The 144,179-nt window shown below is 40.2% G+C and overlaps 4 protein-coding genes across 5 annotated transcripts; 2 read left to right on the top strand and 2 right to left on the bottom strand.

The window, feature by feature from the left end:
* Positions 1 to 27,125: 27,125 nt before the first annotated feature.
* LOC143012880 (transmembrane protein 26) lies at positions 27,126 to 30,482 on the bottom strand. The gene is made up of 3 exons (XM_076166212.1): positions 30,289 to 30,482; positions 28,493 to 28,631; positions 27,126 to 27,839 (listed from the first exon to the last, which is right to left on the bottom strand). The coding sequence occupies exons 1-3, from the start codon at positions 30,480 to 30,482 to the stop codon at positions 27,126 to 27,128; spliced, it is 1,047 nt and encodes a 348-aa protein (XP_076022327.1).
* A 5,622-nt stretch (positions 30,483 to 36,104) lies between these two features.
* On the bottom strand, positions 36,105 to 59,943 carry gabrd (gamma-aminobutyric acid type A receptor subunit delta). The gene is made up of 9 exons (XM_076166789.1): positions 59,678 to 59,943; positions 48,081 to 48,196; positions 46,466 to 46,533; positions 44,840 to 45,060; positions 42,947 to 43,029; positions 39,903 to 40,040; positions 39,310 to 39,465; positions 37,986 to 38,197; positions 36,105 to 37,115 (listed from the first exon to the last, which is right to left on the bottom strand). Exons 1-9 carry the CDS (start codon positions 59,743 to 59,745, stop codon positions 36,792 to 36,794), a joined length of 1,386 nt encoding a protein of 461 aa, XP_076022904.1. The 5' UTR covers positions 59,746 to 59,943; the 3' UTR covers positions 36,105 to 36,791.
* Positions 59,944 to 64,808: 4,865 nt separating this feature from the next.
* cfap74 (cilia and flagella associated protein 74) lies at positions 64,809 to 101,891 on the top strand. The gene is made up of 38 exons (XM_076167170.1): positions 64,809 to 64,914; positions 65,072 to 65,153; positions 65,553 to 65,702; positions 66,406 to 66,504; positions 66,582 to 66,686; positions 67,227 to 67,400; positions 67,657 to 67,767; positions 68,667 to 68,769; positions 69,015 to 69,172; positions 69,454 to 69,655; positions 69,784 to 69,936; positions 72,388 to 72,537; positions 72,990 to 73,108; positions 77,344 to 77,410; positions 77,925 to 78,014; positions 78,825 to 79,007; positions 79,302 to 79,425; positions 79,829 to 79,938; positions 82,652 to 82,774; positions 82,906 to 83,027; positions 86,235 to 86,363; positions 90,615 to 90,702; positions 92,545 to 92,718; positions 92,930 to 93,063; positions 93,362 to 93,638; positions 94,117 to 94,218; positions 94,390 to 94,508; positions 94,905 to 95,039; positions 95,564 to 95,676; positions 95,791 to 95,846; positions 96,712 to 96,831; positions 97,360 to 97,515; positions 99,025 to 99,163; positions 99,723 to 99,877; positions 100,001 to 100,138; positions 100,531 to 100,662; positions 101,502 to 101,636; positions 101,790 to 101,891. Exons 1-38 carry the CDS (start codon positions 64,809 to 64,811, stop codon positions 101,889 to 101,891), a joined length of 4,935 nt encoding a protein of 1,644 aa, XP_076023285.1.
* A 5,950-nt stretch (positions 101,892 to 107,841) lies between these two features.
* Positions 107,842 to 141,515, top strand: LOC143012999 (guanine nucleotide-binding protein G(I)/G(S)/G(T) subunit beta-1-like). Of its 2 annotated transcripts, none has more exons than XM_076166394.1 (11): positions 107,842 to 108,268; positions 128,609 to 128,715; positions 129,968 to 130,006; positions 130,209 to 130,315; positions 134,506 to 134,569; positions 135,113 to 135,275; positions 136,310 to 136,376; positions 137,373 to 137,574; positions 138,775 to 138,991; positions 140,052 to 140,161; positions 140,545 to 141,515. In XM_076166394.1, the coding sequence occupies exons 2-10, from the start codon at positions 128,659 to 128,661 to the stop codon at positions 140,156 to 140,158; spliced, it is 1,023 nt and encodes a 340-aa protein (XP_076022509.1). In that variant the 5' UTR covers positions 107,842 to 108,268; positions 128,609 to 128,658; the 3' UTR covers positions 140,159 to 140,161; positions 140,545 to 141,515. The 2 variants fall into 2 exon arrangements, with proteins under 2 accessions (XP_076022509.1, XP_076022511.1); XM_076166396.1 differs by having other exon boundaries at positions 140,052 to 140,167.
* Positions 141,516 to 144,179: the final 2,664 nt, after the last annotated feature.

Genomic DNA, 144,179 nt, shown 5'->3' with positions numbered 1-144,179 from the left:
TCCAAGTTGAAAATGTCACCTTGCCTCATCTTCCCAGGCCCACTCCCTTTCATTGATATTTAAAAGGTAGTTGTGACTAGCTGTAAATAGTAACCTTCACCTAAGTTATTTTAGAAATGGAAGAACACATCGTAATGATGCCCTGTCCATCAAATATCCAATTTACAACAAAGAATACTTTGAGAATGGGGTGAGTTGGCCACAGGAAGAGTGTGGCTAGTGTGACAGTAAATCCCTGAAGGATTACAGCACTGGGATATGTGATGAGTCTGTACGTGAAAAAGTACAGGAGGTCTGGGCTTTTGGGAAATCTGACATTAAAGCATGACAAACTGATTACTTGTGAGTTCAGCCTTGGTGCGTATCCTGTGGCAACGAGGGACAACATAATTCTCTCAGTGCTGAATGACTCAGTACATACCACTAAATGGGTTTGAGTCATAAAAATAGATGGATACCATGTACTGTCTACTGTCTTCTGTGGTGTTGCTCTAGGGCGCAATATGCCCAAGAAATGCTGACTTCTTCCAGCACCTTTTTGTTTTGTTGATCCACAGAGCAATCACAGCACTTCCGTAATTTCTCCACATCTGTTACTGGTGGAGCAAAACTATGAGAATGTTTTGGAAGGGGTTACTGTGATGTGAAGCCTTGATAGTCAGGTCAAAGTGACACAGAAACCACAATAGTAGGAAAAGCAAATGTGGTAGAACGGCATAAATTGCCTTTTTTAGTGGCTATGCTCTGGAATAATCAGTGTGTTTTTACTGTGTCAAACAACTGGAGCACTCAGTTTATTGAGAACTGTTTTGTGTCTGCAGAAACAACAACAAAACAAAACCGTTGCACCTTGTACTCACAATCATGTTATTTCAATCACCACAAAGAGCTCTTGACCGTAGGATTTGGCACAATCACCTGGAATTGAGACTTTAGCCTTCAGGCTCAACTCTCTCTTCACCATGAGAATTTGACAAGGCATCTGCACCATTAGTCAACCTATTGATCTCACGGTCTAGTATTGCTACTTTCACATCATCTGAGGAATTACATACTTATCTCTTTTCTTTTGTAAATCCCCACATAATGTCAAAAACTGAAAAAAGGGTTTCAGTTACAGTTTAAAAAACAAAAGTGATGTAAACGCTGAACAGTTGACCTGAGCTTTTCAAGGAAAATTGAAGCTTGATTATGGAGAGGTGATACTCATTCCAGTGCATACCTCCACCAAGGCCGAGTAGTCCTCCAATTATGACTCTGTCTCTCAGGTTGTTGACAAGACCAAACAAGTGATGTCTTTGTTTTTTGATACTTACTATTTATCTTCACACAGCATAATTTGACGAAAAATAAATTGATATGAGCTGAGGTAAAATTCCATCATTCCAGAGCCACTTATCTAACTAATTCTCCCCATTCTTCCTATGAGGATGAGCCCCAATTGATTTTGCATGCGTAATATCAGTGCTGTGACTTTGACTTTGCAATTGTGCTAGACACCTTCACCATGAGATTCCATGTGTTAAAAGAAAAAAAAATCATTATTAATTAAAAATACAGGTCAAAACTCACCCGTTTTTTTATGAACGTGAAATATTTGTACTTTTAGTGATAACTTTCCACAGGGTTTATTGAATCTGTAACCATTTGAGCCATCGAGGCTGTGGAGCATATTTTACTGAAGGTTTTACTTTTAAGGGTGTTCATTTTCTCTGTTGTGTATACCAGGGGTTCCCAAACTTGTCAATGATTAGGCTCCCTGTATACCATTAGGTTCCAGCCAGTTATTAAACGCAGCGACAATAGGCTACTACAACAAAATTAAAAATAGATAAATTAACCATGTGAAAGAAAATAAATTTATTGTTATTAGTGTAATGATAATTACATTTGTAATTCATGTAATTTTTAATGTGAATGATGGGCCAAATGGCAACATTCAACATTGGCATTTCAGATAATGTAACAACATTATATTCAATGATCAGATAATATAACAAGAGAGAGAGAATATTAATGGGAAGAAGCCTGATGGCGCCTACAGTTTGTCCAAGCCTGGGCTATATGTCTGTCAGTTTAATACGCATGTCATTCTCCACATTTAGACATGCTCTGTATTTTGTTTTCAGTACTTTGAAAGTTTAAAGTCCAAAGCCAGTCTCATACAAGTAAGTGGTCACAAACGGAAGTTGAACCTTGAATCTTGAGCCATTTCAGAGCCCTATCAGCTAGGGTGGGAAACTCCTATCTTAAATACAGCCAGTAGTTAGGGAGGGAAAGACTTTAAAGTCCCATGAGGAATCAGCTCCTCCTGTGATTTTAAGTGCAGACAGCGGTCACTCCACTGTTCCTACCGGTCATTGCAGCGCAGTCCATTGCAGTCCGAACACACTCCCACACAACAAGTCAATGTCAAGTCCATGTGCCCCAACATGTTCGTCCAAAACTTGATAAATGTGCCTCCTGTGGCTCTACTTTCGAGAGCCTTCCAAAAAAGAATTTACTCGCAAAATTGTTGCAAGAATGTTGCCGCCTGCCTGGTCAAATGTTTGAAGCGGAACTTCTCAAGGGTTGAGATTTTTCTTGACATTTTTTTTGGCCAAGAGTTCTTCTTCTGTGTTTTCTCTTCTGATGCCTGGTTAGCTTTGCTATCAGGCAGCTTGTGTGTTATTTTTCTCCTCAAAAACTTTTCCAATCAATGATGCAATAAAATGCTTTTTTAAACAATACCCATGATAATCGGAATAAAATATTTAATACTTTTTATATAAAATTATTTTGGTTTCTTGCTTTGATTTTCCCCTCCAACTTGCTGTGGCCACCACTTTGGAAACAGCTGGTGTATACTTTTCAGGTGGGCTCAAATTAGTTATACAAGTCATTTATTTACCGTAATAAACCAAATTTTATTAATTTATATTAATTTTAACCTAACTCTAAACCTATATTATAAGTCACTTTTTACGGGAGAACCGACTCTGCTCCCCTGACCGCCTGCCCTTTAAACTTCCCATTGGGTTCTTGCTGCCTGACTGTCACGGTTAAAGGTATCCAGAGGAGCAGGCAAGAGTCGGAGTCGGGGACAGGCAGGGTAAGTCCGTGGGCAGGCGGCAAGAGACGAGGTTGAGGGCAGGCATAGGCCCAAGGGCTGGTGACGGGTGGCGAGGTCAGGTACAGGCGTGGGTCGATGCACAGGGACGGGAGACAAAAGACTTGGTCAGGTTCAGGTTCAGGCAGAGATCCAGGTTCGAGCACACGGGGAAACTCTGTGAAGCGAGAGGGAGATACTGCCACAGAGGACACGGGAAACAGGAACAGTAACATAGGTAACGATCGGACAAAAAAAACATGTAACACAGGGCACATATACACACCAGACAGGGGAGGGGACAACTAGACACAGGTGAACCACATTAGGGAATATAGGTTATCGCCATGACGGGAAACACATGAGGGTAGGAAGTAAAGACACCAGGAACGTGGATAAGACAGAGTTTCAAAATAAAACTGGAAGTACACAAGAGACAGACCGCGACACTGACGTCATATCTCCAGCATAGAGCAGCCGAGTGGCGCAAACAAGATGTCAGATGTCAAGATACAGAGCTTAGAACCACCGCCGATTAAATCTGTGTAGATGGGCCAGTGTAATATTTACTCAGAGTGATTGGTCAGTTTTTCTGTGCATCAGCTCTCTGCAACAGAATTCTCTCCCCAGTGACCGTCATGGAACTCCATCACTTTAAGCCGGGTGGGCTTCATTACAGCACATTACAAGCTTGTTGTAACTGGCTTGGCTAGAATGCTAACAAGGCTGCAGCACTGACATTTTATTTTGTTATTGTTATTTTCATTGAAGAAAGCATTAAACATGACAATGAGTGTGCGGTAATGGGACATTTTTGAAATTGTGCACTGAAAGGTTATGTTCGAACCCTTTTATGGTCCATAAAATGGTTTTTCTTTGGAGCTAGGTTTGTGTGACGTCATAACATGTATACACAGAGGGCTCACACATTTTTAGTCATAACAATGGAACCTCGGTGTGTACAAGGTTTCCGTCAGTCAGTTTCCGGAAGCTTGCTGCTGCCGTATGTTAATCCTATGATATAACAGGACTGATCTGAACACACGCTTCTCAGAAGAGACAATAATTTGTGCAGTCACTTCACACTGGCCATGGCACTAATCTGGCTTCAGAACACATTATTTCATTAAACAAATAACAATGGCGTATTTTACAGCTGATTAAATGAATATTAACACATAAGGCATTCATGTTCAACGGATAAAGACTTAATTTAATAATAATGGCATTAGAGAAATTGAACCTTGTCTCTAAGGGTTTACATGATTCTATTGCAAGTAATTGTCAATGATGGTGCCAACTCTCCCAGTGACGGTGACGGTCTTAACACAGCAAAAGCTCACAGATGAGCTTGCTGGTACATTCACATTGAAACAAATGGTTTCTTTCATTATATGTGGAAGAAACCTCCAAACCAAGGAGGCAGTGTGATTTGATGATGATCTGTGTAGTATTGTAGAGAGTTTAGTGTAGGAGACCCAATGTGACAATGGGGGGACAATATTAAAAAATACAAGTCCGCTGATCGGTCGGGGGGTGCAGGGGGACACACACTCTTCTGCAGCGAGACGCCACATTCATTTACCTGAGGCGTTACTTATTCATATAGCTCCTCTTACGATCACCCCCCACTTTGGGAACCACTAATCTACTGTATGTTTTAAAAAATGTTATTACTGCAGAACCATGTGTTCTAGGACTAGCTACAATATATTGAATTATTAGGGGTCCAAGTATGAAGTGCTGGAACCCTATTGTTTTTTGCTATGAATCTCAAATAAGGAAAACAGGGTGTCCGATGGTCTTTCAACGCACCACCACTGCTGCTACTGTTATGTTTATTTTTCACTCTCTATTTACGTTCAGCTGAGAAGTACATTTATACCTCAGACTACAGAGTAGAATACCGTTGTCCGTAGGAAAAGCTGTTAATTGGAATGCAAACTCTTTTCCTGCACTGGCTTGGACCCCTTTCCCAACTTTTTTGCAAGTCTAGTTTCATGATTGCATTCAGTGGCTAGCATATTTAATTAGTAATAAACATTAATTTATTAGTAATTGTCTGCCGGTGTACATTTCTTAAAAACAGAGTGTAAAGGCTCAATGTGGCAGACCAGTACATCTGGTGTGAGATTGATTTCATTTAATTGTCTTAATTGAGTAGAATTGGCTTTGATTAATTTCTTCCCAAATGAATCAATTAATTTACCCACCGGGAGGTGGTTCCCCAATAACGAGTGCAAATTCAGAAGTATAGCTTTCTTTCTGCTGTCTTGCTCACTCAAATTGTCCATTTTCGGCTTTGGAGCAGGTTTGTCAGCACAAAACCGCGGGAGTATATCTGCTTTAGATATTCCAGAATGAATAATTAAAAAACCTGAGCTTCACACGTCAAGAGAGGGTGATGTGTACAACTCTTTGATCAATCTGCGGAGGAAATGAATAAATACATAAATTTTGTGTGTGTGTGTTTGTGCAGCATGCAAGCAAGCCAGCTAGAGAATTGAAATTACATAGAGGGGATAAAAGTAGGAGCTAAGTTTAACATAAACCATGAACTGTCAGGAGAGCTTTTGAGGCCATATATGAGACCCATCATAGATTCTTGAAATACATATCCATATAGTTTGCAACTATGTATTCACAAATTACATTTGATTATACTTTGTTACCTATATTAAGTAGTCAATATCAGTCAGAAAACATGACATTAATGCATGCATTACGCATTAATGCAATAATTAATAATTGTTATTTACACAGAATGAACAGATGGAGTAATGTAATCAGGTCAATCATCGGTACAAACAAAGGAAATTAATAATCAACTTAATTATTTTCTATTGTTGCTGTCATTGGCATGATAAAGACAGTATACATACACAATTAGATCTGGAGCTCAGAGTTTATTAATAGCCTCAATCAAATTATCCTAAAACAGTACTAATGAAATCAAATGTTACCTCACAGCAATCAGCTTCCAGTGCGCCATAGATGGCTCCGCACACAACATAAAGTAATTTGTTTTTATTTATCTGTAGTGTTTTTACTTTTATGAATTCTGCACTGTCGCTCATTCAATATGACTGACAAGCACTTTTGGTAATTCGTTCTTCACTGGACACAGACTTTTCATCACTTTCCGGGCCGGGAGCTGGGACTCCTTCGACTCCTTCGCTGGTATGAAGCTGGTATCCGGTATCCTCTGCACATCCGCGACACAACAACCCGCCACTACTGAGCATTTTACTGGCAAATGTTCAATCCGTGGACAATAAAATGGGCGAACTACACGCAAGGATTTCCTTCCAGCGGGACATTGCAAGCTGCTGTGTTCTGGCGTTCAGTGAGACCTGGCTGGATCCTACTGTGCCCGACTCTGCTGTCTCCCCGGCTGGATTTTTGATCTTCCGGCAGGACAGAACTACAAAGTCAGGTATACGCAGGGGTGTTGGGGTGTGCGTTAACTGACACTGAGTTACGGATGTAGCAGTCTTAACAACACACTGCTCAGCAGACCTGGAGCTACCAACTGTAAAAGTACGCCCCTTCTACCTCCCACGGGAATTCAGCTGCGCCATCATCACAGCTGTTTACATAGACCCCCAGGTGGACAAAGCCTGTGCGCTAGAAGACCTGTAGAGGATTATCACTGGCCTAGAGAATGCTCACTGAAGCAGCTTTTATTGTTGTGGGCGACTACAATAGAGCTATGATGACAAAAGTTTTGCCCAAAGACTGCCAGCACATCGACATTCCTACCTGTGGTGATCAGACTCTCGACCTTTGCTACTCCCAATTGCAGGACAGCTACAAACCCCTCCCCACCCTGCCTTTGGCAAAGCTGACCACATCTCCGTTCTCCTCCTCCCAACCCATAGACAACATCTGAAACAGGACGAACCGGTTTTTCGAGCAGTACAACGCTGGAGTGAGGAATCCACCGCCATCCTCCAGGACTGCTTTGAAACTACAGACTGGCAGATGTTCTGTGATGCAGCCGATGAAGACATTGATGAATACACAGACTCTGTCTCTGCCTACATCTCAAAGTGCATTGATGATGTCTTTTCGAAGGTCTCTTGTCAGGACTTTCCTTAACCAGAAACCCTGGGTTAATGGTGAAGTCTGTGCTAAGCTCTTGGCATGGTCGTCTGCCCACAACTCAGGGGACCTGGAGGCCTTGAGTAGATCCAGGTAAGACCTCCAGAGAGCCATCAGAGATGCCCAAAGATCCTTAAGGGACAAGCTGGAGTCTCTTTATGACAGCCATGACCGCAGACGCATGTGGAATGGATTGCGTTCCATCACGGGCAAGTAGAGGAATAGCAGTGATGCTCCCGCCCACCGCCTCTCTCCCAGATGAACTCAACACCATCTACGCACAATTTGAGGCAAGCAACAACACCCCCGCAGTGAGGCTAGCTGAGGACCAGGACGACTGCACTCTGTCCCTAACCACGGCCGACGTCAGGAGAGCTTTCAAGAAGTCTGAATAACTACCGCCCTGGAGCACTGACATCCACCATCATGAAGTGCTTCGAACGGCTAGTCAGAACCACATCTGTTCCACCCTTCCTGACACGCTGGACCCCCTTCAATTTGCAGATCGACAAAAGATGCATTCTCCTCTCGCCGAGGCTAGTCCTAAGCTCAGGATCCTGGGTCTTAACAACTCCCTTTGCAACTGGATCCTGGACTTCCTGACGGGCAGACCCCAAGTGGTGAGAATGGGTAACCTCACCTCCTCTGAACTGACCCTGAGCACTGGAGCCCCCCAAGGCTCCGTACTCAGCCCCCTGCTGTACGCCCCGTTCACACATGACCTTGTGGCCACACGGAGCTCAAGTGCCATCAACAACCTCTCTCTAGACGTCAACAAGACAAGAGAGATGATTGTGACTACAGGAAACAGCAGGGGGGGGGGGCGCGCCCCCATTAACATCGATGGGGCTGAGGTGGAGAGAGTCTCACACTTTAAGTTCCTCGCTGTGCACATCACTGATGATCTCACCTAGTCTAGAAATTCTGTCACGGCGGTGAAAACCGCCCAGAGGCGCTGTACTTCCTGAGGAGACTCAAGAAGTTTGGCATGTCTACCGAAACTCTCACCAACTACTACAGGTGTACCATCGAGAGCATCCTCTCTTGCTGCATTACTATCCCCAATATTACATACAATGTCTCAAATGGCTTTACAGGCCTTGGAGGAGGCAACGCATTGAAGACCAGGAGTGCAATAGGAACCATAGTGAAATGAGCGTTCCTATATAGATACAACATGAAAATCCACCTATGTCAATAGAAGCAATGAAGACAGCTTTAAAGGAAATCTTTTGTTTAAATACTGTAAGTATGTAAATTGAGTATGTAATAATAAATATTGAGAATATTGAAATATGTATATAATTGAGTATATGATAATAATAATAGTGGTAGCATTGGTTTTGACCAATTGGTTCTGCTGTTGTTGAAGTGGTTGTTATTGGTGATATTCTTGCTTTTAGTTATTTTAATTACATTTGTTGAGATTTGTGACATATTCAACCCTTAATGATACATAGCATGGAATGACACTGTAATTACTGGATAATGGGCTAAATGCCACAAGCAAAACATTCACTAGAATGGAAAAATTTTCAAAGAGCCTGTTCTCTCCTATGAGGTGAGCAGATCAGATGAATTACAAGTGTTTCTGCTTACAAAGTTGTGTCCTGCTTTTGTAACTGGCTACGATTCTTGAGGCACGTTGTGACATTCATCAAAGTTGATATTGCTTAGTCTGACAGTCCTTCCCTCAAGCCTAATGTACATTGGAGGATGGCCGTTTGTCACCCTGTATACATTTAAAGTTTCAGTCTCTTGTTTACGGTCATGTTGATTACCACAGATGAATAAAATGCTATGCTGGGCACGATGAAAACACTCATCACAAAATAATGCACGCAGACTATGGACTGGGACGTGTCTCGCAAGTGCGCACACTAAGAGATAGTCTGTTTTATGACCACGCACGAGTTGGCGGTGAAAATCATTGGAAGACTGGATTTTATCTTGAACTCGTGAATTTAGCATAAATTAGCTGGTTAAACTGTTTTGTGAATAGGTCAAACTCTTATAATTTTCTATTTTATTAATAGCTCTGGTGCTGAAAAGTCGTAAATAAACAATTCATGTGCTGAATCAGAGATGAGAACTTCCCTCTCTGAAGTGGTCCAGGACGATGAGCTCTTTTTAACATTCAAATCAATTTTATCAACATTCTTTATCAACATTCAGAATTTGCCTCAATTAACTTATGCCTTGACCCAATGCCAAAGAGCTTAGTGTTGACAACGAAAGAAATGAGAACTCCATCCAGCTAAAAACATATAACTTCTGCATTTAATTGACCTTTCAGCAGGCATCTGGTGTGCACCAAAGTAAAAGCCAGTGTCTCTAACAATGTGGCAGCTCTGTCACTCTGTCACTCAGTCTGGCTGCATAGTTTCATACAGCTATGTGCCTACCTCCTTCCATTAGGTTGGATAAATGAGGTGCCAATCAGGCAGCAGAGGTTTTGATTCCACCCAGCACTCGGTAAGTGTCTCAGTTGCTATGTGGTTATGGTTGAACCTTGCGGGAGGCCGGCAGGGGGATTTACTACACACTTAAAATAGTGTGGGAGCAACAGCAGGAAAACTCTCAAAGAGGGAGGCAGAGATTTTGATGTCTGTATCTATATTCTTGTTGAGGGCAGATTTGAGGGCAAAGGATTAAATAGAATAAAAGCAGAAAAAGAAGGGAGAGTAAAATTACAAGGTTACAATAACTATGGCAATATCCCCCATCAAACACGATTTTCCTCCTTTGAGACAGTCAAAGGACTTCAGACTGTAAACGGCATGATTGCTTCTAGCAAAGTTATGCAGTCCTTTAGATTTGGTATTTTAGGAATAGAAGTTGTTCTGGATCTGCCTCAAAAATGATCCTTGGATAATTTGAACCTGGTGTGGGAATAATACAGTTTAGTGAATGGACCATTCAATTGTCTCCTCTTGCATTTTCATTTGATTTCTTGCATGACATTATTTGAGTTTTTGCGATATCACTCTGTTATGCTGAATTGAGGAAATTAATGATGTGACAGGCTTTCTTGTCAGCTTTGTATGCAGTTATTCAAGCACAGTATACTATATTGAAACACATAATGATGACTTCTCAGTGTTGTGCAAATTATATTAGAGATAGGTTGCTCAAGATTAAATGAAATTTGTCAGAGGTATGGGTCTTTGTGATGAACTTTTGCTTAAGATCAGATCTTTCCTCAAATGAACCAACACACACACACAAAGGATGGGAAAATCTGATTTGTATGCTTTACCTTTCAAATGTAAAACAATGAAAGAAGTTAGAAAGAGTGATAGAGGAAAGAAATAAAGCAACATTATTAGAAGGTCAATGTGAAAAAATAATCTGCTTTTAAACAATAAGTATAAAGAACCCAATGTGGAAATACACAGACTCTCTAACTAAGGGCGCATATAAAATAGATTTGCCGTGCTGCTATTTTCATTTAAGAGGTCTATTTTGAAATGGGTGCAACGCTTTTATCTGGTAAAAACACAGGGATCAACTTCTGTTGCAGCAACCCAAGTAAAAATGTGTGGACCTTTCAGAGAGCCATATGCTGTTATGATGAACAGCAACAGGCCAACACTCATTTTTCTTTGTTGGTGTTGACATTCATGTCAGCATGTCACCGAAGTAATGGACCAGGCAAAAATTAAGGTTTCAGGGCAGTTCAAGAGTCTGTTTACGAGATACTTTTCTATAGGTGTCAACATCACACACAACATACTCCCTGCTACATTGCACAAAACATCAGGGTAAATAACAAAAGTGTAATATGTCTCCTTTAACAGAAGTTAACAGAACTGCACTGATGAATTCAGTGCTGTGTGCTAACATGAGGAATGGTGAGACAACTTCCAGTCAGATTGTGCAGCCAAAGTTTATATCAAGGTGACAAAGGGAAATCATGTGAGACAGTGGGGGTTTACAGTAGGCCAGCCTCGGTTCTGCTTTAGTCTTAACTCATGAAAAGCCCTGCCGAGCTTTCTGTCCCCATGAGAGGCTGAGGCTACCGACCCTGCATGGAGAAGGACAGTGATTAATGTGGTTATAAAACCAGTCGCCAGACTTATAAGTGTTACACTAGATCATCTATCGAGGGAGCGCCACCATGCGCACTGGAGCGACATCAAAGTGGGTGGTATGAAAAGTGCATCAGAAACAAATCTCTCATGGAACCATAATGTGCTACCACTTAACAAAAAGCTCATCTATCGTCTAACCTGCCCCTGAAAGCCTGTATTGCCTCCATAGTGTGTTGTTGTTGATGTGGCATTTGCTGTCATTATTCACTGCTTCTGGACTGATGGCAGTCTTAACATTCAAAATGTAATTGGTAGTCATTTTAAAGGGGCAATGAGTCTTTGAGTTGTATTGCCTCATGACACAAAATGACTATGGTGTATGTGTGAGGGCTGATAGGGTTGTTGATCACCATCGGTGGCTGTGGTTATTTAGCTAAGAGCTTTGTCATTAGTTTCCAGAGTTCACTTTCGAAACCCATACTCAAGAACCCCATCCATTTTAAAACCTTGTGCATGTAGGGGGTTGCGTGAGAGACAGTGGCAGAACCACCCAGTCAGGAGGTTAAAAGGTGTTATTCCTAGATGCATAATTAAGAATTAATATATTTATTTTCAATCACCAAATTATCATAACAGGGGTCATTCATGCTCTTCTGGTGCACTTATTCGTTTTCTAATTTGTCCTTTTTTCTAATTCGTCTTGGTACCTAACTTATTGCACCTCTACTCTAGCTTTAGTTATGCTCTTAGCTGTTGGTTTTGTAAGGAAATGCACTTACGATTTCTTGTGACCTGAAGTTCTTTTATCTACCTTTGTTGAACGCACTTATTGGAAGTCGCTTTGGATAAAAGCGTCTGCTAAATGACCGTAATGTAATGTAATGTAATTCAAAGTGTAGCCATTAGTCAAAAATATATGTTTCTGATGAAACCCTATTGATGTATACTGTGCACTTATTGCGCCTATTCCTTGTGCCGTAGCTACCAAAACTCAAAAAAATACACCTACATATGGGCGCTATTGTAATGCCCAAGCCAAAACAATTTGTTTTACATTGGCAGGTGTTGAAGTCTAATCTAACTGGATGTTAGTTGGGAAGGTCTCAGTGTGGGTGGGTAGGTGGCTCCACACATCCACCAAGAAATGAGACACTCTCTTCTTAGAGATTTTACTAGCTGTGTCATTTTATTTTAACACATGTAGCACATGGGCTTCAGAAAATGCAGGAGTAACCACTTTTGAAGTCACACACCTCCCCAAAGTCAACACAAATGAGACGCAGAGCTGTAGCTCATTTCTTTTGTTCCTGTTCTGTGAATAATATATTATAATGTTGTACGTGGTCCTTGGTTTTATTCGTGTTTGGGTATTAACGCTATAGGACCAAAACGTGTTAACAAATGCCAACCATTTGCCAACACAGAGCCATTGCAGTGGGGGCGGGGCGCGGGATCTGAAGAGGAGCGATATGAACAAGTACCGCCTCAGGTAAATGAATAAGGGGGATACTTCTTCGTCTCGTTTTATATTGCGTGTCATTTCGAGCTCCATCAGAATTGTTCTGAAAGATTGAACACCTGGAAACCGTGACTGGAAAAACTTTTTTTTGCCTGGACAAAATCACAAAAACTTGCGCTCTGATGGTATATAGCGTATACACTACAGGAAGTCAGTTGTATCGGTTTATTGATTCGGTTGCATTCACTGGCAGTAATGTTTTTTTTGTGTATGTGTTTTGTTTTGAGTTATTTGGTGTTCATGTAGGTCCATAGGACACTGGATACTTATGGACCCCTTTCCTCAACAAGAAATTATTGTATAGTATGCATGTTATCTCAATGCATTAATTAATTTGGCTAGAATTATAATTAAGTTTTATAAGCAACCTGCAAGCAACGCAACCAGATCAAGACAGAATATCAAGTATAAATATCACAAAGCAACATTCCAATTCTGCTGCATGTACAGTAAGGGCCAAAGGGCTGTAGCAGGAGCGGTCAAGACATTCACACAGCAATTGAGTTTTTTAGGGCTCAGTTAAAAGTAGTTCCAGCAAGCCGCCCTAGTGGTGAGACATATACGCCACAGGTCTCTGCAGGTGCCAGGTGATTGGGTCAAAAATGCAATCTACCCACTCTCATATGTAAACATCACTTTCAAAAGGAGGAGCACAGTAGTACAGATACATGTACAAAGCCGCAAGTTCATACTTGTTGTATTCTGTTGTTACTGAATAAAATTATGCACACCTCTGTTTCAGCAGGAGCAAACAGGAATTCGACCATGTCAAAAATAATTGCCATTTCAAACCTTATGAACATTCTTGAGCATGTCAATTCACCTCCAAAAAATATTTTACTAGCTTAGAATTAACTGAAAACAATGAAAACCAGGAAAACATTCTGATAAGCCCGTCAACCGGCTACTCACTTTTTGTAATCAAACTGCAGCTTGCTCATGATGCCATCTAACTGTTGCATTCTTATCAGCCATAACTGCCAAAATATGGAATAAATTAACAATCCCACCAGCATACTGAAGCCTGTAATGTCCTGTGACAATTAGATGTAATGTCAGCAGAGAACAGCATCTTTCAGCACGGGTTCAAAGGGCACAAAGTATAACTGACCAATCATTCGAGTGAAGACTACTCCTTCCTGTCAGAGTGCACAGAACAGAAGACCCAAGCGCAGATTCATTTAAGTCTTTAATCAGGCAGGCCAAAGTGTCCAGTGGAGCTGGTGGCAAAGTCGGGTTCACAGGTGGGTCCGTTAACAAGGGCTGAGGAACAGACGTAGTTTAGTTCAGGCAGAGGTCAGTACACGGGTAACTCAGGATCAAAATGGGGGAATAAGGAACACTAGGAAGCCACAAACCATAATGAACTGACAAAGGGCACACGAAACACAGGTGTATATATATACACCAGACAGGGGAGGAAATAACGGTAAACAGGTTAACGACATTAGGGGAGGCAGGTAATCACACTGACGGAGAAGCACAGGAGGGTAGGGAGTGAAGACACCTGAAACGGAGACAAGGCAGTGAGTTTCAAAATAAAACAGGAAGTGGCACATAAACTGACAGAATGTGACACTTCCCACCTACTCCAATTTGATCGACGACGGTTTCATTCAAAAGTAGAGCTTCTAAGCTTTGGATCGACACCTTGCTTGCGCAATTCGGCCGATCCGTAATGGAGATATGATGCCAGAAGCTGGAGTGACCAATGGGGACATGGGGTGGATTTTTTTCAGCATTTAGTTGAGAGTTGGGTGAATTCCACTGCCACCTAAGATGAGATAATAATTTATTTTGCCAGATCACATGCAATTCCACAATGTTACCACACGCAATTTGAAATTCTTCTTGCACCCCCTCTTGCATATCACACACACAAACACATGCATTACAGAGGGGGTGCATGACCTCCAGTTTTCAGGTGAGTCCCCTATGGACTGAGCTACTGCCGCCCCATTGAGAAAAAATAATCCTTTATTTGTCCCACAACGGGCAAATTCACATTGTTACAGCAGCAAAGTGGATAGTGCAAAACAATAAAGGACATTAAAATCAAATAAGCTTAACAAAAGTTCAGAGCCTAACCAAAGTACAACAATACAACTAAGCAAGTGTTGCACATCTGGGAGATTGCACGTGTGATCATTAGACGGGGTTTACTGGTAGAGGTGCTGATTGAATAGTCTGATTGCTGCAGGAAGGAAAGACTTGCGGTGTCTCTCCATGAGACACCGCGGTGAAGCAGCCTGTCCCTGAATGAGCTGCACAGGGGTGTTAGAAACTCCTGTAAGCTTGGCCATCATCCTCCTGTCCCCCGCCAACTCCAGAGTCCAGAGGGCAGCCCAGGACAGAGCTTGCCTTCTTCACCAGCTTGTTCAGTCTCTTCCTTGGGGGCGGCAGTAGCTCAGTCCATAGGGATTCAGCTGGTGAGTTGCCAGTTTGTCGCCAGGGCACTGCCGAGGTGCCCCTGAGCAAGGCACCGAACCCCCAACTGCTCCACGGGCGCCGTAGAGTGGCTGCCCTCTGTAGTGCTTTTTGTGTGTGTGATATGTAGGGGGTGCAAGACTGTCAATTGTATGTGATTGCCGTGAATTGCATGCAAAATGACAAGAATAAAGTATCTTAAATCTTAAATCCTGTCAGTGGCTGAGATGTTCTGACTGTTCCATAAAAGATGTCTAATGCACCTGCCACTCCCCTGCCACTCATGCGGCGCCATCTTGGATGACTGACTTTGATGACAGTATGGTGCACCTATGGTATGATGCAGGGAAAGAGCTTTGCTTGGGAGGTGGAGCCTCAATCATTACCACAATATAGAACCAAAAAAGAAACCTACTGCATACCTGAATAAGGGACTTCAGGCTGCTTTTGCCTCTACTTTGTAGTCAAGCATTTAGACTACTACTAAGAGCTACTGACATTAGTGGAGAGAGCTGATAAGTGACAAAGCTACTTAAATGAGTGGCCATTTGCATTTAAATTAGTGCTATTCAATGGAGTTTGGGAGAAATCTGTTTTAAACTCACAGAGAAGAAATGGCAGCATACGAGAATATGGTGCTACCTAAAGATAACAAATTATATGCAATGAAATAACAGCTCTCAAAATTATGCTTGAACATGTATGAAATTCAGAGGAGATTTGGTGTCATGTATGTATGTCTATATATTGAGTATTTTCATATTGTTGAATTCAGAGAAGTGCTTCCTATTTGGCATGATATTCAGTCATTGTGAATGTCCCTAGTAATCCCAGCTGATGTCTATCTTCCCCTCTGCATCTGGTGACTGCTTTGAATGCTTTATTGCACCTCTGTATAATCCCACTGGAAGTTCCTCTTGCACACCCAGCCATTCGTGGAGAGGGAATCTCTCTTGGAATTACATCCCCCGAGGTTTCCTCCTTTTTTCTTTATACATTAAAGTTTTCTCTGGAGTGTTTCTGGTCTTCCAAGAGAGCTTTGGGCGGGGTCGGAAATTTGCGAAGTCGTTGTGGGCCTGTAAAGCCCTTTGACATTGTATGTGATATTGGGCTATACAAATAAAGCTGACTTGATTTGACAATTGATCTGGTGTCCGACCTGTACACAAATAACAGATGATTTTGCCATTTCTTTTATAGCCCAATTATATTTATGTAGTTTCACCTCTTCTCAATCTTTCTTCCTTCTATTCCTGAGGCATTACGTAGGCGAATTCAGCAGAAAGGCTTCTGTTCTGGATTAAGCAACATTGTAGTTACTCCAGAGGCAGAAATCACAGCCTATTTTATGAGGAGCGGATTCATTTTATTGTAAAAAGCTTAGATACTGTTATGCTACGAATACATTGAGCTGTGCCTATTTATTCCCTTTGTATGGGAGAGCCAATGTACACACCCAGAGCTGCTTTGCTGGTTATCCAATGTCAAATAATCAGTTTGAACAAAGTCTCTCATTGCTGTAAATATTAGATTCATGTGGGCCAGTATTGACAGTGACATATGAGCCCTGGTTGTTTTTGTGAGGTTCCACAGTCAGAGCAGAGTATAAAGGGGGGTGAGCCACATTAACCCACCCTGAAGCTGCAACACCCCTCCTCTGTTTCTCTGCCCTCCATTCTTGGCAGGCACACTAGGGAAATGTTGGAGAATCTGCCTTCAAAGGATTTTAACACATACCTGTACCACAGTACATCAAAGTGAATCCATCAGTTATAGTTTGAGTAACACGTTTTCATATGCGTTAACCAGCCCAGACCTATACACCACAACCCGAATGTTTAACTGCAGACTTGTGTACAGCTGCGCTTGATGTCATGTTAAAGAAATCTGGGCACAGTGCAAGAGCACATCAATTAGCTTGTCAGATTGTTTTTGACTGGCTTTGATTTTGCTTTTATCCTACTCTGTCGCCTGGTAAGAGTGAGGCGAGGCTCTTATCATGCGATGGAAATGGAAATCAGGTCTCGGCCCACAGTACAATTGCATGGGAGGCTCTTTGAGAGGGGCATAAAAAGAATACACTTTATCAATCCCCAGTAAGTGGGTTTCAAGGACAAGTCCAATAATACTTCAGCGGCACATTAAGAATGCAATGATTGGATTAATGCAGACAGATTGTTTCAGTTTTACTCCACAAGGACCTCAATCCGAGCATAATTTTAGTTCTCTTTAATGATTACTAGGTTTGATTCAACTGCACATTTTTGGACTTGATTGACTTGAAATCGAATGAGTTACATTAAGGAAAGTATGATGATTAGATTTACATTTTTGTCTAATAGCAAAAGGTGCAGAATTCCCTGTGCCTAAATTTTGTTACTGATGAATCCAAGCCAAAAGTTGGATTCAGATCACTGTGACACAGATGTATAATGTTTACAGTAAACATACAGATGCATGGAAGCACAAACATGCCTGATATGAATTCTCTCACAAAACTCAAGGAACTCCTGGGGCTCCATGGTAAAATAACAAATATCCTAATATGTAAAATATGTGTTTATTCTCTGAATCAAGCCTCTTCCCCTCACCACTAACCCACTTCCTGAAATAGATCTGCTTCATTCACTCTCTGAAGTGCTCCAAAGAGAAAAGCGCTTCTGGCTGCCCATGTCCTACATAATGTAATTATGTAAACCAAACCAAGAGAAACAACCCATGCACCACGACACAGACAACCACGCAATCAATGGCAGAAAATCACTGAGACTGGTAGAAACGCAATTGCATTAAAGCTATGGTATGGATTTTTTGGTCCTGAGCATACATTAATACATTTATAATATTCCCTGTGTTAATCAGAGATGTAATCATTAGGTTTCACTTAGGAAATGGCTCAAGATCAACTGTCAACTGTGTCTAAATTAACAGCAGATTGCGATTTGAAACTAAAATGATAATTTGTTGTCATTTGTTGCATCAGGTCTCCTGTTTTGCCCTTTGAAACCCCTGCACATTGTTCTTTGGGTGCAGATGAAGCACCGCCATGTTATTCAGTCTTCGGTGATGTACTGCGACATAAAATATCTTCTTACATACATGTATCACACTCTATGTCACGAGTTTAAATTGAAGATTAAATGGTGGAGAGCACATCCACAAGAGCTGAGCTAAGGTAAGAGAAAGAGAAGGAACAATTGGGATTTATGAAAGAGTGGAAGAAAAGCTTTGCGTGTCTCTTCAATAGTGCTGTGTGTCTGTCTCATTAAAAAGGAACAGGCTTGTCTCTCACACATCGGTGTGACATACATTGATTGTATTGACAATCACTTGGGGATTACTTGTGCCATTATAGGGTGGTGCAATCTGTAAAAGGGCACATCACTCATTTGCTTTGTTTTGTGTTTTGTTTTCGACTGAAGTGTGAGGTGATGCACACACACACACACACACACACACACACACACACACACACACACACACACACCTTTAACTCCACCATGAGAGCCCATTGGTACGATTAAAGCCATGAGCATTTTCCACAGCTAAGCCTGTCAGGTCAGTGTAGACCCACATAAAGAGAAGTGAAAGCAATTTCTCACCATTAAGCCCTGTTTTTGACACATTACATGTCCACTTATCAGATCACATTGGAGCCATAGCCTCACATCTTCTACATGAAAAGGTTTGGTGCTTTATCGAAAATGTTGCCTTTTGTTCTAATGTGTCATTAAGGTCATTTTAAACACTGTTGTTTCTTAAAAGCATCCTACGGAGTGTTTATTGTGAACAAACACCAGTTTGATTTCTCACATGGTGGTGGATGAATTCCCCACTTCATTAAACAGTTGCAAAGCATTTTATGGAATGTTTTGCAATCTTCTTCTTCATCTATTATATTGGCGTGTTGTTACCTTTTATGGTACATTACTGCCACCAACTGTCAATATTCATTAATGCAGTCAGCACAGACATGTAATCATGTAATTTCTGAGGTGAATCCTCATGTATGTACCTGAAGAACACAAGATACAGAAAGTACAATGTCTCTGCACTGTACCACTACTACTCACTCTATGGGGTACTAAACAAGCTCCACAGGCACCCTTTCAGAGTGATGGATGATGGGATGTTTGGCAATGTGCCTGCTTAATTGATCGGTGTGTCAGTTTATCACTGTAAATGTGGTGGTTGCCACTTTCTCATCCTAACTCAGCACCACAGAGACTTCATCCCAAATCAGGATTTTAAGTGGGAAGGAGTAAACCTAAAGTCCATGCTGTCATTCCGAGAACGTATGGGTGACATAAAAGACAATATTTAATGTTGATGTTTTTACAAGTCAGTCCTCCTCGGAACACATGTGAAATTAAATATTATAAGCTCTGTTACTGTTCTACTTTTGGGGTCGGTTACCTCAAACACCAATAAATGTGAAGCTGATGTCTTGTTCTTCTGAGCCCATAAAGTTTCACATAATACATCGGGTTTTATTCATAGATTGTTGAGTTTGTATTGATTTAGCAGGCATGAGGGGTTTCCCTGTTTATAGAGATCATGTATATTTTAGATGGTACCAACTCAGCTTGTGAGTGCCTGATTGTTGTACAGTCAGCAGTACTTTCTCTTCAGTATTGGTGTCCTGACATAACCTTGGCTGCATGACCAGAGGCCATGTTGTTGATTAGAAATGGGTTAAGTGGCAGCTCTCCAAGCTCAGAGGAACTGGGGAATGGCAAAGGAGGCAGCCAATTAATATTTCAACAATACACCCACCGTGACGTGAGATTGACTTTCTCCACTGCTTGCTGTCATGGCATTTATCTTCTCTTGAAAAAGGTATTTCATTTTCATCGCTCACTTTTGCATTCTGAATGAAATTGGTTACAGATTGAAATAGTACTGTGGAAAATTGTCATGAATATGAATAATAGTGAAAGACCACAACGTATTATGACAACACACTTGAGAAGCCAAGTTAGATTTGTCTTTATGTTAGAAGAGGCAATAGCCATACTCAAATTAAACCATTTTATCAACTGAGCTACTATTAAAACAGTTATTACTCAGTGGTTATTGCTTAGTCTTTACTTATCATTACTTACCTAAATATTGTGCATGAAATAAAAGAGGTTTAAAGAAGTTAAAGTATGACAGTCTGTATTTCTCTATCTTGCAAGAAAAATAATTTCTTGATATGTACTTGTACTTGTACCTGTATGGCAACCATGCATACATCTTTGTCTGTAAAACCAAATGTAAACTTTACATTAAAACATCAATTCCACCTGTTCCCAATAGTATGCCAATGGCCTGTTTTTGTTTATCCACTTTATCCACTTGACCAGTCAGCCCAGTGCTACATCAGCTCCATGAATAGGCAAACGGCCTTTTCACTGAGACTTACCAACTCCAAATGATTCTCAAGGGAAATAAAGAACACAGAATAAGCTCTGAAAAGTTGCATTTGACCTTCCACATCACCTCATACACCTTCTCCCCCAGAGGGATGCCACTATGTATGTTCCAAGAATCAGTTTCAATTTGGAAGGCGCCGGGGTCCTGTCATCTCCTGCCTCCTGAGTTTTTCTTTGTTTACATTTTCTTCCTTCCTCTTGCAAACGTCTACATATTACTCATTATTATTATTTTCTTTTACTCTCTTTTAAAAAATTTCTCAAATGTTCATTTACCACATGCTCATTGTTATACGACCAAATGCGGTCTTCAATGAAAATATATAACAAAAATAGAAAGCACAGCCTATATGTGTAGCCTGAGGTGTGAGTGGTGTCTTCCAGGAGGGACAGAGAGAGCCACCTTTGAAGGTGACACCAATCCCTTAATGAGGTGGGAGGGCCCAGACCATAAGGGGTAATCTGGAGAGAGAGAACCAGAGGCAGGCCAACACATATTCCATCCTGAAGCTCCGGGCCATCACACGAGCCGCTTCAGTTTGTGATCTGTGAAGTGCAGCAGAGCAGAATGCTGCTAAGATTGAAAGGAAATGTTGAATGTGACATTTCTTATTGTTTGTATAAATTGGGGTAGGTTGGAACTCATGGCTGGTGTTCATTCTTAAAATTCTTAGGGATCATTAGCCATCAGAACTCTGACTTTTATTATCTTAGATTGACCACATCTTGGCTCTTCGGCCTATGGTGGACCCCCTACCTACGGATGTGTCAGGACCCACATACGTAGGTGTTTGGACCCCATTTTGACAACCACTGATGTTCAGTACCCGGAAACATTGCCCTCCAGTGCCTCTGGATGTGGTTAGGTACCACAGACTGGAACAAGACCGAATCTTTGGAATTCGGGAAGAACCACTGTAAATTCCAAAGCTGGTCCGAGGATCCCTATTGGACGAGGAGGAGGAGGAGGAACAGGGTGATGTTGTTAAGGTAGGTATATTCAGGATTAATTTTATAGAAAATTAGTTAACAACATTTAGTTTGGCAGTTTTGTCATGAATTAGACTTAAATGGCATCTCTGTATATATTGTGTGAAAACAAGACTGCTGTATAGCATCACTGATCCAGAAGGGATGAAGTAAACCTCGTTATTTTGCCATCCATGGTGTTTCCATGAGACAGTGGGAAGGTGATCCTCAATTGGCTGTCAAAAAGTTGTGGAGTTCATTAAAGTTGGATTTGTTTTCACTCTTCCTTGCTCGCTGTAATATTTTGTTGGCATGTTGACAGGTTTATCAGGTGGATGGAAGGCTGAGGAGGGGCATCTTGCCTTGTTTGGCCTTTGTGATTAGTTGACACAAAATGTGAACTGAGGCATGTGGTGAAAACGCTCTGTGTTGTCATGGGAAACACACCAGCTCTGGATAAGGGATTTTCCCTCTGTTTTGCTCTAGTTCTGCAGTCTTCATCTGTTAGAAATATCACAAATGCACATTGAGAATATGTGAAAACCTCAAAGGTACAAATGTATATAAATACACCAGGAAAAGGAAACTTGAGTTGAATCTCCAAATATGTTGTTTTTTTGGTATTCGAACCAAATACAAAGTAAAGTATAATCTAGTCTTTGAAATGATTAAACATGTATCTGTGCTGGTAGCGTAGAGACATTAGGCCATCTGGGTGCTGGAAAAGTTTGTTGATATGTATGAAATTGGGGATTGTTGGGACCAGTCATATACAATAATACAAAGAGATTAAGTTATAAGTTGTGAATTTACATAATGTAAACAAACACCGTGATGATAGCACATAGTAGCTATCATTAATGATTTTGTCACAGAAAATGGTTTGTGTCATACTTTAATGATATGAATATAAATACATACATAAGCATTTTTCTTCAAGTTGGGTTATCAGAATTCTTCAAGTGAGGCAAAAAGGCCTCTTCATTTGGATATACAGTATAACCTAAATTTCTGGTTGGTTGGATAAGTACATCTCATTCTGGTCCTGTGTCTGCTGGCCTATCTTCCAGTAGTTCAGCCCCTTCCAACAGCATGCCATGCGCTCCAATGCAGTTCTGGTGCCTTTTCTGTGTCATGCCCCACTTGGCAGAAGAGACCATGTTTTTGCTTCTAGTTTGAGGTCATACTAGGTTACAGTATTTCTTTAACCTCTGCAAATGTGCCTTTTTCAAACCTACTGCATTTTACACGCAGATGCCCTCTGTTTGGTCCTGTAATACCACTGCTGAACCTTGCATGTTTTTTTTCAACTCATCCTTGGAAAGATAGGAAGGTTTTTTTCAATTCAAATCAAGTCAAATCAAATTTATTTGTATGGCCCGATGTCACATACAATGTCTCAAAGGGATTTACAGGCCCACAACAGCAGACAGCTGCCAACACAACCCAGCGCTCTCTACCCTCTAACCTAAATGTATAAGAATAAGGAAGAGACAATTAGAAGAGGAATTCCCTTTCTTTTAACGAGGTGTACAATAAGAACCACAGGTGTGGAAAAATACAGTACGACACCCACCCAAAAGGCAGAGACACCCAAAGAGCTGCTGGGGTGGGGAGCCTTCTAGGACACAGCAGCCAGGAGAACTGGAAAGCAGCCAGTCTAAGAGCCCAAACACTCAAGAGTGTGGTTGCCCCACAGGCCAGAGCATTGGTTAGCCAGAGCACAGGAGAGAGAATGTGATCCAAGTGATATAAGACAATCTAGTCAGGAGGGAGAGAATAGTTAGAAAAGGTGCAAAAAATAAAAGTGGAAAATCAGCTGCTGTGCCAACTGCTCTGACTCTTCTCACACTGCCATTGACCAGCTAAGGCTAAGTCTCACCAAACCTTGGTTAAGCCTTTCTAAGCCTAAACTAAATTTAGGTTAGCTAATCACTTTCCTGCAAAAACAGACTGGGTTCACATCCTATGTGTCAGCATTTGAAGTGTAGTGACAAAAGGTACTTGGTTTTTGAGATAGTGAGCAGACCTTAAAATCAGCCCTGGCATGGACAGGAAGCCAGTGTAACAAAGCTAGATCTTGAGTGATATGTTCAAATGTATGGGTTATATTTAGGACGGTGTTGCAGTGTTTTGAACAAGCTGGAGTTTTTTAGGAGCAGTGGAGCTCAGGTGAAGATTTTCTAATGAACAAAAGGGGGGCCCTGCAGAAAAAGTTTGGGAACCACTGTGTGAAGGTTTAATTCAGAATTTCATGAAGTCTCGCAATAAGCGTTGTGTTGTGATCAGAGAGCTGCTCATCAAATTTATACAATTATAACATCATTGTTAGGCGAATGGATAGTTCACTGTTGAGATATTACAATTTCAGATGACAGATGTAAGATTTAAAGATTGTGTAAGATCTTGGTGACCTGTTAGCATAACATGGTGTATAAGATACAGTCATGAGCAGAGCAGAGTCTCATCTGCATTAGAATGGATCTATGCCAAAACTATGAAATTGACTTCCAAGTAAAGCGTGTAAACTGAAAAGAGTGTACTGAATGTTTTAGGCGTTTTCACTTTAATGTGAATTCAGTTTAACTCCTGACATCATTTAGTTTAGCTCGTTCCACACAAAGTGCTGTATCTAACCACATTTTGTCCACATTTGCAGTCACTTACTGTGCGAGAAAATTAACCATTTGTCAACCTGATGGTGGCGCTATAACAACAACGGCGAAGTTTGTGTCCAATACTACCTGTCAATGTAGAATAGTAATTATTTTCCCTCTCCAATCCTTGTGATGTTCTGCATCGATCCCATGTAGACACCCATTTGTAGCCACAAGCAGATTTTCCACAATTTTGAAGCACGGGTGTAGTATCTCTCTGAGTGCATTTGTAGATTGTTTTCTAACTGTTGTGTTTTTGTGTGATATAGATGTACTCTTTCTGGGGAGTTTACCACACCACATTTCCCTACACATACTGTCAGCATCTCTTTGAATCTTACATCACTGAATAACTTACAAGGATTTCTGATCCTGTGAGCCATTTAGCTCCATCACTTTCCATCTCTCTCTGCTCTACATACAACTGATTAGCTTATGTTTTGTTTTTCCCAAACTGCATGGAGCTACTGCCTTTCTGTTTCCATGCTCTCCTCGTCTTTCTATGTAGGGCAGCCCATGGATCAGCTGACATCCCCATCCTCCCACATGCCCACACAATCTTGTTAAAGCATGCAGTTAATCTGAAGAGGAAAAGGACTCTTCTTCACAGGCAAGACGGTCTTTCATTGCTCTATTGTATTGTCTGCGTCACACTGTCGCACAAATAAGGGATTCATCCAAAACTCAGGTGCTTGGAAGAAGCTGCGCCCTAATATGGGCTCTGCATGATGTCATTTGCGTTGGAATGGCTTTGTAAATTGGGTATTATCTAGCACTCTAGGAGTATAGACATTATTATTTTGTTGGCGAATTAACATCTCCATGGGAACTCTCCATTAATTTTTCTCTTCTCTCTCTTAAAAGTTGGCTCCAGCATCAATAATTTACACCAAAGTGCTGCTAGAAGGAGGTAACAAAGAAAATACAGCAATGTGCTCAGAAAAATCCTCTGAAAGAAGATGTTGCTTTTTTAGGAAACTGTTTTTACAGTCTCCTGTTCATGCATACACACACACACACACACCAGAGGAAACAGAATATGGCAGGTTTCTCTACATTCACATTACAAGCTGAATTTTGCCCTTATGTGACACAGTCGGAATTTCTGAGCAATGTGATCAAACCAATTCTGATTTCTTCATATTAGATTGCATATTTGGCCCTCGATCTGATTCATATCCAACGTCTGCCTTTGAATCCACTGTGCGTACGCTGCACACGAGCTGTCACCATCATTCAGTGTGGCCACCTTGTTTAGACAACAATAAGTACAAGGGCTTCTGGAGAGACAAGGAGATGGTAAATTTTGTAGATATATACGGAAAAGCCTCAAAATAAGCTAAGCATCTTGCAAACCAAGAAATGGCAGAGTGGGGTTTCATTGTCAAGGCCTGAAGTGTGAACATATTTTTTCTCTCTGTGTCTTTATGTCTATCTTTCTTTCATTGTGAGCTGATTGGAAACAGGAGCCCCACCTCGCTTAGCGCTTTTCTGTTATCACCTTGCAGGCTGGCTAAAGTGTAGCAATCCGATAGACAGAGATACAGAGCAGTGTGACAACAGCTTCTGAGTGAATTGCCACTTTCTGCTATTGCCACTCTTCATCCCTACCCTGTTTGACATATTGTGAGAGACACAGAGTGAGAGAGGGTCATCCATAAATGCAAGAGGGCTGTATCTCAACCCCTTGTTTGACAGGAGAGATATTGTCTGAGTGTAAGGGGATTCTACTCTATGGTGAGGCCGAAAACCTTAGGACCCCAGGTGTCGCTCAAACATCTCCCTGTTCTTCCAGGCTTTTGAAGAGCCGGTTTACCTTGTGAGCTATTGGAAGGAGAGCAAAAAAGCTCCTCAAATTTCTCAGAAGTGGGAGGGGTGAGAGCAATTCACGTAGAACCTCAACAACTCCCACATAATCACGAGCATGCTTTTTTAGATAGAATAGAAACAGGTTTCCATGCAATGATGATTGTGCTCAAGAGTAAAACAGACCTTGAAAACATAATGCAAACCTCTTCACTCTCATTCTCCTTGTCACTTTATGTTGTACTTGCATCAGACTGTTAACTGTTTATCTGCTGCTGCGGGGTGTCTCAATGTTTTCTTTTTAATCAAATTTATTGACCACATGCATTAATTTTTCTCCCATCTCACCAAAGAGAACGAAGAGAGATCATATTAAATAACAACAAATCCTCACATTGCGCCCTGCAGGGTTGTATAAGGCTGGTACTATGTTTTACTGCCGCACACTTTTTTTGTGTAGCTGCCATGCATGTTCCAGCCAAATAAATGTTGTGCATTTTTGCTGCTTTGGTTGACTTGGCAACACTGCCATCTCATGGTGATTTGAGTAATAAAGCATCAGTGTGTGTCTTTAAAACATTTTTAGTACAGAAACTTCATTGATTTAGCAAGACATGTAATTAAGGTCTCAATAGTGCTGTGTGATTATGGTAATTCATGTATGATTATAGTCGAGAAAATATTTACCCGCACCCTAACCCTAACATTTTATTTAAAAAGCATATGCACAACATATTGAAACTATTGTACATTTTATCATATGCAGATGCAGGTTGAAACACAATTGTTGCGGTATGAAGCGCAACTTACAGTTACCTGATAATTAGCAAAACATACAGAGAGAAAGAAACAAAGAAAACTTTGTTACACTAGATTTATCCTCCTTTCATAATTTCTATCAAAGGAATTGTATATTTGAATGTCAGAACTTTTCTGTGGGGACTTCCGCTCTTCTCATGTGATCTATTTCCAGTCACTGAACCTCCAAGGGGCTGAGACTCCCAGCTAGACTCCTGAACACGATATGTAAGAGATGGCAGATGGGTTCGATTTCCATTCACTCCCTAAGGGCAGGAGTCATGCCTCACAGCATTTTAAGCTTCTCTATACCTGGACACTTCTCTGATCTCCCGCTCTTTCATTCCCCCTCTTTCTCTCTTCCTCCATCTCTGGATGACAGCTCTGCTTTCCAACACACTCCTCTCTACCCTCCTCCTGCCCCTCCTCCTCCTCACCCACCCCCTGTGTTTGACATCGCATTGCCAGAGCAGCACACTCTGACCCTAATTTCCCGGCCTGCTGCTCACACTGCACCACAAAGATTCGGTAAAGCTCCAATAGGAAGATCAGGATGTTTTTGCATGTGAAGAAGATCATCAACTGGTTGAGGACCTGCTCTTGGATCATTAGGTAGACCCGGTAAAGGAGGAACGGACCGTCTTGGAGTCCCACTGTCAACAGCAAGCTCCACGCCTCACTGGAGCAGCAGGAGGCGAATGGAGATGAAACCCCAAAGCAACATTGACCCTTTGGGTGTCTCGTCTGAGTGAGAACCAGAGGAAACTGCATTAGTGCCCAAGAGAACAGCGCCAAGCCGACGATGACCACCAGGTGGTTGGTTTTTACTTCAGGTTCCTTGAATGTGTCTAAGATGTCCAGGATGTCAGCACCCAGTCCCACATAGACCATCAGTAGCTGGGAGAGTTGGTCACGAGACATGTCCCCTTTGGGCATCAACCAACGACCAAGAACCAGCACTATTAGCATGGTCTGCTCCAGGCCTGCCACCCAGTTCTCTGGTTCCAACTCTCCGATGCCCTGGGTGGAAGAAAAAGATGACGATTAAAGGCTTTCCAGTCTAATTAAGGAATGTTTACAATTGGAGTTTATTTGCTGTTAGAATCAGTTAAATGAATGCAGAAAATCATTTTTATGTGTTATTTTTTGGGAAAATCTCTCTGAGCTCAACTCGTACTGCATATAGACTTTGACCAACACATTCTTTAAGAGCACCAGTTCACAGGCTGAAGCTGTTGTACAGTAACTTCACCCTCATTTAATTCTTGTTGATGATGATATATCACAAATATCCAATATCTGGTTTCAATGTGTCAGGTGTCATTGAATTTGTCTTGGCAGTACCCCTTTACTTTTCACAATATCCCCAAACCACTATGGCTTTGAGCTTCAAAAACTGCTACCCAGCCTGGAGCGCAGCCACAGGCCAGAAAAGGTCCCAAATCCAATATGAAACAAAAAGTACCTAAATCAGGCCAGTAGGAAGAGATATGAGAGAGGTTTTCAAGAAGGACGCTATCTAGACTTTATCTAATGTGTCTATTACAAGTTTCCTGCATCTATTACTTTATCCACCCCTTGCTAGATTTAAATCTTATCTGGTGTCAGGTGCTGCTTTAATGCTGCTGCGTGGAAGCTGAAGTGGGGAGAGCACTTTTGGGTGTAATGCCTACCGCTGTGATGTGAGCCAGCAAATGAAGCTCAGGGCTTGAGGAAAAGTCGACGGGCAGCTTGGAATACACCAGGCTCAATTCTAGAAACCAAATGGAAGGGATGACGGTGCTTAGGTAGAGGAAAACCATGGGGGAGAACCTAAAAAAAGACCCACAAAGGAGAGGAGGAGGGGGTAGATTATTTTCACTGACACAAACTTGGTTCCTTTTTTTTCCAAGGAGGCATAGGATTTCAGACGGGCAATTATTCTCATCATATATGCAAATCCCACTTGACAGCGCAAAGGCTTCTCTATGAAGTGAGAACTTCAAAGTGAGACTGAGAGAGGAATAGCAGGGCCTGAAGAAAGCTCGTGTTTGAGAATGATCACTGCATGTGTGGAGGAGAACTGCAGCTTCTGAATTTGCCACAGCTTTGCTTTTGAAAGAGGAGGGTCTCGCTATCCGTATCCTTTAGGGTTAATAAAGATGCACCACAGCTTTATGTTATCTAATTAAAATTACACGGGAAAAAGCCTGATCTGAAATGACTTGAGTCATGACAGGATGATAGAGAGATCGGGACAGAGACATGGTTGTGAGGTGTGGCGGACATTCTGGGCATAAATTCAGACAGTCAGTGCAATAACCCTGCAGAGGAAAAGATTTGTTTTTGATACACAGTGAGAGAGAGATAGGGCTGAGGGGGGATAACAGTGAATTTTGTTTCTGGCTTCACACAAGCAGCTTCTCCACATATGCTCGATGGGCAGTAAACCCACTTCCAAGGTCAGAAAGTATTGTGCCTGTGGTGTGGATCCAAGATCAAGACTCAAGTCACAAATTTGCTGTCTTGATAAAAACAGAAAAGACTGTGACATCAAGATGATTGAAGAATAGAGATGTGGTGTGTATGGAACAGCAATGATGCCTAAGCCAAATTTCTTTTTGGAGCTCAATAAGGTTGACCTTGACCTTGATTAGTGGTTAGCACTGTCAAAATCTGGTTAAATCTAATATGGGCCTTTCTATGAAAGGTTTCCGTATGCTTCCACTTTGCAGGATTCTTCCCACAGCCCAAAGATGTACAGGTCAAAGGACTTTTTTGTGTTTTCTGCTCTGAAAAGACACTCTTCACAAACGTTTACAGTTAGTCAGTAACGCTGACCACTGCTCACAGAAAACTTCTGGTAATTTCAATTGCAGTGGAAATGTCTTGCAAATTATACTAATTATGCTCAAAATATGCCATTTTTTGTGATGACTATGACTACTGCTGACTAACATGGAAATTATTAATAAAATACCTACATCATATGGGGCGAGATATGTTATATTCACACCTGCATATGTGTGCCAGAACTAAAAAAGCACTCTGCATGAACATACATTTGTGAACCAGGGAGCAGGGCAGAGAGCGTGAGAGGAAGAGAGAGTGAGAGAGAGATGTTTGTCTCCGTTTGTCTGTTGGTTTGAATAAATTTAACTCAATTAACAGTGAAATTTTGCATCTGTCCTGTGCATATTAATCAGCATCTACAGTGTATGTCTAGATCTCATCGCAAACAGCCTCACTGAATGTGTTAAGAGCTTCAAATTAATAAAAGAAAATGTACTACGCTCACGCACCCACACCCTTTAGTGTGTGTGTCTCTCATTTACTGTATGCACTCGAAAAAATGGGGCAGCAAAATTTAAACGTAAATATGCAAAATATGCATAGGTCATGTCAGCTACAAAGAGACCTGATGTCAACTACTGTGGAATATACGTAGAACCATATTCAACAAGGTGTTTGTGTAGGATATAGATGTTACCATTTCCACTCGCCGTTGCGGGTGCACTTTATTGTGACAGCCATTTCCACGGCCAGCAGAGCCACACCTGTGAGCAGTAACCAATAGAGCGGCTCGCCTGTAATGGCCACCACACGCCACACTGTCACCACCCCGTGCACGGCAAACAGGAAGCGGCTCAGCAAAGCTAGCAGGACGTTGAGAAGACGACACATCCTGGACCACAAGCCCACCTATGAGCAGACGTGAGGTGTGAGTGAGATGTTCATATCGGGTTATGATTTAGGAAATTATCTTAAACTACAATCAGTGGGAACTATGTTTGTAGTAGGGGAACAGTATCAATAATAATGGAGGGAACATTTATGAGAATACAGCAATTACAGCACTTACAGCACTAGAACTAAAATTGAAATAAGTCCAAACATAAATATGCATTGGATCAGCACAATTTGTCTGTGTCTCTTGGCACAACATCAACATGAATACCTCAATGAAACCTGAGGGCTGAGTCATAAATCACTGGCTTTGGTTTTGGGAGTAAGATCATCATTCATTCAAGTGAATTAATGAATACTTCTATCCTCTATCCTGTCATCAAGCTGTAAGTGAATGTCGGTAAACATCATAAGGCAAGACTGAACAATGTCAACAACATTTGTTATGATCATAGGGGCAGTATTATGAGCCTGTTACATGTCATATTTGTTTTTCTGGAATTGTCCTTGATGCATCTGCACTTTGGCAACACGCATCAGCAGAATAAAATCCAAAAGAAAGCAGTCAATAAATTGTGATATAACAAAGTATGATAGTTGACACTGTAACTATAACATCTCATTCCAAAACCTAAGAGAAAGTAATAAAAGAGAAGGTCTTAAAAAATCTTTTTTGAGATGCATTTTTTTTCAATACGTGAACATTTTTTCACTTGTTGAGAAAGAGAAAATTCTCAAGTGCTTTATTTTGTTAAATCCTAATGTAGCTTTCATAATGCTGTGTAATTACATTAATATGATAGTAAAGTAAGTGCAAAAATTGCTGTAAGGCTCAGTGCTGTTATACATTATGTTACACCCACTCCAATCACCAGGGGCAACAACTTATTTACTTTTTCATTTATTTTACACTTATCTATCTCATGAATTCATGTTCATATATGTAACATGAATATATATGTAAATATTCATGTTATATATGTAGACATTAGTTGTTTTTGTTGTCGTTATTATATTTCATTGGTTATCGCATTCTATGGCTTATTTTCCTAACTTTTATCTGTGTGGGAATTGCGCTAACAGCAGAGTCAGCACGGCGCAACAGTCAGTTTGCTTCATTTTTTCATTGGAAATGCAAATCACATGTACCTGTATATCATGTTAAACCACCAAGAACAGTAAGACTGTACTAGTCCTTGAATGCCACACTTCCTCAAACATGCCTCATGAAGTATGATGTCACTTACAGACCTTTAAGATGGACTCCCTGCTAAGAATTGCTGAACCTTCTGTGTATTTCCCGGTTAGTTCTCAGATGTGAAAAAGAAAACGACACGCAAAAAGCTTGTGTCTCTGTGTGTTTGTCTTTCAAACAACAGTAGCCTCTGCCTCTGAATGAATGTGAGGGGTACCCACTCACTGAGTAGGCATGACCAAGGAGCCTGTATCCTTGTGTCAACTAAGTAGTGTGTGTGTGTGTGTGTGTGTGTGTGTGTGTGTGTGTGTGTGTGTGTGTGTGTGTGTGTGTCCATACCCCTGGTGCCACTGCAAGTGAAGGCCGCAAGATAACGTTTCCTGTCCATTGCACTGACATCTTCATCGCCATCCTTCATGATGTCATCTTTCTTAGCCCAGAACAAAGTTATCTCCTGGGGAGAAGTCCAGCTGTCATGGTCCCCACTGCAAGAACGCCCCGGCCTGCCCTGCTCCCACCCATGCCTGCTGTGCCTCTGCGCTGCTCGGCCTGATAACAGCCTCACTTTCTGGCCCCTGCACTGCACTGTGACAAATGTAGACGGATAAGACAGAGCCGATGGGTGTGTTAGAAATCAGTAAGGGTATCCATTTAAGTATAAATGTAGGCCATTCTTGGGCCTATATACACTGTGTATATATATATATACAGCCCTTTTAGTTGGAATTGAAAAAAAGATTTTAAATAATACATTTTATATATACTATACTATATATATAGCGAGAGAGAGAGAGAGAGAGAGATAGAGAGAGAGAGTATAGCATAGAGGCATAGCGCATATATACATATATACACTGTTGCCCATAAAGTTTGAATAAACAATCACTCCAATTTAACGGGCGACAGAGTATATATTTATATATATAGAGAGAGAGAGAGAGAGAGAATGAAAAAATGTGTGTCAGCAGGTAATTAGGAACCGGAGTGAACAATAATCAAAATGTCTCTTTTTGCAGGAGAGTGATTAGCTTAGATAGTTGCCATAGTTGGTCAGTGGTAGTGTGAGCATAGTCAGGAGACGGCAGCAGCAGATTCTCTCTTTCTCTTACTTTTCTCTTTTTCTCAACTCTCCCAATGTCTCATATTATCAGCCGTTCAGGCTCCCTCGGCTGTTTTGCAGTTCTCCTTGCTGCTCTGCTGTCTCCATGCCAGAAGGCTCCCCACCCCAGCAGGTCGTTGAGTGGGTCAACCAAAATTCATCCACTATCCTGACATGCTCTCTCTCTCTCTCTCTCTCTCTCTCTCTCTCTCTCTCTCTCTCTCTCTCTCTCTCTCTCTCACACTTGCTCGATCGCTTGCTCCCTCGCTTTCTTTCTCGCTGTCTTATTCCTTTTCGCTCTTTCTCGGGATTCATCTTATTATTATTATTTCATCCATCTCTGTTCTCTCTTTCCATCTCTCTCTCCGGACTCATGTTATTATAATTATTAATCTTTTCCTGTAGTCCTGTGTTTTTGCTGTATTATAGTATTTTCCCTCCTGCAGTTCCTATTGCACACCTGGCGGTTTGATGAGAAGGAGAAGCCCTTTGAATTGCCATTCTCAAGATTTCTTCTTTTTCCTTATACATTAAGGTCTTAAGTGTAAGTTCCACAGGGGTCTATTCTTTGGCGTGTTATCCTCAACATCTACATGCTTCAACATCTACATGCTCCCCCTTGCTCAGATACTAAAAAGCCCATCACTCCACTGCTCAGATCACTGCACTGGTTGCCTGTATGTCAGAGGATTGAGTTCAACATATTCCTACTTGTCTATATAGCACAAGACTAATGGTCTAGCGGTCAAAGTATAACGGTGGGCTGCTTGTGCCTTAAGAAGCTTCCAGACACCTCAGATTGCCTGGGACAGGTTTACCCACTGTTCCAAAGGTCAGAACTAAACACGGTGAGCAGCTTTTAGTTTCTACGCTATGGAACAAAAAGAATATCAGAGATCTGCCCCAACTCACAGCTTGTTGAACTCGAGAATTAAAACTTTCCTGTTTGCTGAAGCATTTGAATAAATCGTGGACAATTTAGTCATTCACTGCCACTGCTTTACCTAAAGGTGTTCAGTTCTCTATTTGGTTTATTGCATTTATTCTGTTTTATAGATTATGACAATGTTTTCCATTTCATCGTTTTTTTCACAATTTGATTTGTGCCCTTGTCAAGTACTTTGAATTGCCTTTGTGTCTGAAGTGTGGTATAGAAATAAATTTGCCTTGTCTTTCCTTAATGTTACATAACTGGCATTAAGGAAACACAGTTATTCTCCAATAGCTTAGAAACCTTTGAAAGAGATGTGATTTTGGTTGTCACCATAGGTTAGGAACCAAGGAGGCCAGACAGATGTGTCATTACGTTTGTTGAGTATTACTAGTACAGCTTCTCTTTAGGACAGTCTGGTAGGACTGCATTACTTGCTCAGCAAGTACATTCTGGGTTTAAATCCTTATGCTAGCTATGGCCCTTTCTGTGTGGGGTTTCACATGTTTTCCCCAGAAGTCAGCATGGGGCAGAGCAAGAACATCACCACAGCACTGTCGTATCATTACACCAAAAGGTCCAAGCACAAAGAGCTGTTGTTTTTGCTCAGATATTTATTATTATTATTATTGACCTAATAATTGACCTGAAAGGGATTATGCAGCCTGAACGTTGCCATGTGCAAATGTGAAATTTGGAGACAAACATCACGCTTGACAACCATTAGGGGGCGCTATAGTGAAGGCAACGCAGAATGGTTTATAACTAGCAAATTTGAAGGCTCATATCTAAACTGTCCATAAAATGATATTTTTCAACTCACAATGACTGCCGTGGTTGTATTCAGGGCAGCTCTGAATTGTGGGAAATTTCAAGTCTCACATGTTAACAATATTTCTTGGTCAAAATTGAAGACTTGAAATTCTCCAAAATGCTACGACAAAAGTGTTTTATTTTGTGACAGTGTGTCGTCAGAGTTGCCCTGAATGGTACAGTAAAAGTACTTGTACCTCAAACATCAGACATCGAGCCATTTCAATGTAAAAATGTGTGTTACCAGTTTATTTTGAGTAATCTCTTGTCTATCCTAGCGCTTAATTCTCCAGGTTCCGTTTCAATGCATTTACCATAAAGGCAAGAAAACGTGTGCACTCTAAATGTAGGTGTAGTTGATTTGACCGCAGAGTTTCAAATGATGGCTGGCTTACGCAGTAACTTAAATTGAAGGTAAATACAAATCTATTCCAAGACATAGATTTAATATTTTTTCTGCACTGCAAGTCATTTTGTATGTACTAAGGAAATGAAGCTTAATTCTATGACATTGGATTTGATTGCGAAAGCTTGAAGATGTCTTGTCATTTAAGGGGCTTCTTCAGTTCAGAGTGGATAACAGGATCCCAAGATTCTAACGTCTGTGTAGTTGTTGTGAACAACTGTTGTGGAGTCATCTTTCTGCTGTAATGTTGTTTGTTAGAGGTGAAATGAGGGGACAGATTTAAGAACACCTTTGACATGGGTTTTCAGCGATGTAGTATACCTTCTTCATATTTGTTTTGTAGAGAGAGAGATAGAGAGTAAGAGAGAATAAACAACCTCATAAATTCATATCATGATGTGTTCCTGTCAACTGTACATTTATGTCCACTTCTTTGGTAGCTATAACAATGAGCTTTATCCATTTGAAACTAAATTAAGCGCCACAGTATAGAAGAGTGTATGTTACCCGTGTTGTGTAGATCGGTCTGTAGCTTGACAATACAGTATACAGACTCCCTGTACTCCTCTACTTCCAGAATCAACTTTATGTTGTCCATCTTCAACAGTTTCTCACTGTTATGGTTTGTTGTCCCTTTCAATGCTGTTCCTGTGTCTGACTTCCTGCATTTGCGTGTGGTGCCCCGAAGAAAAAAATACCTGACACCAGGTGCTTCTGGGGAGCTGGCGCTCCTTGGTGTGTCAAGTGTAAACAGTCACATTGGTGAAATGAAAATAACTGTGCATCAGGACGCTTTGTGGTTATTCACAGCACTCCCGTGTCCGGTGTGGCCACAATCCATCACAACTTCAGCGGTGCAACACTACACGGTGCTTCAACTTCCGGTGTGGCCTCTTCAAACTTGCTTGCAAACCTAGAATTTAAATGAATTCTACCTCTTTTTCAGCAAGGGTAAATATTTGCCATTGGAGTTTATAAAGCATTGGCAAACCCTTAATCATTCCTCTGGTACTACCATCATGTTAAAATTCAATATTTATAAACAATTCAGGAACTGGTCCCAGGAAGATTAATCCTAAAATTTTGGTGGCCATCGTCATTATCTTTAACACTAAGTACAAGGGAACATTTGAAGGAAGGAGAGAGACAAGCAAGTCGTGGAAGAAGTCCTTTAATGGTGAGGAAACAGGCAGAACCGGCAGGAGGAGATAAGACAATCCAGATGGTGTCCTAAACAAAAAATGAATTGGAAAAACGGGTGGAGGACGAAAGGGGGTGGGGTGAAGCTATGGTGGGGATGAGGTTGATTGAGTTATCAGCCATGCAGAATAGTTGTACCCCTCATCTTGTTATCCTGTTTTTCGGGGGTGGTGCTTTGCTTGCGAAGATAACAGGCAGTCCTTTCCAGATTGTGGCTTTGAGTTAGCTGTAATCTAATTAAAGTTGTTTGTGTTAGATGTGAGCAGGTATACAAGCTGGATGATTTCTAATAGTGTCCTGTGGTGAGTCAGTGGTGGAATGAAGAATTCTAGCTTGTTTATTTAGCTATGGATGGTGTTGGGAATTTTGGGAATTTCGTGAGAAGTGAGCCTCCAACAGGCAGCAAAGTCCTTTCCATATTTGTGGATCTATACTTAAATATGCAAAGTCTTGTTAACACTTTTTAAACTCTTAACTACTTCCATTAATTATCATCTTTCCATATTCATGGCCATTACACTTCATTTCGTCTGAAGTTTGTACAGTGGCCTGCAGTATATTTAGCTGTACCAGTCTTCTGGAGTTTAAATTGGCACAGCTCCAACAGTTTCTTTTATGTACAGCCTGGGGTGGCATCAATTCAGCGTCCTGCTGCCTACATCTCACATGGTGTATGCCACCCAGTAGATTACGTTGACCACGGCAAAAGTAAATGGGAACACAGCCCTGGCGTAGATGTCGATGGTGTCAGCATCGATGGGCTTGCAGATGCACCTGGAGCAGCACTTCTTTTCCTCCTCACTCTCATCTGGCTGCCGGGACCTTCTTCTTCTCGGCTCAACCTCTTCACTGCCACCCTCCCCAGGAATATCACTAGCAGAGCGTTGCGCCCGGCCATGACGGTTGGAAATCACAACTCCCTGATTCATGCCTGTGACCGACAGTGAAAACAGAACCATGGCCTGCTTGCCATTCTTCACTATGGACTGTAAAGAGACAAAGAGACAGAAAGTGTGAACTTCTAGTCCTGAGTGAGCATCAAACATTCATCACATTTTTTGGCCTTTTGGATGAGCAGATGACATTGATCAGAAGTGGCTTATACACAAGTATGAACAATTTATTCACACTGAGTCTATCTGTAACTTTCTTTAGTCGCCTTTTATCATCAAGAACATGGCCAGAGGTCAACCATTTCTCTCTCAAGCCAACACAGATGCATGCTTTCATTACCAGCAGGATTCACAATTGCAACCATTGTTACAGATTTGAATCCCAATTCAGATTAATGCTACATCCTATATTTTCATAGCCTCTTGTTGCACCTTGGACATGTGTACCAATGATCGCTGCTACATCATTTATAATGATAATAAAAAATTGTCACTTATACGTGAAGGTACAAATGTATCTGTATCTTCTAAGTAATCATACCAAATATATGGGTCATAAAAGAAACAATAAACAAACAACAGTATACAATAACTCATCATATCAGTGAGTCTGATTGACTTTAAATTCTACCAAATTGCTGTTTGTGCAAAACCTTTATATTCACAGACAGTATTAATCAAATAAAAAGGTTCATTTGAAGCTGCACCTCAGAAATATGAGGATCAACAGGAAAGGGAATAGACAGTATAATGAGCTCTCTCACTCCCTGTGGGGAAATCCTCTATTTTCCAGCCCTTCTCCAGTGCCAAATTATATCCTTGCTCAAGGTCACTTCAGCAGGAAACAGGGTTGAATCTGGTTCTCTGGTTGAGGTGTGCTCATTACTCATCACAGCCCATTGCTTCCCTGTACTTTGTTATGTGATGCTGCCTAATGGGTCCATAATGGGAATGGTGTCTCACCTCAGAGCTGAGCTTGTTGGCCTTCACCTTGGCCTTCTCTTTCAGTCGGTAGTCAGCGTTATAATGAGCAAAGGCATACTCAATGAGTGCCGCAAAGACAAACACATAACAGATCCAGAAGTAGACATCTAATGCCTTGATGGCTGATGCCCGTGGCAGGGATGAACGGGCGCTGACCATCAGGGTGGTCATGGTAAGAACGGTTGTGATCCCTGTGAAGGATAGAGATAGACAATAAAAGTTAGGGTTATGTGGACTCATAATGTTGTATGTGGATTCAAGTTATAAACCGATCAAATTTGTACTCAAGATTTTTAAACAGAGGGTAAAAATACACACTATAAGAAATACAAAGAAAACAATATAATCAAAACATTTATGAAACAAAATTGTGTAAAACTAAATTAAGTAACAACAAATGAAAAAAGAAGTCATCACTAAAAATGAATATGAATAATAATACTAATCAATTCCTTACAACTCAGTGTCATCATCATCATCTTTTGTTATCAAAAGCAAAGCATACATGGGTGGTATTAGGATCATCTCATATTAAGAGGTCTATATAATGTATGTAGGTAACCAGTGTCCTCTCCAATTATGCTACACATGTAATAGACAAGCCGCTTTGGTTTCATGATATTATAAGTTTTAATAAAATTCGAAAGCTTAATTTGCAAAAACAGATGACTCAGTTTTTATTTAAAGGTAAAAGAAATGTGTTTTTGTTTTATAATGTGCATTCCCAGTAACGTCAGTCAAACTGACGGAGTGGAATCTGAATGAACTAAAAAAATAAGTGTAACAAAAAGTTTAATCTGTTTGTACAAATTAACCCCATTGGATGGATTCTATTGACTTTCGTGACCACAGACTTCTCCCAGAATGATTATCAACTATACACATGAATTATCAAAGTCAAGCATGCTCATGTTTCCTAGAGGATCAACCCTTTTCATTCCAGGCACTTTCACCCTCAGGCTAAACTGTCAACATTGTTCAAAAGTATTGCATAAATAATTTTGCAGATTGCCATGAAGTTTGTTGAGATCATGCTCCAAAGTGCATCCTTTGATTACTTGGTTTTAAAGGCACCATGGCCCTTCCTCAAACTTTTTTCCTCAAACTTTTCCATAGCTACGGTAGGATGTAGTGACCATTAAAGAGGATGATGGTAGTAGGACCTACTAGTGGCACCTTTTTCCTTTAGTGAAATATCGGACTAGTAGTATAAGCTTACATGGTCTAACCCTGTGACAGGTCTTCAAGTCTTTTTTAATTTTTTTTTTGCTCCTTTAAAATTCAGAAGGGAGGTCATACCAACCTAAAGACACCCGTGCGGGCACTGCCGATTGGCTGATCCAGAAGGACACCCAGGACATGGCAACCAGTAATATGGAGGGCATGTATGACTGGATGATGTAGACGCCTCTATTACGTCTCAGCTCGAACCGAAGACTGAGCCTTGGAAAACGTCCCGCTGGGAAGCAGTGAATAGACAAAATGTTTGTTCAGAGGAAGCTAATTAGAAGATAATACTCAAAAATATCTTTTGTGTAAGAAATTGTTGTTTAAGATTGCTGGTGTTATGGTATTTCTGTCTGCTAGAGCTCCTGTAGGGTGTATTGTAAATTAAAACGCTTGCAGAATGCATTTTTTTGAAAACAGCTATCATCCTCTAAACCTCCTGCCTGCCTCAGCAGGAAGTCTGACTTCATTCCGTCTATGCACAGAACATGACCAGAGAAGTGCCTTGAGTTAAAAACAAAATCCTGCCTTAAAAAGAATCTGAAAAGATTTTTCTTCAAAATATGCACACCAAGTACAAAAGTGGTACATAATGTATCAAACGTTAAAGACACATGCAAGAGGTTCTCAGACTGACAGTGGAAAAAAGGGAGCGATACGAAGGCTCACCAGATTTGAAGTTCATCATCTCTGTAACAAAACGATAGTCAGTGATGGTAAATTGGGAGAGTTCCAGTTTATCCAGGCCATGAATGTGCCTCTGGCTCTCTGACCAGTGGTACACAATGTCCTCTGAGGAGTAACCATCTACAATGGAAAAGAAAAAAAGTTATTGACATTTATAGTGTTGCGAAGAAAGTTTTAGATTGAACATTTGACAAGCATGCAGCAACGTTATTGCCATGTTTGCATACATGAATGGAAAGAGGAGAGATTGTAATGACTTACAATCAGCATGTGTCATAAGAAAGATTGTTCCTCCCTCGATCTAGCATGGCATTGTGCAATAACCATGAATATTCCTGTATTAATGTGAGTGATATTTATACATTTTTTTTTGCATTGATTATTTTTATATGCTCCATTCACTTTGTATGGATTTATTTAACAGCATCCAAACCATCAGTGATAACACCATCCACCCACATCTTTCCTACCTTGTGATTCTTGACCAAACTGACTGACACATAACATGGGCTTTTTATTTATTTTTGTAATCAGAGCACTCTGGTTAGAAAGACACCACTCCTTATCAGTGATGTGTTGTTCACGAACGGACTGGCTCAAAGAAAAAAAAATTTCATTCCATTTTCAGTTGTAGAGGACAAGGGATTTAGAAGCACCACCCAGGCTCTCAAACCAGTGTATGATCTTCCAAGCAGGAAAACACTCTCTGACAGCTGATTGCTGGAATTCAAGGACCTCCACTTCCTTCTTGTCTGTTACATGTCACTTTGTAGAAAATTATAAAATGGTGTCCTGTCTGCTGGACTGTTTGAGTTTAGTGACACATTTCAAAGCTTTTTCAAGTCAGAGGTTGACAGACACTACAGACACTACGTATCTGCCCTGTCTGGTCCACCTTGGGGATATTAACACTTGCTGCTACCTATTCACTGAAACTTCCAGGAGTGATTACTTCAGCTGTTTGGCTAAGGGCATAACATTACATTACATTACGATCATTTGACGCTTTTATCCAAAGCGACTTATTACATTTATTACAATTGAGGGTGAGCAATTGAGGGTTCGGTGCCTTGCTCAGGGGCACCTCGGCAGGGACTCGAACCGGCAACCCTCCGGTTCTTAAGCGGAAGCTCTACCCACTCGACTACTGCCTCCCACTGTGGGTGGTCCCTACCACTACTTACACTACACTACTACAATAGTCTGAAATACCACTGAGTATCTATCACATCATGCTTCTACATTCTCACATTCTACTCTTCTTAGGGAGGACCACTCAAGCTTTGGCGACCGGAACAATCTGTTCCTTGTAATGCGGGACCATTATGTTTAACAGCCAACAGGTTCAGTGTATGTGTGCTTCCATTCCCTTTCACTTCTACAATATTTTTTCTTCTCAGTTTCAGTGTCTGTAAGCTCAGTTAGTTGTTAGTCTGTATCTGCATTTTTCTCACATCAAAAGTACTACAGCTTCTGTATGTTCTTCCATTTTGAAGCATTCTTCCCACTGTTATCCGCATATGCCACAGCTCCAACTTTCCCTTTCCCTTTACCTGTAATCCGCTATATCATCCTTGTCCTTAGTCCATTTAGTTGACTTACTGTCTTTATTCCTGTTGGCTCAAGGCTAGCATGTTCTGGCAATGTGTCTTGTCTTTTTAACATTTATGGCATTCCAACTCTTGAAAATGGCAGTTGTCTGGTTTATGACCTTTGCCTCTTCAGGGCTCAAGCCTCCTGTTTCTGTCCCACTGCCTTATCAAATGGCTTCGGTATATGCTACCTTCCTGAGATGAGCCATTGATGGGTTTGCCATCCACTAGGTGTCTGGATTTAAACTTGCATCTCTCTAAAATGATGTTTGTCTTTGGCACAATATGGTTTGCAGCAAGGCAGTTAATTTACTTCCTTTTTCCCCTGATGGTTTTTATGTTGCAAGTGCATTATCAGGTCAAGTCTATAGCCCAATATCACATATAATGTCTCAAAGGGCTTTACAGACCCACAACATCAGGAAAGTCCCGACTCTGCCCAAATCTCTCTCAGAAGACAAGGAAAAAGACTCAAAGAAAACCTTAATCTATAGGGAAATGAGGATTCCAAGTCCACGAACTGCCGGGTGTGAAATAGGAACATCCAGTGGGATTATACAGAAGTACAATAAAGCATGAGGAGCAGAACACAAACAGTCATGAAGTAGGAAATAACATGTAGGACAGAGACGCAGGAGAGAGAGAGAGAAGGATGATACAGTATGATATGATAAAAGCACAATTCAATACAATTTAATCCTATGAGTGAGAGCGCTTTTCCTGGAGGAGCAGGTCATGTGGTAGTTAGAGTGTGGGCCTGTCTTCCCTAAAGTTCACAGACATAACTTTTGCCTTTTCGACACTGCTCCAGTCCATTTCCCTCAAATTGTTCTCGTTTTAAGCTTTAAATCCTTCAATTTTTCATTTCAATTTACACTGTGCTAATTTCCTGGCTCAATTGAGTTTTCAGTTTCTTTTCAGCCCAAAGAAATCTTATCCAAGTAGCCAAAAATATGTGTACTAACAGAGGTTAACAGGGAAACTACACAGAGTAAGCAAACTACGATGAACAGTTATGAGGAGGCAGGTGCACACTCTCAGCTCTGAACAGAAGCTCTGCCTATTAGAGAGCCAGTATTGATGATATACAAGTATAATCAATACCCACACATACACACTGGTATATCTTATCTGAACTCAATGCACTGTGTTAAGCCTTTGCAGACTGTAGTGTGACACACTGTGCGCTCAGGGTCACTTTGAAATAATGCTGGTTTGATTCTGTGTCTGTTCTCACAATTGATGTACTGTTGTGTACCCACTTTGTAGACAAACCTGGAGTAAATATTCTTTGCATTATCTATTAATTGAACTGTTTTGGGTGTCTGGATAGTTCAAATAGTTATTTGAAGCCAAACAGCACTCTGGAGCAACTCTACTGATTGTTTTCTTGATGCTATTTGTATAAGCAATCAAAGATTAATTTAAACATACAGCTTTCCAGGTCCAGCATACACTCCTGCTCATCCATGGGATACTTGGTGAGGTCCATATCACATGCCACCGTCGAGGTGATCCTAGACGCAAAACAACACGATTCAACAAAACTTGGTATGCACTTGGTACACATAAAAAATACTTTTATTTACCCAGAGAAAGTCAATTGAGCATCACAATCGTTTATAAATGTCAAGGTTGACTGTAGGTTTATATTGGCTGTGGTTTGGATGGCGTTTATTTTAATAATCTGACACCTGCATTTCTCAACTGAATAAGCGTAACATCCCCCACAGATCTTTTGACTTAGGCAGTGTTACTTATGTGGCCCACTTAAATGTCCAACTCAGAATTGGGCCCAAAATGCATGAATGAGCACATAACTAATGTGTGCTACAATGAGTCAGCAAAGTCTCTGAGCTGACTCCACCACCAAATGACCTTTTCCCTGATAATTGCTCTGCATTCAGAAGAGGAAACACTCACTGAAATTGTTACATATTAAATGTTTGACCCTAACTAGTTAAGTATCAGGCTCAGCAAGCTAGTCAACACCAAAAGAATACTAATGCTATGTTAACTGTGGCTAAATGACGATCAGATCTCTTAGATTTTAGCATGTTCATGTAGTGTGCAGACATGTTGTCTTGATAAACAACATTGAACTAAAGTTTGCCAGGCTCCACTTGCTTGGTTTGATTGGGCATGTAGCTGCAGTGAAGTAAAACCACTTCACTGCAAAGTGCTTCAAGTAGCTGTTCTCCATACCCCATGCTGAGAGGCTTATCGCTAAATCAGTGGTCAAGAGGCAGGGTACAGCTTGGACTGCTATGATTATTCTACATGCAGCTGTCTTGATCTTTAGGGATATTAATGGAAAACAGTAGTTCTGAACTGTTCTGGATGAACCTACATAGCTATTGAAGATAAATTAAAACAGTTTGTACTAGCCCTGCACAAGACATAACACTTGAACAACAATTGCAAATATCTGACACATTCTGCCCTACTGTTGTTAGATCTACTAAGGGGTTGTACTAAGTGTGCCGTTGTTCTTAATCACCACCATGTCTCCGCATAATATATAATATAATAATATAGTTTGAATGAAAAATGGCAAGCAAGAGTTATGAAATTACCACATGCAGTCAGACTTGCAGTGAACATTTATGACAATGTGGCTAAATAGCAGTCCTTTTCATCCCCACAGAGTCTGTCTCTGTCTACACTAGTTATGTAATGTAATGTAATTTATTAATTGTTCATTTGTGTGCTAAATCGGAACACCATAGCCTCATACTGTCTGAGAGAATCTAATGCTCCAAAACTAACCAGTGACCAAATTAGGACCTGGGCTATCATGGACCTTTGCAATGTGAAAATTGTAGGTCCAAAAACTGCAGTACTGATGCACGACATTGCACAACGTGGAAGCCTAGTTTGCACTGAAACAGCACTATTGCAGACAATGCTGATAGTTGTACATTTGTAGCCTGACTAGGCACCCAGGTATGCCTAGATATACAGTATAAACCTTTTATCTGGATATGAAGGTGACACACATGACAAGCAGTTTGAGTGAGTCTATGGATTGAAAACACTGTTTAAAAAATTAATAACATAATAAACATGAAAAACCTTTTGATTTATTGTGCAAACCCACAAAAACAGGGGCAAAAAGATAACCTCCTTGGTGGGGGAAAATATCTGTGCTCGAGATTCTGAGTGAGTGGGTTAAATAAAACTATAAAGACTTTGCTTGTGGGAAGAAAAAGAAACACAGCATTAAATATTAACATTGTTTTGACATCTGCTGAAACAACTGCATATGATGAAGGCCAATAGCACTCAAAGCTCCATACAGCAGCTCAATGATTTAATCCTTCATACCTGCTGCTGTATAGAATGACGCCATTAGGCTGCAGGCGTATCAGCTTGTTCTCCACAGTGACATCATGAAACCAAGCAGATTTGGCATTGACAATGAAGGTATCAGGCAGCCAGAGCTTGTCCACAAAGCGACTGTCCAGCCCCAGAGTCTTGTTAGTGTGGTTGTAAGACAGGCGGTCATCATGCCAGCTCTGCCGCAGGAACACGGTCATGGTATACTCCTGCAAGTACATGCACACACACGCGCTCAAACACACACACACGCACACACGCACACACACACACACACACACACACACAGACACATACACACACACTGAGTCAAAGGCATGTGGACAGACTTTAATTAAAGACAGAAGACACAGTGAATACACTCAGCTATTGCTATGCTGTGCCTCAATAATCAGAGGTTGGAAATAAGGATAATCCACAGGCCAGTCGTTGAATATATTTCCGCTCATTTAAGAATTAAATGTTATCCAAAAAAGGGCTTGGTAGATGTTTGAATTCTTTGAAGCAGGGCCCTGAGCCTTATACAGAGCAAACCTCAGCAAATACAATGAGAAATACACTCAACGAGATGCTGCAACTGTGCCATTGCTTTGACAGAAGAATACAGTTTTAATCAAGTTCATAATTTTTACAAAAAAATCATAAACAAATAATCATTACGGAAAATCATCAATAAATTATATTGTGAAAATTAAAGACGAGATGCCAGTGAGAGCCACTGTGGGAATTTTCACCATTAATATTCATGAGACGATGCGCAACATATTTATCTTGTAATCTATATGATCATTCATGATATATATTCTATTTGATGACCGCGATGAGGGTCACTTACTGAATAGTTTAAATGTATTATTTAAGTGTTATTTAACATTGGGTAGACTGAAGTAAAGGAATATATTTGAGTTGTGACGGCAATCTGTAAGAACTAACTCGGTAGAAGCAGAAACTGATTTTGGTAAGATTTAATAAACACATTCATGATTAATGATAATCATCATAAAAACTACCAAATCTAAGGGACACTGTATTAATCCAACCTGGAAATGTGACTTCAAATGTTTCGACCCTCAGAACAATAGACATGTACATGATGTTCAGGATTACGGGAAAGATGAAAAGGAAGGATAGGGATGGTGGTGAAAGGACAAGGACCAAGGATGGGAAAAGATGAAAGGAGGGAAAAGATTGCAACATTTCTGTATTTGAAACAGAATGTATGATACTGCTACTACGCTCATGTAAAGTAAATCTAGATAAGTGAAGATGACAGACTTACTGCTCAGGGAATCAGTTATCCTACAGTAGGTGAAATGTCTTGCGTCTCTGATTCATAATGACTGAGCCCAGTTGTAATAACAAATCACCACAAATCTCTCGTTTCTTCCTTTAGGCTAAATGCACCAACGTTTTCTGAAATTATTTGTGCAGAGTGGAATATTGTCTTTGCTGTTTGAATTGCCCTGCTGTCACACTTAGGTTTTCCAACTCCTTACCTGGGATAAATAAGGATTATGCTAACAAAAACGTTTGATATCTGAATGTGAAAAGCAGCGAGAATCTGCTGCACAAAGAACAATCAGAAGAAGAGAAGACATAGACTCTATACGTTACCATGTTGGCCTCTGAGATGTGATCAATGCTGGCCACTTCAATAGCCATGGCCACGTTCACTGGTGGCCCTGCAGAAGAAGAGATGAGAAAAGAAGCAAACATGCACACCATCACCCTCCACCCACCCAACATTCACACACACACACACACACCCATACCTTCTCCGATAACTTTAACTTATCAATGTCAGTCCCTCCCATCCTTATTTCCCACCATGTGTTACCCACCCACCATGATCCCCAGTTTAACCATGCTAAGTGGCACATCACACTGTTGGCATACACAGCACTGGGCTTTCATGGACTTGTACAGAGCAAGCTTCTGCCAACACATACATACACACACATACACACTAGAACATTTTCACTTAACAGTTTGCTGTATGATTTGAATGGAGTCGCTTATGTCTTTGGATTCAAGAGGGACGAAATGTGCGGGGAGCTCACTGATGCAGAGCAGAAAGGCTATTTATACTGAACATTAAGGAATCATACATTACCATTCCTCCACAATTCAACACGTTCCATAAGAATTTAGAACAAATCATAACCATTTATTACAAATCACATCGCCCATGCACCAGATGCATGTTTAGGGCATGTCAAGGTCAGCAGTACTTGAATCTGCTGCTGATGCAAAACAAGTGCATTTTAGAATCATCCTTTAGTGGACATACAGATTCATAATACATTTGTAAAAATTACACTTTTAAGATATACATGTTTACTGGTAGTAAAGCATTTTGCTGGAGAGAAAGTATGACTCGAGAATGTCATTTGTAATTTTAAAAAAATGGGTTATATTTGTAAGTATTTTTGTGTATTTCACAAATTAATGTACCTCTTACACTGAAAGTTGAAAAAATATATAAATGCTTTTACATTCAGGGGAATTATCTTAATTTTACTTTTTAAACACTATTACTTTCATTATGTGAGATTACACAAATCTGATTTGTTATTGCCTTGTGAATTTGTGTGAGGTTTTATGAAACAAAGAAAATGTACTACCTATAAAAGGACATGAGCTGAATGAAAGGAAATGCTTCAAACTGATATGATTCCTCAGTGGCCATAAAGAGCCTTTTACTTCAGTTTTAATTTTAACAGTGGCATCAACAGGCATGTGGTGAAAGGTTCAAATGATGCTGCATTATGAGTCTGAGCGGAGGCATGTCGTGCACAGGGCAGTGTTCGTACGTGTGTGTGAGTCTGATGATAGCGGTGGTCCTGCTCCTCATTTTCACCTTTGCTCAGCTGAGTTAAGCTGTGAGATTGAGAAATCTATCGCTGTGGTCATTGGATGTTTCACATCTTGCAGCCATTCTTAGCAAAGTCTCCAGAGTGGTGCTGTTTGTTTGCACCACCAATCTGCCTCTCTTACTTGATCCCTTCTACAAAGCTCCTCCTTGCCTAAATTTGTGTGTGTCAACAAGAGATTCGGCTTACCAAAGACTCAAAGCAGGTATCACACAAAGTATATACAGATTTCTTTCTAATTTTGTACTATTTTGATCCTTGTTATTGTCATTTGCGTTGGGTTATGCTAAGGATGGCTGTAAATGTAAAGGGATGAACTGCAATCCAACACCGCGAGCAGTAGATCTCATACTCACCTCCTATCCCAGGGCGAAAATTTCTGGCATAACCCTTCATTAATTCATCCAGATTAGGTAACCAGGATATTTCAATGTCTGTACCTACATAGTCGCCAATGTCACTCAGCATGGCCCTAAAGGAGACAAACAGCAAACACAGCAGCCTTCAGCTGTCATCCTGTCACATCCAGAAACCTGCATGAACTTCACATACAGCTGGCCAGCGTGATGTAGGAACATGCACAGATGCACAGAAACAAACAGTTTCAGAGTGTGGTGCCACTCTAACTGTTCATCTGCAAAGAAAGACTGGTGTTAGAAATCACACATATAAATCAGGTTAGACCAAGGATTCTTTATCCACTTATTAGGTATTCTTTTCTAAACTATACTGTTTTATCATAGTAATAATAACATAATGATAATATATAATGATAACTTGGAAATTAATCTGTGTATTATTGGCAGTTCAGGACATTATTTAGTATTTAACAGTGAAACAAATGTAAATACAAATTAGAAGGAGCTGTGAGAAAGTCCGGGAAATTGACTCATATGACATCCAAAGCATAAACAAGCAAAGCCAAAGCTGTAAATTGAGGGGTTAATTTTGCTAAAAGGTCCCAGTAGTACAGTAGTACTCAGAAGTCACATGAGTCATTTTCCCTTCCTACAGCAAGAAAAGTCTGCATACAGTTCTTAAAATGCACGGATAATAACACTGAAAAAATATGTACATTGAAAATAATTGGTTTTGTTATTATAATATCAGAAATTCCTTATGCTTATGTTTCAAAAACATCATGTTGTACTGTCCTTCAGGACCTCTTCATTTCCAAGAATGCACAATGCACACATCCATTAGTACTGTTGATTTGACATATACTACATTAGTGTAGGTTAATAACACTCTAACTGAAACAGCCTTGCATACTTGAAAATATATACAGATAATAATAAAAGTCAAATGTAGCCTAACCCCTTCATATAAGCCAACGCAAGCTTTGATAACCCACTGCCATATTATATGATCATTACAAAAGCAACATAGCACAAATACCACCAGGTGGCAGTTTTGCTTTCTGTAAGTGTATGCATGTAAACAGATACAGCCTGAGGTTTTGGTCACACCGTATGTGGTAACAATCTTTTCAATTAAGCATATTATGCTTAAGTTGTTCCATTAATATAATAGGACATGTGCAGCTTTAGAGGCCAAATTGACACCTGGTGATGAAAAATCTTACTTCAACTCAGAATCAAGAGGGAAAGAGCCAACAGAGGGGCTTGGCAGAATGAGTTATTTTTGACAAACAATGGAAAGCCGTTCAATGAGCTAAGAAGCATGTCAGACACTTGAGCAAGCACACCTCAGCTGCAAGAGAAGCACCTGCCGAAAAACCTGCCAGTAACACACCACCTGCACAAAAACATGGAGTATGAACTGTACATTATGAAACCATATGCTGTGTTTCCTTGGAGTCCATTTTGTAGTGGCAGCTGTATTTTTAGTTGGGTAATCACTGTCATGTCAGGAAAAAATGGGAACACTGAGTGGATTAATTAATCATTATGTGAATCCTGGATTTCTTTAGAAATTGGCAGCTTCTAAATCTGGACATGAAGAGCTTTTCCTTCAAGAATCTGTAATGTGCCAAGGTCACAAATGCCTTATCACATGAAGGGACAGAAAGTGGAATGAGGGTGAAATTTAAACAGGGACCAAATCAAATCCTATGTATTATATAGCATCCTGTTTAATGTTTCTAAAATTGTTTCATAAAAATATATCTATACATTCATAGATATATGAATGTATAGATATACCTGTGATATTTGCATCAAGGCAGCAGTTCTATATGTGACTTGAACATTACATGGATTTGGTTGTATCAATATGACCCATCTGCTTTAAGCAAAATCACAATTCTTGATTTCATCCATTCTACATCATCAGTCCTGGACCGCAGGACCACAGGGCAGCAAAGTGTCAATATCTACTTTGTCTCTCCTCACCTATGAATTCAATCATGTGTATTCACATGATCAAGAGTTGATGTGTGCCATATCTTGATAAGCTAAATCCATTCACTTGATTAGTCAGGTCTGCAGGACAGGAGCAGCAGCTTAGACTGTCATATTATCATATTATCGCAGCTATTCCAGTTAAAGATTGCAAATATCTTTCTGAACTCCAGAAGAGCATTATTCTGGGCTCTATGGACACGAGGTAGAAACATTCCCAGATATAGTAACAATTTTACAGTACCATCATTTTTACCTAGTGAACTTCCTGTTATAATCACATTTTCACGTTTTCCCTGACTTAAGCGTTGATGCCTCATGGTGCTGTGATTTGACAGTGAAGGTGGAGTATATGAGATTTTCTGCCTTGGATTTTCTGTCCGTCTTGAATTTCCACCTCTGAACAGACACACCATTTTGAGATATTTTTCATTTTCCAAGTTAGAACTGTGGTTTTTGTTACACAGCTCAGGTCCAAACAAGCTTCCATCAACTGAATTAAGTTTGTATCACTGGATTACTTTGTATTAATCACTTAAAGAGAGTAACAATATGGGCGTGTGGTCAGTTCATAAAATATTGCTCCCAAAAGGATAGATCAAAGAGGAAGGGAGAAAATCTTAAAATCTACTGCAACTATAACTGTAATCTGAACTGAACTTAAACTGAAACTGAACTGAAAATTCCTGAATGAGCCTTTTTATGATTACGATGGCTATGTGGCTTTGTGGTTAGTTGGGGTGAATATGAGCATGAGAGCCTGTGTATCTCTACAGCTGTATGCCAATACACTGACTTGCTGACCGCTCGAGTGTATGCTTTTTAACTTTTCATACTGGCAATTAAATGCAGTGGCCACCTCCTTAAATTGGTGTTTGTGTCATTAATTTACCACAATACTTTGCTGATTGATGATTGTTGAGGACCTGCAAAGCTTTCCCGATACGAAATAATCGCCAGCAGGTGTAATGGTTTCTTATTGAATCTTGTGTAGCCTATACAATCACTTATATATTACTATCACATCCTTATCTTGACATTGCGCTATTCCTCACGCTACTCACATCACCTGCCATTGTTACAAAGGGTTAAAGATTCTTGAAAGAAATTGTAGAGGTTTAGTACTAAGTACTGTGGAGTGTCTCTTGAGTGGCACATGGAGGAATTCGAGAACTGGATTTATGCTGTCTCATTATGCAATTCAGTCTTGTGCACTGGAGCCCTGTCAGCCCTGTGATGGACTGGTGACCCGTCCAGGCTGTAGCGTGCTTCCCATCCAATTGACTTCTGGGATACACTCCACAGTATATAAATTGTATGTAAGAAATGTAAGAATGATGAATGATCACAATGTGCCCAAAAAGTCTGAAAGAAATCCTCACATCACTCTGCAAGAAAGGGCAAGTAGGAAACATCCCTGTTCACTATATCCTATATGGGGTTGAATGTTAGTGCGGTGTTTAGAGAGATAAACCAAACTCCACATTCCCTCAAACCTCCATCTGTGGTAAAACTGTTCAAAGCCCCTATTTCCAGACGACGCCTGTTCCTCTTCCTTCGATATCCCATTTTCATTAAATGCATCTCCTGAGGCCTGGATCTGCAACCGGCATGTTTATGAGCTAACATTAAACAGATGGTGAGAGGAGATGGAGAAGAGAAAAGAAAAAAGAGCGGCAGCCTGTCTCAAATCTATGGCGTCTCTTCATGATCATAAGTGCTGCACACGTTAATAAGCCTCATGAGTGTTAAACAGTAACACCGATAGTAACCTGTACATGCCAAACATCAGCCCCCTTCACTGACCTGTCACTACACACAGTCTGTCACTATATCATTTGCTTTATTGGAACCAGTATCAGAGGAGCAACATTACAAAAACATTGAAATTCAATTAGATGAATTATAATTTAACCAAGTAAGGTATTATAAACAGGTGCAGTGTAGATAAGATAAGGTAAGATAAGATTTGTCAGATCACATGTAATTACATACACGCACATTTTTCTTGCACCCCCTCTTGTATATCACGCCCCTGGAGCAGGTGGGGGTTCGGTGCCTTGCTTACAGGCACCTCGGCAGTGTCCTGGAGGCCAGCAGCCAGTCCACTTTCTTGGTCCCCCTAAGGACTGAGCCAATGCCGCCCCTGTGTGTGTAGTTGTGCATGCATGTGTGTATGTGTGTGTGTGTGTACATACTGTATGTTTGTGCATTAGTTCCAGTGAACTCAATATTGGAGCTGAGTCATATATTCAGCAAATTGGGCACCCTCACACCTTTTAATACCTATATTAGCATTGCCATGGTACATTTCAGCAGTGTAAAACAGCTTTGGGTAACAGGGGTGTGTCTGGGGAGGGCCCTGAGGTGGCACAAGCCCCACGTGGGTGCCCCAAAAAAACAAATGATTTATATGTTAACCAAAGATATTGCATTAAAACATAATTCCAGCACATGAAGATCCAGTGTGGTGGACTCACATCATTTATGTGGAAGCAAGTCAGGTGTAAATGCAATGTGTATAGCTGAGACACATCTACAAATGCCAACTCTGCTCACTATCATTCTTTAAGCTATTTTGAGTGTGAGTTACACCTTGCCATTAATGGATACCTGCACCTGGGACATGGAGCAGTCACAGCCCCTGCATAAAAGTTCTTATGTTATCAATAACTCAAAAGTTATTTTGGAAAAAGAAAATGATTATGGAAAGGGGAAGCAAGCCCATGCAGCAAGGAGGAAGGAAGGTCTTCATACAGATCAACCTGTCTACTGACATCCAATCACACTGCAGGCAGCATCGAGATAATGAGATTGCAACCTGACTCAGTGACCTCAGCCTCTATTGAAAGGTTAGGGCTTTTTCATATTAAAGTTTTGGCATCATCTTGCCTCTGATAAACAGGTAGGATCCTTCAAATGCATTTTGTTTTCAATGAGTGTAAACGTCTCAATTAATTCTATTTCATACTTAAATCTGGTGTGCACAAATACAAATACATTGTTTACACTTAAGATATGTTTGAATTCTTGTAGAACAAATTACATGTCAAGATGTCATTATATTGAAGTAAATTTGAGTTGAATAATTCCAGATTCCACTGTCCACTAATCTCTGTCATCGCCAAATGGGATGTGGAGACCTCTTTGAGCTGCACATATTCCATAACATTTTCTCAAGATGGTTAAAATAGTTTTGGGTAACAAGGGTGTGTCTGGGGAGGGCCCTGAGGTGGCACTAGCCCCATGTGGGTGCCCCAAAAGAACAAATGATGTATATCTTATATAATACTTGCTCCCTGATGCAGAATAACACTTGTGAACACTTGTAACAATGTACACACCTTACTAGGTTATTTAGCTAGTGGTATCACAGCTAACTAATGAGCATCAAAGATATCAGGGTACAAGTGTTCAAATGTTACTTGGTTCAGTTCAGTTCCACACAGAAAACAATCCAAGTGTGATTGATCAGAGATGTCTTAGGATGGCAGTAACACAATCACAACAGGAATATATTTACTATGCCAGGATAACTAAATAACAAACACTGTGATCCTTACATGGTGATCATGAAAATCCATGATCAGGATCCAAACTAAACAAAAGCTGAATTTGACATTAAGACACTGAAGAAAGTCACAACTACTTTACATGATTGCCTCAGATGGCAGATAGGCGAATGGAGCTCATTCTGAATAGATACAACTACATGCTAACCTTCTACATGTTCATCTGAAGACATGCTAAATGAGCATGATAGTTTACCACCTTCACACATCCGTTTTAATTGCTATGAATAATCAAAGGTGTAATTTACTCATCATTAATCACGTCACATTCTTTTAGATCCGCTTCTATGTGATTTGAAATTGTGTGTTCAAACCACAAGTTCACTGCTCAAGAGTTTCTTTGGTACCATACTGCTTTGATCCACATCTGATTGTGGTTGGTGCGCTCAGACTTGCTCAAATGAGCAGTTGACAGATTGAATTGCACCAAACCAAAGAGTGAAACATACCAATTTCTGCTTTTGCACAGTCTTGAACATTACGTAAAAAAGGCAAAGCTCCTCCATTATAACAGTAGGTTTTTGTAATAAACTCTTTGGCTCAAAATCTAGACAGCCAAAACTAAACCTGAAAACATAGCATGTGATACTCCAGCCCACCTGGGCCCCCTCTCATGAACTGGTCTGGGCATGCCCCTGCTCAGTGAATCCCTTCTTCAATTAAGGAGACAGTCATTGCATTTGCATACGCATGATGCTCTGAAAAAAATATGTAAGAGGCATGTATGGAGAATCAATAGGACTCCACAGTTTACCGAATATACATGAAGTGTTGCATAATTGTATGTAAGGAGAGACAGTCAGGTTTGGAAATTCGTGTGAACGCTTAATCTAATTATCACATTTACAGAAACCTTTCATGGATTTTTACCATTTCAGTCTTCTACATGTAATTGAAAAAAATCTAATTATTGTTGCAATGAGAGTATACTCACAGTTTTAACATGCACATAAATGTACTGAGCAATATTAACAAAATAAAAAGATAGAACATGTTGTCTTATCCAACTATTCTCCACGCCTCCACAGGGTCAGTAGCTAGTAGGAGTCTAGGTGCACTTCAGCATTGCCATGAACCCTGGTTCTCTAGTTGTTCTCTCACTATACACATAAATTAACTGAAGGAATCTGCTGGATGAACATGTTGGTTGAGGACATGCAGTACAGTTCACCACTGAGCAAGCTCCTCTGCTCTCTCTCTAACAGCCCAAACAAACATAGTTACTCCAAATATAAAAACCCTGACGTGTCCATTTCCAGCCTCACGACTCAACACTTCACTGCACACAGAAGCGTTTTATGGGCCACAAACCCTGCTCAGTGCCAGAGGATCAGGTTGTGCAGATAGAACACAAAATACAGACGTAAGTTGACAAGTTATGTCACTTGTTTTTAGTTTATTCTGTTTTTGCTTTACTAGGTACAATAACCCTCGTATTGTCCTTGGGGTCAATTTGACTTCAAGGACTAAAGAAGTTGATAAAATATGTTTTCTTTCTAACATTGAGGATGTGCTGCTGAAATTTGAATATAATCTGAACCTATTTTTTTTAAACAGTAGATGAATAAATAATGACAATGGATTAAAAAAAAACAGAATGTCATGACATGTACAACTCAATAAAAAAAGCTTACTTTTTCCAAATAGAAACTATAATAGCTATCAAATAAACAAGCAAATATAAAATAATCTATTAAAATATTTAAAGTTATAGTGATAAAGTAAAGTGATTCAATGCTATTTTATAATACTTAAAAGTCATAAATGTCATGCAGCCGGTTTTTCAGGTCAAATCATTGCGTTATTGCGAAAAGTCCTCTGTGGATTTATCCGCTGACTTAGCCTCTTATAGGGATTAGCTGGGAGCACCGTGTCACCTGAACCATTTACAGACAAGTGTGATAGACTAGAGGCCAGAAAATGTTACAATATCGTCCTGCTGCAGCACATCAACACATTTGACCACAGTGCAATTTGTCCTCCTTGTGTCCACTTCAAAATAAATCTCTCTAATCCACTCTCAAGACAAATTAAATTAGAGGGCACCCTTAAAGAACAGAAACACCCAATCAACAAAAAAGAGAAAGAGAGGTAGCTGACATAGCAGTTGCTGTTCATTTAGAAAAATGGAAGATAATGTCATTAGTAAAAGGAAAGTAACTGTTGGTTCTCTTAAAGGCTATCTGGTTTAAAAAATAAGTTAAAGTGCTGTTCAAGGATGACACATGCGACATAACATGAGAGTAATTAGAAAACAATCGAATGAGATGAGGATAGGGTGAAAGACAGCAAAAACTGCTAAAGCAAAACATAGTGACAAGCTTGTAGTCGTGACAGAGCAACAGTGCCCAACACTAAAAGTGAGTTTTTTCATTAAGATTTAGTGGGAAAGATGAACCAAATCCATCCGGACAATTTAACAAAACAGTGCTAAATAGTGCAAGAACTCTAGATATCATCAGTATTTTCCACATGGTTAGAGATAAACTATGAACCTTTCAGAGCATGAAAGTACTGATGCTTTATGTTATCAAAAAGTGGTCTGGAACAAAGGATGTAATAGGCCAGGAGGCACCAGAGAGGACACGTAATGTTTACCTGAACCACACGACAAGCAGCAGTACTTTCAATTTCATAATAGAAAGGAAATAAATAATTCAGTTAAAGAAGAGGTCAGAATTGAGCTGGAGGTCATAGTTAATGAAGGAGTTCAGTAAAAGGTGAGCTCCAGCCTCACACTGACCAAGTTCCATGCTGGGGGAAAGCAATGGGTTTCCAAATGGAAATGGAAAGAAAACGCACAAGTGCAATAAACCTGGTTGAAAGATGAGTAAGGAAGTTCATTTTAATTTTACTTTAACAGTTTTTGTATGGCTAAATTACACATCTATCTACAAAAGAATGCTTCTATATGTCAGTATACCGTTCTTTAGTCTTATTGGCAGTTACTCCCCTTGTCACTTACACAACATGTTTAGGGGTCGTCAGCAGTTGCAGATATGGAACACACAGTATATCTCCTGTGTTTTGGACAGATTTAGACAGGAGGATAGTGGCTCTTGGGGTCACACCCTGATGAGCCTCTGATTCCGAACTTTCGTTGGCGACCGGCCAAATATGGTTGCCAAGTGGATATTTAGGCCAAAATTGTGATTTATCCTAAGTTAATAGGTGCTGTCTGAGGATATTGGAACATCACTTGAGCAAAGTCCAATGGGGCAAGCAACACACATGCTGAGACACTCCCAAAGGATGCATCAAAGCCCCATTATCTCAGCCATTGATATGTAAGAGAAAACCAGGGCATTTGTTAATACTTATTTCTCTTTCCCACACACCAATTACATTTTGAAGAGCAATGTCATGGCGTATAGTGCTTCTATTAATTGAAGACGCACACAGATTTTTATATGATTATAACAATTCAGATTCAATTGGGTTTCATTCATCTATAAGTAATTATTTAGTACAATTACACATTTTAACATGTCTGACCTCACAGTGACTCCTGATGGACCCTTGTAGAATCTTTACTCTTTACGCCACCACATCCCCAGAACAGAGCAACGTAGTGGCAAAAAAGGAATGTATAAAACTGACAGAAACAATGTCGGCAATCTTGAAAAATCCCTGCTTTCATCTGAACTTTGTTATCACGTTGAAATAATTGTCTTAATCTCACAGGCAGCTGGTGAGAGGCTGCATTATTAAAGGATCTGCTATATTCAGCTTGCTTTCTTAGCAGCTAAGTTACACAAGATTTAGCTTTGTTCATCCCCATTCTGAACTACATCTGACGTAGTGCTGCTGTTTGTATGCCTTTGCTTCGCCCTGCAAAGAGCTGAATGAAGTCTTCATGTACATTTACTGCAAACTCAGCAGTTCCCAAATTAAACCCCTCCAGTGGCAAACCACTTGAAAATTTGTGACAAATTACACCTCTCTTGTAGTCCATTGGTTGGACGGTGCTCTGCAGCTGATTTAATCTACTGAAATCCTCACAGTGTTGTAGAAAGGCCTAAAGCTTTTCAGTGTATACGTTCACGTCCTTCCTTGAACGCATCTGCCCAATGAATATAAATGTACAAGAGCATTTAAATGCTCAAGTGCTTGCTAAACTGACCTTTCTTTGGACTTCTATAGAGGAAATACTTGGGTCTGATTGCATGCTAATAATTTCATACATTTACTCTGTAACATTTGTTAACATTGCAGCTTTTTGATGGCAAATACAAGCAAAAGTCAATAAAGCTTAATTGCCAAAATCAATTTCGACTCAATGTCTGTGTTTGTACGTCTCAATGTTTATAGAACCAACACTGACTGTGCGCCATTGTTTTAGTGTATTGTGTATTCCTCTATTATTTGGGGTTTGCAGCTTGTTCTGTTTAATCAAGCATCAAACACATACCGAATAATCCATACTTTTTTATTAAGCATCTATATTTGTTGCATGCATTAAAGGGAGCAGACACATCTAGGTAATGCAGATTGTGTGTGGTGCAGTGAATGGTAAGTGACACTTGAGCTGAAATAAAAAAACTGTGAAATGTACGCCACACACCAACGATGGCAAGGTATGACTGAGCTAAGCACCTTCTGTGAAATGGATTAACGAGGAGCTAAAAACAGATGCAGAGTACTAGTGTTCTGAGGGGGGAGTGAGAAAAATAAACTTATGAGTTTGCAACAGAAAAATGCACATTTGCAACTTGAAACTTTAAACCAATACAGCAATGTGTGTGACTGTGTGTATGTGTGTGTGTGTGGGCAGAGAGAGAGAAAGGAGGAGGAGAACGCAAGCTAAGACATAATGAGGTGCAAGAGAAAGCCTACACTCGCATTGTACTGAGAGCATAACAATCAGAACAGCAGTGGCAATATAGCTGGAAAACCCAATTACAACAGCTTTACTCCCTCTACTGGTGTACAGCCACAAGGGACAATTGAAGTTTTTTGGCCAAAGTCTACCCAAAGATGATATGGCTTCACCTTTTGACATTTCTATGAAATGCATTTGACATCATTTGGGGCTTGGGAAATAGAGGCTCAATTGCAGACACTAGTTAACCTGGAGTAATGTTTTTCGCAATATACAACAGATCATGTTTTGTTCTGAATTTAGTCATGTGACCTCTCTGAAAATCACATCACATGCAGCTGCACCTCACCAGTGTCCCTATTCATGATCTGGTAAATCGCAATCCCTCCTCTCTTCAGGTTACAACATACTCTATGGAATATTGACACATATACATTCTAAAGGCAAAATATGAACCACCCATACTGAACACTGCAAGAGGTTTTATATGGCAGCTTTCCATCATTCCAAAAGTGCCAGCATCTCTTCCCGTTTCTTAATAAACTCCCTAACTGTCCTTCTCTGTTGCTTTTATGTCACATGTCTCAGGCTGCATAGATGTAAAGGTGTGTACATAGAGGCATCTGTGCAGTGGGCCTGTGCTGCTCCATGAACATGATGGGACCATCCCATATTTGACCCCTGGTGAACAGGCCTGGAAGTTGATAGGTGACATTATCTGCCATACAAAAATAGCACCCATCACCTGAACTCAGCCTCATCTCCATTTAAAAACATCCCCTAGTGTTATGCATATGCATTATGCAAATATGGTTATTGGATCCACATCCCTAGAGGTAAGGCAAAAGAAAAGGCTCACTAAAAGCTGCGTGCTTTTTACATGGCAGCACAAAATGCAGACAAGCATGCATTCATTTGACACATATTACACACTAAAAATACATTCAATATTCATCAAGGTGATAATAATTAAACTGGTTGGCAATATGTATGAGGAGAGCATCGTCTCATACATATTGGAGAGTGATTGGTTGCCTCATGATGATGCTGGTCTTTAGTTTACCGCCTATCGATAAGAAATCATGCAATCCGCAAAATATTGCCTCCATTTTTCTCTAGTTGGCGTTATTTATTTAATTTTGGAGAGCTAATACGTGTAATAAGACACCGTCAAATTAAAGCAAAACTGATCTTACCAAGTGAATATATCCCCTCCGACGAAGAGCAGAGCCAGACTTGACAACACAAAAGTTGCGATCTCCATTCCTCACGCTTTGAGATAATCGTCTCTAGAACAAAGTTTCCCGAAATGGAAACCGATTTGTGTTTTATTTAGTACGATCTCATCGTGATCCGGCTGTACGGAAAAGAAAGTAAAGTGCGCTTCTGATGCTGAAGATGATGGTGCTGATCATGATTTGCCATGACCAATCTCTCTAAACCCGCTGCGACCAGGAGCGCACCGAGAGAGGAAGGGTGGAAAAGTCCAGATCCGACGACCGCGACAGCAAGCCGAGCCAACGCGTGTCCTCCAGCAACAGAGCAGAGCTAGAGAGGGAGAGCGGGAGGAGGAGAGGGGGACATTCACACACAGAGAGAGAGAGAGAGAGAGAGAGAGAGACTAATCTGTCGATCGTCGTTTCTTTGCTTGGCCTCTAAACGTCAGATTAAATCTGGCCAGGGAAGGAGGGTGTGTGTGTGTGTGGGTGGATGAGTTTGTGTGTGGGTGGATGAGAGTGTGTGTGGGTGATGGGTGTATGTTACGAATATAGGACTTCTATTATGTCATGTTTGGCACATTTTCAATCACCTCCATTACGTGTGACTAACATTTGGTACAACAAAAACTGCCAGAGAGTAACACCTCAAGGCCAAGGGGGTCCAGGTGTCCTGCAGGGGGTCTCCATCCCCCATCAAGCAGAGATGTGTGTAACCCAGACCACTGAATGTGCTGAATTTGAATGGGGATCATTGAAATCTATAGTGAAATCAATGTCGGGCATGTGATAGGAGCTGTGGTCTTTATTTTTGGGGGCTTCTGGTCAGTATCAATGTGTGAGAAATGGTGTGAAGAGAGGTTTTACCAGGTCCACACCTCCCTCCCTATGCCATGAACAGCTGCATAATCCGCCTAAAGGTTACTATACAGAACACCCTTTCACATCAGGGACCAAGAACCATAGATTATCTTTTCAGAACTTCTGAGTAAATAAACCAAAGTACAGTGAAGTATGATTAGGCCAGTATGCATCACAGACATATTGTATACTCAGTAATATTCAGAATTAGTATATGAAGTCCTTGTAGTATCTAAAAGAGATAGTATCAACGCCTGTCGAAATGTCCTTGAGCAAGACACTTAACACCCTAACTGGTCCTAACATGCAGGTTGGCGCCCTGCATGGTATGCCCCAGACATCAGTGTATGGAGGAATTTGAGGTCTTTGTAAAGTTCTTTGGATAAAAGTGCTATACAGTCCATATAGGTAGTAGAGTCCTTTTACAATGAAATCAGTTCTGGTGGGTAAAGCAACTTCTATACTCAGGTAAAACCTTGATAGGGCGTGATAGGGTGGTACAAACTCATACACAGCTTGTTATCATTCATTCTAGTTAAAACTCATTCTTGACATATTTGTACATAATGAGTGGTTTGCATTTGCTGTCAATATTCATAGATATTTTTGTTTCTATTGTATTTACTTTATTGCTATTTGCACTCCGGTTAGATCCAACCTGTGTTTCATATCATGTTGGAATATCTGTTTGAATATTATGGTGATATGATATTCTTAAACATCTGCAGTATGGTAATAATACTATTAATCTATACACTCCTGGAGGAATATTATATATGTTCGTTTGTATCGAAGTTCATTAATGCAGCCAGGTGAGCATTAATACCCAATATTCTCCCATATGTTACTGAAAGGTACCTAATATACAGTATTTATACTAAAGTGGAATAGGCAAGGTCAAATAACTCAAACATTGTTCCTCAGTGCAGTTTTCTCTGTTTGACACATTGTACACACAGTATGCTGGTAACATTTTCAGCAATTGTTCTTCTTGAAATGATGGATTATTTTGCAGTTAGTGAGGCTCCTGTTTGGAAGCTGATATGGCCTCTTTGGAGCTCGGTTTGTTATTTCCTGCAGCTCAGAAAACATAACGGCCAGATTTCATTTGTTGCTGCCAAATTGTTCAAAATAGCATTCAGTCTACAACCTACTTCTGAGACACTGTAACTGTAACCATTTAGAATATCAAAGCAGGTGCTTTCCTATTTGGTGTTCACATTTTTTTTCAACCCCTTCTAAAACTCCATGAAGTTCAGAAAAATCACAATAAAGGCATACTTATGGACCAAGAAGCTCATGTGAAAGGTAAACATGAATTCAATGTATGGTTTCAATTAATGTTACTGATTCTCATTAGGTATCTTTCGAATATTTAATGGATTTATTATTTTACAGAAATATACGGTAATGTGCACTGAGTTAGGATCATCTCCATAAGCATTATAATCTCCACTCATTCTGATTAAACAATAACATATAAGCTTTGTTTGAAGCCTTTTATCGATGCAGGCTTATATTTTCCATCATTGAATGTTTGATGTGCTGTAAGGAATTCAGTGCTGCACCTGCCCTGGCTTCTGCTGCCTTGCCCTGGGGAGGAGAGGCAGGCCAAAGTAACTGTGGAATAAAACTCTCTCTGTGCCTCCTACAGGACCTTCCACCTGGACAAGCAGTGTAAGCTTGTCCAGGTGAAGCTTAATGTCAAAGCTCTTTGACATGAAGATCCTACAACACACTGTATTCAGACTGCCTTCCCTCCCTCAAACACAAACCATTTCATATTCCCTTTTTGGGGCACAGCTTCATGTATTCTCTCTCAAGATCTTTACTCACCCTATTTTTTTTCCTGCTGTTGATCTTTTCTTTATGTGAGTTGGTAACTTTTCCATGGCAACACTATAATATTCCCATTTCATACTGTGTTATAAAACACATAAACACACACTCCCCTTCTTTCTCTTCTGAATTCCCTTTAACTTTATGGTGAACTGAAGGCAGTTTGCACTGTACCAAATGTAAGAGTATCCTTTCAGTCAGCAGCCTATTGTGCCAATTCAAAACAGATCAACTGGAATTGAATGTCTTTTGCTGTGTAAATCAGATAGTGTGATATCTTGGTTTTCCATGCTTCACAAAGGATTTTGCGTATTTCACAGATGTAATCATTTTCTTTCAGACGTGAGGATATTTTCTGCTGAGTGGCTTGGCCCTATATCAGTATAAAAAATAGAGCAGCAAGCAGTGTTGGTGAAGGCAATTATCCAACTGTCATTCAACTGGAAAAGTCAGAAAAGATCATTGTTTCCCTTATGTGGAACAGCTTCTTCCAAATATTAATCGAATATTAATCAGTGATTGAAATTCATTTAGTCAAGAGTCATTTAGTGATTATGTTTCAGTTACTTTTATTTGTCTGTTGTTAAGCAAGATGCTAAAATATACAGGGAAAATTAAGGTGTTAAACCAATGAAGATGTCCACTAGTGAACATTCTAAAACACTCTTTGTTTTGGCGTTGAAACCATCCCTTTAAATTTAGGAAGAAGTACGGTATTAATCCCTGAGGGGAAAGTCAAATATATATATATAAATAAATTCAAATTTATATTAGTTTCTGCCAAAACCTTTTATGAAAACTGATTTTAGATTGGAACAAACGTAAAGCAACTGATGTATTTAGTTGATATTCAATACAAGTATTCTTTATCATACCAAAGAGCAGGAGCTTGTTAGTGAATTCAGCTGGTGAAAGGTTTGATTGGAGTGGACACCAGCAGCCTCTGTGTCTATGGGTCTGATCTGCCCCTCGTGGTATGGCCTATATGACATCAACTGCGTACATCTTAAACATATGCATTTAGTTAACACATGAAGCTCAGCTCACTCTACATCTGATGGGATTTTCCTGGGTGGGACTAGATTAGTGTGATATGTTTAATTGGCCTTAACTCAGTGGTCTGAACAAGCAATTGTAACCATTGTACAAATCATTCCCACACAGTGAAAACAAAAAAAGAAAAAAGAATCTATTTTCTATTGTGCTTTCCTGTTTTTCCATCTTTGTGTCCTCGTCGTTTGATCAGAACAGATGAACAGACACAACAGTCTGTACAGATTTAGATTGACACGCTATTGTGTTTGCAACAGGACTGGTGCACGAATGTAAAAATAGCTTAAACATATCCAGTTCCACATCTTTCTTGGCAAATGTTTGGCAACATCATGGAAGATGGCAACATACATTGTCCCTATATCTAGTCTAGATATATATGCCATTCCTGTTTAATCTGATGCTGTTTTGTCTGAATAGTTGATAAGAAAAGTTAAGTCTGTTGAAAATAACCCAACTGTATGGAACTTGATTATTTATTTATTTATTTTTTGGTATTTCTTTTTATTGAAGCAAACATTTTACATGAGATAAAGAGAAAGAAAGGTTGTATTGTAATCATTATTTTTATAATTATTGTTGTTTAACTTTTTTTTGTCGAGTCTAAGGTAGAATAGGCAGTATGAGGTACAAGTAGATTGAAATTGAAATAGCAGGAAGCCACAGCCGCTGGAGGTTGTGAGAACATGGCGCAGTAATGTGGACGCAGAGTCCAGGGTGGCATAAGGGATGGAGTCAGGGAACTCAATTCTTAACTGTAATATATTAGCAGTAATATTTGTTGTTGATTATGTAAAACTAGTGGTAATAATTAAAGTTATTGCGATATTCCTTTTTTGATATGAACATTTTATCTGTTTATTTACCTCCTGTCCCTGTTTGGGGGCGGCCCGAGGGTGGAGCACTTCCGCTTACTTCTCGTCTCCATGGAAACAGAAATAGACCTGGCGGATTAACTTTTAAGGTAGGGAATAAAGTAATACTTGGATGCTATTTGACAAAAAGCCTGGCTACATGAGGTAACGTCTCCATTCAGCTATTTTATACGCGTCGTAATGTCCAAACCCAGCTCGTATTGTGGAGAAGTAGTTCAGTGTTGTGGTTTTGTGCCGTTTGTAGTTAAGCTAGCTGAGAGCTGCACACCAAGCTTCATTCACAACTCTATTGAGTGTTTCCTTGCTTCAAACAATGTTCGCTTAACATGCTTTAGAATGCAATACGAGCATTCTATCAAATCGGCATACAGAGAATTCAACACGAAACATTTAAGGTACTTAAAGAGTACTGTTGATGAATTACAGTTAGTATTACTATTTGTCTGATACTGTATCCCTGATTTGTGGATTAACAAGGTGAAATGAACACGAAAGACAGAGAAAGTCCTTGTGACGTGGTATCACAGAGGTGTGGACACAGAGAGGGCAGCAGCATGTCCAGTGAAAGGACGGATAAGGACACAGAGGGTGAGTTATTTACATGAATCCAAAAGCAACACACTCACTGCTTATTTATAATTCACCAAGAATGTGTCAAGAATGCATGTTGACAGCATCAGCAAACAGAGGAGTTGAATAGAGTTTACAGTCGATATTCTCTGTTAATTTGAACTGCATATTTCAGATGAAGGCCCTGCTGAGGAGACCTTCAGGGATGAAGACCCAGCCACTCTTCCTCATTTAGAGTGGTTGGAAGCATTGTATGAGTGGGTATATCCTGCTTTCTTTTGAGTCAATTCTGTTGGGAAGTGGAAAATACTGATTAACTTTTCTGTTTTTTACAAATCTAACCATTTGATCATCTAAATGTTGTTTTTGCCTTATAACAATATATAAAAGGGGGTTTTATCACTTTAGCCACTGTGGTTTTTAATATGATGTTTCATTTAGAAAAATAATGAACAAACGCTAAAGCCCTATTTTTTGTTTTGTTTTTTTAAATAACCGATTTTGAACAGTATGTACCCATCATGGGATTATGTAACACATATCCATTTGCAAACACCCTCAGGTGTATCTAATTTTATGTATATATGTACAGTATAATTGAATTTTGCATTAACCATGCAACCTTTTCCAAATGTCATTTTTGTATCCGCCTCTAGGAAAGACAGTGATGGTGACCTTGTGGTGGAGGCTGACAATGGTGGAAAGCGGATTTATGCCGAGACAGCACGGATGTTCAAGCTGAGACGAAACCTGGACCAGCTGGACTGCTTTCCCCGCCAGAAGGAGTGTGACGTGCTGAAAGCCAGGTCTGGGCCTGGAAAAGCAGCAGATTCTAGTGTTGGCTTGTTATCCTCCATATAGGTCCCTTTCACTGTTTAGGTTCTACTTTTTTATTTGTCTGAAAAAAAACTTCAGCTGTTAGTCTGAGACAAAACTAGCCTATCTTTGATTTCTGAAAATATTTCCTCTTGCCTTTTTGCCCTCCTTCCTCAGGGCTATTATTTCTGTACCAATAGATTTAGCAATTTGCAGCAAATGGTTTGAGTTGAACAGAGAACATTTCACATAATGTCTTCTCTCCCCACTTTGCCTTTTTGTCTGAACTATGAGCCATTAAGTACCCAATGAACTGTGTTGCAAGCCCTACAGCACAAAATGTCTGTCATTTTCCTCCAGCACAAAGCCTCACAGGTCAATGTGGAGCTGTTCTTGAATTCAAGGGATTGTAAGCACACTTACCGTGGGTTTTTTATTATTCCAGTCACAGATTCTTGTTGCACACCATTAGATTTTGAAAACAACGCTGCTGTTGATGTGTGTGTCTGCTTGCTGATGCTTCTCAATTTCTTCTTTGAATGACCCTCAGCCAACAGAATGACCTTTCTTTTGCAACACAAAAAGATTAATTTGCCAAATGTGCAGCCTTTAAAAATGTCCTTCTGATCTGCGTTAAGCTAAGTCAACATTTGGACTTTTCCCTATAGTGGTAATATGTCCTTTATTTTTCAGAGAAGAGCTTAAACTCTGTTGTCAGAACATTGAAGGCTTGGTAGAGCAGAGGCACACTTTGGAGGAAGAGATAGAGCGAGAGAAAGCGGCTGATAATAGGTGAATACGTTATATTAACAAATAATGGCTGCTCTGTTTCAGTCCTCCCCTGTATTAGATTGTTTCTTATTTTGCAGTGCAACGGTGTTACGTTTGCAAGCCCAGCATAAGCGTCTATGTCAGGAGCTGCAGAGTGAAGAAGATCTAGAGGCCCACATCAAGACCAGCTTGACACAGCACCTGTCCAGAAGCGGCTTCCAGACCTCGTAACTGTCTCCACTTTTCCCTCACTGTTGTGTTTTCCTTTGTGTCTTAATTGGGCGACACTGAGTCTGTTCACAATATAATATCAAACTCACCTTATTGTGATGATACAGTGCAGTCTGGTGTATGAGCTCTTTTATATCCATCCATCTAAGTCGATTTTCAATGAAAGGGCATATCTTATAATAGACTCATTAAGAGTTTGGCGTTCTGTAGCTGCCTCACAACAAAAACTGTCAACTGTACTCATTGGTAGAAAGCTTTGTCAACTAAATACAAGCGATTTCAGAAATAATCAATTATGATGAATGAATTATGATGAAAAAACAAAACAATAGCGTCATCAATAACAATAACTAAGAGCGTACAGCATAGCAATGTGACGCCAGAGGCCAGCAGCGCTCTGACGTCAGAGATCTGGAGCTTTAATACCAGAGCGCTAATAACTATTATTCTCTCCGCGCTTGTTTTATTTTTCGGGTCGCGCTTTTAAACTGGTAGTTGCGCCCGTATTCCAGATTGCTATCTGAAGCCATACAAACTGTATTTGGCAGGTTATCGTCACTTCGGCTGGAGATGGAGGAGGAAGAGCGGGTCTTCCCGTCGCTGAAGGCACAGAAGGCACCAGCGAGACTGCAGCAGGAGAGGAAAGCCAGCCAGAAGCTGCTGCTCAGCATGCAGCAGCGCAGAGAGTATGGACAAACACAACACTTTCCCTTTTAGTTTTGTGTATGACTAAAGCATTATGCATGACTCATATTATTAAACAAGTGTGTGAAGGAAATATGTGAAATACTGCTGCATGTATAGATGTAATATTATATATGATTCATTTGTGCACTCAAGCGAGACAAAAAGCAACTCAAACAAGATAAAAATGCAACATAATCTGAACACTGTGTGTGTGTGTGTGTGTGTGTGTGTGTGTGTGTGAACTTGCTTTTGTAGTAAAGAGGCAGCCATGCAGGAGGGAGAGGAGATTGATAGTCAGAAGAAATTAGAGGATGACCAGGCGAGTCACAAGAAACCTGCGAAATACCTGAAAAAAACCCTTAAAAGGTAAATAATCGTTTAAACCAATAAACAAGAACATGCAACAGTATAGAATTTCACATTCAGGACAGAGACGATACATACAGCCATGGGTATAAATCCATATAGCGATGTGTGTAAAAAAGAACTGATATAATAACTGTTTGCAGAATAAAGGTCAATAATTTGCGTGAATTTCCATCCACTCTAGTCAGACAGCAATTATCTATAACATATATGTGTATATATATGCTGTATACATATTGTAGAGATAATCACGTTGATTGTTTAGACATGTAGTGAGTTGTTTTTAGCCACTAAGGCTGGAAATCCAGAATGGTGACCATGGCTCCACTATGCAATCCTTTTAAAGTGCTATGTTGTGCTGTGCATCAGGTAAGTAAAGTAAGTAACTAATCTACTGTAAAGCATGCAGTTATCAAGTAATGAGACATGACACAAATGAACCTTATACAAGTATTTTATAAAGACTACTTGCCAAAGTTGGAAATATAATTATCTGCTACCTTTGTCAGCCTTGGTATAAATATTACTTTACTACTCCAACAAGTGTAGAACTCTGTTGCCTAGTAACAGCCAAAAGTATCAGCCTTCGAGAGAACAACAGATCTGCAGTCTTCCCTTTAAACAGAAGGAAGACCTGTATGGTTTGTCTGCCAAGGCTGTATTTGCATTTGTGTAATCATCTTCAGCTTGTTTGAAGCTGTATTTTCCAAATAATTTCCCCAATACATACTTTCATTCATTTTAATTCCCAGCAGTATTTATGTCAGAGCAGAAAGGCAAAGTTTAGGAAGGATTTCTCATAATAATCATCATTGTTTCTCAGTTTTTGTACTGCAATGTATGTGTTTGTGCATGCATTCATTCGAAGGTTTGGTCATCTTCTTTTCTCTTTCATCCAGGATGCAGCAGAAAGAGGCTGAAAAGGAGCAGCTGAACAGGGAGTTACTGCAGAAAAGGATGCAGGCTGTCATGTCACTGAAATCTAACATTGCAGCTGCTCAAGTAAGCCACAGCCCCTACACCCCACCCCCACAGAATGGAAGATGCTGTGACAACAGTGGTGTCGTTTTAGTAACATATATATTCAGTAGCAGTAGATTGCAGTTGTATGTATTGGCAACATTTTCAGAACATTCATAAGGCACTCACAATACAACAACAAGAGAAATCATGTAGAAATCACATTTAGATAGATAGATAGATAGATAGATAGATAGATTTTTCATAATGTGCTGTTGTTCCCGTAGGAGAGCTTAATGGTCCAACAAAGCAGAACCAAAGCAAACACTCAGAAGAAAGAGCATCAACAGAGACAACTACAGCAATCTCTGCAGGCTCAAGGCATCAATAGTATCAAGCATATGCACTACCACAACCAACTGGAGGAGTTAAAAAAGAAAAAAGAGTATGTTCCCTCCCCTCTCTTCTCTTCTCTTCTCTTCTCTTCTCTTCTCTTCTCTTCTCTTCTCTTCTCTTCTCTTCTCTTCTCTCCTCTCCTCTCCTCTCCTCCGCTCTCCTCTCCTCTCCTCTCCTCTCCTCTCCTCTCCTCTCCTTTCCTCACCCACGAACATGTCCTCTACTCCTACACTATGCAGCATTGTGTGGGTGTTTTCTCTCGATGTGTGCTGAGGAAAACATGACCCTATTTTTTGTATAATGCAGTGTTGTTCGATTTTCTCTTCTCAGGGAACTCGAAGAGAGGCAGAAGTCAAAGAGGGTCGAAATCGTGGCTAAAATCCTTCAGGAGGAACAGCTGGTAAACAGGAGGAAGATGCTAAAGCCTAAAGCCACCACTGACAACGCTCCATATCTGGGAAGGGCAAGTGAAAAGCTCCAGGAATACCTGGATCGCAGCCCTCTGTCAGCCACACAGGAGGGAGGCAGTAGTGTGAGTGGATGATGAGATCCCAGATGCCAGTTGTGAAAACAACAGATTTTTACAAAGATTTTGTGTAATTCCATTAATTATTATGTGTATGTGTGTGTTCCCACGTGTGTTGTGTATTTGGCCACCAGCTGAGAGAGTTTCATGACACCAGCAGCTCATCCTCTGCAACCTCTGACCTTGAAGACTTGGAGGAAACCACTTACCATGAAGAGGAACAACAAAGTCTTCATGACAACCTGGCTGAGCCTGAGTTTTTGGGGCTCTGGAAACATAACGACAAGGTGCAAAGACACATCAGCTATTGCCAACCAAAGACCAATCCCTGCCAGCTACTAAAATTATACACTCATAAATCATGTCCCACTCACAGCAGGGACATCATTTTCTCTATGGCTTTGCTCACACAATTATTCAATGGATAAATCCCCACCTGCAGCCCGTTGAAAATATATTGTATGCACTATAGCAATGAAAACCTAATAATAACTGTTTTAAATGTATCGCGTGGCAGGTTTAAATGTATAATTATTCAAATACAAACAAATAGTCGCCCTATTACAACAATATGAAACCAGTATTTATTGACAATAACAATTCAGTCTTTGGTATTAATCGTTATTCTACAGTCATGACAGTCCAGGAAATGTAATTTAATTTGAAAATGTTATTTTCCAGGCTTGGAAATGTTTGGGAAATTGAGCTATGCCAAACATTTTGAAGTTATGGAAATTCTAATGAAAGATATTTTCTTCCAAAACTTTGCTCTGGTATCATCACAGCAAACTAGCAAGTGATGATTGTTATGAGAAATTGTATTGTGATCCTGTATTTTCAAATGACTACCAGTTTTACCCACAAAATTTTACTTATCCGCTAGACTAAAGGTATCTGGCAGCAACGTCTTCAGGTCATCATCATAGTATGCAAAGACACATCAGGCAAATGTTCTTTCAACCTCTTCTAGCTATTTAGCTGCTAAAATATGTGAGTTAAGACTAAAATAGACCTAACTTTTGGCTGTATGTCAATATTACAAGTTTGTGATTCTTGTGATACTCTTTGAATGACATTCGCTATCACTCATGTGTAAAAAGTTTAGTTTAGATGTTAAGAAGATATATAGAATGTTATTTATTACACCACCAAACCTGGATGATGTAAGACTTAAGATACAAACAACATAACAATTTCCCCAATACTGTTAAATTGTGTATTTGGAAAAATCTCATTGATATGGTCAGAAAATTACTAATTATGGAACAATAATGCCAGTCTAAAAGATACATTTTGATCAGGATCTTTAGCTACAGGAATGAACAACAGTGTGATGGATCTGGAGGATGTGTTTGCCTGTCCTCTCCTCACAGGATATGTTGAGCCATTCCCATTATATGATGTTGTCCTTTGATGATGTCGCCAGTGGCTGATATGTAATCGGTTAGGGTACATCACATCCATCATATCAGGGGTGAATGACAATTATTGTGTCTGACTTTGCTACATGAATAGTCGATTCATTAAGTGCCTTGCTCAAGGGCTGCTTCTGTGATAGTTGCTGAATTGCTTAAGGGTTTCGAGCTCACTGCCACAGAAGTGACTTGGTGGCCCTGTGTTGAAATGTGTGGTGACAGCCATCACTTCACATTGTGCTGTTGCATTTGAAGGCTACAAATCCAAACACGATTTTACAGTTAAGAGCTTCGAGCAAGAGATAAGTCAAGTGGAAATGATCTTTCCTCCAAACACAAAGCTCACACTGATGCCCTTATCAAAGGCTGTGCACTGGGTCTTTGGACAGTAGTGGTAACTGCATTGGACACACGTAATGTAACTTTACAAATAATATGGTTTAAAGGGTTGAGAATTATGTTGATAATGATAATGTTGCCAATTTATAGAAATATATTTTGTATCACAAAAGCCTACACAGCACAGTTATAGAGTTTCCCCTGCATGGTCCCCCAGAAAGGTGGTTTAACTTTACAGGTCCAGAATAAATTATCGGGCTCTGCATTCCTTTGCAGGTGAAAATCAATTTTAACTTCAGAGTCGGTGTAACCAGCCTAAGCAGGAGTAAAATGAGCAGACCCCTGGTCCTGACTTATAGAGTAGCTTTGAAGTTGTCTGAAGAAAAAATCAGGTTGAGGAAATTGAGAAGCACTCTTTTATGGTTTCTGGAAGATTCTCAAGAGTTGTGTATTGTTGGTTTAAATGTGAATGAAGGCACGCTTAACATCTGTATATGATGGGGTAATGGCTGTGTCGACGTGAAAGGTGGTTCATTTTCACCTCAGGGATCCCTAGAAGCTCAATGTAGCCATCAAGCACATGCTTTGTCGTTCTACCCTACGTTCTGCTTCTAGTGAGGAGAGACAAAAATAACATATTTTATTTTTGCTGTTCTTTGGCACTGTCATGTGGCCATTCCAGCCCTGAGCTGCTCTGTGCATGCTGCTCTCAGCAGTACTTACATGCTTGTCACAATGATGTTGCCATGTCATCATCACAGGGTGGCACACAGTATTGTTCATTTCCAGCTATTCGCCATCTAGTGTATCAGGACAAAGTATATAACATCACTCCTGATGCCATTACTTTGGCAATTTATATTAATGTTTTAATCCAAAAGCATATAATAATGCAATGTTAGTCTTATCAAAGTGATGATTGATAATGACATTATGAGCAGATGCTCTCTGTCTTGCCCTCACTCTCTCTCTTTCTGCTTACAGACAACCATGGATGAGAGGACTAAATTTGACGTAAACCTGGAAGTACCTTTGATGGCTACTGAAACGCTCAACCTGCCTGTTAAAAATGTTTGTGGAAAAGAGCAAAGGGGGATTCCATTCATCAGTAAACCAGAGGTCATCCTGTACAAGGTACCACTAATTGTAAATGGTAAACGGACTGTACTTATATATAGCGCTTTTCTCCAAAACACTTTACAATGACCTCACATTCATCCATTCATACACTGATGGCAGAAGCATACCATGCAAAGAAGCCAGCCTGCACATCAGGAGCACTTAGGGGTTCAGTATCTTGCTCAACAACACAACAGGCTGTCTAGGAGCCCGGAATCAAACCAGGAACCTTCTGATCTCTAGACGACCGCTCTAACATCCTAAATCATGCAGCCCCCACTCATGAAAAGACTTTATAATAGGAATTCAGGGATTCTAGGCAATGTATTGCTAATTAATGTCCCTGTTATATGCTTCTTGCATTCATTTAAAGCATTTTCCGCTTGCAAATGTTGATTTGCCTTTATTCTACTTTTGGCATTGAATTATAAATAGAAAATATCTTACTGACAAAATGCTTCTTGCAGGATTTTGAAGTGGGGAAAACATATAAGAGGAAGATCAGCGTAACGAACATCAGCTACACCACAAGCTGCCTCAAACTTCTGGGGGTCTCAGATGGACTGATGGATTTTGTCTCTATCAAGTAAGATTTTACATAAAAAGTCACTTTTTCACCTTTTTGAACCTTTGAGTCATACCTTCATTTAGTCAATGATGTCTGATGTGGAAGTATCTAGAGATCTGTCACTACTATAATCCTTAATTTTGAGCCTAAAGAACAGTCTCCCATTTTGGCAAACACAGTATACTCGTTTTCCCCATACAGGCACAGTGTGTGTACCCAGCACAGACACACAGGGGGAAGCTCCTACCCTAAACTGTGTCAAAAGGTTTCAACAACCTCAACTCCTCTTATTCTCATGTTGCATCATGTTCGCTGGTAACCTGGTTTATCAATAAATATAAATATGGTATATCAAGAAAACTATCTCCTTCTGAATTTAGCAGTTTCATCACAATTTAGTTTTCCTAAGCTAGGCTAGTACTACTAGAGAGAGAAGAGAGAAACTTTATTGGGTCAAATCACATGCGAACACGTCAATCTGAAATTTGTCTTACGCGCCTTGCTCGGAAGTGCCCTGGAGGCTGCCAGTCCATTTTCTTGGTCCATATGGGACTCAACCAGCGATCCTCTGGTTCCCAAGCTGAGTCCATATGGACTGAGAGCCTGCCGCCACCAGACTACTCAGAGATTCAACCAATATCAATCTTCAACATGTTGAGACCCCCGCTTTATGCTTACAATCTTGTTGTGCCTGGGCTGAGGAGGAAATGAGGAAATGACACATGATCCAACATGGAGTGAGATTCTTTCCATGCTCCAGTAAAAGGCCAGCCAACGATCACAATACTTGAACTCTTTTGTTTTTATATTTACAGTGCAAAGTTTTAGGGAGAAAAACAAAGGGAATAACAACACACAAAACAGATCTCAAAACCTTAGCTTACCTGCAGGAATATAAGGAAACCAAAATACAGAGGTATATACTAACTCCTAGCCAGAAACCAGGAGAAAGCATCCAAATAAAAAATAACCACCACACCTGAAACTCATATCTTCCCACTCTCACAATCAGAGAGAGAGAGGGAGACGATACCTGTTTCCGTGGAGGGAGGGACAACAAACAAAACAATATACATAGCAATCTACAATTGCCTCTCAGTGGCCCATCCCTGAGCTTATGAAGCCAGTACATCCATTGTGGGTCTAGTTTGAAGAAACTGCAAACAATCAAACAGAATTATTAGTATTGACAACTCAAGACAAGTCAAGGCAAATGATGGAACATCCTCCTGTATCTCCACTTACAATCCAAACATTTTCATGTCATCAAGACGTTGGAGTGGGCGTGAAAACCAAGCCTGTCCTCCCACAGTTTGGATCAGCACACTCACAGCTCTCTTATGAGTGTCAGTGCAATCAGTCTCTGCTGTCTCTTCTCTCTCAGCCTGCCAGCACCCTTCAGGCCAAGCAAAGATACAATGTTCTCCGGGTCATTCGCTGTGTATCACTTTCCAATTCGGCCCTCCAGACTTGATGTAGTTATGTTGTCTGTCTTCTCACCCTCTTCCTGCATGACTGAGTGAAGATAGTCCCATAGTACAGCACAATGAACCCAAAGCTACTGATATGGCTTTGATTCAGGGCCAGATCATATCACTTTCTTGCCTTGTATTTTGAGCTGTATACAGTATTTCATTCAGTCAGGCCCCATCATACAGTCTAGGTCTGTTACTCGAGGTTGCCGAGTTTGAGTACATCCCACTGATTATTCATGCTACACTGAGATTTGTCGTGACTGATTTGAACTGCTCATTCTGCCTAATACATTTGTTGTATTTTTCAACCATCTCTTTTGCTGCATCTTTGGCCAGACTCAAAGCACAATTAGTCAGTATACACTTAGTGCACGCCTGGCTCAACTGATTTCAGTGTACCTGCAGCAGGGTTATTATTGTAAAAGCAATATCGAGAGAGATTAGATGCATGCCAATCAGGTGATTTTTGCCCATCCACTGTAGCAATCACGCAGTCAGCGTATTTAATGGCTTCTCTGTGTAAAACCTGCTGATCGTTCCCATTAAAATCCAACTGTATTGAACTTGAAAGTTGTAATTGTTCACCTGGCTTAACACATTTGCACAGCAGGAGAGAGAGAAACAAGAATCAGAAACACACTGGGCTTTTTCACACCAGCCCACAATTCCCTTTACGCCCCCTGAAATTCTAAAAATGGCTTCCCATCCCGCTATACCCCTTGACCAGTGTAGGTGTATTTGAACAAGAATGGGCTCTGCGGTTTCTTTTCACTACTTGGAGAAGAGCCACAACAGCCCAGGCTTGCCAGTCTTCGTAAGAAAGCCATGCAGTGTCACTTCATTGCATTGCATTCATGCATTGCAAAAGACTGGAGAAGACAAAATCACCCCTCTGTGGTCTGTGGGCTGGAGTAAATGTGGTAAACAATAGAAACTGGATCACCATCACACCTATAGTTTGTTTAGTTTGGTCTAAATTATGTGTAGAAAACATTTCTGAAAACTATTGAGTGATCACAAAAAATGTACACGTTTCTACAGAAGAAAACAAAGCATCATACATGTTCAGATGGTATAGATTCTCACACGCACTCAATTTAAGAGCAGAGCATGTACCTTCAGCCTGCCTTTCATTTGTCTGAAAGACTTTGTCCCCAAGTGTGATTGTTGTTGTGCTAAAAGGCAAGCACACTCTTCCAGTGGTTTCACGACAGCAATGAATGGAAATAACTTTTTCTGGCTCTCAAAAGATCCTATGTAAACCATTCTGAGCTTCGCCAAACCAGACATAGCCAGCAAAATACCAGTTTATATCTACTCGGTAAGTGGCATGAGATAATCATTCAGTACTGGAAATCTCTACACAGCTGATGAACACACCCACATCTGTGTTAACAGAAACACAGGGCCAACTTTCAGCAGCCTTAACCCTTCACCTGTGCAAAGGCTTCCTTGATTGAACCAAAACTGGTCACAAATAATCTTCCAAAACAGCTGAATGTTAATGTTGTACCAGTAAAAGCACTGGGGTTTCGATGAATGGACCAAAATGTGTGCAATTTGTATGGCTAACTAAGTACGGCAGCAAGAGTGTCACATATGTCATCTTTTGCTATCAGATTTACTGATGCTCTCAGAAGTGGTTATGAAAGTGAGGGTGTTTAAGCTCTGTCAAAGTAAATATTTTACAAGATCAGTGGTTGATTTACTGTTGTAGAAGCCAATGAAGAGCAGCCAGGATTTATAATATAACACACAGCAGCCTTATCATTTGAGCTGATGGCACTGAGTGGATACAGTGTGCAGTATGGCCTGGTTTGTAGCATTTTATATAGGCCTCTGCCAACGCTGCCTCGCTCAGCATTTAATCCCAAGTGACCTGTTCTATTTTTCTTCCTATTTTTATCCCACCTGACCTTAAGCTAGAAAATAAGAATTGTTGCTACCTATATACAGTATAATGTAAAACAAATTTACCAATTGGTAAAACAAATTTACCAATTTGTTTTTCTAAACAAATTTACCAATTTGTTTTACCCAAAGTTTTACCCAAAGTTCCATGTGGAATTTTTTAGTCATCATCAAAATTATTCCTATCTGCCAGATGGAATTCTTTCATACCCCTCCAGATCACAATGGGCAGCTGGATTGAAGGCTTAGCCAGCCTACCTCGAGTTCTTCACCTCACATAAAATACAGAAGAAGAACAGCAAAGAAGGATGGCCTGCTAAGTTAGATTTCTGCTCCGGTGTCTACAGTTTAATAGGATATGATTAATGAAGTATTGAAAATGTTCCTCTTTTTCTCACTGCAGTGTTTTCATTAGCAACAATTGCCTTTTCTTCTTTTTGTTTTTTGTGCCATGCAAACTGAGTATCGGGTTGACTCTTGATCCCAACTCTTTCTCTTATATCCACTCCTACGCGATTCATCATACTTATTCATGAGTATTGATTGGGTACTCATCTTAAGCTGCAGTTCGTTGTTGAATACTGCATCTTTCCACTGTGGAAAATAATAGCTGATGTATAAATACAAGATAAATACAACATGTTTCCCTTCAGGTTTCTTTTGTTTTCGATGCATACATACAGTATGTGAAAGACCATGCAAACACATCTATCTTTTAAAGTGGAACTCACCAAAATGATCAGAATCAAATCCGATCAATGGTATTCTTATACTCAGTTATACAGTATTTTATTTTATAGATGAGTTTCTCCACTTACATTGCAAATCGCATTAAAACCTTATCATGATTTTTTCATTTTATTCCAGCTTTGAGCCTCCTGGGTCTTTGTGTACTGGGATGTCCTGTGACATGCAGGTTGTTTTCCAACCAATGGTGAGTTCACCAAATCCTTTAGGCATCTACATGCTCCAGTTAGTGGCCAAATTAAGGCTCTTACACTGAAAGCAGCAGAGACACACATCATTGAATGTCGTTCAAACGGTTTTTAAACTGCCGCATGTTATTGGCCGCTGACATGCTAAGGAAGTAAACCAACAGATGGTGATCTGATTGGAAAAAGAATGTGATGAAATTAATGTCATTGGAGGGAGGGACAACTGAACTGAAGGACCGGTAAGAGGGTGCTGTGATCCTTGAATCTCCCTGGTAGAACCCATGCTAGACACTTACAAGTAGAGCTTTACATTAAAGCATGTGTTTGTTTTTGCAGCTTTCTTCCTGATAATGTGATATTGTAATGGAGATAATTCTATTAAATTTGTATTTTCATAGCTGTCAGGTGAAAGCTAGTGTTTTTGCTTTTGTCCATACCCACTTTTCTCTATTTGGATCCTATTTGACACTTCTTTCTAAATCTAGTGTGCATCTGTCCAATTTTGTGATACAGCTCAATAAGGACCTGGAAGGAGAGATCCAGTTTGCCTCAGCAATGGGTCCGTTCTCTGTTCCAGTCAGATGCACCATAAAGAGATGTGATGTAAGTAACTGGTCGCAGCCTGTTATGGCCACTTAAAGAGAAAACATTTGACGCAAACGTGTGACCAGCAACATATGAGGAGGATGTCATACCCAAGATTAGTAAGGCAAAATTACTTTATTCACAAAGTACAAATTCACATGGTATATATACTGTATATACCTATATATAGAAAACACTAAGACAGTCAGGGTTGCTGATCAGGACCACCTGAGAGAGATAGAGAAGAGAAGAGTGAGAGGCCACCAGAAGGGGGGCTGACTATAAATGATGCTACGTATTCTTATGTTTTAATATACTGTATATCTATGTCTTTCAATGTTTGTCTATATCCTTAATGTAAAATGTTTTGAACAAAAGGAAACTTTTGGTTTCTACTTCTACTTTCCACATGGTTCAATTTATGCACTTAAATGACTGTGTTGTCATATTAGTATCGTGTTCTGGGTGGTTCTAGGTTGCTATAGTGTTAAGGAAGTTGCTAGGTTGTTCCCTAGGTGGTTGTCATGGTGTTGCTTGACTGGTGCTATGGTGTTATCAGTGGTTGGTGTTAAGGTTGAGCAGTTGCTCGGTTGTTGCTAGGTGGTTGTCATGGTATCATTCAGGCTGCATCTCCATCATATCATAGTGTAACGAAGCTGACTGTTTATTTAAGCTTTAAAGGAAACTATTGAGTGTACAGTATAGAACAGTGTAATCAAAATCACCCCTGTTTTCTCTTTATGTGATTTAATACTAAGTACTACTATATGCCCGCAAACTGTCAGGACAGCATTCAAACACTAATTATATGAACTGATCCTTTTCTAGATGGAGGTTGATAGTCAATTCATCAACTTTGGTTCACATGTGGTGGGACAGACTGTTTCGCAGACTATCACTTTAACCAACAAGGGTGCATTAGCCACCGTCTTCAGCCTGGATACAACATGCCTCAGTCCAGAAACTTGCCATGGCCAGATGACATCACAGGCTTCCGCCAGCACACAGCAGGTTAGGCTGTTAATCAAAATTGTTTGTGTTGGAAGATTCATGGTATGGGCAACCCTACTAAGAAATCCAAGGTTTCTTGGCATCTGAAATGGCACAACTAAGACAAAACATTGTTGCAAGAAACTCGCCGCCAGCTCAAAGATCATCATAGGCTGCGGTCTTCTTGGACCGCCACCCAGGATTATATTGGTATTGCTAGGTCTACAAAAGACTATTACACAGAAATTCATTGTAATAAGTATTTTTGCATTATAATATGTGAGTGGGTGTATGTATGCTGTTGTTGGCTGATAGGTGACCACCAGTCCAAACACATCATCTGACAACCACAGGAGTTCTATATCCAGGGCCGCTGGAGAACTCCAGCCAGAGGAAGATAGGCACGAGCTGCCTGTGGCATCCCAGCAAGAGCAGTCTGGTACAACTGACAAACATACACACACACATACATTCTTACTGCACAGAAGTCCATGGCAGCCACCTACCAACACCCCAGTAACCACCCTAGCAACCACTAGAAAATAGTTTTATCCACCTGGCAGCACCCTTGAAGCTATCACAAACACCATAGCAACCCACTATATACACCATAGCAACAACCTCAGTGACCATCAGAATACCATAGCAACCACCCCAGTGACCATCAGAATACCATAGCTACCATAGCAACCACCTACCAGCACCCTGCCAACCATCCCGACTAGCATAGCAACCACATCTGTATTTGAGTAGTTGTTTACAATACATACATTCCCCAATCTCTAAAGTAATAATTTTCTTTTATCAAATTTTGTGTGTGTATGTGTCTGTTGTTGTGTCAGAGGTATCCGTTTCAGGTCCAGAGGAAGTTAGAGAGGCTGAGGGGACGTCTGATATGGAAGCCTTGACGGACCAGAGCAGTTCAGATTCCAGTGACATTACTATAGGAAAAGTAAGTGTTGCATCTGAAATACTCAGTAATATCTTCGTATTTTACCATAAGTAGTAAGGCTTGTATAATCACCTCAATCTATATTGTGTAAATTGGGCAAATTCTAAAAACAAAATATTTGACAAACCTTTTAATTGCATAAATTTTTCCTCAGGGTCTACGTTTAACAACAACAATAGTAATAATAATACAACCTTCCTTCTTTCTCTCTAGCTCTCTTTCTCCTCCCCCTCTTTCTGTATAAAAATGATAATATATCCTATAATTGTATGCGCAATGTCATGTAAAATGGTTGCTTCAGTAAAAACAAATAGCAAAAAAAACAACTTTTAAATGCGTTGTTTTGTTGAGATGTAAAATAAACCATTACTAGATTAATAAAAATGTGAAAACTAATCACTACTTCTTAGACTAAGGGCTTCCTTGGTACACTGTAATTGTGTTAAACCCAGTACTGAGGCTATGCTGAGGAAAAATGTCTCTCTAGTCTTGTTTGGCATTTGTTAGATCAGTCATTACAGAATGTTTCCATAGTGATACTTTGAAAGCCAAAAATAATGTGGCACCAGAGGAAGATTGGGGCTCACTAAATCAAAACGTTTCATCCATGTAAAAGGAATCTGCCCAGCAATGAATTGTGTTGCTCATGACTCAGTCCATCCATATTCCTCCATTGTTCTTGCAACAAATTCTAACTGCACTAACAACACATTGTCCTATATATAAAGACTACTTCTGTTTCTAGTTTTTGTTGCTGATGTTGTTTTCCTGGTGGTCCATGTGAAATTTCTGGAGTTGTTCAGGGTTCATTACTTCTCTCTGGCGGGGGGCTAATGGTTCATCTCCTATCCCTCTGCGCTTGTTATATGTGTGTACATGCCTACAGCTCCAGAACTTTGACTAATTTGACATTTTGACTGATTGTTTCCCATCCTGTAAATGAAGGTTGGTGTCTTAAATGTCAGACTATCCTCCTGTTTAGCCGTGATAGGCTCACAGTATTGACTTGGAATTGCATAAACAAGTTATTCCTCTGTTTGTCATTTCTATTGCTCTCGCCATCTTGTTGCTTTGTGGCAGACGACACACAGATTGTTACTGTAGTTTGATTGCATGCCATTTTCTGGTTGCAAATGAGTGATTTTAGTGTTTCTTTCCCCTGCATGGATAGAAGTGTTTTTTTGTCATGGAGGCGAACAATTAAACAGTATCTGCACTGCAATTCAGGAAATTTAAAAGCATCTTTTAAAAGCAAATCTCATGATATTCTCCATAACAGTGTAATTTGTGTCAGTTGTGTGTGCATTGTCTCAAAGTTTATCAATAGTGTAAAGTAGTGAAAACTACCACAAAAAAAATATATTACCTAATGTCAGAAATGCGAGGCAAGCATTAACAATTTAGTTACAGATTTTTAGGAGCAAACAAATGAAAAATATTTTCTCAATATTTTGATTGCAATGAAAAGGTGTGGGGAAAGAAAAAACGTTTCTGGATTTTGCCGCCTCCAACTTGTGCTCCAATTTCTCCACAATGTTATGGCATCATTCTCTGGAGGAAAATAATTTGTCTTGGTCTCCATTCAGAATTGTGTGTATTTTGCTAATTCTCTGCCGACTTTCCGGGTGTTACCAATTTCTACCAAGTAGGGCAGGGGTGGGCAAACTTTTTGGCTCAGGGGCCACAACGCACCGGGCCAGTGTGAACTTACATAAATGACCTGTTAAAAGCTATTACATACATTCCCCAAATGCTCACCAAATGCACTTTTTGTCCTTTCTTCCTTTTATTTTTATATAATTTCTGTATTGCCAACATGCAAACATGTTCAACATGCTGTTATTATTAGAGAGGAATACGGAGACGTTGTTAATGTCAACAGAATGGCAAGTTTATTCCCTATTTATACACCTAAACCCGGGTTGGGAGCGCACCCAAGACACGTGTCTCCCTGGCCAACAATTAGGCGTGCGACCTTCCCCCATGCATGCGTGTGTATATGTGCGTCCAGGATGCTACAGTACAATTTGTATTGATTAATGGCAAGAAGGCTCTCACACTGTTGTACATTTGATGCACAAATTGATCTTTCCCTTGTAGCTTCACCTTCAGCTCATTCAAGTGTGTCAATATGTCCACAGCTCAGCTAAGGAAAATCAACAGCTTTCCCGATTGACTCCAAAAATGAGCTAATCTCCCCCTTGAGCTCCCACACTCAAAGACTTAACTTAACCAGTGGACATTTGAGTGATAAAGCAGGTCCTAGTGATCAGCATCAGTTTCCTCAAGGAACTTAATAAACTGACGATGCTTGCTCGTATGCAGTTGACGAACTTTACGACGGGCTTCGCTACATGATCAAGCTGCAATACCAATTTGCTGGGCATCCCAAAGTGGGGGGTGCAGGAGAATGAGCGTCCAGATAACATTATTGTTCGATGTGTTTGTACCCTCTGTTATCAGGTTTTTTATCACTGTTTTTACGAAGACTCATTGGCCTGATTGTTTATTTTTTTAACCAGTCTCTGGCACACTGGGAATCTACATACAGTTTAGAGTTTTCCTCTATTCACCTCATCCTGGATCCCTTTTTGTTGTACAGAAATGTTTTGCAAATCTGTGCGATTTCATTAAAACTAGACATTTTAATTATCTTGTACTTTAAATTAACATTTGTGAAAATCGAATCACTGTTTGATGTGCTTTCCTTCAGATGAGACATGGGGAGATTGAGCCATTTCAAAGTGTCAATTTGGAGATAATATTCACTCCAACCATTCCTGGGGAGACGACGCTAGACTTCCACATCAAATTCTCAGACTTAACCTGTGAACATGTAAGATATAACATGTTCATTGTGTTTCTTTAGAGCTGTGGATATTGGACCTAGCTTTTGTCACATAATAATATATAATATTATAATGTCTTTTATACCATTTGTGATTAAAAGCATGTTGTTTCAAACAGATACCGATCCGCGTGAGGGGCGTGGCAGTTTGCATCCCTGTATGGGTGACTGAGCCCTGCATTGACATGAAGATCTGCATGTTTGACCGTCTCTATCAAAACACCATCACAGTCCAAAGCAGGTGAGTCCAGAGAGATGACCGACAGCTCTGGCATGTCAAAACTCAGAAGTGGAATATTGTGTGATGCTCCACATCCTGTTAGATGAGACTAATAATGATAAACCTAATTAAAGTTTGACCAACATTATGATGCACTACAAAATACACAAACCAGGAGGTAAAAAAAACAATACATCCATGGACATGATAACTACCATAAGGAAAGTGTTCAACTTCTATCTGTCTCATTTTGACCAATGAGCAGAGCAATTTATCTTACATGACTTTGGTTGAGATTTTAGACTTTTTTTCCTATGTGACAAATGTTCTTTAAAGAATACATGGTATGGGACCAAACAGTAAGGTCAGATTTCCACAATCCTCTTTCCTTCATACAATAGCATTAAACAAAAGCAAATCATTTTTTAAAGGATGTGATACGTTATGATGGAGTTAAGAATCTGTTCGCGGAAATAACATTAGTAGATGTGTGATGCACCACCTAGCCAGTTATTGTGTCGCATCATGGGGAGAGGGAGTGCGTGTTTCTGAGAAGGATTTGTGACAACTGCCATCTGGTGTGCTGGTACACAAACATGTGACAACATAGTGATGACAGCATCAGTGTGAACAGCAGCTTTTTAAAAAAGCGTTTGCACCAGTAAACCATGCACCATGCAATGTGTCACTCTTCTTCCATGTCAGTCAGTTAAACAGAAAATAGCTTGCAGACTTTTTTTCCAAACAATAATAATGGTGCTGCTGCTTTCTTAGAAGAAGAGTATGAATAGATATATCAGAGGTCCTCCTTACTCTTTGAGCCAGCAATTTGTTTGTATTATTCTCATCCATTTAAGGGAATATTATATTGCAGTGTTGCACCTCTGTTCATGAACCACAGTCTTAAATATTGTGCACAAATTTTTTGTGAGATGGGATGTAGTTTTCACTTGGTTAGATTTTCATAATCTCCTTCACTGGCATCTGCTCCGTAGTCAAGTGTTGCTACCCAGGCTGATGCCACAATAACACAACCTGCTTTTTCTCTTTTAGCAAACATTCTGTCCTCAATTTTTGCCTGGGAACAGCATTTTTAACAGAATAACATACCTGCTGTACCTTGTCTTAGTTCAGGCCTGTGTCCTTTGTCTATTTTTCTGAGGAATGCAAGCAAGTTGTCTACTTTGGAATGCTTTTTCTTCCTTTTGGGAAACAATCAAACTAGAGATAGGAGATTTGAAAAAGCAGTTCTTCCAGCTGGCTCTTTTGAAATATCTTATTTGGTATAAACCAGATGCTGGATTATAGGATTCATTGCCTAGAACCCTCACCATGAGGGCCCCCCATGAGGCCTTGGAGTACATGTGGAGTAAGCACTGCCACCTGGTTATGTGAAGAAATGGGGCTCTGCTAAAGCCATGGGCAATTTGCAGAGGAACCATTTCTCGGCAATATGATGATTCAGATCATAAAAGATGTGATATGATAACATTCAATATAACAACAACTTTAACAAACATTTTTGTAAAACTTTAATGTGCAGGGCCAGCAAAAACAAAATAAATGTATGCTTCTGTTTTGGTCTTGTTAAACCTTCTACTATGAAATCTAGTAAGCAAACTTACAGCAAGAAATACAGAAATACAGCAAGACTACTCACAGCTCACTTTTAAAAATCAGACCAAAACAGCTAAATGTACCCTCAATTATATATAATTGATAATATATTCATAATTGCTGTAAATGTTGTGTTTATTTCCTCCAAGAGTGATTTGAAGGTTATCATTTGGCCAGATAAAGATAGCGACTAAACATCCCCTAAGTGTCCCTGAGAGTCCTTGCTTCAGGCAAGGAGCCATCTGTTTGACCCCACTTTTCAAAGTGGGTCATTTCATTTTAGTGGGGAATTGGAAAATTAAGGTTCTCATGCTCTTGGCACTATCAGGCTATTTGGCCATGGTTCACACATCACTTACCTTTGTACTCCTGATGATGAAATGAGACATACAGTAGCTCAAATATTATCATACTTAAACATATTGCTTCCATCAAAGACTGATTTTGTTTGTATTGTAATCATTTCATGGAGGAATATGTGGGATGTGGTTGAATGTGCTGGATAATTCCCAAGGTGAAGAGCCATTTATATCAGCAGCCTCAACTATAATGGAGGCTTGTAGCCACAGGCACAACCATCTGTTGAAGCTTGTGGAAAATGGGTCAGCTAAATGATATGGAGTTGGGATACATTACTCCATACCAAGCAATTTCTGTAAGTGTCACTCAAATGAAGGTCTTTTTCTCGGAAACACTATGGGTGATAGAGGTTGGGCACGTGGCAAAACCACAATTTTCTACCGTCATATAAAAGGAACATGCATATGTGATTACTCAGACAGACTGGTATGCACTCTGGTCTTTTCCTTGGGATTTTTGTCTTTGCATCAGTGGGTCTGCCAAGCTTAAATAACAGTAATTCAGCAATATCACGGGGCCAAAAGGGAAAACATTTCTATTTAGAATTTGTCCATGATATGTGATAACGATTTTGATTGGAAATTGTTTATAATCCCGAGAAATTCAAATCCAAAGACCGGCAAATTGGTCATTTGATTTGACATTTTCACATTAAAATGCTATCACTTCTACACAGGAACTTTCAGTCAGGCAGCAGGAAGGACACAGACTAAAGTGTACTTCATTGCTATAGCCACTGGGTTACTTTGCACTTTTAACACTTACTTCTCTGTATCTGGGTATGTTTTCTGGATTCAACATTGGACGACTATTTAGAGTTTGCTTTAAAAAGTTTCATTATCCTGATTATCTCCATGTCGTGGGTAGGTTAGTGTGTGTGTGTGTGTGTGTGTGTGTGTGTGTGTGTGTGTGTGTGTGTGTGTGTGTGTGTGTGCACCTGAGAAGACAAGAAAGATGCTGTTGGCAGATTTTATCTTGTGATTGTTTAATGATCAGATCAAATCCTTGTTAATGCAAGCATTGGTAATGCAGTCCATACAGCTTCCAGCAACAATTATATCTGTTGCATTTGTTGTAAGCGTCTATATATTGGATAATCGTCCATTAAATGTGCACTTTGAAAATAATATTGCCTATTTGTGTTGTCTTTCCTGCTAATGCACAGGTTGTTTTGGCTTATCTTTTTCTCAGAAGGCACTTATGATGTTGGCATGAGGCTGATAAATATATTGTGTCTCTCTCATGTGACAGAGCAAACACAGCACTGAAACTCAGCTTTGAAGTGTGCCCGGAAATGAGGAACCACATGGACATCATACCAAAGACAGGCTTCATCCAGGCTAAATCAAGCTTTAATGCCCAACTCAGGCTCCATCCGAGGTGAGGAGGGACACAACACACACTGGACGCAATGATAATGGAATCAATGGAGCATTCATAACTGTATTTACACTGTAAGCTTGTTAAGATTCTATTAACCTTTTATGAAAGTGCAAATGGTTTCAATTTTAAGAAGAGTTGTCACATATTTGAGTCACCATTGCATTTTTGTCACATTGCATCGACACCTGGGAAACACAGTTCTCCAAGTGACAGATGACTGATGACCTTTGGTGTTTTTATATTATTATTATAATATAGAATATAATGTTTTATATTTTTAGTTGCTGTACTTCTCATTAGTAGCTTTGTTGTTCTGTCTGTAGTCTATATGGGTTGCCATGATTACAAGAAATGACAACTTTATGTTCATGAAGAAAGAGGAGTTTAAGCAGGACGACAGTCTTTACAAGGAAACCTTTAACAAGAAAGTAATGCTGTATTTGGTTTGTACTTTCTTAGAAATACAACAGAATAAGATAAGATAGGATATTTCTTTTGCTGTAGGGATTTCAGAAAATCTTACAATATAATTTGATCTAATACATTAATTATGCCCTGAGAAAGGATGTATTTTACACATAGATAGACAGTCAGAAAGACAGACAGACTGATTGATTCATTATATGATCATTCCTTGTTTGAGATTAAAAATAAAGCTATGCAGTCTGTCTCTTTTGTAAAACTCCACACACAGCCGTTATAAAAGAGTGGTTCTGAAATACAGTACACGCACCGAGTGAAGAGGCACGAGGCCCTCTGATCGCCTTCTGATTGCAGTGACTTTAAAAGATGTGATCATTCTTCATACAGCAATACAGTCTCTATATTTAGATGGAGTGGCAAGAGTTGAACTGTAGTTTGAAAGCCAAAAGAGTGTCCAGGGGAACCCCAGGGCAAATATGAGAGGCGTGCAGTTTGTTAAAACTCAACGTGGGCAGCAGTATTTCACTTCCCGCCTTCTTTTTTCCCTCCATATTTTTGCAGCTTTTCAAATGGATAGCTGCAAAAGATGTTGATGGATGATAATAGCAGTAGGACATTTTATTTGAACATTACAAAAGTTAGGGGGCACATGCTGGGGGTTGTTCAGCGGGGGAGTCAGAGGGGAAATGGGAAAATGTCAGTAATCTGCTTTAGTGATTCAGCAGAGGTTTTAAAACCCGGATTAGAGTACAGCTCTGCTGCTGAGATGATGCAGCATTCAGCAGCACTAACCCAGCTACAGCCACAGCACCACCCCCTCGTACTCTCTCCATCACACTGTTCTCTCTCTTACTTCTACACTGATTTCTCCCTCTCTCACACATAATCATACTTTTTTTTCTGGTCTCTGACCTCTGTACTTAACTCTACTTCTCTATCCGATCCTTTCACTGTCTACATTATTCTATCTCTGCACACTAAACACCTTCGCTTTATCTCTTATCTGTTCTGTCATTCTCTCTCCCTCGTCTTCATTCCTTCATCCCTTTATCCAGCTACCAACCAATGCTTATGCGCTGCCACTGATACTGCTTACGTAACCTAAGACAGAAATCCCAGTTCCCTGCTCTGGTTGACAACACTTGTTTTTAAAATGCTCTTAGTCCCTGTAGAGCATTCAGCACCAGAAATTCTGCTGGAGAAGAAGCTAAGAGATGTACGTCACATCAACTAAATCTCTATGCAAAGCATATGGTGGGTTGAAAAAGAAAAACAATTAAAATTTCTTTCCTTTTTCTTTTCTCTTCCTCTTTCTGCCCCTCTCTGTATAAAAACAACAATTTCAAAAATGTCTCATAACTGCACGCTCATTGTCATGTTAAAGTTTTTTTTGCAATAAAAATATTTAAAAAAGAATAACAAGTTTTCCAAATATATGTTGGAAGTGCTTCCCTAGCCAGAGTCTAGGATTGGATATCCAAATCCTCATTAGCAGCCCTGCAGTCACTTGCACACACATACCTGCTATATCTGGATTTTCCTATGACTCATAGCTTTCATTCTTGAGATGGGTGTTTGTTTCTTGCCTCCACTGTTACGGGTTTTGTGAGAGCACACATTCTTGCTTCTTGTGCTGTAGGATGCGCTCAAACTGCCCACATCCTTTTATCATCTTTCCTTTTCTTCATCCCCCTCTGCTAGTCTTCCTCCATGTTTCTTTGTCACTATCAAACCCACACATTTTCTTTGCATCAGCGCATCGTTGTGTGCTCTGTATAATCCCCTGGCCAGTTCATGTGAAAGATAAGTACTCTCCTTACTATAGAAAGACCAATGGCTCCATTTTTCTTAACACCAAAAGTAGGAGAGAAGACTGATGACCCTGAGCCCTGAGCTGAAACTTGTTGGTATTCTTCGAGAAAGTTGTTCTTAAGTGTTGCTGGAGTCTTCTCCCCTAGGATCCTTCTCTTCCAAAGTGTTTTTCTTCACCTTAAAGTAAAATATAAAACTCGCTGAAATAAATTTGTTAAAGCACCACACTCATGTCATAGAGTTAATCTGACATTGACAACTGACATTAAACTGGACTGGTTGTTGGGTCCAAGAACTGATTTACATTTTTGGGGTAGTGATTACACAATATCATCTTAGAGTACAGACCCTTTGTAGGTTTCTGTGGTCAAACAAACAAACCCTAACCCTAACATATTTTTGAGGTACACATTTGATTTAACCTTTTTTCGCTGTGTAAAACTGATGGTGAGGTAGAAATCTGTGTATGAGTGGTTTTCATGGAAGTGTAATCTCTGAAAAGTGACGAAATGTGACCCAACCCAGCAATTCCATTTGATAAAAGGGAGATTACAGGGATGATTTACTACAGATTTGCTACAGATTACAGCGAGCAGCTCTACCAGCTCATTCACTGTGAAGTACTGCCCAGAAAAGTATCAGCAACGTTATTGGTATATGGACTTGCAAGAAATAAACAAGAACAAAATCTATTTTTGGTCATGTGATTGATGGGGAGGTTTCTTAACTATTAATGGGGTTTTTAATTTTTTCTTTTTGTCCATTCATTTCTCAATAATGAGAAATTCCTAAGCCTCTTATGTGTTTGGTAATCCTTTCATAATCACTGTTTTCAATGCTGAAGTGAAAGCCAAGCCAAGCATATATTAAAGCTTTTGTGTTTTTTTTAACTAAATATTCTCTGCTTATATCAGGTAAAGCAGCAGTCACAATTTTCCTGAAATCATAATGTCTTGAAGTTTCCGATTAATTTGGAGGTGGCCATCAGGTTACCAATGCTGAAATGTATTTATATAGACATGCAAATATTAAAGTGATTGTTTCTTCAACAGTATACATTTTACACAGGGACATAATGTTAGCAAATCTTGTTAGCAGAACTGTTTTCACTTTTACTATTTCAATTATAATGAGATGAACAAATCATTAAAGACTTTGGAGGAGGCTCTGTTTTGGATGAGACTAGATTATTTGGCCACAGACCAAAAAAGAACATGCGAGGCAATCTGCGTCTGCAGGACAGATCTGAAACCTCATTCGTCCACAAGTCTCTCCCTAGCATATGGGCCTGGTGACATCCAACCAGGATTTTTTCCACTCTGCCCTGCCAATAATTCAACAGTAACTGTCCAACAGCGAGTCTATTAGCAGGAAAAACAAGAGCGCTTCCTTAAATACTCACTCTGCATTCATTGGTCAAGCCAGAAAGGTAAAAAAAAACGTTTCCTGCATGGCTTTCCTGAGTAAATACAGATATTTAATTTAGACATATCCAGCATATATAGCAGAAAAGCTTGTTAATAGCACTGAAGTTATGTGCAGCAATGGAGCCTGGCAAATATAAAACCAACCAATCTTTGAACCATAATCTGGCAGATTGGTGTAAAGTAAAGCTCTGTTCTAGTGCTTTGAAAAGCACAGTGACATCTGAAAAGCCCTCTTGAAGTGCCTTCAAACCAGTGACATTTACAGCATTAGCTCTCAAGTCACCAAGCACAGCAGTAAGAGAGAGGGAAGACCTAGATGCTAGGAAACAAAAAGGAAGAGAGAAAAGCTAAAAATTCATACAAACACACAAACACACATAGATATACAATATGTACACTTACACACTTGATGACTCGATGAGTATTGGGCCTCTTTGAATCAAAGTTTCACCTTCTTTCACCATGACTACAACCTACAGTAGTGTGGAGGCACAGTTTATGTTAGTAGGAGACTTGCTTCTTAAATTTAGAAACGTGTTTTGAACTAATAATAAGTGGTTCTTTCCCTGTGCCCTTTCTCTCATAGATGCTCCTTATCGAAGGACGCCAATGAGTTTTTTGATGGAGATACCGGAGTCTTGGAGGTTCCAATGATAATGCAAGTAGCAGACCAGGTATTTTTCACTGTTTTTATATCTATTTATCTATTTTCGGTTTTCTTCCCGTCATCCTAAAAATATCTGTTGTTCTTATGTGAAAATACTGGGCCTTGTCCTACTTTGTTCCTAACCGAATCAGAGCCACTGAAGGTTGTAACCTATTTTGCTTGTGACGAGCTAAAATTATCTTGCACCCCCAAGGCCCATTTACTCTGAGGGTGCTAAGCAAGCATAAAGGTTATTCCACTTTACTGGAAGCCATAGGTATGTACCAAAATGAACACTTCATGGCCTTGATTATTTTGTAGTATCATATTATCTGAATATAGTTCTACCGTGAATGACCCAGGGTTAATTTGTTGGGTAGTAATGATGCACAGATCTTTCATTCCTCCCTGTAGATGATGCTACCTTTACAGGAATCAAACTGACAACCTCTAAGTCTTGAGTTTACTAAAAGACATTATAGAATAGATTTAGATTTTTGACTTTTGAGCTTTAGACTTTGTTCAGAGTCATACCTGAGCAACATCTTTGGACTAATACATGTGCAACCGCTTAGAAGCAAAACTAAGTTGAAATAGAAGCGAAATTGAGTTGCAAATTGAGTGAAAGTCTAGCATGTGTTGCCCCCATTTTTAATCAAATTACTAGGTTATCATGCCAACCATAGTGTATGTTATTGTTATATGCAATTGTGGTGATCTCAGCCTGCCCCTTTTAAATCGTGCATTACATATGTCATAAATACATCTGATGACAGGGTCTGCATTCACACACATTCCCATCATCTGGATGTTTCCTGCATACTGTCTGGTTCTCAGGAGGTGGGCCATCATTTCTCCTTTATCCATGCACGATCTTCATCCATTTTTTAGATTACTAATAACTTTATGTGTGGGCTGTTACTCTCTGCATTACAGTTGCAGGTACCCATTTACTGCAAGGCCCAAAATAATAGTATTTAGCAGGCGTGGTGGTGTGATACAGTACACATATTAATGCCAGCTCCAAATGCAGCTGTAGTTGTATATAGTGCAATATGTACAGTATTTTCAGGAGACTCAAGTGTCACAAAAATCTAACATGCATTCTGAAATATCAAAACAGAACACTCAAGTGTAAGTATGCTTACAGAGACTGAATTCTTGTGAAGCAACCCCCGATAAAAACTACATAGCAGCTGCCTGGACATTCATGCCAGGTTTCAATCTGAGTAAATCTAAATCTGGCCACTCCTCCTGCCAAATTGTCACCTTCCTCTTCCTCTCCACCCAATCACTATTCCCTGTCTCTACCGCGACAGGCAGAGGAGGCATTGGAGGAAGCAGGGGTCTGACAAAGAGCCAAAGACTGTGCCAGGATGCTTGTGTGGAGCATCAAAGCTGTTGGCCCTGAGCTCCTGGCATTAAATCAAGTATACACACACAGGCACACAGGCTATGTTGTATGGTCTTCAGACACCTCAGCAGCCAAGAAAGTGGTGGCGCAGAGAGCAGGACCAATCAACAAGGTCATCTGCTGTATACTGCTGTATAGAGCTCAAGCAACACTAAGGTTGACCAATACCAGAAATTCCAAACAGTTCCTTCATAGCACATACTCAGATTTCTGCTTTTAAAACGCCCTTTGACTCTTTTTGCTTCTCTGTTTTCGATTGCACACACTCACAAAAATGTCGGTTCAGTTTTGAAGGAAGTCTAAGCGACCTGCATAAAGGCAGAACCCAGTTAAGTCTACAAAGGTGAAGCAGTGTATGAATGGATGCAGAAACTTATACCTGTTTTCTTTATTTCACCAGTTCACTTGAGGAAATGTGAGATGTGTGTAAAGATACCTTATATTTTGTGCCATCAGGTCCAGCCTGTTCTTTTCACGCTCCATGCAGTTGTGACCTCCTCTGAGCTACACTTTGACCGAACTGAGGTGGACTTTGGCGAATGCTCCATTCAACAGTCAGTTAAGACCAGCATACGCCTTACCAACAGGTCCCTCCTGCCTCAGGACTTTGGCTTTGTGGGCATTCCAGAGGTACTGGACTTAGCTGAAAGATGGATGATATTTGATCATATTAGAGTAACATATAGTAAATATTCTGAGTGATAATCCCTATAATATGTTTTTATCAACAAGAATGTTTCATGTTGTCTCTTGATGTAAAATTTCTAAATCTGGTTTGGTTAAACTGGAGGCTGGGAGTTCAGGCCATTTTGATTGTTTTTGTTGACTTCTTGCACTCCAGTTTATTGAGGTCCAGCCTCAGGACGGGTTTGGCACTCTGCTCCCGCAAGAGACTCTGGAGCTTGATGTGATTTTCAGTCCTAAGAAAGCTAAAGAGTACCGATGTCAGCTCAACTGCAAATCTGGAATTAACAGGTAAATATGTAATGTAAATCAATATTCATCAGTATGGGTTTTCTGATTAAAAGGGTTATTAATATCGACCTACTAATAAAAATGAAGGCCGATTATATATTTATTTAGGAAATCATGGCTATAGTGAGCCATTAAACTAAATTGATTGATTTATCCTTATTTGAACTAATTGTTTTATCCCTTGATGTGTCATGTTATCATTTGCTGTAATATAGTGGATGTAATCACCATTATTCTTGTAGTGACTTGTGGGAACATGGTAACAGTAAATGATTTATTCCTGTTGCTTCATTGCCAGAGAATTCCCTATCTCTTGCCGAGGAGTGGGTGTTCACCCTCCACTGGAGCTCTCCCATTCTCTGGTCCAGTTCGGGGCCACAGCAGTTGGTGACCACTCCACCACTTTACTTTATCTCACCCATACTCGCATAGATTGCAACCAGTCTAAACAGCAACTCCCTCAGTTGAGCAGGGAGGATGTGGCTCCTGGAGGACCAAGGCTGTTCTCTTTCACCCTGCCCAAGGATTCAGAAATCAGCATCAGTCCTATGGCAGGACGGCTGCTGCCTGGAGAGGTGTTGTATTATGTATATTTTGTTTAACCTGGTTGATGTATGGACAGTGATGACATATTATTGCCAGAACATGAACATGATGCTTTTGTTGTGGTAATACATGCAATCTCTCTAGTCAGTGAAGCAGAGTTTCAGACCGCCGCCATTAGCTCACACCAAATCGCTTTACAGTGCAATTATGCCCTCTGCTGGTCACCTCGTAAAAGTTCACTATTGCATCACATTTCTTGCATGTATTTAGAACATTTTATATCTCAAACTGAGTCTTTAAGGGCAGAACATAAAATAAAAAGCATGGAGGATCATTTGAAAGGATATGTGAATAGTCTACCTGAAAAACAGTTGCTGTTCTAGAGAACACTCAGACCTGCAGTATGAAAAAAAAAAGGTTCCTAGTGCTAAGATGAATTTTTAGTGTTGTCCTTAAGCCCCAAATCACCTTCTTCATCACATCTTATTTGTACACACCCTGATACAGAGATGCCTGGTCCAGGTGACATTCAGACCAAGGATTTCGGACCAGGAGATTAAAGTACTCCGTGAGCAGGGGCTGGAGGGGAACAGACACCCTGAACAGGAGGTAAGACTATATACCAGTCCATTCTACCCACCACCGGCTAGTACAAGTACATTTTCACAACCATATTGACATTTTTTCATTGTGTACAGCCAAAACAAGTGTCTTGCCATATACTGTAGAAACCTTTGTAATCCTCTAAGTGTTGACTGTAAATGTGACATGTGTTATTAGACTAAAGAAGAGGTTCCTGTGGAGCCCGGGGAAGGAAATCAGAATTCAAAGAACAGCAATGTGTCAGACAGCCCTGAGACTGACATACTGACTGCCTCCCACAGTCTTGCTGACATACGGTGAGCTGAATCACTTCCTTTTTCAAAATTACATGTGGACAGGATCTCAGCGATACAAATCTACCCAAGGACATCTTAGAAACATCACTGTAACAACGTGAAACAAACTTTTCATTTTCACAACAGCTGCAACTCTGTTTGAATCATTTCAATTGAATAATTTGACAAAAACAATAAGAATATTGTTCTTCCAGCTATTTCCTTCCTAAAAGCTTTTATGTGTGTGGAAGAATTATAACTTTGGCTAGCAACAACACATACTAATTAGTGCACAAAGATTTTGGTTCACTCAGCCACCAGCAGTGACTTCATCTGTGTCATCTCATGGACCTGCAGAGTTTACTAATGTGTTCCTTTTGTACTTAGCTTTCTTCTTTTTAACTCTTTTATATTAAGGTCAGAGCAGTTGGAGGAAGCCAAAGCATCTCTTCTTTATTCCTTTACCCAGCGCTGCACAAAGCACACTATACCCTGCTTTGTGTCTGACGGAGACCCTCCAGAAGAAGATCCCCTGGCCCAGCCTGCATGGAGGTGTGTCTCTTCTGAGCATTCAAAATAGTATCATGTGTTTTAATGTTCGACATTTTTTGTCACCTTTATGTCTTCACCTGATAAAATAAGACATTGCACCTCAGCCAGCATATCAAAATAATGTTTTGAAGAGCAGAATATCTTGGGAGGCAAAGTGAACAAAGTCAAAAGATTGGACTTCGGTCAACTTCATATAGACTATCAACAGATGCTATGTGGCCCGCATGTAGATATTGATCCACCAGATCCAGCCCCTCCCTCACATGGACAAACTGAAGATGATTGTAAGCTACCAGACACTGGGTGTTGTGATGAATGAATAAGGAGCAGCAGGAGGATGAGTAAGCAGGGTGGTAATGTTCACAGAAATGAACATATGCTTTCAGTCTGCATGAACCAATATCAAAACTACTGTTTCACTGAATCACTTTTCACATTTCTCCTCACAAGAAACTGAAAGAAAGGCTGACAGTTGTTAAACACACACCATTATTCATAACTTGACATTTTTATTATGTTTACAGCCCCTCCAATACACTCTACTTGAAGATGGAGTGTCCTGCTATACAGCCCTCCCTTGTGCTCGCAGGAGCCAACAATGGACAAAACACAATAAACTTCCATCAGGTGGCAGTAGGTCAGTCAATTCAAATGCTTATTGTTTGTTAATTTATCGCATTGACATCTATTTTCTGCATTGAACTTAAGTATCTACGGATGATCATGATGTATGTTATGTGTCTCTTCCTAGGACGGAAAGTCATCAAAAAGTTTATTGTGCAGAATATTTCCAACGAATCCTTGGCTGTATCCTTTCTGTAGCAAAAACTCAGCAGCAGAGCGATGACATTATTCAAATCGTATTCAAAACACTCAACATACATGCCATGTGTAAGAGGTAGGGATAATATCTGTGTATTGGTTTATACACTTCTACATACTTCAATACTATACTATAATGTTCTCTTGTGTTTGTGGGGAGAAGTTTGCTTGTGGAATGATTACATAATTAAGACAGAGACAGACGAATGAAATAGTGCTTAAAGAGAGAGAGAGAGAGAGAGAGAGAGAGAGAGAGAGAGAGAGAGAGAGGAGAGAGAGAGAGAGAGAGAGAGAGAGAGAGAGAGAGAAATATCACTTTCTTTCACATGTATCTCAATGTTTGGTGTCCTGAAAAACAGACCTAACCTAACCGAATCAACAAATGAATAATGCTTGATTTTAAATAATAATAATATCATAAGGAATGATATGTAAGGAAGTGTTTGATATTAGTAGTTAAATAGTAATTAAAAATACAGGACTTGAAAGCATGTGGCCATTGTTTACTATTTCTGACAGCTTATTCTCACAAGGCAACACAACAAGTTACTTCCCAACTTCAGGCCCAAGACATGCCTGCTCTTTCACACTGCACACTTAGGTCCTAAGGTCCAGACCTCCCTGCATCTGCTTAATGTGCTCCACATTGAGATATGACCATAGAGTTTTATTTCACTTTCTAAATCATGCCCCCATCCCATCCCATCAGCAATTTGGAGCCATTATGTTAATGCAAAATTAGAGTTGCATGTCTTAAATTTGAATTAAGCACACACTTACAGTGGCTGTATTACTGTACTATACTCTTATATGAATATTTCACCTTTGCTTTTCCTTGACCTGTACTAAGCTGGGTTCATCGGTGTTGGACATAAATGGTACATTCTCCATGCTTAATGCTCTCAGATGTCTCAGACCTGGACAGAAACACACTCTGCTGCTGGCCTTCAGTCCGACTCTGGGGAAAAAGGTTACACTCATTCCACATGCTCATAAACATGTGATCTTAGTGTTTGCTGCTAGTACATTACTTAGTGTCACTCTCTGATACAACTGCTTTTACTGCATGTCACTTTCAGTAAACGTGTTATTCTGCCTAATTATACTTATATCATATAACAATAAAACTGAAGAACAGAAGTGGAAATACTCGACTTGACTTCAGACTGGATGAACTTATTTTCACTCCTATTCAGAGAGTATTAAACCAAGATATCAACCAACCATGATATATTAGAGTACAATTCCTATCTTATCTTGGCCATTGAGAGCTGCAGTTCTCAATCCCGGTCATTGCATTGTATATTTTTCATCTTTCCTTGCTCTTCACACACCTGATGAGGGAAAGAGTTTAACAATTCAAGATAGACACGTTGATATTGACACATAAATGTCCCATCAACAGTTCTATTAGAATAATCCAAAAGTTGTGTCATGACCCGCTGAAGTAGTCAATTGTTAAATTCAATACTATTATGGTTGCAATTGTGTGCTCCAGTATAGTGAGACTCTAGAGGTGCAATGCCAGAAGATGACCCTGGAGATGACCTTGCATGGGGAAGGTGTGGTCCCTGCTGTTACCTCCTCTCACCCTGATGGTCCTCTTGACTTTGGTTATGTGTTGGAGAAAGAGAGCGCCTCAAAGGTCCTGAAGGTCAGTCAACAATCTGTCGAGGGTACAAGGAAAACTCTGACTCTTCACACGTTTGCTGGATCACCCTCATCCAGAATGACTTGTTCAAATTCAAAATACAAAGAGAGACACTTAACTTTTTCACTTCCTTTGACATTACAAGATAGGATATTTGTCAACGTTCTTAAAAATCTAAGACACCAAACAGACACGTATATCTATGATGGATGATAGTTAATAATAATAAAATGTGTTCAGTCAGGCATCACAATGGCATCACTGTCCATTAACAAATGAGGGCAGACATATTTTGACATTCTTCAAACAGTAATGGATGAAGAAGATGATCTGCAATCAATTTAAATCAGATTCCAAGGAAACAGTAAATGTCTGGTTTTACAAAGCAGAAAAGTGAAATGAAGAACATCTTTGGAGATATGAAATGTCTGAGTGTACTCAATTTTGAATCACAATACATCCCACAGTTTCCTGGTACTTGGGCAGAACAGGAAGTACTTTCACAAGTCAAGTGTATGACCATCTCTGTGGGTTTGACTCTTGGACATATCTGGAGTCAATAAGGGTGGAAAAGGCTTTTTTTAAAGTTTTTTAATTAATGTTTAAGTCTGCTAGTATTGTGATGTTCATGTCTGTGATAAAAGTAGAGAATTAATTTAGGAATTTAGTACGAAGGGCCAGGAGGACGGAAGGTGACTATAGTACAAAAGGAAAACGGTTTGCCTACCTTAGAGGTTGCTAGGTTAAGACTTCATAGCTTGAAAGACGAGACATCTGTGCTGCTGCATCTTTTTGGTGGCAAGGTTAAGAGACTGGTTGAATATATAGCTTACACCACCGACTATTTTGGAGGTGCGTCCAGCATGAACATGAGTATAGTTAGGAGGAGAGGCTTCATTTAATGGCACAAGGTTAAGCCATGTTTCACAGAGATTCAGCAGATCCAGGTTATGCTCTTCAGATCAGATCATTGACTCGTAGTAGCTTGCTAGCTGGAGATCTGATTTTAAGAAGGCCCAAATTCTGGCCAGTCACTCAGGGCGGCATGGCGAGTCCTGTGTGTTAGGTAGATTTATGTTAATCAGATTGGAAGTGTAAGAGTTATGAGCACCTCTATGACGAGTGTGCCACACAGACAATACACTCGATTTTTTGCGGCATTTCAACAAGGCTCTGCACCTGTGAAACCTTAGAGCCATGTTTCTACACAATGGTCGAGCGAGGAACATTCATGTTCATTCATTTCAATGGATGAATGGTGAATTTAGTATACTCAGGATTTGATCATACAGCGTTTCGTAACAGTTGTAAATTACAAAGTAAAGTACAGAGAGGACAAAGGACTGCATGGTTTGACGCCAAATGTCATTGTGTCCAGCCTCTCACCGGCCTGGTAAAACTGCCTTGACTCTCTGAGTTTAGTTTGAGTTTTTCTGTCTGTTGATTCATGCTGATGATGATTTTGAGGATGTAAGAGTCTCAGTAATGACAGTCAGCTGTGTTTCCCTCCAGCTGCAGAACAGTTCAGCGGTGGCGGTGGGTTTCAGGGTGCTGCTGGCCAGTGTTTCACCATCCAGGCATCAATGTGGCACTGACAGTCTGCCTTTCTCACTCAGCGCCTACACACACCCTCATGTCCAGCCAACTGTGGGTAAGGTCTGAATAACACTGTGCCTTCACTGTAATTCCACCAACACAGTGCTATTGCTGGTATTGTTGTTTTTTTTATAGTTTATGTGTCTTTATTTTGCTGTCCTATGGTTCGATAGAAAAAAAAAAAAAACTTGTTGCATTGTGAGGTTGACTGTGCTCCTCCCAGGATCCTCATTTTGAAACCAGCCTCATCATAAGGCCTCACCACCGTTTTGGACCTAGTCTCTGTGTGAAAATATTAAAGTTCTAGCGACATCTCTATCTCAGGGAAACTCTAGACCGAGAGTATGTTGATTAAATCCATTGTTCACATGTGTCATTTAACTTGGGAACATCAATGGTGAATGGCTCGAATTTTGCCAGTTAGGAGCAAACTGTTCACTGTTACTTCCTGTCAGTGTAGGATGGAGGCAAGTCAGGTGGTTTGGAGCAAAGAGGGAGATTTTTATATGCAGCATTTAAGTACGATTTTGGATTCTGCATAGCTTTTAGAAGCAGTAGTAATAGCAGACGTAATATGGATAAACATATAAGTATTTCCTCTGTGTCCTGTACAGGAATCCAGAACTACAGCGGGTTAAGTGTGTTCACAGTGACACCAATAGAGGGCAGCATTTCTCCACAAGAGAGCCAGGACATCACTGTCACCTTCCGGCCCGACCACCCTTCTGTCAACTACTCTGACAGACTCACTGTTCAGCTGAACAATAAGGTTGGGAGAAAACACACACATACACACAGAATACAACTTGATCCTCATTTAAAGTGCAGCCAAACCCGCTGCCCGCCACATACAGAGCTGCCCTAACCCTGTGGCATTTTCCTGTACCACCAGAGTAAAGTGTGTGAGGTGGATTTGAAGGGTGCAGCCTGTACACACAGCATGTATGTGTGTGGAGGAGACAAGCTTTCAGTGCCCATTGAATCCCCACTGCCTCCAATCGTGACCAGTGAATCTCAGCTGACAGGTGCGGTAGCCTCTGTCTTCATCCCTCCCTCCCTCACTCTTTGCTCACTGTGTTTTCTACATGTGTGAACTCAGTTTAAATGAGTTGACATAAAGCTACACTATATAAAACTTGTACTGCTGTGGATACCAAGAAAAATATTTAGGCATCAAATTTAAGCATATTCTCAAATGACACTAAAGGCCTCACGAACAGGAATCAGGCAGAGATCGGATGTGTGTGAGAAAACATGAGCAGATAATGAATGACACTGACATCATGAGCAGGCCTAAAAACAGAAGACATAACAGATTTATCAGAAGGGCGTGTAAGTGATATAGGTTATGATGAAACACTCTCCTGTTACAGTAACGACTCATTTGGTTTTAGTGTCTCAAACTTTCTTTCTGCAACAGAGTCAGAAATGTTGGAGAAGCCCAGCCTCCCTGTGCTGCTGACCCTGCAGGCCGGCTTCAGCCATGGCATCATCAGGCCTGCAGTCAGGGAGCTGCAGGTTGGCTGCATCCGCTCCACACAGACCAGTAAGAAGGTACAAACAATAACATGATTTTAACATTGAATGTTTATATGTAATATTTCCTAACTACCTAAGACAGGAGAGAAAAATTCAACTTATTAGGTTCATTCTGGCAATCAGCATCGCATATAATCCTTTTAATGAATAATAAATTGTAATAAATAATAGATTGTTCAGTAGGTATTGATTGACTGAAAACTTGATGAAAAATTTTCTAACATTACATCACACCTCAAATGTATGTAATGTAACACGCACTGTTAAGATGACACACACACACACACACTGTCAAGATCACACACATGCACTATCAAGTTCATACACATCCACTATCAAGATCACACACACACACGCACGCTCAAGATGATGTTTATAGTGCATGTGTGTGTGAACTTGATGGTGCATGTGCACTATGGGCCTTTGGCTGATTCTACACTTCACACACCTCCCATAGTTGCTCCCACTATGATATACAAACAATATGATGAATTCTATTTTTAAATGAATTGCAGCTGGTTACTGTAAATTTTTATTTGTGGTAATTATATGCTGGTAGTTGCTGCCATCAGCATGGAACAGCAGTGCTTAGTGTTTTACAGAGATTCCTTCTTAATGGCTGTTAGTGTGTGAGTGTAATCTGCCCTTAGCCACAGACCTGGCATGGGACAGCTGCTGATATCAGAAGACAGTTGGTTGACAGTGGCTCTTATTTCCACTTCAGAATCAGAAACTAGGCGGCAGATATGTTTTGACAGTTCACAAAAGTGCCTCAGACAAAACAGCACCGTGAAGATCTTGGTCCAGTGTACCAGTATGTACAAACACTCAACAATCTCTTGTTTTTTCCTTAGAGTGGAGAGTTTCAGTGGGATAATTTAGCATCGGCACAGCAGCAGGGCTTCAGTGTGGAGCCCAGCAAAGGCAGTGTGGAGGCGGGACATACACACACCATCACCATCACGTGGACACCCTACAGTGGCTACAAGGTGGGCAAAGCATCAGTCATATGACTCATTGGATGTTTTTTGTGCTATTTTTACTGAAACTGTTGTGAATTGACTGCTGTAAAGTTAAGTCGTCTCTGCTCAATGACATTAGTGAAGCGTGATACTGATACGTGTCTAACTTGTGTGTTTCAGCCCAGTGAGGTACTGCAGGTGTGTCTACCTCTCACTTTAAAGGGGGAAGAGAGAAATGTTTACAACGTCACCCTTTTGGCCTTGGCCTCCTCTGCTGACTGATGTGTAAACCATTTTTCCCTTTGTTGGTTCTATTAATAGAGCTCATGCATAACCATGATGAAGCATCTACACACATGAAGCATCTACACACGTATGTCACAAACAGAAATAGAAATGGAAAACAAAATTGGTAAAAATGCAGGTTATGATTTTTGCCACTTGCCAAGTCCAGAGCGTAATTCAATAGAAATTTCCTCAATATTGATAAAAGCATTGACGTTATTTTGTAGGAGCCAAAGAGGAAATAGATAGAATTTGTAGTAATTTAGTAAAAAATAAACTATTTAACATTGGTACTGATGATTTAATTTAAGTTCATAAGGTTCATATCACCCTAAAATGCACAAGTTAGTAATGTATAAATGTGATATGTGTAATATGATGTTGGCTTGATCTAAAATAATGACTTACTGCAAATGAAGAAACTGATATGTATTTTAAAGCTATGTTGAGCTGGAGCTAAGTTGGGTACAACAGCTTGGCGGGTTTGTAACACCTGCCTTCAAGAATCCCTGTCCAATTAACAGCATGGTTCATTTCAAACAAACAAACAGGATCTCACAAACAAGCTGTCAAGTCCATATTTGTAGGTTAGTGATACTACGCCTATCTGTAGGAACCTACTTCCACCACCAGGGGGCGTAAGAAGAGCGATTAGAGTCACGCCACGGTTTGTGTGTGGCTGCTGAGATGGTGGATGCATAGAATACATTTATGCAGTTTCTGTTTATATCAAGGTATTATTATCAATTACTTTGATCTAACAAAAACTTGAAGGGACAAGGAAATAAATGTTATAAAATTTGGTAACCCTTAATACACAGAGTAGTGCTTCTGTCCCTCTACATCGACATATAGATCTCAAATGATGTCATGTCTTTATGTCGATTACTGGCGGTATGATTTTCATATTTATTTATTTCTATTTCTACCTTACCATGTTTTGGTAATATTATGTACTGGACACTTTGTGTTATGTTGAATTGTGAGCTGTATTTCACCATGAGCAGATGGAGAGTTGGGGTTCTCTGGTTTCAAAAAGCAATAAAATACTATCAATAAAATGGTGTTCGAACAATTAAATGGCTTGACAGCTGAGAAACTAATCAAACTGCTAATCTAATAAGGGGATAAACTGTAGATGATAATTGAAATAGAATACAAATCACAGAAATAAAGATTAGCAGATGATTGCTCTTGCAGGTATCTGCCACTAGATGGCATCTCACTGAACTGGGCTTTTACCATGAAACTCCTGCATCATGATGAAACTGCTGTATCCTTTTGCAGAAAAACGTTTGAATGTTTGATCCGTTCTCTGGCTGAACTCTGTGAATCTGCGGTGGTTTCATGCCACTTTACAAGACTACAGAAGATTCTGTTTCCTGATGGTTTCACACATTCTTTGCGTTATGTGATGACTTTCAGTGGAATGGCAATAACATCGACTGATCAGATATAGACATAAAACAGAATCTACTCTGCAGTAGAGTGCAGAGTAGATTCAGAACAGTGTTGCCATAAAAAGTGACGTAATGTTACCTCTAAATACATTATATCCCAGATTGCCGGACAGAGGCTGTAATAAGAATGAAAAAAGAGAGGGGAGTGTCTGAGGAAACACAAGAGAAACCACAGAAACAGGGCTGAACATCCGATTCACAAACATACAGTTTACAGAAAATTCACTTTGCCTCACTCAGGCTGTGGAACATTAGATCTGAACAGTGTGATGAAAAACATGTAACTATTCCAGAATATGTACACCAATCAAGATATACATCACTTTCTGCCTGTAGAATGCTTTTAAATATGTCTAAGAACTTTTTTATTTGTAATTTATACATTCCCATCATAACTCAGGCGTATTTCCACTTGAAACTCGCTGTAATCATAGAAGCCCGTGTGAGCTTCATGCGCTGTAGGAGTCTGAGCGAGAATGAACAGCAGATGTCAGTAAAGCCGGGAAAGGGACCAATAGGCTGTGACCTCTTAGAGATACATGTGCTAAGCATTTATTAGAGATTGCGGGAGATTATGCTAAATCAGATTACATGAACCTAGCTATAAAAGGCAAGGTCATTATGAGCTTATCCTCATTTAATGTCACTGCTTTTATTAAATGTACGACAGCATGTTAGAAACGATTTGTGTTGCCATTTTCCCTTTTGTCCTAATCTGATTTCATATTAATAGTCTTTGATAGTGCTACTTATGGCCTGCACTGCGTGTGTGTGTGTGTGTTGACTTTCTCTTAGGAAGTTCTCATACAGTATTACCCCTTACACAGCTGCTGCATTAAAATATATAAGGATGGTATTTGAAATGATACAAATCTTGGTCGGTTGGTTAGTTTGTAAACCAGATCACTCAGAAAGTCCTGAAGCCTTTTTCCGTGAAGCTTTGTGGAAGAGTGTGGCTCATGAAGGCAACAACTCATTAGACTGATCTGAATACAGGAGCAAGATACAGGAATGTTGTACTTGACCTGTTAACATACAGCAAAACACTAACCTCAATTTAAAAAAAACGGCTACTGTATATTTAACTCATGACAATTTATGAATTGGTGCAATATGGTCCATTTGCAGATACATTTTAAAAACTTCAGATACATTTTTCAAAGCCCATGTTTGCAAAGTAGATAAAATAGTGCAATAGTTCATTGTATATTCCATATATGTAAGTCATAGTGTATAAACATGATAGTGGCTGATGTACATGACTGTAATAATGTACAGTAATGTAGTAATGTCTGGGCTGTGGGCTGCTTTCCATTTATGTATCATATATAACACATATAACAATGATGATCATAATAATGGCCAGCTGCTCTTTACTTTTTTATATGTATTTATGTGTTTGGTCACACACAGAGAGTCCTAGCAGACATGAAGGCTCTCCCATGGGTGCTCTGTCTCCTCTGGAGCAGCTTCACAACACACAAATGCAGACAGGTGGGGGTATCCATGTATCCAGGGGCAACTAAATCTCAGCAGCATTAACCTGGGCAGATGAGTCCCAGTGGAAATCCACACCCAGTCTACACTGACACACACACACATACACACACACACACACACACACACACACACACACACACACAGTGTTTTCTTGAGTCATCCTGTTTCTGCCACTGCAGCTTTTCTAGCTATAGGTAAATAGATCGTGAAGACATGATATATAAGTGACTTACAGGGCCTCCAGTGAGTGATTCTATTCAGCTCACACACATATTTGCATACACACACCTCTTATACAGCACTGTACACTCACTGGGGGCTAATGTGGAACATGTACAGTTACTCAGCCAGTGTGCTTCAACAGGAATCTGCAAGTAACATGACCAAGCATTGCTACATTACTAATTACATTAATAAGGGTTACAATTTGTGATACACATACTTTTGGGTGTGAAATCAAATGATCCATTATGCTAATATTTATAATGGTTATATATTTTGACATTTAACAAATACAAAATATGTCAATACATCCATGAGTGTAGTTTGGTAAAGAGCTTCACTTTATAATTTGCCTCAAGATGAATTACTGTTTAATTGCATCAAATCAGATCATTTAAGTTCAGATCATTTAAGTTCAAAAACAAAAGATGAGCTTATGTGGATTGGAAGTTGTTTCTAAAGCAATGAACCTGAGCGTGAGCCTCCCTGGGTGAGGAAAGGAGAGGATAAACAGATGTCACACAAACACTTCATGCCCTAACTCAGGCTGAGATAACAGCGCAGCTCTCTCTCTCAGGAGGCCTCCTCTTACCACACCACAGCCCGGTGATGATGCTGTCTCACCCCTCCGGGGCCCAGCCCAGCCCCTCCCTGACATCCCCCAGGACGGCAAAGTTTTCCATGTCTCCAAGTAACGCCTTAACCCACTGAGCATTGGCTCCTCCTCTGAGCACTCTACCTAGACTACTGCTGATTATGAACAGGTCATCTGTGTGCTGCAGTGATGCCCCCCCCCGCCCCCACAAACACACACACACAAACACTCAGCACAGCAAGGACATCCCTGCTGACTGTTCTGCTTGAACTAAAGCACAGGGGCGTGAGATCTTTAAACCCTCAGGTATGGCAAAGTTTATACACCTGTCAACAAAAATGTGTATAAGCAGCTTTTGCTGATAAAACAGGTGCAATAACTTCCAAAATATGGTAATTCCTTTTATTTTCACGTGGACTAACATGTTTCCAACACAATGAAAGGTTCATGCCCCTGCTACGCTCTATATCTGTGCATAATAAGCCCATATACATAATAGCCACTATAAAATACACAGAGAATATACACAACGACAATACAAACAGACTGTAGGTCACTCATATACTGTATATACACTGCCTCCACATACAATGTACTTCCATGTATATTAAAGCTACCATATGCACATACGCTCCTCAAACATACAAGCAAACAGAACATGATGGATCAGCATGTTATTATGAGACACCAGGCTGTAGAGAGAGAGAGAGAGAGAGAGAGAGAGAGGATGCTGGTCCTCTGTTACAAACCTGACACATAGTTTACTCAAACACTGCAGCTCTTTACGCTCTCTGTTTCTGTCAACTTGACTCCACTACATATTTGTAATAGCTGGTTACTTTCAGGACTTTCAGGTTTTACACTCAGGACATAGAGAATGAACCCATAAAATATAGCTAATGCCCTCCTTTATGTATATGTATCTGTCTTTAATCCTTCCTCTCTCTCCTTCATATGTTCCTTTATTGCTTTTCCTCTTGTCTTTTCTTCATTCTGGACCTTTTGACTTCCCTTTCTTCTTGATATTTTCATTATATACACTTTCTCCTTTATTTCTTTCCTTCGTTTTTCCGTCTTGAACTGATCACAAAAGATAGAAATCCTAATATTTACGCCAATTAACTTTTACTTTGGTAAAGATGTGAAAGCAGGACGTTAGTGTGAAATCCATGACTTTATCCACTGTTACAGCTGCTATGTTTCAACTAAGTTCATCACCTGTCATTGATTTCTGACACATGTTCATTGATCTTTGCTCTCAAGCATCAAAAGAGAGATTTGGACTATTTTATTTGAGAGTATAGAGAGTGCCACTAATGTTGCCATATACCATGGATTATGTAAATAAGTTATGTAAATGATCAAGACGAGATCAGAGTGTGTGTGTGCAGGCAGGGCAGTGTGCACAGTGCTGTGGTATGTGTGTGTGTGGCCTGGTCTGTTTTGGATTGCAAATGAGACAGTGACATTTACATGAAATAGCGTTGTTGAACTGAACCAGAAAGTAACGACCTCTTGGTGTTCACAAACATATTTATGTCCAGGAAATCAAATACGTATCAGAAGAACTGCCTCATCTTTTGTAAGACCTCGTACTTCTACCCATCTTTCAATCTCACAATCTTTGTGGGCAGAAAACAAGTATGTGAACCATAAAAATAAACATAGATTGAAAAAAAATTAATAAAATGTACCACTACTTCTTCAAAAAGCCATTTAATTTAACCTTGAAATAGCCATTTCAGTGATTCAAGCTATTTCACTTAGTGGTAAAGTTATCTTTGTTAATTTTCAGTATCACACTCTCTGAATTTAATATGTGAATAAAGATTTAACATGAACAATAGGAACAGGCAGATGTGAATGGTTGCATTGTGAGGTTTGAAATTTTTGCATTTGAAATGATTTTAGTGCAAGCTGAGACTATACTTTCAGATCCACTGACAACAAGGTTTGCTACAGGCAGCAGATCTCAAGTCAAGATTTTTGATGAGATTTTCTTTGGATAATATTTGTAGAACAATTTATATATATAGCTCAAACTGCTGTTCCTGTATGTAAATATGATTTAGGAGAGTTTGTGTTACCAAAGATGGCAGTATTTCCTGGTCTAATGATCTCTTTAGTGGTCGCTGACCCTTCGCCGTGCGTTGTGACGCTACCGTAACGTGGGGTTTCCCAGACCTGAGAGCAGGGTTACCGCGCCCATCTCTGCTGTTTGATGGCCGGAGGAAGAAGCGAGTGAGATCCTGGCGTGAAGGAAGAAAAGGGGGACGACGACGGTGGGAAGACAAGACGGGATTTTTTTGCTTTGAGTCGGATCTTGCTTTGATTTGGAAGAACGCTTAAACGGGACTGTGGCACGTCTATCTGGGTGAACACCGCCTCGTCTCTGCGCCTCTGTGCCGGTGTGTGTCTCCCCTTCGGCGGGTCAAAAATTGGGTTCGGGGAGTGCCGCTCCTCGGTAGCTTAACTTAGCTAAATCTGTGAGCCTGGGCGGAGAGAGAGAGCGAGAGAGAGAGAGAGCGGAGAGAGACCAGCTTTCGCTGTTTCCAGTCAATGTGATATAAACAACGGATACCCACGACTGAAAGCGGGTAAGGATTTTGACTCAAATGCGTGTTTATGCCTCAAGAAAATGCACTTGACTGCAGGGCGCTAAACTGCCGAACAGGAAAGATGAACGAAAAGGGTTAAATTGGGTAGAGTGGCTGGCTTATCCGTTAGAGCTAGCTGCTCCTAGCCTGCTGGTAGCAAGCTGCTGCCAAAGTGTGGGTGGGGGTCACTGATTTAGTAACTTGGAGTGAGGTTAATACGTGTGGCAATTAACTAAAGAAACAATGAAATAGCAAAACTATATTGAAATATGTGTGTGGTTAACTGTGAGGTTTGTTGGCGGCTTGTGTTAACGTTAGATTGTGACAACTCCGTTTGTTAGCCAGCACCCCTCTTCAACGTCCGGGTTCGTTTTTCATCGTCTTTCATGAACTAAAGTATCTTTGGTTGAGCGGCCCTCCACTGTTTGTGTTTATTTCCTCTCCCTCTGCGTTAACATGACCTCACGTTAGGGCTGTGGCGCTATTAAGTTGATCTCAGTTGCGTTTACATCGCAACTCTGTACGTCGGCCCGCATTTTTCCACAGCTTTCCTCTTTAGGTTAGTGACTACTTGGTAAGGTAATTGGTCACAGATTTGCTATCGCAGCTCATGTGAATTGTTCACAAACCACAGCCGCGCTCGGCTCTGGTCATTACTAATTGCAACTCCTTACACTTGCATAACCTTAACCAAACGCCAAGAGTTTCTATTTCTTTCCACACATGTATACTGAGGCAGCATCATACAACTGACATCGAAGGGAGTCTAAAAATGGCTACTTCACCAACAGAATCACCGCCACCCCCACTATTCCGTAGCCAATCCATACAAGTAGCCAACACTGGCCACAGCCTACGTTTGCTGCCTGCTATGCTATGTCCGATCTGGGTGTGTGTATCCCGAATATGGAAGCCATTATAATAAGTCGACATTCGTCTTGTATTATAGAAAAGATGAGTGGCTCGTACTTTAGAACTTTGGCACTGAGGCGTTTCTGTTTGGGTTGCTCCAATTCTCACAGTTAAGCAGATTTTTGCAGCTTTAAACACTTGTCAAGCGACAACGATCTATGTATATTTACTTCGGTGTCGCGAAATTGTACATCACATGTTATTCACGTACAGTAAATAACATCTAGAACGTTATGTTAACGTTCGTTTACATGTGGCAGTTGGTCATCCTACGATAGTGCTGGAAGTGGCTAACTGGTTAGCATGGACGTTCCCTAGAATGTCCAACGCTGTCGGAGACATTAAAAATGTGCAGTTACTGTCGAGTAGCAATCTACCTGTCGGATCTGACGAAAATGTACTAAAGGCACCACTATGCATTTTACAGTGGGAACGCCTAGCTTGGTTGTGTGTTACATCGGCGTCATAATGCAACACTGTTCGGCCCGTACTAATAGCTTTAAATTGAACCTCCGCTCGTAATAATGTGAAGACGAGATGTTTGATTGGATTTTCACAATCTGTTTATCTGGATCACGGGTCCAACGCAGGGCGAGTTGTTAGCTGCTAGAGTGACCATGCCCCATCGGGCCGCGCTGCTGTGTTGGAAAGTCAGGATCTAACCCTGTAAAACGGCCTCCGAGAAGCATCAGATACGATCCCACATGCCGGCACAAAGTCTTAGAAGGAGAGCGGAGAACCGGAGGTGATAGTTAATGATAGATCTTTGTAATGGTGATTATGCAGCGTGTCAGGCGTGCTGTCGCAGGAAGCCAAGCAAAGCGGCTCACCCAGCACCGAGGCAAGAAACCAGCAGTCTGCCGCTTTGGACGAACTTCGAGATTAGCGACTGTTAAGACAACGCAACCAAATGATTCATTAGAGATGATTGGCGATTTCTTGACAATTTCAGATTGTTCATTATTCCTCTAAAGAGCTATTTGTTTTTGCCTGGCCACAAAGATGAATTCATCCTGCCAGTTTGCCCCCTCCCTCCGCCTCATCGAATGAATGGGTTCCTGTATTCAGGGCCCAAGCAGCTGCAATGAACAAGATGGCGTTCAAAGCCTTTTTCATCGCCGCTTATTCTCAGGCGGAGGGAGACAGCTGCCGAGCATCGGATGGATTCTGGCTTGGCAAGGCAATTTTCTTTGATTTCGCCGATCTGTAAAAACACACCGCATACATTTGTGTGAAGTACTATTTATAGCGAATAAAATGTGCTTGTGAAGTGAAGTAGATGTGTAGCTTAGATACAGGACAACATGGTGGGAAGGGGTGTTGTGCATCTAGACCAGGGGGTCTCCAACCCTTTTTCCTCTGAGAGCTAATTTGACAACATAAAAATGTCCGAGAGCTTCTCATGTTTTACATTATTAGTAACATTTACTCACTCTAACCCATGGCTGGTTCTCCACCCAAACTTATATTATAAGCGGTCTTTTGTTTGACATTTTGAACGCACTAATATTTTGTATCAAAAAGCACTTCAATTCAGCAGCATGAGCTTGTTTTTTTCTGTATACATTTTCAGTTTGTCAAGCTCACACTAATAAAGTCACAGCATATTAATCTCATAGAAAACAATTATTACTTATTTTAATATTTGACTTATACTATACCTTTCATATTTCACATTTTGTCCACATATCACTGTGACATTTCTCTTAACATTCCTTGTAATTCTAGGAATTCCCTGTAGTTCCCATATCATCTGTAATTCACACACATTTTCAGTCTGTTCTGCTGTTGGTGAGATGACAAAGTGTGTCTGCTGTGTGCTGGAGTGTATCCTCTTCAGGTCACTCTTATGGAGCTCCTTTACCTTCTCTGTTCGTAGCCTGCTAGCAGCCGGAAAGTCCCGTGAAAAGTTGCTGTGTGCTCCACGGACACTTTCGCACCGCAAATGAGACACACACACACACACACACACACTTCCTCATGAAAATAGTATTTTTTTTTAGGAATAGGTTGACATCAAAACATATCGGTCATATTGCTCAAGTTTAAGTGTGTATTTTCTTTTTGAAAATCAATTAAACAGAAAGTTCTTTTTATTTGTTTATTCCACTCTACTATTTGTTCCATGTCTTTTATGGGTCGTATTCTTGTCATGTTTATATCCTGAAGGACATCTTGTCCTTTAAGTTGTTTGTGAGACCTTATTTAAAAGAAGATAGGTTCTTAATTTGGCATGATATACGTTTCACTATAAATGTCCTTGTTCCAATTTTGAAATGGGCCATTCCGTTCAATGGACAGGCACTGACCCAAAGCACTTTCTAACCTCTAGGCGGTCCTATTGATGTTTCATGGGTTGATACTCCCCACACCACATCCATGATGGAAGTTGGTGTGTTGTGTTGCCATATACTGTTAGGTCCATAAATATTTGGACATTCACACAATTTTCACAACTCTGACTCTGTAGACCACCACAATGGACTTGAAATGAAACAATCAAGATGTGCTTTAAGTACAGACTTTCAGCTTTAATTTGAGGGTATTTACATCCTAATCAGTTAACCCATTTCTATATGTGCCTCCCTATTTTCATGGGACCAAAAGTAATTGGACAAACTAACAATCATAGATCAAAATGTCACTTTTAATAATTGGTTGCAAATCCTTTCAGTCAATGACAGCCCGGACAGTCTGGAACCCATAGACATCAGCAGACGTTGGGTTTGGTCCCTGGTGATGCTCTGTCGGGCCTCTATTGCAACTGTCTTCAGTTTCTGCTTGTTCCTTGGGCATTTTCCTTTCAGTTTTGTCTTCACCAAGTGAAATGAATGCTCAATTGGATTCAGGTCAGGTGATTGACTTGGCCATTGCATAACATTCCACTTCTTTGCCTTAAAAAACTCTTTGGTTGCTTTCGCAGTATGCCTCAGGTCATTGTCCATCTGCACTGTGAAGCACCGTCCAATGAGTTCTGAAGCATTTGGCTGAATATGAGCAGATAATATTGCCCGAAACACTTTAGAATTCATCCTGATGCTTTTGTCTGTAGTCACATCATCAATAAATAGAAGGGAACCAGCTAATCTGGTCTTCCTGTTTTTGAGGTTTTTTTCTTCACCAGGCAAATAATTCTTCTGTCATCCACCACACTTTTCTCTGTGGTCTTCTAGGTCATTTGGTGTTGCTGAGCTCAGCAGTGTGTTCTTTCTTTTTAAGAATGTACCCAACAGTTGATTTTGCCACAACTGTTTGTTTTGATTTTTCATCTGAATCATGGCTTGCTTCACTGATAGTGACAGCTCTTTGGACCTCATGTTGAAAGTTGACAGCAACAGATTCCAAACGCAAATACCACACTTGAAATGAACTCTAGACATTTATCTGCTCCTAGTGAATGAAAAAAATGAGGGAAAAACACACACCTGGCCATGGAACAGCTGAGCAGCCAATTGTCCAATTACTTTTGGTCCCTTGAAAATGGGGAGGAACATAAAGAAATGGTTGTAATTCCTACACCGTTCACCTGATTGTTTCATTTGAAGTCCACTGTGGTGGTTTACAGAGCCAAAATGGTGAAAATTGTGTCGATGGCCAAATATTTATGGACCAAACTGTATCTGCTGCATCACTATTGCCTCTTTGCTTCATTGTTAAGTGTTTGCTAAAATGTATCAAATTCCTAGGTGAATTCTTTGGCCCAGCATTTGGGGCTATTGCTTTTTCTCCTCTTAGTCCATTACAGAACAAAGTCTATGCACTGTGAACAGGATTTATAGTGTTTTTATATTTTTCAGTTCAACTTTCAAATTGCATGTCCATCCAAAAGAATCCACTATCAGGCCGTGCCACTTTTTTTCCTCTTCATGTATAGTAGGGCTACTTGGCAGTGGCCCACAGTATCCTGACACCCAGAATGCATTTACCACTCTGCCCAGTGGCTGTGACGGACAGCAGTGGCATTATCTGTGGGCATTTTTGAAACGTTGTGCTGATGCCTCTTGGATGACACGAGTGGCATATGACCAACCTCGTTGAAAGCCGGCATAGCAGTAATGTGTGTCCGCAAGATGTTTGTTCCCAAGTTGGTACACACCAGAGCTTTTCAGTAGGATGAGTGTCACCACAAGAGAACCCACATCTGTTATTTTGTTGTGTTTTTAATACAGATTTTCATCCCTCTGTTGTGTATTTTCTTTTAATCTGCAAGTGCGGGATATGAATGGGATTAAATTCTTAGTCTGTGGATTTGTCCCGTTGGGATTATGTGGTTTTGGTCAGTGATAGTGCTGATTTTTCTCCTTCTCTCATATAATCCCTGCACACTAGTCGTCCAGGCTGTATTCACACCTGAAGTCATTTGTCCCGATTCAGGGAGTGAGATTTGTGTTCATCTGCTAACATTTAAGCAGAGGACCAACACTTGCCACACGCTTGCAAACTTTTTTGTGATTGTTCAGAACGGTCGAGGAAGTTAACCCCTTTTGTCCAGGTAAAGTTTTCTCTACCAGGTAATGTTTTCTTTACATTACATTACAATCATTAAGCAGACACTTTTATCCAAAGCGACTTACAATAAGTGTGTTCAACAAAGGTAGATAAAATACTTGGACAAAATCACAAAACATTGGAAATGGAGCATCTGCCGTGTGTCTGCATACTTGCTTTCCTTCTTATTGTCTGATTTACCAATCCTCAGTATATCAACACATTCAGTTTGAGTGAGTATCAAGGCTGCAGTCCAAACGAGCTGTAGCTGAGAAGCACAGGTAGCAAAGACCAAGGAAAAGTTTTCCAGATGCTAGGTAAAATACACTGGGAGAGCTGGTTAGGTACTGGTAATCCAAACTCTACATTGCTTTTCGGCACACACTCACAGGGCAGTGACTGATTGTGTGTGTGTGTCTCTCTCTCCTTTCTTTATCTTTCTCTCCTCTTCCCCTCTCTCAAACTTGCTGAGTTGACGGTTCACTGTGATTGGCTATGGTCCTTGGTATCTTGTCTCCGATTGGTTAAAGAATGTTACTCCATCTGCATGCTTTCTCGCATGTTTTTCATGTGTACTACACTGTTTGCAGTGTTAAGTCTCGAACACATTGCTTCATTGTTTATACAGGCATGTTTGTTTTGTGCAGTTGAATTCCTAACCTGGATTTTGCCATATGGGGTTTATTCCTATTTATCTCCTTTGAATCGACTTCCTCGTCCATTTAGCTTAAACAACAATCAATAAACTGTCCCTTAGACTGACAGCGACGATGAACAAATTATAAACACATACATTATTATCTATATACTCACCCTGAACATCAGCTGCAAAGAAGCATAGTTCTTTCTCAAGATGAATAAAATGGGGGGGTAAGTTTATTTACAGAGCAAATATTATCAGGTAAACATTCTGAAATTCTACATGTATTATTTGTGATGTTGACATATCATTAGGAAGGTCTAGTAGAGAATTTCAAGTTGTTAAAAGACTATTAGCATAATGCAGAAGCAGCTACACAACGCTAAGTGGCAAGATTAGGCCCTGTGCACTCATACAGTAATATAGTATACAGTACAGTATGTCATCCAATCATTGTCCCCAATGATCCAGGTGATGACTGGTGGACATTATGCTTTAAACTATTGCAGCATTACAACCACTTTTGAGGTTATGGAAGGTGGAAAGTGGATACAAAATATTCTTCTATCTTGTGCTAAGGGTGAAAGGTAAGATGGAGAGGTGAGCGACTTTGAATTGGCTACAAGAAGTGGTAAAGACAAATAACGGATTCACATTCTTTGAAATATATTTTTCAAAATATTTAAGTGGGCCCACACACAAATTACTTAGACAGAGGTAAGCAGCCTACTACATCATAATGCGTCATAATGCCAATGACCCTGATAACGACCAAGACTCATGGTAAATCTAAGCATGCTCGTGAGCAGGTCCCAACATTACTGCCACTACTTCCTCTGCGATGTTGTGGCAGAGCCCCAGAGCTCTAAGTATATTTGAACACAAACAATCACTTCTTCACTATATTGGTTTATTTTAAGCACATGTCACGTGGCCAGGCATGCCCCACCTCCTATGCAGCCTTTCATCTCATGTCCTTAAGACTGATCTGATGGTCACTTGATGCATTTTTGCTTTGTGGCCATTAAAGCTGACAAATCATAAGAGATATCTAGTGTAATTTCATTGAATTTGCTGAATTTGGTTAGACTTTGCTTCTTTACAGCAACACATTACATTTTTGTAGAATCTCGTATGTTTTTTGCACAGTGTTGTAGATGCTTGTCTGTGTATTTCTTGTGGACTATTTTATCAGGGGTTTTTGTTTTCCCCCAAGCAGTCAACATCACCCAAAATATTCACACACCACTGTTCTGGGAGTACGCTGACATGCTTTTTTCCTTCTTATAGTTTGACTGCTGGTAACATTGTCCTCACTGTGTATTGCTTGTCACACAAGGGCACAAGATCCCAGTCAGTGATTTGAATAGTCAAAACATGTGGAAACAGGACCGTTTAGTGACCCAAACAAAAGCCTGTCAGTATCCACACACTGTGTATCCTTTCTGAAAGCCCTTTGCAAACCCTGGCTGTGCTTTGCATGTGGTCCCTTAGTGTCAGTGCGTTGCATAGAGTCCAACTTATTATCTGTTTACTTTCTAGTCCCTAGATTTGACTGCCACAGAGATAATGCAACCAAACCTGAATTCTGAGATGTGAAAGCCAGTCGTAGTTTTAGTCCAGTGTCAAACAAGAAAGGCCACAGTCAGCGGCAGCATGCTGATTTTGCGACTCACTAAGTGACGCCATCCCGCCACTAAAATGCAATGTTTCCACATCAGCGTCAGATCAGCGTTTAACGAAGGTGATTCCAAGTGGTGTTGAGAAACAGGCTACCTATAGATGATCCCAAAGAGAAAAATGTATGCAGAAGGAAGGCAGTTTAATGAAAGATGGGAAAGTGAATATGTTATGTTTGTGCGTCAAGGAAACTTTTGTTTATGAATAGATTGTCTGATATTTTAATAAATGATTCTTTCATGTAATGTATCGTAATCGCTCTTTTACGTTCATGTCGAGCTTAGTGCTTTTCAGTAAATGCTGCGTGTTTGCTCTAGAAAAGTCTTTGAACATTACATTGATTGTTGTTTGCAATTATTATTCCTTATTTAATTTTTCTCCATATAGCAATGCACATTATTATTATTATTGTCCATTTATATCCAATTATAGGTTATTATGCTATGATTTTACTAATCCAGCCCACTTGAGTTCAAATTTGGCTTAATGTGGCCCCCGGACTGAAATTAGTTTGACACCCCTGGTTTAGATGGTCATGCTTTTGACTTTGGGCAAGATAGACCTTCGTGTCATTGTGTGTGTGTGTGTGTGTGTGTGTGTGTGTGTGTGTGTGTGTATAATGTATATACAGTAGGGATGGAAAGTATTCAGACTCCTTCCATTATCAGCCTTATACAGAATTTTCTTTTTTTAAAACATAGATCAATCTACACCCAATATCATGTAATGACAAAATGAAAGCATTCTAATGTATTCGGGGGAAAAAATTAATTATTACATCTCCTTGGCTCTGAAAACAACCACCTCAGTTTTGTCTTTGTTTACAAATATTACATATGTTATAGATTATATACAGTTGGGTCCATAAGTATTTGGACATTGACACAATTCTCACAATTTTCGCTCTGTACGCCACCACAATTGACTTGAAATGAAACAATTGTGCAATTAAGTGCAGACTTTCTGCTTTAATTTGAGGGTATTTACATCCAAATCAGGTGAATGGTGTAGGGATTACAACCATTTATATATGTGCCACCCTTTGTTTAAGGGACCAAAAGTAATTGGACAAACTAGCAATCATAGATCAAATTGTCTCACATTGTTTGCAATCCTTTCAGTCAATGACAGCCTGGACAGTCAGGAACCCATAGACATCACCAGATGTTGGGTTTGGTCCCTGGTGATGCTCTGTCAGGCCTCTACTACAACTGTCTTCGGTTTCTGCTTGTTCTTAGGGCATTCTCCCATCAGTTTTGTCTTCAGCAAGTGAAATGAATGCTCAATTGGATTCAGGTCAGGCGATTGACTTGGCCATTGCATAACATTCCACTTCTAAGCTTCTGGTCTCTCCAGTTCCAGTCCAAAACCAGGTACCGCAATGCTTGCAAGTGTAAACCCTCTTTCTCTATGAGAGCACAGATCCTTACTTTAAAAAACTCTTTGGTTGCTTTTGCAGTATGAAGCATTTGGCTGAATATGAGCAGATAATATTGCCCGAAACACTAGAATTCATCCTGATGCTTTTGTCTGTAGTCACATCATCAATAACTAGAAGGGAACCAGCTAATCTGGTCTTCCTGTTTTTGAGGGTTTTTCTTCACCAGGCAAATAATTCTTCTGTCATCCACCACATTTATTTTCTGTGGTCTTCCAGGTCTTTTGGTGTTGCTGAGCTCACCAGTGTGATCTTTCTTTTTAAGAATGTACCTAACAGTTGATTTTGCCACACCTTATGTTTTTGCTTTCGCTCTGATGGGTTTGTTTTGATTTTTCATCTGAATGATGGCTTGCTTCACTGATAGTGAAAGCTCTTAGGACCCCATGTTGAGATTTGACAGCAACAGATTCCGAATGCAAATACCACACTTGAAATGAACTCTAAACCTTTTATCTGCTCCTCGTTAATAAAATAATGAGGGAAAAACACACACCTGGCAGAAACAGCTGAGCTGCCAATTGTCCAACTACTTTTGGTCCTTTAAAAATCGGGATGCACAGATAGAAATGGTTGTAATTCTTACACCGTTCACCTGATTTGGATGTATATACCCTCAAATTACATCTGAAAGTCTGCACTTGAAGCATTTGTTAATTGTTTCATTTCAAGTCAATTGTGGTGGTGTACAGAGCCAAAATTGTGTCAATGTCCAAATACCTATGGACCTAACTGTAGATAGAGAGAGAGAGGTGGTCACATATGTCTTTTATCTACACCTTGTTTGCAGTCCACCTGTGTTAAATTAAATTTATTGGACGTGATTTATAGGCACATACCTGTCTATAGAAGGTCCATGAGGTCAAAAGAATTGCCTGTTGAGCTCCAGGACAGGGTTGTCATTAGGCACATAGCTGCGGAAACGGAGTAACAGAAACATTTCTTCAGCACTGAAGGTTCTCAAGAACACAGTGGCCTCTATCATTCTTAAATTGGCCTCAACACTCAACACTACAACCAAAACTGAGAAATCTGATGGTCGCTCTAGCTGAGCTCCAGAGATCATCTGTAGAGAAACCTCCAGAAGGACATCCATCCCTGCAGCACAGTGTGGCCAGACTTTTATTGGAATACATCAAGATGTAAACTCACAGCCATCTTGTGAGCGCTTTGGCTGCCTGTGGTTGTGTGTTTTGGAGCCTTTTTACAATGTTTTGTAAAGTACATTGCCAGATTAAGGCTCTTAGAGGGCAACCGTCAGCAGATATTGAGGTCACTGTCTTTAAGTCGGTATTTTCCTAAAAATTAAGTTGACTTTACCTTAAACATCTTAACCATTGTATTTTCCGTCTTTTGTAATTCTGTAATGCCCAATACCTCACCAGTTTGAGAGCAGGGAACATCCTCTCAACATTTGCAGCCTACACGGGCGCTGTGAGTGCGATAGCCGCTGCTACATGCACATCAGATAACTGCAAAACCTAAATGTATCCATAAGAACCTAGTTGCCTTCTGAAAGGGGCGTGTCTTTCATATGCTTTACCTCTTTATTGCCCCTGAGTGGCCGATGAGAACACCAAATGGAGCAACCAAACAGTTATCCAAAAAAAATCCATAAAAGTGGAAGAAGATGTTATAAATATTGTACTGCTCAACCTTATATTTCATCAGTGATAAATTATTTTGTTATGGATTTTAGGTCATTTGTAGTGACACTCAGGAAATGCAAGGGTTTCACCATCATCTTATTGCCCCAGGCCCAAAGTCCACTGATGTAGGAAGGTTTTTGTGTCACTGTTTTTGTGTGCAAAGCCTTCAGCCCTCCCCTTACAGAGTTTTCAATGGATCTGACACAATTATACATAAACTGAAAGGATATGCTGCAAATGTGTGTCAGGTATTCATTGAATGCATGGGTTCCTCTTGAAGGCCCATGTTTATTGTGCTTTCCTATGGTCCGTCCCTATGAACTGGTTTCAGTGACTGTTGATACATACTGCTGGAAAAGTTTATTACCAAATGAATGCAGTGTACAAAGATGGACTAATGATGCAGAAAGGCCAGCCAAGTTCGATACCATTAACGATTCCAATCTGTTAGCTATGTGCTTATACATATTATTAAATGGAACATTCGACCTTGTCAAGAGAAAGTGCCTTAATGGAAGTGCATAAGTGATTGTATGTGTCATAACTTGAAAAAGGCAGATGTGAATGTTTTCCAACATCAGAACCTAGTCCTATGTACACACAAGCATCTTACTTTTTCCGCCATTCAGGGAGATATTTGTGAGGTCACAGTAGTTTGGCTAAATGCTAGTTTAGTCTTTATTCTCAATCCATTTGTACTTGTCTATTGCCTTCTTGCAGTTCACTGTGTGGCTCAGCTATCTATCGAAACACTCAGTGATTGGTTGTGCTGCATGAGGTCATGTATATGATTAGACAAGTTGGAGCACACAATGGTGACCCTGTGCACATAGCTGTTGAAAGCATAGTCTTGGTTTGATCAAAGTGATTTAGACTCTACTGTAATTAAAACATAGTATCCACATCAAGGAACAATGGGTGAGCAACGGCAAGTGTAGTGAGTTGGCGTGTATATGGTTATGATCCTCAGAGAGAGAAAAGTAGTCAGAAGTCGGTCGCATGGAAAAATACCCCTATCCAAAACCCTCACCAATAATCTGACATTATTATATTGTGTTGTAGTTGTATTGTTTTATGGCTCATACACTTCCTAACAGCATCTAAAAGCGTTGCTGTTTGGAGAATAATGCAACATCTTGACACGATGCTTTGTTGATAGAAACACAAGCCACCTAGGTGACTTTTATCGGGAAAGTGATGCTCTTCTGTCTGCTCTGTTGTTCAGCCACGACTCTTTAAAAACAAACAGCAATTTATCATGTTAGGCTGCATAGATGTCTAGTCTGATCAGCCAATACTACTCAATTGTCCCAAGTCTCATTGCATCATTTGATTATGAACAATGTATTTTTTCATGTTTACTTTTCTTTATGCATATCCATACATACAGTACATCTGGGTATAACTGGAGAGCTATTAGACAACAACTGTTAACAGAGAGGTAGACTCAGGATTTACTGTCGCTTGTCAGTGCTGTTGGTGACTTGGTCTGGTAGAAAGCAAGCCACAGAGTGTGTCTGTGCATGTGACAAAGCAAGTGGGATTGGATGGAGCTTTTAAGAAATGTCCGGGAGCCATTGCCTTCTGTCTTCTTACTGCATCATCAGCCGTCTTTGTGACCTGGTTGTGTTTGAGCTGCATTTGCCATGCACCACTTCCTTGCAGCACTTAGCATCAGCCCCTCCCCTCACCCCACCGACTAAACACAAAATACTCAAACTCATGCACTTAAATTGTAATTTCTTGGCTTTTCTGTAATTGGTGAAAATGTGATATAATTACTGCCCTAAATTATGTAAATATAGAAAAGTGATATAAGACTTTGCATCATATTGCTCAGTATTGCGTCAGTTGCATACTCGGGGCCTTGACACATCAATTCTCAAAGATCTCATAGCGAGTGGTTGCTTTGTGTTTGCTCACTTGGTTACATCCTTAAGCTAATCCTGGAACACAGCTAAACAACTGCTTAGCCTTGTTTATTCGTATTCACTAAGTTCACTTAGCAAAAAGATAAATGCCACACTTTTATCTTTGCAGCTATTTTCAATTCATCAAGATCAAAGATCTCATTTCAAATTTTGCCTACACATTTGTTTCTTACTGTGAGCTAGCATTTCTCCTTCGTCAAAATAATCCATCTCCTTCACAGGCGTGGCATATCAAGATGCTGATTAAAAGCCATGATCACTACACAGGTGTTCCTTATGATGGGCTCAAAAGACGGTCACCCTACAATGTTGAGATTTTTTTGTTGTGCAACATCATGCCACAGATGCGTGGTTGATGAGTTAACATATCGTGCAATTGGAGATTTTGGAAGTTCATCCAATAGGCCTCACAACCACACGTAATCAGGCCAGCCCAGGACCGCCACACTTGACTTCTTCACCTGCTGGATTGTCTGAGGCCAACCACAAGCACAGCTGATAAACCATCTGGTAAACACAACCGAACCAAACTTCTTCACAGTCAGACATTGTCTGTGGGAACCTCATCTGCGCACTTGCTTTCCTCACCATAGTCCCGATTTGTCTGCACTTCGGCTTTACAATAGATGACAGTGGACAAGAGCTCACCTTCGATGGCCAGTGACACACTGGGAAACGGACATCATCATGATAAATCACGGTTCTGGCTGTACAGGGCAGATGGCAGTATGTATGGCGTTGAGTGGGTGAGCAGTTTGCTGATTTCAACATTGTGAACAGAGTGGTTAAAATTGAATTGGGTTATGGTCTGGGCAGGCATATCCTACACACTTGAATGTTCATAGATATTGTGACAAGATCCTTAGGCCAATTGCTGTGCCATTCATCCGTCGCCATCACCTCTAGATAGCAGAAGCACCTCATGACAAATGCACAGCACTGTGTTGCAGAATCTATGCACAATTCCTTGAAGCTGAAAATGTCCCAGTTCTCCCATGGCCTTCATACCCAACAGACATGTGACCAATTGATCATGCTTGGGATGCTGAGGACATGCATACAGCTATTGAGTCGAATATTCCACAGGACACAATCAACAATTTGATCAGTTCAATTTCGAAGGAGGTGTTATGCATTGCATGAGACAAATGTTGGTCACAGAAGATACTGATCGGTATCGATATCATGCACAAGAAGCATCAGCATAATGACACCAACAGGCTGTTCATTCATGCTCTAGCTCTAGTTATGCTCTTAGCTGTTGGTTTTAGGAAGGAAAATGCGCTTACGATTTCTTGTGACCTGAAGTTCTCTTATCTACCATTGTTGAACGCACTTATTGGAAGTCGCTTTGAATAAAAGCGTCTGCTAAATGACCGTAATGTAATGTAATGTATTTGAGATGACAGATGTTTGAGTGCTGTAAAGGCTATTTATGTATAACTGTGGAAACCATGCCTGAACTGAGGAGGAATGTTTGGACACAACCTACATGCTGTTTACAGTGCTGCTCAAACATGAGATTGTTGAAGGAGGAATTAAACACATTTTTGAGATTTTGGATCAAAAGCAAAGTGTAAAATTCAGTGTCAAATCAAAATGACAAGCATTTGTAAATGTGTGTGTGGTTAATGTCGACAGGGTGAGTGAATGCACAGGGTGGGTGAATGCACTGGGCTTTTACGGAATTTCATGGTGAATTCAACATGGGGAGACGGAACGTTAGGGAGGGAACCAAAAAAAGACACGGCAACAGACTCGCTCTGTCCCCACTCCTTTTTATGTAAATACGCATAAACGGAGAGCAGACATGTATATCTGCCATTTTAGACCAAGCTTTTGTTCCTGCATATGATATTGCCTTTGTGCAGCCCTGCGTACGTGTCTATAAACAAGGAGTAGCACAGGTAATCTCAGACTTAACTGATTTGCTTTCAAGAAGACAATCCCCTTGTGTAGCATGAACACGTGAAAGACGAAGACTCTATTGTCTGTCACATGTACAACACAATTGTTCTCTGCATTCAACCCATCCTCTTTAACAGCAATGGGCTGCCTCAGTGCCTTGGGGAAGGGTGCTTGGAAACCCTAAATTACATTTTTTGTGTGTGCTACCTGCTGTCAATTTTTCTTCCTGTATGTTAGCTATATTTTATGGCAAACAATTAATCAGAATAGTAGGTAAAGAGAACAGCTCATCGTGCTTGATTGTGTGACGGCAAGCATTTGCGAAAAGCTGTGGCTAACCCACCGACGCTGAAATGACAAACCTTCAGATTTATCAAGAGATAGTGCTTTCCAAAAGGTTTGTTTGAGGGGTTGAAACGTCCCTGCACGTGTCTGCTATACTCATAGGTCTGCTAATGAGGATGCACTGTGTAATCTATATAATGCAACTGAATGTGTAGGTTCTTTACAAGCATGAAGGAATACATGCCAGTGGCAATGTTACCTATAGAAACAACAAAGTACAGTAAAGGACGCACTATTGCCACATTAATTGAGAGTTTTGACAAAGGAGTGACAAGGATATGCTAGAGCACTAACGAAAACACATTTATAAAGGAAACCCTGCCCAGAAACACTCTGCTGCATGTACTGTTCTTCTGTGGAGGAGGCATGCTGACATAGATGACTTGCAATAAAGACTTGCTCTACGTACTGTAAAAGAACCGCAAACTTGAATAACAATATGAAGCACTTCAGTATACTGTGTTGTCCTGCAGAGAAGAGGGTTTGTAGAAACCATCAGTCAGAGAGGAGAGACACGGGTGCAGCCCACATGTGGCAAGAGGTGGAGCAGCTTGTGTCCAAGCAGGAGGTCTTAAATTATTAAGACCCCTTTTGCCCTACTTCTCCAAATGGTACCTTATACTTAATACATGACTCTGTTTATTTGTTTGTCATGGCTGAACAATTATGTTGGCGTTTCTTAAAACTGCAATAGGTGGTGATGCATGTACTGTAGATGCGAATGAATTCAGAGAGTAATATTTTTAATTGTCGGCATAATGATGCAATGCTATAAACACATATAATATGTAGCTATAGTTTGAACCTCTTACCGTTGCTATTTCAATAATGTGGCTGCCCTGCTCAGTAGTGAAGGCACTCATGTAGAATGTACATGTGAATTAAGGCAAAGGGACACGTTTCATCATTTCGTAGATACAGGATAACGGCATACAACGGTTCACAGAGCTGCAAAAGGCACCATGGGCTGTGGTAAGAGAAGAAAAGAGGGGAGACACAGGGAAAAAACAAAAACAGCAGAAATCCCACCCAAACACCCCCTGCCCCAGCCGCCACACACCCCCATCCTGGCCCGCCTGCGATAAAGAAATGCATAAACCGCTATTTGATATTATAGTTGGTTATAGTTGGTGCGTTAGCCTCAAGTAAGATAGAAATGGTTGCCATCTGTGATGGAACTTATGAGTGAATCTTCTCATTGTGAATTTGATTTTCTCGAGTCAAAGAAAATACACGGTGTCCTTCAGCCATTGTGAGACAGGGAGAGGGGTAAGAGATTTCCACTGCAGGAGCAGACACGGTATATGATAACTTTAAAATGTGTTCATGCTACTGTGGATGAAACAGCCAGATTAGACCCTGTGCACTCATACTGAATGATGTCATCGGTTATTCATTCGGTCACAGCACTGCGGTATTACAACATCTTATAATCACAGGTTATGGAAAGACGAAATAAGACTATAAGGACAAATAAGGACAAATAAGTGATTCAAATATATATTGTATATTTTCAAAACATTTAAGTAAGCCTACGCAAATGAGTTTTGCAGATTCACAGATTGCAATGGCAGAAACATTGACGGAGGTGAACATTGAAGTCGTGGGTACAGTAGCAGTACAAAGTGTCATGTCGTTAGAGGATGTATTCATATTAATACAGTTTAAACAATACAATCACATGTTGAGGTTTTTGATATTGAACTAATTGTCACTCAGTTGTGGTTCTCACCCACCTGATGGTCAATAAAGCCTCTGTATGTTATCTCTCCTGCTCGAAATAGAAATAAACAAGTTCATTTTTGTTTTTATACTTAATTCCTTCAATGTTTTAATTTGAAGTCTACAAATGTCCACTTTCTCATATATCTATTGTAACTTTTTAAAGAGTTCATTCTTTGTAGAGAAAAGGTTGAGTTCACTTCGTTTTGTTCAGCCAGTCCCCAGTCTCTGCAAGTGCATGAGTGGAGATGGTCTGTCTTGTGTGTACAGTGTGGTTAAACCAAATAATGTCTTCTCATAGAGTGACATAAATGACCTCAAATCTCCTCGAAAGAATTATAGGAAGTCTTGGTGTGTTTATTGATCCATTTGGAGCATTTCTCCAGAAAAGCTGACGGCTGTGGCTGGCAATGATTTGCAGTTGGGTTAGTGCTCTGGGATGCTGGAATGTGTGTGAATGCAGACACAATACCTTTGAAAGGTCTATCTTTGGAAACAAACAAAATCTTGCAGTGCCAGGACAGTTCCCCTAGCAACCTTTCTGCTATAATTCTGCATTTGTAGTGTCAAAAGAGCTTACGTCTCAAAATTATAGATGCATGCCTGTCCATTCCCTTAAAGTAGAAAGAAAGAGAGGCGAAAGAAAAAGCACTCAAGTTATGTGTGTGCGCGTGCATGCGTCAGACTACATGTATGAATGGACTTCATACATGACTTCAACCACTTCCCCTCTCCTTGTCATAGTGTTGTGCTTGAGATGTGGGAGATGGAAGAAGTGGTTGGAAAATGTTCAGTCTGCCTCCCTTCTCATTCTGCTCCTCCTCCCTTACCACCACTCTAAAAATAGCATCCTGAAAATGAGGCAGTGAGGATGAGGCGCTATCTGTTGGGCTCCAAGCAGTTCTAGCACTCCCACCATCAGCACACGGGGGGTAGAGTTCTCTGAGTCACATCTTTGCCACCATTGCTAAACCCCTGGCCCTACAATATCACTCAAATCACCCAGTTGAAGTTGACCTAGTGCAATACTGGTTAGGGTGTAATGTTCAATGCAATGTCAGCTCTGATTACCAGAAGGCTTCTACTGCTCTCTGAAACAGCAAGGTTCATAGCAATTAGTTCTATTGCTATGTTTTTTTCGAACTCAGCTCAGGCAGTCCAAAAACCTGGACAATGTGACACCCACTGCATCTTACAGCCAAGGTGTATTTAGTTTTTCAGGGCAAATACTATAGTGGTGGACAGAAGTAGTCCTTGGTGTTGGAGATCAAAGGAAATTCCCAGGTCGTACACAGGTAGCTGCAGTTCCTAGTCTATGGTGTATAGAGGCTGTGTTACTGTGATTTAAGTGGAGCTGTAGCAAGAGTTGTCTCCATTGCTGTTTATCTCTCATCTACCACTACCAGACATTATGATTTGGTGAACTCTCCTCCCATCTTTTCTCTAGAAACGCACTTCCCTCAACACAAAGAAGATTTGCATAGTTCAGCTGTGTAGAAAGGAATTTGTGGAACGCTCCATTCCCTTACCTAAGCGTACCAGACCAATCCCTGCAGAAACTTAAAGTTCCCACTGGATCAAAGGTTTTGGAAAGTTACATAAAAGAAATGGGTGACATAGAACCCATTTCATTAAATAAAATAGGCCATTTGCCCCCGCACACACAATGTCTGTGTGTATGTCCGTGTAAAGAAGCACTTAACAAGTTTAGAATGGGCTAACAAACAACAACCTGTGTGTGTGTGTGTGTGTGTGTGTGTGTGTGTGTGTGTGTGTGTGTGTGTGTGTGTGTGTGTGTGTGTGTGTGTGTGTGTGTGTGTGTGTGTGTGTGTGTGTGTGTGTGTGTGTGTGTGTGTGTGTGTGTGTGTGTGTGTGTGTGTGTGTGTGTGTGTGTGTGTGTGTGTGTGTGTGTGTGTGTGTGTGTGTGTGTGTGTGTGCGTGCGTGCGTGCGTGCGTGCGTGCGTGCGTGCGTGCGTGCGTGCGTGCGTGCGTGCGTGCGTGCGTGTGTGTACAGTATTAATATTTAACGGACTTAATTTATTTCAATTGGTGCTGTTATTGGTGCTATTTATTTAATTTTCCCAGATTTTGTCACACTACTTCTTGCCTTTACACCTCTTCTTTAGGGGGAAATTAGAGTTAATGGTTTGTATTTATGTGTTTTTTATATACACAGTATTGTGTAGACATGCCTGCTTCTTACCACGAACTCGAGAGATCATGGTTATTTTGTCTGGCATAACTGCAGGACATTTTTATCATCATGATTAGGGGGTTAAATCGGCTCGCTATGACACAGACCCATTTAGGAGCATGAACCAATCAGGTGGCACATAGCTACTGAGATGTCAGGTGCTTGAAGGATAAGGTGTTCATTCAGGAGGTCTGAACACTTCCAGACAGACAGGGCTTGCATCAAAACAGGAACAGGGAGGTAAGGTCAATTGATAGGAGACATGTTATGTATTTTGTGTTTGGCTGTGGTGCAGATTTCATACAAGGAGGTTTTGTTTTACAAAATTGTGAGGTTAATTGTGTGTGTGTGTGTGTGTGTGTGAGAAAACCTTGTGTGTGAAGCCTTGTTGTTTCAGAGAGCATTCTTGAGAAACCTGAAAATGACCTGTTGAGTTATTTTCTTAACTTTAAGCTGAGCACTGTAAATTGACTTGTATTGTCTTCTGCCAGCACTTGAGGCAGTTACATCACTTAGATCATTGTGTCACTTTGAATCTGTCCGTCAGGTGCCATAATTACTCCAACTTTACTTTCCAGTGTCCATATCATTGCAGTAGTATACTTTTTCTCAAATGAAGGCGACTAGTTTCGTCTCCTTTCTACAGAGTGTAAGTGCTAAGGGCGTCAACCGGAGGATTGGGGTCAGCGGGATAGCCGCTGCTTTTAGGATCATCAGCAGGTTTTGTCTTAACCGGATTGTCTGGAGGAGCTGAATCAACTGTGTCCCGGGATTACAGGAATGACATTGGAGGAGAGTTTAGATCCATAGGCCAGAGCATTGACAGCTTCACCAATCCCTACCCATGAGCTGAACACCTTGGGGTTGCGGCAGTTCAAAGAAACCGAAGCCGTCTCACTAGCCCTTTGCTTTCTTACAGTCGGCACCCCACAAGCTTGCTTTATTTTTGCTTTGACAGTCAAACGGAAGCAGGGGGTACGTTTTGTGCCCTACTCTTTTTTGTTTTTGTGCTACTGCTTTTGAGGAATACTTATCAGCTGCTCATGACGACTATGACCAGATGTTTGCCCAGGGGTTTACTATATTTCAGAGGCAGAAGAGAACAAATTCAACATGATCCTCAAAATAGTTATCTAAATCCTAAAGTACTGGGTGTCTGTTGCTATGTGACAGCTTGCAAGAACAAGTCTTGAGCCATCTCCTAAATGATGGGATTTTTTTTGTTCAACGACAGTGGATCTTGGCTGTATTTTAAAGTTTCTGTAGAACTCAAGGCTTTGTCCTTTGGTCAAGATCTCGAATGGAATATGGGGCATCTGAATAAATAGAGTAAAACATAAGAAGTCTAAAATCTGACCTCGATGTGTTGCTCTTACCCAGATGAACTGTGTGTGGTCAGTGTGTTGAGACTCTCCATTTCTTGTCTCCTACAGATCAGCAAGAGTCTAGGTGGTGGAGCAAAGCACAGCAATAGCAGAGGAAAATGAGTGAACTGGACCAGCTACGCCAGGAGGCTGAGCAACTCAAGAACCAGATCAGAGTAAGTCCTTCAAATACTCGTGTTTTTTCCAAACCAGATCATCATCAGTCTGGTATGGTAGAACTTGACATGGTAAAACTCCACACTGCTTTGAGCTCTGAATGAAAATCAAATTCGGACAGATTTCAGAAACCGTTACTTCCGAAGCTTGCACACTTATATGACGTGTTACTCGTGAAAGTAGTATGTCAACAAAAAAGGAACAGAGCAGGTATCTACAAGTTTTTGAACGTACATCAATCACAGATTGAAAGGTAGGAAAAATCTTACAGGTCATCAGCAGTTGTGGTATTTTTTTTTTTTTTACGTTGCCTTTCATTTCCGATTGGCCTAATGCCTTTTGTCTGACCAATTTCCCTGTTTTGTGATTGCAATATTTTTTGAGTCACATTTATTTAAAAAGCACATTTATAAACAACCTGAGATTGACCAGTGCTGTACAAATTCAAAGGGTCATAGAGGGAAAACAGAATTTACCAAAGACTATGTAGCAATAAATACCTACAGATATATGAGGGCAAAACAGACCAGGGGTTCTGAAAAACCAAAGAATCAACTTGTGTTTTAAGCCAAGACTTAAAGGAATGGCTGATCTGATTGAGAGGGTACAGGGTGTTCCACAGTCTAGGGGCCACCAGTGAGAAAGCACAGTCACCTCTGGGTTTGAGGTAAGCGCGAGGGACGGCTCGGAAACCCATGTCTGATGACCTGAGGGACCAAGATGTGGTGAAGGGGGGTTAAGAGGTCACTGATAAAAGAAGGGCCCAGTCCATTTAGGGCTTTAGAAACAAGCAGCAGGCCCTTGAAGTAAATTTTAAATCAATAATCATCTCATTACATCTCGAGCAAAACAACATAACATCATCTTAACAAAAATGTTGTATGACGGCAGATTGTGATTATTTTGCAGATATTGAGGCTACATTTGTCAATTCACTTTTGTATTTGAGATTTATCGTAACGTCTTCATGTTATTACATTACGTAATTATTAGTACAAATCACAGATCATATCCACTAAATCATTCATCAACCATACTGTCAGTAGAGTGAGGCATAATGAATATACCTCAAAGTTCTTATTATTATGATTTGCCTTCTGCATGGCCGCCATCATTGCCATTTGGTAGAGATAAGCAGAAACAAACTGTGCAACAAACTATTGACAAAAACAGATGAGACTAGCTCTAATTATTCCCTCATGTACACGTCAGTTGTGAGTTAGTGGACTGAAAATGTTTTACTGTTTTCAGGATGCCAGGAAAGCGTGTGCAGATGCTACCCTGTCTCAGGTAAGAAAGCCGTCTCTTCAACCATCTCAACATTTTTACTGGTTATAATGAAGTGTGCCTTTTTGAAGTGCCACCTTGTTATGCTACATCGTCTGCAGGCCTCCCACCACAAAGACATTGTGGCGGGAGGTCTCAGTCAAAGTAGTGCATACTCCAAATATGGCTGTAAAGTAAATATTTTTTTATTTTCAATCCTTGCCAGATCACAGCTAACATCGACCCTGTTGGCCGAATTCAGATGCGCACTAGAAGGACACTGAGGGGACATCTGGCTAAAATCTATGCCATGCACTGGGGCACTGACTCGAGGTAACTGCATTCATCTCCATTCTGTCCGTTAACTCAATAATTAAATCCCTTCAGCCTTGCCCAATTCCCAGGAAATGGGTATAAAAGCTTGCTTGAATGTCTTTGTGGAGGTTACATATCCGGAGGGTCCTTGTTGAACCAAGTCTTTTTGAGAACAGCTAATTCTTACATTCAAAACCTAAATCCTTTAGCATACGACATTTTATCAATTGCGTGTGCTTTGAGTGTAGTTGATGCTAATTTTGATTGCACTTTAAGGATGCATCAGTCACTGCAGGTGGATATTTCAACAACATTATGTGTGACTTGTTTGTGTGCACTGGCAATGGGGTATGTGGGCAGAGAAAATACTCAAAATGGAGTCACTCTTTTGTTAGCAATGTTTTGAGGCTGGGTAGCAAAGGCAGACAAAGCAACGTGCCTCTTCACATAAGGTTTTGTCTCAAGTGTTGTGTGTAGACCCCTTACCTCAACAGCTGTGGAAATAGACACATTAAGTACACATTAGAAGCATGGGGGGAAATGGATTGATGTCAGACTGGTTTTTGTTATCAGACGATTCAGAATCGATTCACAAATTCAAATATCAATTTTTCAGTTTATTACCATACTTCATTTAAAAAAAAAACAAAACGATAGCCACATGGAACTATTGCTCTATGGGCCAGGACAACATCGTGCCTTGTGAAATACGGAGCTTCCGCGAATGGCATGTACAGTATTTGCTAATGCTGCTGGGCTAGCCTGCAGCCACACTAGGGAAAGAGAGAGAGAGAGAGTGTGTGTCACTGTGGCTGCCATAAAAAGCTCCTTTCTGGGTGAGGAGAGCTTTCTTCACTCTGCACCTTCCTCACTGAAGGCAAAGGTTTGTGCAGAGATCCGATTTGATCTTCTTTTAATGCAGCTCAGCAACACTTTGCTCTCTGCAGGCTGTACAAAACAAACACATTTTAGCAACACAACTGTGAGCCTCACATTGCAGCATAATGAAGCAAAGTGTTGCACCATTATTTGTTTTATTTGTTCACAACAAGAAGCCAAATGTATGCTTGCAACACCTTTGTTAAGATATAGCTTTTAATTTATTGAAATTATAAAAAGATTGAAATGTGTAAGACAAAACAGTGAAAATGCTTGGTTGCTGGAGATATAAAATTTAGCAACATTTTTGATTATTTGAAGCTGGCCAATTAAGTTTTGTAAAGACAGTGCCAGCTACTCCACAGCAACTCATTGCTGTGTTGCTAGTGTGATGTAACTCCACCGTGCGAGACTACATTCTTTTAAGGCAGGGGTGTCCAAACTCTGGGCCGCAGCAAATTCTAAAAATATAATGGAATGTGGCCCGCTCATGAAACTTGCGCTCGACTGTATTATTCTCCTTAGTTTTACCACTGGTTGGAGTTACTGTTGAACAAGTCAGTTTCTCCACAAAACAAGGGCAATCAAAGAACATCTGTGCTACGGGTGAACAAAACTGGCAGAACCAAAGAAACGCAAAATAGCAAATGAGTGCAGAAAATCTAGTGGGAAAATGAAAATTTCTTTGTGGAAGTCAATGCCACCATCACAGATGCCACAGACACTGCATAGTGTGTGTGAGCTGAGAGTGGAGGTGAGGCTGTTCAAATGCAGCGGTTTTATTCCCCAAGATCGGAAATTGACCGGTTTTTGAATGAGAAGGTCCGACATCTTCATAACTGACCGACCCTCTATGGTTGGCAGACTTGGCTTTTTTTAGTTGATCTTCCTGAAAATCTTAACACACTGAACAAGGGCCTACAAGGCAAAGACCAGCTTGGACCACAACATCATGGGCACATGAAAGCATTCTGTGTGAGACACAACTACGCAACTTCAATGTCGTGTTCTGCCCCGCGCTGCCGGAAAATCAAATTTGCGTTTCCAAAGGGCAAGCGAGTCTGCAATTACAACTTATAGAAATGCTCGGAAAATGACCTCTGTTGAGACGCCACGCAAAAACAATGATGAGATGTTCGGCTGAAGATACATATGTGAGAAAACGTTTTCTCTGTTAACTCTGAACAAAGGTAGATTGACAACCAAAAGGACCGACAGCCGTCTCTGTGATGTCATTCGCACCACAACCACCAAACTTACTCCTGTCCGGACAGTTAGGTAACAGACGAGCCCTGATCAGCCCAGGTCTGGTCTCAAATTTGCACTCTTTGTGTTGCTGACACTCGTGAGCTCGCCACAATCAGCAGCTGTGATTGTAAAGCATTTTTTCCTTTGTGCTTGTGTGTTGCATAAACAATTAAATTTAATGCAAAGAATTGGTCAAAACAGAGCATTACGGGAGCAACAGCCCGACAGGCTCACCCTCCACGGCTCTGTCCTCTGTCTCTGTCCTCACTAAAATGATGAGCCGACGTCGTCAGACTCGCCACCCTGGAGAGTGCTCCAGTTTACAGGATCCAGGATCCCCTATAGAGTTTGCTTTTGTACCTTGTAGCCGTTATCACTGCTACTTTATTGCAGGTCTGATCACTGTATGAAAACTGTCTGAATTCCTGTGTGTGTGCAGTTTAGTATTAAAACAGTTTCCCCTAACTGACAGTCACAAAGAATGGCAAGCATTACAGGAAATGGAATACTTTGCTATTCAAACAAAACCAGCACACATTCTGTTCCCTGAGATTGACTGTGTCACTTGACAGTCTCGGTTACTCAAACAATACGCTACGTGAATGTCAAGCAAAACAATCTGGTTGTAAATTAAACAGCAGCCATGATTTGAGCTGCTCCCAAAGAGAGAGTTCATGTTAGAGGTGTATTGTGACGAGAAAGTCGGTGTCAAATATTGAACCATTGTCTTCCAGCTGACGCACGCACACACATGCACAGACTTGCATTGTAGAAGGAGGTCATTTGTTTCTAATCTGAAGTTTGAGGCTTTCGTTTAGTTTAAACTGGGAGGCGTAATTTTTATCTTCCAGAATGATTCTTAGAGCACAACCTTCTTGGCCCAGGCTTATTATCTGGTGTATCATGCTCACCAGTCAGGTACTTAACATTTACATACTCCCAGCCGGCTTTAGTGTGTTCACTCATATTCCTGTTCCTGTGTGCATTGGGACCGTCACTGTGGTTACTCTTGTTAGATTCACCCAGATAACACAGGATCATTTGGGAGCTGGCTCTTGATTGCAATAACAATTCCTCTTACAATGTGCCTTTCTCTTAGGATATGTAACTAAAATGCTAATCCTTAAATACAGTCCCTGCAAACCTTGAGAAATGTTTATCTGGTATTATATATTAAGGCCTTAATCACAAAGTGCTTTCAGATTCCTCCTGACCACCCTAAGGAAAACCCTGTGTTGTTAACAGAGAGATAGCTTAAAAATGTATTTTGTCTGAGTTGGGGTGGGCCTCTATGATGTATTGTATCTCAATTAAGTGGTCGTTAAAAGCGATCATTCTAGTACAGGGGTCTCCAACACGTCGCTCGCAAGCTACCGGTAGCTCGCCACCCGTTTCTGAGTAGCTAGCTAAAGGTTTCAAAGAATACATACATTTGACAACACAACGCCACTTGGTAAACCAATCAAATTCACAGGCATCCCAGCCCCGTCTGTCACAAAATGATTGTAAGCCAATCAGCTGTCAGTCCAACAAAGGATGCTGCTGTCGAGTTTGTTTGTCGGTGACACCGTAACATGAGGCGATATTAGCATGCTAGCAAGCGCACGCCGGACTTGACAATGACCGCGGAAAATAGCTCCAATGAAAGGCACAAAGGAGCTCCATAAGAGTGAACTTAAGATGATACACAAGCAGACACCACACACACTCTCTCATCTCACTAACATCAGGAAAGACTGAATGCATGTGAATTACAGATGATATTACAGGGAATTCCCAGAATTGCAGGGAATGTGAAGGGAAATTGTGACAGTGATATGTGGACAGACAGAAAATGTGGAATATGAAAGGTATAGTATTTGTAAAATAAGTATTAACATTGTTTTGTTCTCATAAGATTAATATGATGTGAATTTATTAGTGTGAGCTTGGCATTGAAAGGATACACAGAAAGCTCTGTGTCAAAGCTCATGTTGCTGAATTTAAGTGGCAGACTGGTTTCACATGTCCATTGATCAAAGCACTGGTTTGTCTATGTGGATCTCCAGTTGGTGATGTCGTGTTATTGTTTCTCTCCTTAGGCTCTTGGTGAGTGCCTCCCAGGATGGCAAACTTATTATCTGGGACAGCTACACCACGAACAAGGTAGGACACTTATTACATTACTTAACGTAACATATCCAAGAAGAATGATGATTCGGAGATCTATAAGTCTGTTCCGTTACCATAGCATTTTCTTTTTCATTTAACATGTGCTCTAATTAGACTTTTCCCCTACTTTATCAACCTACTACCACAGCAGGAGTTGCATCAGTGGCAGCAGCTCAGTCACCCTTGATTAATGTGTGATTAGAGTGTCTGTAATATTGCTTGAAATCAGATCTAACCATCTTTAAAATGAGTCGTCATATGATCAGAGGGAAAGACACAGGAATGGGTCTTGCTGTTTTGGAGACAATCATCAATCATTCCTTCTCCATTTCTGACCACTGGTTTCATATAGAAAGGCAGAGTCCCCAAGTTTATTATTAAGCAGTTCACAAGTGTTTGATGGTGCCAATTATTACTATTAATAGTGGGTATCATGCCCTTGAAAGGTTAAGTTATTATTGCATGCAGACTTTGTCATATGCCCTCCCATCTGTCACTGCATACGACCTAATATGAAATCTTTTGCCTCTCCTCCAGGTCCATGCTATCCCGTTGCGCTCCTCCTGGGTGATGACGTGCGCTTATGCCCCTTCTGGGAACTATGTTGCCTGCGGAGGCCTGGACAACATCTGTTCCATCTACAACTTGAAGACCCGTGAGGGCAATGTGCGTGTCAGCCGCGAGCTGGCTGGACACACAGGTACGCTGGAGTCTTTGGCATGTATCCGTCATTCTTTGGATTCTTTGAGTTTTGTTTAACTTGCCAGTAAAGTATTTTTACATTCTTAAATGTGATTATTTCCATTTACCTGTGTCAATCACGAAACACCAAAATTACGAGAGCACCGCACACACAGCCCTGCTGAGGTGCCTTAAGTCGGTGTCTGATAACATGAATCTGTGTTCAGGAACGTAGCATTCTACAAACTAGTCATGTGTTGTTATTCTTCTTCCTTGATGATATTTATTTCACTGGCTGCCCCAATAGTGTGACTGAAAAATGTTATTCTAGAAATAATGTATGGAATCAGTTCACACACTGGATGTGCATGTTTAATTGCACTGGATTCCAAAGCAACAAGAGGCAGAGTGTCTAGGAGTTTATGTTGTTTATGTTTAGGAGTGTGTTTTTAAGCACTGGTTGAGTTATAATGTGTCACCGATGGGTGTAGACTGAGAACATTAGTGTATTGTATTTTCAATTTTCAGTACTTCAAAGTGTTTAAAGTTTAGTTGTAAAGTAGACATTTTATATCCTATCACTGTATGACACTGATGTTTCTAAGGACTACGTGTCAGAGTGACTAACTACTTTCATATCTGAGCCATGGCAGATATGTAATGTAACGGTCTCTATGAAAACAGGAGCCATAGCACAGACTGAAAATGCGTTGAGCTCTTGGGCAAGGAGCATTCATCTGCTCAGCATCACATGATGCAGGAAGTGTGTCAGCGTTTTAGCCGTAGTTCCTTTGGTATGGGGAGGAGTTTATCAGCTCTGCCTGCGAGGAAAGAACTGCACATTTATGCATTGAAGCCATGAGCCCTGTTTTTTTTTTCCCCCGTTTGTGACATTGAATTATTCAGATAGTTTAACAACATTGAGCCTGAATGTGCCCACTGAATGCATAATGACGTTTTTCAAAACAGTTACAAAGTAAATAACAGTATTCTCTCCTGATATTCAGTCCAACATTAGATAGTCATTAAAGGTCTGTGTTTGATTCAAATCAGGTTACCTGTCCTGCTGTCGCTTCCTGGATGACAACCAAATTGTCACCAGCTCTGGAGACACCACCTGGTGAGTGTTGGTACTGCACCAAGGGTGTTGTCACATAGTCACAATCCTATTTTTGTTTGTTCATGAACATAAACTATTTACTACTGGTACTAATCATACAGAGGATCACTGTACAGTATGACCATTAGTTTCAAATGGTTGTACAACTTTTTGATTATGAGCAAAATGTGACAAAATAATGGTAATATAGTGCAAAGAGTTCCACAGTGATTTACACAAGGAGACTAAACATTTTGAGCATAAGGCTATGTTATATGAACAGTGTGTCCCTTTACACCACAATGCAGCATAGTAACACAAATGCAAAGTTAATCTGGGGATATGTGTCCTGTTTTAACATCACAGTATATTCCCTACTTACAACATAAGGCATTGGCAAGAATCTTAGACAGATTGTTGTTGTAGATTTTTCTGCACCAAGATTCTGGTTAAGCGCGCAGGGAATGTTTTTATGTGAAAACATGGCCAATGAGCAGAGAAGGAATAGAGAAAAATCATTTTACAAGCCAATAAGTGATTGGCACAATTGTCAGAAAAGCTCACTTTGGTACGTTTCCTAAGAATTCTCTTCACACATTACTACCTTTCAAAGAGAACAGGATTAGCTGATCCCCAACAAAAACTGGTGCATACTCTTGTCAAAATTGCATGTAGTCTGCTCCTATCTCACCTCCAGTGTAAAGTTCATGCATAATTTCACAATTTAAATCCAAATATGATTATGATTTCTTTGCAGTGGTTTGGTTGTTATGGGTTGGTGTGCAGTGTTGATCACAGGGCTTTTGTGTTTCACATCTCAGTGAATACTCGGTTATAATTTTAGATATAGTAGCTGGAAACTTATCAGCTCTCCATATCCGCATTTGTAATCTTAGCCACATAAGCAGTGTGCTACACTTTTAAAGCCATTTAAAGTCATTTTTCTTCAAAGACAGACTGGAGGTAACCTTATTGTGCGACTGCTAACTGCAAATGTTCTCTTTTCCTTTGTTTCAGCGCTCTGTGGGACATTGAGACCGGTCAGCAGACAACTACATTCGCTGGTCATACTGGTGATGTCATGAGTCTCTCTCTTGCACCCGACACCAGGCTGTTTGTGTCTGGAGCCTGCGATGCCTCAGCCAAGCTGTGGGACATCAGAGAAGGAATGTGCCGACAGACCTTCACTGGCCATGAGTCAGACATCAATGCCATCTGTGTAAGGCCTCTGAGCGCAAACACTTCATATAGTAGTAATGACCATTTTTGAAAACTTATATCGATATTTTAGTATTGCATCTACAAATAACTAGCCTAATCTACTAACATTCTATGGCCATTACTCTTGAATTAAGTCATTTTCATACCAAAAACAAAAGCCTTCATTGTTCAAACAGTTCACGCAGTACGTTTACCATCAACACATCTCAATTGATATTAGAATACACCTAATTATGTTATTTTCTCTCAGTTAACATTATATCTGTCAATTCTCCAGTGTTCAAATTGCATTGTTCACTGGAGAGCTTGTTCTCAAACCGAAACCATGTCTTTTATAAAAATGACTGGTAGATGTGAAAGTCACGCCGTGGCCCTGTTAGATTCAAAAGCTAAATTTAAGTGTTAGGTGTATACGTGCTTAAACAAAAGTGTGAACATGTATGAAATCCAGGCATCATGATTTGTGACTGTGCACCACACATTAACATGAACTTTACTTCTACCTCAGAGTTTTCCGTGCTCTTTCAACTCACAAATAGTTGTAGAAATGGAGACCTGTCCTACTACACTATATGTATTAATATCATCACTTAGATTTACATTAGTACTGGTGTGTGTGTGTGAGTGTGAGTGAGTGAGTGTGTCTCTCTCCTTTCTTTATCTTTCTCTCTTCTTCCCCTCTCTCTTTCTCTCTAAATCCAGCCGATCAAAGTGCCTCAAGATTTGTTGTGATTTGGTGCTTTATAAATAAAGTCGAATTGAATAAAGTAAGACACTTTAAAGATAGCAGAATATCCAGTATGCCCTCTATGTTTTATAAACAAAATTGGAACTTTCGGTCCTGATGCAAAGCTCCTGTCACATGTCCACAATGCCAGTGGACAGAAACTTACAGTTGATTAAAATGCACCTACCTATGTGTTACATTGATAGCTAACATTTGACAAAAAAGAAATAGTTGTGCTCATTGGTCTGTAGTAGTCATCTTGTATTCTTGACACGAGTTGGCCTTCTCATCTTCACCAACCATTTCCAACTTTCTACTATGTAATTTACATCGTCAGTGGTTGTTGCAAGGCATTCTGGGGAACATAAGAATCACTAACTGAAGTCAACATAAAAGGGCTGAAAAAAATGGATTGTATAAATGAATAACGGCACATTTTAATATTTTTCCTGTTTGACCTTCTTGTTCTAGTTCTTCCCTAATGGCAATGCCTTTGCCACGGGCTCGGATGATGCTACCTGCCGGCTGTTTGACCTGCGTGCCGACCAGGAGCTGATGATCTACTCGCATGACAGCATCATTTGTGGCATCACCTCTGTGGCATTCTCCAAGAGCGGTCGCCTACTGCTGGCCGGCTACGACGATTTCAATTGCAACGTCTGGGACACCCTAAAGGCTGACCGTGCAGGTAAGCAAACACATTTGAATGATCATCATCAGATCAGAATGACAGCTGCTTTGTCATTTGCTAAATTTAACGCCAAATAAGTGATCAAAATAGGGAACCGCAGCCTGGCACTTTTTACCCGCCTCTGTTATGTGACAGCCAGAGCATGAATCATAGTGCATTGTTAGTGTGGATGGAACATGAGACCAGCGAAGCAAAAGATGTAGATACAGTACCGAAGAATAACGCAATCGGCATCCATGCAGTCAGGGCAATGTATGAAACTGCATGGGTCAGTGTTGATAGAAGATAGACAGACAGTACATAACAAACATCACCAAATATTTGTTTGTGGCCCAAATCACTCAGCCTCAGTTAGGTGTGTTCTCTTTAGTAGCTTATACTATGAAGTCATTACACAAATTAGCATAATGAATCCTCGACTGATGGATCATCTAATATGTTCATTCAGAAAGGGCCTGTTGTTGAGCCTTGGATTTGGACTACATTTATGACTGATTGTACTAAATCCTCTGCACTCGCACCCGACCCGAGCTAAAGTATTGAGCTTCTCTGTAGTACAGTGCCATGTGATTGTGTGTTTGCTGTACTGCAGAGGGAAACGTCCTGATTTAGAGGAGCGACTGTATCGCTGCTGTTATATAAACCGTGTTTTACAGCTGCAAGTTATTCTATAAGTGAAAGTATGATGATTTTTTTTGATAAAGCTTCATTTATTTCTAATGCTTGCATTTACACGTCACTGACTTGAACTCAGCCCGCCATCAACAACACCTGAGCCGTCCAGAGAGCGTGAATAATGGATTCACCAGCAGTGGAAAAACGCTTAGTTACTCACCTGCTATTCAGAAAGTATCCCAAGGGAGATTGAGCGGCTTTGACTGGAGTGCCACTCACCAAAATTTAGAAGTCATTCTTTGCTTATTAGGGTGGTCAGAGTTCACTTATAGATACGCAAAAACTGAAACACACAACATACTTACATACTCAAATGGCTGTATCTTTGAAATGATCCTTGTTGACTTGATTAGTTATGTAATTATTTCTGGTTTCTCTGCAGGTGTCCTGGCTGGCCATGATAACCGGGTGAGCTGCTTGGGTGTGACCGACGACGGCATGGCAGTGGCAACAGGGTCCTGGGACAGCTTCCTCAAGATCTGGAACTAGAGTGTGAGGGCAAACACTGGGAATGTTCTAGTTCTTCATCAGTAGACTAAGATTAAAACAAATTAAACAATACGGGTCGGCCGATCGGTCTGAGTGGGGGGGTGATTTAAAACGATACGGTTCTATTAAATATGAAGAGAGAATGGGGAATGCAACTTACATTTGTCAGTTTCAGCTTATGTCAGAGAACGTCGTCTGTTTTTTTTACGTTGTTTTGGAACAGTACCAAAACTTTAAGCTACTGTAGTGTGTGTTTCTTGTGTTTTCAACCCATTTGGAAATTCTGTCTGTCACAATATTTTCTGTGTAATTTGCCTGCTGTCTTTTAATGTTGCAGACTTTCATTCTATTTTGTAATAAAGGAAATATGTTGTTATCTCTTTCAGATGGCATCCGGACTCCAAAGTTGAGTGGAAGACCATTCCAACACCCCAATGTTCAATTTTATTGCATATCCAATCTTCTCAATACATTGTTATTCTGAATCCAAAAACCCCAAAAACTATCAAGGGCAAAATTCTTTCTCCTTATTGAAAAGAGCACAATTGTCTGTCACTCACTCAGATACTAAACAAACAAAAAACTTAGAGGATTTAGTGAAAATGGAACGGAGGGAAAATGTGCATTCCTCCCGGGACCACGATCTGATATGGTAGAAAGTGAAAATGAGCACCCCACCACCAACTCTGCCACCACTACCTTGCAAACGTGTCCTCATTACACACAACTTTGAGTGAAGGTTATTACACCGCAGTGATCTGACTCTTTATAGCTTTTCGGCCATGTATATTTTTCTTTATTTTTAATGTTTTTGTTAAAGAGAAGTAGATCAGTGAACTGTCAGTTAATGTTTAAAATGAGGATCAAAGCTTTGCTTTATTTCCTAGTCTGAACACACATTTCCGAGAACTGTGTTTGTAGGTTGAAACTGAAAGTTTGAGCTCATGTCATTTAAAATCCAGCATTATCCCACTGGAGAACAAAACGAGGAGAGAATTGATCTTAACAGGGAGCCCTCAAGCCACTGCTGGTCCTTCTGTATATTTAGTCCCGTTATACTTTTACTGTTTCTTTTTCCCGTGTAGTCCACAAATCTTTGTTTGCACAAAAATTAAAGTTATATAGAATATTGTCTAAAGAAAAAAGTAACTAACCAAGCACATGCTGTTTATGATAATGAATGCTCGTTTTTAAAACGAAAAACAACAAAAAAAATACACCCAAATCATTTTAACCATTCTCACACCTTTTTTGTCTGGCGACAGTGTAGAATAATTAAATGAAGATTAACCCATCAGATCATAATGCACCCCCCACCCTTTTTTCCTGATTTCTTTTTCTTTTTTTTCTCCTTTTTTTTAATCCTTTTAAAAAAAATTCTCTCCCTCTTTTTTGTTGCTCGTGGTTGGGACCGGTGATGTGATTTGGTAGGGAGTACCTCCACTTTAGCCCGGTTGCAATCGGGACTTTTCTCTTTAACAGAGTTGCCCATTCCGTGCTTGGAAATGCAGTTACTTCTCTGTGAATGACATGTTGTATAAATCAATGTTTGAAAATAATGATATTGAAACTTTTTAAGTTAAAAACAAAAAAAAAGATTTTGGTTGTCTGCCATGGGTGGGTTATCTCTTAGAATCGCATGCTGTAGAATTGCTTAAAAAGGTGCATATGAAATTAAGTCCTTTGATGTTTTTCTTTAAGAAAATAACCTGTCGAATATATCATCAATACAATGGTATTTATATTCTTTTTTTTCTCCCCCTTTTGTTCTTGGCTACTCGTGCATACATGATTCAATTCAAATGTCAAAGCTATGCACTCGAGAAGCACTCCACCACATAAATGGTTACTCTGTCCATATTTGGGAGGGATTCCACAAATTAAGAAGTAATGTAAACGTATGAATTGTATACACCCACATACATACATTCATTCACATCAACATTCAATCAAACGGAACAAATAAATTGTCATTCCTTCTGTAGCAAACAAAATTCCACTTAAAAAGAAAACATTTTATAACAGGTTTTTTTCTGTCCTTTAATAAAAAAGTTTTAAAAAATCTTGCAGCATCTGAATGGCAGAATTTTCGGTTGTTCCTTCTCCTTGTAAACAGACGCTCTTTCTTTAGCAGTAGTGACATTTTTCCATTCTGTTTTTTCTCTGCGACATTCTGTACAAAAAAAGTGCTGTAATTGTGCGTTAGGCCTGGCGTTGGCAAAAAATAAAACAAAATAAAAACTGTTAATTAATCAAATTCCCTTTCCTTTTCTCTTTCTCCATCAAATAACTGTAGAGCTCTGCACCCCCACTGTTCCCTTTTCACCTTTTGTATTTAATTTTAAAGTCAGTCAGTGTACAACGGAAAGCTGGATGCAAGATAGAAACTATATTAAAATGTACTGTTATTTAAGATGTAATAAAAAGCAGTTTGAGATGACCTACTGTGTTGAGTGTGATTCACTTATAGCCGCTCCCACCCAAGCTAGAATGTCGCAGACTGTTTGGTTTCTTTGTAATTAAGTTAAATAAACACTTTCTTATACACTATTGAATCAGCCTGATTTCTTTAACTTTTTTTGTTTGACATAAGTAAACTATTTAATATAATGTGGTATATTTCAATCTATATGTGGAGCTCCTCTAAACTGGTGTGATATGCCTTGCTAAAGGAGATTTTCACCCATTGATAGTTTGCTAAGTAATTGCCACATTCTCTGACCCAGAGATTCAGACTTGCAAAAAGTAGATAGGTACTGTAGTTAGGTTGATAAATAGATGGATGGATAATTTATTCATGCCCTAGGGGAAAGTATACTTAATAAGAAGTGGATCATATCACTACATTACATGGTTTAAGGTTGTTTTTTTATTTTGTTCTGTTTCACATCTTTTGTAATACTTTGGCAGTCCTGCAGTATTTTAGGGATGAATGTGTTATTCCTCTTTAATCTGTTGATACTGGACTTGGTATATGTTTTCACATTTCTATATTGCACTGTGAATTTGGCATTTAAAACAACCTCTACCCTCATTAGATGACCAATGAATCAATGACTATGTATAAAGTATCCGTGTGTTTATATACAGGTGCAGCTCAATGAATAAGAATATTGTGGAAAAGTTCATTTATTTCAGTAATTCAATACAAAAAGTGAAACTCATATTTTATAGATTCATTACACACAAAGTGAAATATTCCAAGCCTTTATTTGTTTAAATTGTGATGATCATGGCTTACAGCTCATGAAAACCCCAAGTTGAGTATCTCAGAACATTTTAATATTCGTTCAGTATTGTAAACTCACATTGTCCCACTCAATCAGCTAATTAACACAAATCACCTGCAAAGGTTTCCTGAGCCTTTAAATTGTCTCTCTGTCTGGTTCAGTGACGACACAATCATGGGGAAGACTACCATATTCTAATTTATTGAGCTGCACCTGTATATATACAGTATATACTAAACCTGTTAACATTCCATTTTACAGCTAGTGGAGTACAATGGTTCACAGCTGAACTAACCTGGTAAAGGTTAACAGCTGAACTAACCTCAGAAAAAGACAAAAAAACGTACAAATTATGACTGAAGTCTAGCTTGTTGATGGTTCCAGCAGTGCTGCCCAAACCTACAGAACATGAGTGCAGAAGGTGTGGCTATAACTGCACCTCACAAATGTGAAGACTGTGGCAAGGCCTACCTGGGTTGTGTTTGAGCATGTTTCAAACCAGTTCCATCTGGTGCTGCGAGGCTGAAGATTTGCAGTTTGATTAAACTCAAACGCAGCGGCTTTCAGTGATCAACACACACTTGCTCAGTGAAGAGGATTTTAGCTGTGAATTAAGATGGATGTTAAGGCAATTAGCCACATGGTGGCACTGCTGCATAGATGTCTGCCCTCTCTCACTGAGACTCTCGACTTGTGGTATCCTCCAAACAGCAATAACGTGTAATCAAAGTAATAGTATTGTGGGACGTCTCTCTCTCTCTCTCTCTCTCTCTCTCTCTCTCTCTCTCTCT

Source organism: Genypterus blacodes, unplaced genomic scaffold (genome assembly GCF_046128005.1).
Source record: "Genypterus blacodes isolate CSIRO-AG114 ecotype Tasmania unplaced genomic scaffold, CSIRO-AGI_Gbla_v1 ptg000156l_1, whole genome shotgun sequence".
In the NCBI taxonomy this organism is placed as follows: domain Eukaryota; kingdom Metazoa; phylum Chordata; class Actinopteri; order Ophidiiformes; family Ophidiidae; genus Genypterus; species Genypterus blacodes.
Note: the sequence above shows the minus strand (reverse complement) of the source record. Positions and strands in the feature narration are given on the sequence as shown.

What these genes read in the sequence shown, in the direction of transcription:
- LOC143012880 (XM_076166212.1), bottom strand. Translation starts at nt 30,482, where the DNA reads ATGTGTCGTCTTCTCAACGTCCTGCTAGCTTTGCTGAGCCGCTTCCTG. An exon ending in CGCAACGGCGAGTGGAAATG is followed by an intron (nt 28,632 to 30,288) that starts GTAACATCTATA and finishes GTCTTTTTTTAG; the next exon opens with GTTCTCCCCCATGGTTTTCC. An exon ending in TGCTGGCTCACATCACAGCG is followed by an intron (nt 27,840 to 28,492) that starts GTAGGCATTACA and finishes TCTTCCACCCAG; the next exon opens with GGCATCGGAGAGTTGGAACC.
- gabrd (XM_076166789.1), bottom strand. Translation starts at nt 59,745, where the DNA reads ATGGAGATCGCAACTTTTGTGTTGTCAAGTCTGGCTCTGCTCTTCGTC. An exon ending in GTCATTCTATACAGCAGCAG is followed by an intron (nt 43,030 to 44,839) that starts GTATGAAGGATT and finishes TTTTGCGTCTAG; the next exon opens with GATCACCTCGACGGTGGCAT. An exon ending in CCAACAAGCTCAGCTCTGAG is followed by an intron (nt 37,116 to 37,985) that starts GTGAGACACCAT and finishes GTCTCTTTACAG; the next exon opens with TCCATAGTGAAGAATGGCAA.
- cfap74 (XM_076167170.1), top strand. Translation starts at nt 64,809, where the DNA reads ATGAACACGAAAGACAGAGAAAGTCCTTGTGACGTGGTATCACAGAGG. An exon ending in CACAGGAGGGAGGCAGTAGT is followed by an intron (nt 69,656 to 69,783) that starts GTGAGTGGATGA and finishes TTTGGCCACCAG; the next exon opens with CTGAGAGAGTTTCATGACAC. An exon ending in GCGCCTCAAAGGTCCTGAAG is followed by an intron (nt 97,516 to 99,024) that starts GTCAGTCAACAA and finishes GTTTCCCTCCAG; the next exon opens with CTGCAGAACAGTTCAGCGGT.
- LOC143012999 (XM_076166394.1), top strand. Translation starts at nt 128,659, where the DNA reads ATGAGTGAACTGGACCAGCTACGCCAGGAGGCTGAGCAACTCAAGAAC. An exon ending in CGAGCTGGCTGGACACACAG is followed by an intron (nt 135,276 to 136,309) that starts GTACGCTGGAGT and finishes GATTCAAATCAG; the next exon opens with GTTACCTGTCCTGCTGTCGC. An exon ending in CCTAAAGGCTGACCGTGCAG is followed by an intron (nt 138,992 to 140,051) that starts GTAAGCAAACAC and finishes GTTTCTCTGCAG; the next exon opens with GTGTCCTGGCTGGCCATGAT.